General features: G+C 31.7%; 13 protein-coding genes and 3 long non-coding RNA genes across 22 annotated transcripts; 8 read left to right on the top strand and 8 right to left on the bottom strand.

Moving 5' to 3' along the window:
- Positions 1–2,289: 2,289 nt before the first annotated feature.
- On the bottom strand, positions 2,290–4,090 carry LOC107932795 (protein TIFY 10A). Its single transcript, XM_016864892.2, has 4 exons — positions 3,723–4,090; positions 2,920–3,297; positions 2,757–2,814; positions 2,290–2,644 (listed from the first exon to the last, which is right to left on the bottom strand). Exons 1-4 carry the CDS (start codon positions 3,847–3,849, stop codon positions 2,536–2,538), a joined length of 672 nt encoding a protein of 223 aa, XP_016720381.1. The 5' UTR covers positions 3,850–4,090; the 3' UTR covers positions 2,290–2,535.
- A 5,932-nt stretch (positions 4,091–10,022) lies between these two features.
- On the top strand, positions 10,023–15,218 carry LOC107932832 (pollen receptor-like kinase 3). The gene is made up of 2 exons (XM_041099033.1): positions 10,023–11,623; positions 13,923–15,218. Exons 1-2 carry the CDS (start codon positions 10,297–10,299, stop codon positions 14,489–14,491), a joined length of 1,896 nt encoding a protein of 631 aa, XP_040954967.1. The 5' UTR covers positions 10,023–10,296; the 3' UTR covers positions 14,492–15,218.
- A 722-nt stretch (positions 15,219–15,940) lies between these two features.
- On the top strand, positions 15,941–17,870 carry LOC107932803 (uncharacterized). The gene is made up of 3 exons (XR_001693490.2): positions 15,941–17,268; positions 17,402–17,439; positions 17,511–17,870. It is a non-coding gene; the product is annotated as an uncharacterized lncRNA (long non-coding RNA).
- A 1,013-nt stretch (positions 17,871–18,883) lies between these two features.
- On the top strand, positions 18,884–19,899 carry LOC107932884 (uncharacterized). The gene is made up of 2 exons (XR_001693498.2): positions 18,884–19,383; positions 19,662–19,899. It is a non-coding gene; the product is annotated as an uncharacterized lncRNA (long non-coding RNA).
- A 177-nt stretch (positions 19,900–20,076) lies between these two features.
- Positions 20,077–22,642, bottom strand: LOC107932883 (subtilisin-like protease SBT1.8). The gene is made up of 2 exons (XM_016865004.2): positions 20,872–22,642; positions 20,077–20,801 (listed from the first exon to the last, which is right to left on the bottom strand). The coding sequence occupies exons 1-2, from the start codon at positions 22,496–22,498 to the stop codon at positions 20,134–20,136; spliced, it is 2,295 nt and encodes a 764-aa protein (XP_016720493.2). The 5' UTR covers positions 22,499–22,642; the 3' UTR covers positions 20,077–20,133.
- A 3,100-nt stretch (positions 22,643–25,742) lies between these two features.
- Positions 25,743–28,050, bottom strand: LOC107932799 (RING-box protein 1a). Its single transcript, XM_016864897.2, has 5 exons — positions 27,648–28,050; positions 27,500–27,550; positions 27,336–27,395; positions 26,071–26,142; positions 25,743–25,981 (listed from the first exon to the last, which is right to left on the bottom strand). The coding sequence occupies exons 1-5, from the start codon at positions 27,781–27,783 to the stop codon at positions 25,944–25,946; spliced, it is 357 nt and encodes a 118-aa protein (XP_016720386.1). The 5' UTR covers positions 27,784–28,050; the 3' UTR covers positions 25,743–25,943.
- Positions 28,051–33,010: 4,960 nt separating this feature from the next.
- On the top strand, positions 33,011–35,373 carry LOC107932854 (protein ELF4-LIKE 3). Its single transcript, XM_016864969.2, has 2 exons — positions 33,011–33,207; positions 34,767–35,373. Exon 2 carries the CDS (start codon positions 34,814–34,816, stop codon positions 35,195–35,197), a length of 384 nt encoding a protein of 127 aa, XP_016720458.1. The 5' UTR covers positions 33,011–33,207; positions 34,767–34,813; the 3' UTR covers positions 35,198–35,373.
- Positions 35,374–44,931: 9,558 nt separating this feature from the next.
- Positions 44,932–48,890, top strand: LOC107932867 (phospholipid:diacylglycerol acyltransferase 1). Its single transcript, XM_016864982.2, has 6 exons — positions 44,932–45,719; positions 46,485–46,707; positions 46,799–47,082; positions 47,169–47,490; positions 47,564–47,823; positions 47,896–48,890. The coding sequence occupies exons 1-6, from the start codon at positions 45,220–45,222 to the stop codon at positions 48,377–48,379; spliced, it is 2,073 nt and encodes a 690-aa protein (XP_016720471.2). The 5' UTR covers positions 44,932–45,219; the 3' UTR covers positions 48,380–48,890.
- Positions 48,891–49,046: 156 nt separating this feature from the next.
- On the bottom strand, positions 49,047–51,346 carry LOC121220006 (formin-like protein 20). Its single transcript, XM_041099031.1, has one exon. It carries the CDS (start codon positions 51,314–51,316, stop codon positions 49,511–49,513), a length of 1,806 nt encoding a protein of 601 aa, XP_040954965.1. The 5' UTR covers positions 51,317–51,346; the 3' UTR covers positions 49,047–49,510.
- A 3,050-nt stretch (positions 51,347–54,396) lies between these two features.
- On the bottom strand, positions 54,397–57,329 carry LOC121202918 (protein phosphatase 2C 77). Its single transcript, XM_041099030.1, has 5 exons — positions 57,070–57,329; positions 55,633–56,353; positions 55,246–55,557; positions 55,063–55,168; positions 54,397–54,983 (listed from the first exon to the last, which is right to left on the bottom strand). The coding sequence occupies exons 2-5, from the start codon at positions 56,278–56,280 to the stop codon at positions 54,658–54,660; spliced, it is 1,392 nt and encodes a 463-aa protein (XP_040954964.1). The 5' UTR covers positions 56,281–56,353; positions 57,070–57,329; the 3' UTR covers positions 54,397–54,657.
- Positions 57,330–59,240: 1,911 nt separating this feature from the next.
- Positions 59,241–60,918, bottom strand: LOC107932887 (protein ALP1-like). Its single transcript, XM_016865006.2, has one exon. The coding sequence runs from the start codon at positions 60,853–60,855 to the stop codon at positions 59,383–59,385; it is 1,473 nt and encodes a 490-aa protein (XP_016720495.2). The 5' UTR covers positions 60,856–60,918; the 3' UTR covers positions 59,241–59,382.
- A 9,220-nt stretch (positions 60,919–70,138) lies between these two features.
- Positions 70,139–73,353, top strand: LOC107932804 (regulatory protein NPR1-like). The gene is made up of 4 exons (NM_001399854.1): positions 70,139–70,853; positions 71,388–72,135; positions 72,297–72,497; positions 72,951–73,353. The coding sequence occupies exons 1-4, from the start codon at positions 70,299–70,301 to the stop codon at positions 73,214–73,216; spliced, it is 1,770 nt and encodes a 589-aa protein (NP_001386783.1). The 5' UTR covers positions 70,139–70,298; the 3' UTR covers positions 73,217–73,353.
- Positions 73,354–74,168: 815 nt separating this feature from the next.
- LOC107932857 (heat stress transcription factor A-2b) lies at positions 74,169–76,337 on the bottom strand. Its single transcript, XM_041099029.1, has 3 exons — positions 75,862–76,337; positions 74,542–75,772; positions 74,169–74,430 (listed from the first exon to the last, which is right to left on the bottom strand). The coding sequence occupies exons 1-2, from the start codon at positions 76,237–76,239 to the stop codon at positions 74,564–74,566; spliced, it is 1,587 nt and encodes a 528-aa protein (XP_040954963.1). The 5' UTR covers positions 76,240–76,337; the 3' UTR covers positions 74,169–74,430; positions 74,542–74,563.
- Positions 76,338–89,795: 13,458 nt separating this feature from the next.
- LOC107932848 (cytidine deaminase 1) lies at positions 89,796–90,871 on the bottom strand. The gene is given in 3 exon segments (XM_016864959.2): positions 89,796–89,827; positions 89,980–90,472; positions 90,474–90,871. Coding segments are annotated over 2 exon segments (885 nt in total). The 3' UTR covers positions 89,796–89,827; positions 89,980–89,985.
- On the top strand, positions 90,233–91,181 carry LOC121220005 (uncharacterized). Its single transcript, XR_005917077.1, has 2 exons — positions 90,233–90,413; positions 90,499–91,181. It is a non-coding gene; the product is annotated as an uncharacterized lncRNA (long non-coding RNA).
- Positions 91,182–97,139: 5,958 nt separating this feature from the next.
- On the top strand, positions 97,140–104,594 carry LOC107932844 (K(+) efflux antiporter 4). 7 transcript variants are annotated; one of them, XM_016864947.2, is made up of 20 exons: positions 97,142–97,772; positions 98,173–98,216; positions 98,591–98,649; positions 98,744–98,822; positions 98,981–99,042; positions 99,140–99,215; positions 99,393–99,467; positions 100,134–100,205; positions 100,285–100,368; positions 100,753–100,821; positions 100,975–101,052; positions 101,131–101,219; positions 101,323–101,419; positions 101,803–101,856; positions 102,084–102,179; positions 102,607–102,795; positions 102,874–102,951; positions 103,049–103,093; positions 103,762–103,848; positions 104,014–104,594. In XM_016864947.2, exons 1-20 carry the CDS (start codon positions 97,565–97,567, stop codon positions 104,074–104,076), a joined length of 1,704 nt encoding a protein of 567 aa, XP_016720436.2. In that variant the 5' UTR covers positions 97,142–97,564; the 3' UTR covers positions 104,077–104,594. The 7 variants fall into 7 exon arrangements, 6 of the variants coding, with proteins under 6 accessions (XP_016720438.2, XP_016720444.2, XP_016720436.2 ...); XM_016864945.2 differs by having other exon boundaries at positions 97,143–97,772; positions 104,184–104,594; XM_016864950.2 differs by having other exon boundaries at positions 97,149–97,772; positions 104,189–104,594.
- The last annotated feature ends 2,876 nt before the right edge of the window (positions 104,595–107,470 follow it).

Raw genomic sequence — 107,470 nt, 5'->3', positions numbered from 1 at the left:
ATTTCTACCCTCAAACCATAATAATCATTCAATTTTGTCATGTGGGTAAAAGAAAAATGTAATATTCTACCCCTTAATGGGTCTACAGAATGCGAATGATTAATTACTAGACTTGCTCCGGTAAATACCTTAAAAAATTAAAAAAGAAAAAGGAAAATGTAATATTAAAATTATTTTTATTTCTTCAAAAATATTATATTTGTCAAAAAAATTTATCAATAATTAAATTATAAGATAAAATGATAAAATGTTTATATTAATATTCATTACTTTAATAAAAAAATAACTTTTAAATAATTTTATTGAACGAGTTGACTGTGGCACCAACTCAGTCAAACATGCTTTAAGTCTCACCATAATGGATACAAATCTAAGTTATCAAAATTCCAAGACGTCAACCTTGACATTTAACACTTTGATTTTGTTCAAAGGAATGCCTACAAATAATTTATAGTTTTCTATGTTTCATATATGTATGTATGTATGCATGTATTATATATATATTGTTGAGAAAATTTGAATTTATTTGAGAGAATTCCATAAAATGTTTAAGTTAAAAGGGGGCAGTAACATTGTCCCCCCTTGGTCAAATGGAAAAATCTTATCATTATTCATTGTCAAGTATTAATCATCCATTTTAAGTCCTTCAATCATTTAAATAAGTTGACAATTTGTAATTTAGACCCCTCTTAAAAATAATTAACTAATTTAAGTCATTTTAGAATAAAAATTTTATGATATCACCAACTCAAAATCATTTGACCTATCAACATATCTAATATTATCTCTAATGAAGATTTTGTCTCGACTCTAATATGCCTAAAGAGGCAATAGGATTTGCATTAGTAGCATTCTCACCCATAAATACCTTATAAACTTCAAGGAATGGACTCGAGTCCATCCATGCATGTTACGCATGGTTTACCTTCTTGGACATTTTATGAGATACTTAAAATTCATGAACTCGCAAATCACTTTTTCAAACACTCAAATTTTTGACAGAATTAAGAAACAAAACCTTTCAATAAAGACGATAATCATTCAGAGTCGCACAAATATTATACATTATCATGCCAACCTACCAAGAAGAAATGCTTCACTTATTTTTATATACGTGATTGTGATTGAAGAAAAAGCATAGAAACAATCAAGCAAGGCAAAACGCGTGATGATTAATAAATATGAAAATAGAAAAATAGAAAGTATTTTATATATATGTATAGGATGAAAATGACTAGTGGTGACTTAATGTGAACAACGTGAAGAATTTTGCAGTCTACTTTTGAACATTCATATTTATTTATTTTTTAAAACCCTAAATTAGGGTTCACATCAACAAATAAAATATTTTTTTGGTTTTTTAATGATTATTTTAGTGTTCAAAAGTCTCTTGAATACGCGTGTTTGTTGAGATATTTTTCTTTATTGGAAAAAGCACTTTTTTTTTAGGAAAAAAAATTTCATATTACAGGCACGTGAACCGAATTAGGATAAGTTTGGATAAACGTGCGTTTATTTATTATTAATATAAAAATATCAGTGGCGATGAGATATCATAATAATACTGTAGCGTGAAAAAAAATTAAACTGAACCCAATCACCCATTCAAAATTACCATTAATTATCGGTTTGATCGATTTGATTAAAAATTATAAAATATTAAAATTTGATTCAATTGAATTTTTACTCAGTTCAATCGTCCGATTCAATCTGATTCGATTATAATGGAGTTTGACATGGTAAAAGCTTCTTCCAAGTTTTGAGTTGTATAAATTTCAACCCTTAAATTTAATAATTAAATTCATTTTAATATCTAAATTTTTTTTATTCACATTAGTTCTTCGGAGAGTTTAACAATTTTTTTCAGACATGTTCTTCTATAATATTGTGTTAAGTGATGATGTTACATAATTTTATAAGTCTCCTATGATTAAATAGCACCAAAAGTAATTTCGTAAAAAAACAAAAAACAGGACATGAAGTCAACATGGAACAGTTTCTGCAACAATGGTGGAAGCAATAATATTTTTGTTGGACTTTCATTTTTATCAAAATTTTAAGTCCAATTTAAGTTTTAATCCCTCTAAAATGTTAAAATTTTAGATTTAATCCTTCCGTTTTAATTTGACTTAATTTGAAATGTTACTAATAGATGCAAATTAATAACACTATTAGTCGAGATAATGTAATATAGTTTATCAGTTCCAACCTACTAATAATATTATATAAAAATAAAATTGTATCAATGAAGATAGGATCAAATTGAATAATGCAAGCCCATAGTTCAAATTACATAAACTAAAATTTTTTCCCTTCAAATTAGAAAAATAATTACAAAAAACTAATAGTGAGATTTGATGGAGGGTTAGGATCTAAAAAGAGATTTCTTTAGAGCTAATATAAATTTAAAACCAAAAACAAAAAACAAACAGCAAGGTATAAATGTTAATACCTGCTGTTAAAAATAAAAAAGAAAACAGCAGCCATAAAAGAAAACCTTGAAATCAAAGAGATATTGAATCGATTCGAGAACTGCTACTGCAGTGATTCAACAGCTAAACCGAGCCACGGCTTGCTATTTCCGGGTTTCGGCGGCGATGCCCCGGCGGAGCCGTTTATTGGGTATGGTGCTTTTGAAGTGATCCTGCAAAAATCAAACCAATATGCATATTAGCATGGATGAAATCAACTGGAAGAGTGGAACAAAATAGGAGGTTTAAAATTTCGTTTATGGATCGGTAAGGATGATGTATTACCTATCCTTTCTCTTCTCGAGGAATCGGTGAAGCGAAGCTCTTCGAGCAATGGGTAGATCTGCAATACACATAAAACAGGACTGATAAGAAACTATGTAAAAACTAAGCATTAAGTCCATGTTTCGTAGATTATCGAAAACTCAAAGCTGGGAACGAGGATTACCGCCGGGAATGGGACGAACGCATTCGCGACTTGTTGGTAAATTGGTTCGGATATTAGGAACCTGATCGTTGGAATTCGAATGAACTCCTAGGCCGGATTCGTTCGGACTACCGGGTACAAACGTGTTCGTTTTCGGGTTTTCGGAGCTGCACTTGCTTGCTAAAGCCATGATTTCCTTAGCTTTATCAGCTGGGAAATCATTGAACACAATCACTTGTCCGCAGTAAAAGATCGTCATCGGCGCTGCCGCGTTTTGAGGGTCCACATCGACCCCGACCCGTCTCGAACCGTTATCGGCAGAAAAACCGGCTCCTTGAGGGAACAAATCCATGGTGGTCGTCCTCGTCTCCGTCGCCGGACGGACTATCTCCGGCATCCCTGCAACGTATCCAAATCAGTAAATAACTCGATACAGAATACTGTTTTTTTAAACCCCAATCAATAGCAAAACACGTTTTCAAGAACTGAACTGTAACATGCTATTTATAATCAAAACATCCTATGATTCTGTTGGGATCTAAAAACGGGTATTTTGCCAACAAAACATAAAATCTCAACAGAATTTTGTTCTAAAAAAAACATGATAAATCCCTAACATTATTACTCGAGAATTAGAATCACGCACATGGTTTATTTCAGCAAAAATAAATAAATTTAATTTTTTCAAAATAATTGAGTGTTTTTAGAAGGGAAAATAAACAAATTACGAAAAATAAAAACCCACATAATTTTGAAGCTAAAATTGAATAGAAAAAAAGAGGGAAAATAAACAAATTTTAAAAAAAGAAATTAAAGAACTTTACCTTTTTCAACGTTGTGACTGCATGTGATTCCCAAAGTAAGATCACCAAAGCTACCTTTTTCCTTCAAGTACTGACTTAACAAGCTACAAGTTCGCTTAAACATTGGTTTCTCCGGTGAACCAAACATATTTCCGGCAACAAAAAATATGAACAAAAATCCAAGGTTTTTCTTTTGGGTTTTCAGAGAATGATTCAAAAATGAATACAATAATCTGTTTTGAAATTGTGTGATTCTTAAAAAGCTTGAGAAAAAATGGAGGGGGGGTTGAATTCTTCGGGAAAATGCTGAGAATTTCTTTTTTAAAGATGTGATTTTTAAAAGCACGAGGAATAAATGGAGAGGCTTTTTTTTTTTAATGCTCGAAAAATTGTTACTTCCGAGAGTTTCTTTTTATTATTTTATTGTCTCGTTTTATTGGGATTTCAAACACGTGGTTAATTTTATTTTTCAATTGGTTTGGTTTGGTTTGCTTGTCAATGTCAATGGTTTTTTCAATTTATGGTCCCCCCCTTTAAAACACGTTGTTCGATATTTTAAGATTAATTTAATCTTTATAGTGAATTTTCCTTTTTGGATTTTTAAATTGTATATTAGTTATTGGGTTAATTGCACCTTAGGCTTTTAAATTATGCCTCAAATTTTAAATTGGTCCTCAAACTTGAGGGTATTCTAATTTATATCAATTAGGTTCTTTTGTTAGTCTTATAATAAGCTTTATGTTAATATGCCTAATCAAATTTAGAATGGAACATATTTAAAACGCGTAGATTGAATTATAAAAAAAAGTATATACATACAACCTTGGCAACTTAGATTTGTCATGTTAAAAAAGAGTAAATTACATCAGAAGTCACTCAACTATATTTTTCTTTTTCGATCATCCAACTATTTAAAATTACATTTTTTATTACCAGTTGACCAAAGTAAAAGTAGAAACATTAAAAAATCCAATATAGTTGGATGAGAAAAAAATAAAATTGAATAATTGAGTGATCATTTTGTAACTTTTCATAGTTGGGTGGATACTAATATAATTTTTCTTTAAAAAAATTGAAATAGGCCTCCTAAAATTTCTTGACACTGCTTTTTCTTTCCTTAACTCGTCAAATCGAAATTGTTCATACAATAAATGTACATGTGTTTTAAAAAAATTGCTCCCTGTTGGATTCAAACTAGTAAGTATTAAAAGACTAAGGGTGAGTTTGGATGGGCGGTGCGTTTACCTGCGGTTAGTGTAGAAATAGCGGTGGCGGTGAGATTAGATACTGTAGCGATACTGTAGCGTGAGACAAAAAGTAAGCTAAACGCACCGCACCGCACCTAATCGCCCATCCAAACCTAGGGGTGTTCATTCGTTAACCGACCGGTTAACCGACCCGAAATTACTATAACCGAATTAACCGACCTTCTAAAAATTTTAACCGTTAACCGAACCGATTTTTTTTTAAAAAATTTAACCGAACCGAAATTTTTTCGGTTAATAAGGTCGGTTAACCGAATTAACCGAAAATTATGTATTTTTTATTTTTGGTTAAAAATTACCCGAATTACCCGAATTACCCGAATTAACCGAATTAACCGAATTACCGAAAAATACCCGAATTTTTTTATTTTTTATTTTTAAAATTTAAAAAATTATAAATTATTAAAGTAAATTGGGTTTTAGACTTTAGTAAATTGGGTTGTCTTTTAGTTTTAGTTTTATTGGATTGGGTAATTGGGTAAACTTTAGTTTTAGTTTTATTGGGTTGGGTAATTGAGTTTGGGTTGGATTGGATAATTTTATTTATTAATTTTTTCGGTTAACCGAAAATTTTCGGTTAACCGACCGGTTTCGAACCGAATTAACCGTTAACCGAAAAATCATAAAAAAATTAACCGACCCCCGACCGAAAAAATTCGGTTAACCGACCGATTAACCGAATTCGGTCGGTTAACCGAATTTTTTCGGTTTTACCCGAATTATGCACACCCCTATCCAAACCCACCCTAAATTAACAACTGGATTGACATAAGAATCTAATTGATATAATATTTATAAATTGAGGACTTGATTGAATTATTTTTGAAGTTTAGGATTAATATAAATTTTAGTTGATAATTTGAGGACGTATCAGGAAATTAACTCTACTTTTAAATTATATTATTTATTAAAATAATATAAGATTTTAAATTGTTTTCAATTACGTGCCGTTTTGTGGATTCGCGGTAAGACACGGCTAAAGTGGGCGCCACAAAAAACAAAACACCGGTTCCTTCTCCACTCTTCCAACCAGCGGCAAATATTATCCAATAATGCAGAGACACGTGTAAATCATAGGACGATTTTGTAATTTCATGGAGATTTTTCTCTCCTTTTATTTCCCCATTTGATTGGTGCAACTTTGAGTAGAGGATATTGACCTGTTGTAATCCCTATACTCTTAAAACTTTTGAAATTTAGTCTTTTTATTTTTAGTTCGAAGGATTTAGTCCCTAAAATTGTTGAAAATTAAAATCTAAATGATAATTGATGACCATGTTAATTGAATTTTGTTAAATTTGAATGCATGTTATCAATGGGGAAAGCTGTCAAGTTTCAAACCTAATATACAGGCACCTGCCTGCCCCCTAATAGAAAATTACTTCTTTAGTTTGTTTAAAATTTATAAAACCTTAAGTTAATATAGCAAAATAATAGCTTACTCCTTAAAAAGTTAGGATTTTTATTTAGGGTGGGTTTGGATGGGCGATTAGGTGCGGTGCGGTGCGTTTAGCTTACTTTTTGTCTCACGCTACAGTATCTAATCTCACCGCCACCGCTATTTTTACACTAACCGCAGGTAAACGCACCGTCCATCCAAACTCACCCATAGTACTGTTGAAAACCATGGAGATATAAGCCAATAATAGTGAAATGACATTTTATCACTCACAAAAACACATAACTTAATCTTGGCCCCCCAAAAAAACTTTCAGGCTTCACCCCTACTAATGTGAACAAACAACAAAATTTTAGGACCAAAATGAGAAACATCGTTAAGTTTAAGGACTAAATATTACTTTGTACCTAAAAATAATAAAAAGCATAAAGTCAAACTCGTTTGGAAAACATTGTGCGAGAGAAAAAGATAAGGTTGGCAGTAGGTGAACGCACCGCACATCATATCACAAGCTATGAAGTTACACGTGGCTATAATAAGATGACAGTGAGAGACTATTTTTCTCGTGGTGGTGAGTCTAGAGTTGCCGCCTTTCTTAATATTTATTTATATTTTAAATTTTATCCAACATGTGTGGCCCCCATGATTATGAGATACTCATTTCCAAAAATTAAAAATTGTATAAAATATAATTTATACGATAAAAAAGAATATATAAAGAAGAAAAACCAGGGGCGGGAAAACCGGAAAGAAATGTCACGGGCGACACTAGCGATTATTTATAAATGGAAAATTTCTGTTTTAGCCCCTATAGAATTTGAAATTTTATGTTCATACATAATAAAATGTAGTAAAATTATGATTTAATCTTTTTAGAAATTATAACATTATAAGCTAAAATTGGGGAATTTATATTTTAACTATCATAAAAATTTACAATCTAATTTCGATCATTCCAAAAGAAAAATCCTAACATCACCCATGGTTATTCTTGTATTGAGTTTATTTTCTTGGACACGACATGTATTATGCGTGATTGTACTTATTATTATATTTATAAACTCCTTCAAAATAATAATATGTTATAATTATAAATTATATAATATTAATTAGTGAATTATTGATATATTAATATATAAAATTATGAATAATGAATAAATACTACTTAAAGTCTAATTAACATATTTGTAATATACTAAAATTTTCTATATAATAAGATTCAAACTTAGTTAGCAATTAATTATTAAAATGAATAAAAATGTAAATATATAATAGAAGAAATAAATAAATAATTGTTCAAGATTGGCTTACTTGCAATTAATTAAATAAAAAATAGAAATTAAAAAAAAAGTCTCCTTCCAAGCAAATTCGTTTGTCAAACTTAAAAACGTTTATCCCACGTTTACAATCAATTATTTTAATTCTACAAAAAAAAAAAAACCAACAATGATTGAATGTTTCGTAGTGCAAAACACCAACCAATACAGCAAAACACTGAACTGTACTAAGACTTGGAAACCACCTTGTAATTGCAGAATATTATTAAAAATAATCCATAATTTTTATACTAATTTATTAAAGTATGGATAACGTGCATGCAGGAATATTTTTAAAATTTTAAATAAATATTATTTTGACTCAAATGATAATAAATTTGTTTGATTATTGTATAAATTATAATATTTTTGAATGGTAGAAATCAGATCAAATAGAGAGAGTCCTCCTTTTTGTTGGATCGATGGGTCATGTCTTGAGTTTTTATCGATGGGTTAGAGTAAGTGGTCAAGTGGTTCGTCATTATAAGTTTAGATAAGTTGATAGTTAGATGTACTATCAATTATTTCAGATAAGATTTCAAGTTTTTGAATGTAAAATTTAAATAAAATTTGTTTCAACGGTTTCGAGACATATTCTTTTTGTATTGAGATTATAAGATTTGATGTCCTAAGTATAGTGTATTCATTTTGTATATTTATATTTTTCGAATAGATTGGTTTAATAAAATTATCCGTAATTTATATTAATACCATCTATATATTGTCCTTAATGATTTTTGCACGCAAAGTAAAATGGAAGTAAATATTAGCTCGCTAGTCATCTAATTTTTAAGAAATATTAAGTGGTATTAAATGGTCAAATCGTAATACGGAAATATAACTTATATTAGTAGATGAACCTAAACATGTCATTAGTCTAATCAGAAATGAGCAAACTGATTGAAAAACTCCTCGTAATATATATGAGGGGCGACAACCCTAGTATATTTAACTAGGGTGTGTCAGTCCCCTCTCCTAGTATGATTTGTGTTATATTAATTCTACTAGGATTCTTCTATCTCTCCCTATAAATAGATGACATTGATATAGCTAAAAATACACAACTTTTAGATATTGTTATTCTACCCGAAAATAGTGAGAATTTATTTTTTAATTAAAAATTCTATTTTATTTGAATAACAATTCTTTCGGTTTCCTACTTAAAGTAAGAAATTACTTTCGATTCTATGTTTGATTCGTGATTGTTCAAGCCCACACTTGAAGCGATTTGTGATATGAGAATAGCAGAGAAGGTCGTCCAATTGAAAGTCAAGAATATCTAGAATTTGTCTCGCACAAAGCATAGGTACTTTTTAGGAAAATGTTTATTGCTATAAAAATCACAAACCGACTCGATTTTTAAATTTTTAATTTTTCTTTGTGACAAAATAGTTTTTAGAATGGATTTTTTCTAACAAAGACTTTATAGTCAAATGGCCAAGACTACACATTTTCAAACATTTAAACCTCACCTAATTGTACCTGAACATACCCAAATCTACACCAATGCAAAAACACCAATTTAACATATGTAAACACAACCAAACATCATTAAATCATAGTATCCAAAACATTAAGACTTAATCTACTAATTAACACATTCAAACTTGCATAAACAAGCATAGATAATCACAATTGAAGTGATGAAACTTAACCTTAAAACCTTTAAAGGTCATAATGCCAAAAGTACCAAATATTAACTTTATAGGTCATAATGCCCCAAGACTCAAAACACGTATATACATACAAAATGATCGTGATGTCTTTTGAGCTGAGTGTAGAGAAATTGGATGCTTGTGCATAGAGCAAACAAAATCATTTGTTGAGACATAAGGCTCAATGATATTAACATGATTCAATTATAACCAAAATAAACTTGTACATTTAATATGAAATTCCACTATAACATAAATCATGTTTACATTTCTTGTCTCATGCTCTAATATCGCATATCAACATTCAGATTCATCTATAATCTCATCTCAATTACAATAATTTCACATTTTTATTTTATAATCCTATCAACACTCAAAGTTGGTAATAATCGTATCGCATGATGTTTTACATGCTATTATCTTTACCCATGCCATAATGTTCATATACAAGTTCAAGACCAGCACGCAACTATATCTATCTATTTCAAGTGAGTTTCAAATAAGAATATTTTCGTATTTGATATTTGTTTTGTTGTTGTTAGATTATAAAAAATCACCCCAAATATAGGTATCAAAATTGAAAACCCCAAAAAAGGAAGACCCATTTTGGCAAAGTCAAAATATTTTTTTGAAAATTCTCCATTTGTCCATTATAAACACACTAATTTCCAAATTTCCCTATTCTTAGAATCTAAATGTAACCTCGCCAGCTCCATCATTCAATTCAACCTCTCAAAAGAATTCACATACTCTCTCTTACCCCCAACTATGGCTACACCAGCCTCTCCTCAATCCAAAATTAACCCAAAGAAAAAAAAAAACAACCCCCCAAAGAACCAAACAAAAACAACAACAACAACAAAAATCAAATTAGAGAGAAACAAGAACCGCACTTAATCTCTCTCGGAACAACAGCGGCTCGTTCCTTCCCGGAGCTTCTCATTGTTTTTCCGGTCAGTAATGGCCGCTGTTCGATTCATCCCTTTGTTTTTCATCCTTTTTTCAACCCTTTGTTTCTCTCAATCCGATGAAGAAGCTTTAATAAAACTCAAGAAATCATTCATAGGTGGTAATTTGGATAATTGGGTATTGGGTTCGGGTGCTTGTGAGAAGAAATGGGTTGGTGTTATGTGTTCTGGTGATAATGTTACCGGTCTTCATTTAGCCGATATGCAACTTACGGGTGAAGTCGATATTCAAGCTTTGCTTCAAATTCGTGGGTTAAAAGCTATTAGTTTGATAAACAATTCCTTCACCGGAGATATACCAGATTTGCATAAACTCACTAATTTAAGAGCTATTTATTTGTCTAAGAACAAATTTTCCGGCTCCATCCCCGATAATTATTTTGACAAAATGGGTTTATTGAAGAAAGTTTGGTTGGATGATAATCAATTTAGTGGGCGAATCCCTGATTCTTTATGTCAACTCCCTAATTTAATGGAGTTACATTTAGAATTGAATCAATTTTCGGGTCAGATCCCACCGTTGATATATCCCGCTATGGTTCGTGATCTTAATTTATCGAAAAATAATCTCGAAGGTGAAATCCCAGAAAGTTACATGCAATTCAATGCTACTTCATTTGAAGGGAACCCCGGGCTTTGTGGTAGTATACTGGGGAAAGAATGTGAAAATGGTGATAACAAATCGGGTCAAAAACAAGAATCCGCCTCGAGTCCATCGGAAGGAATAGACCGGTCGGGTTCGGGTTCTAACTCAAAGGTACTCGCTATTTCAATCGGAAGTGTTGTCGCCGTTGTGTTTCTGGTAATAATCGTCGTTTTAGCAAGGAAACGAAGAAGGGAAGATGAATTTAGTATCTTAAGTAAAGAACCATTCAAAGAAGAGGTTTTACCAGTGAAAGTACCGGAAGCCGAATCGACTACACGGCGGAAACCATCGGAATCGAGCCGCCGGAGTAGGTCTTCAAAGAAAGGGTCGTCGCATGGAGGGAACTCCGGTGTGACGGATTTGGTTATGGTGAACGAAGAGAAGGGTGAGTTTGGGATGCAGGATTTGATGAAAGCGGCGGCGGAAGTGCTCGGTAACGGTGGGTTAGGGTCGGCGTATAAGGCGGTGATGTCGAATGGATTGGCTGTGGTGGTTAAAAGGATGAAAGAAATGAATCGGCTAGGGAAAGAGGCGTTCGACGTTGAGATGCGGCGGTTGGGGAAATTAAGGCACCCTAATATATTAACACCATTGGCGTACCATTTTAGAAGAGAAGAAAAGCTTATTGTTTCTGAATATATGCCCAAAGGAAGCTTGTTATACGTATTGCATGGTAAGTTTATTTATTTATGAATAAGGTCCCTTAATTATGAAAAATTACAAATTAGTCTTCCAACTATTTAAAATTGTCTTTTTTGATGGCATATTAACAACTTTAACCCTCAACATTTATACATTGTGTTAATTTATTCTTGATTCTAAAAAAGTTAACCCTCAACATTAACACATTGTGAAATTTTTGTCATTTTTGTAATTTTTTTTCTTTGTGACCCTTTACCTAAAAAGCTAAAACAACAAATTTATCGACTAAACTTAATTGAAAATATACAAAAAAATGGGAACACCCAATAATTAAAGATAATAATTTCGATATTTTCTCATTCTTTTAAAATTAACCCTTAGTATCACAAAGAAAAATAAAACTACAAAAAACAAAAACCAAATTAGGCAATGTGTAAATGTCGAGGGTTATTTTTTTAGAATCAAGATTAAATTGACACAATGTATAACTGTTAAGGGTTAAACTTGCTCTCATGCCAAATTTAAGAGCTGCCAAGTTATTTTGTCATTAGCAATTTAACGATTGGTGACCTAAAAGAAAACGTTGAGTAGTTAGGTGATAATTTTATAACTTTTCATAGTTGGGTCCAGAAATTTTTTTTTCCAATAATTGGATACCTACTAGTGTAGTTTACCCTTTATTTATCATCAAGGTAAATTACATGAGACATCCTTCAACTATGACCTAGATTCAAATTTGGTCTCAAACTTTAAAATGTCCAAAATATTATATCAATTAAGTTTTTCTATCAACCTATTCATTAATTTAAACCTTAAATGTTAATTAAAATTTTACATGAAACATTTTTTAAAAATGTTTGTACTTTTTGCATGGACTGCTTGGATCAACATTAAAAAACGACTTTTTTTAAATTTATTGATGTTGTATGCTTTCTTTAATAAAAATATCCAAGCTATCCACATATTTTGCATACACGTGTTTTAAATATACTCAATGTCATATTTAGACGAATATATAACATTTAAATTGATGATTGGGTTTTGCCCAAAGAACCTAACTGAAACATAATTGATACTTTGAAAGACCAATTTATAATCTAGGGAAATATTGGAATTTGAATTCCAAATTACAAAGTTTTGCCTCCTACAATTAAGTTGTGCTAAGTCGACCTTAAGTTTTTTTAAAAAAAATTGGTGAGTTTGGATGGATAGTGCGTTTACATGCAGTTAGTATAAAAACAACGTTGGCAACGAGATTAGATACTGTAGCGTGAGACAAAAAGTAAGCTAAATGCACCGCATTGCCCATCCAAACCCACCCTCAATCTTGACTCGACATTCTAGGTTTAAACCTTAGTTTTAGCTTTGATCAAGTTTCATTCTTAAAGTTTGAGTTCGACATAGAAAATGATTCATTCAAACTCGTTGAATTAAGTCTGATCAAGCTTGTTTATCAAGTAAAAATAAGCTTGATTTTTGCACTTAATCTTAAACTCAATTATCTTTACTCAGAAATGATTATATCAGTAAAAGTATCATGGAGGCCCCTATATCAATGATTAGATTACATCTACCCCCTTTATTTAAAAAAAATTAGTCATTGTACAATAGATCAAAAAGCAAATTGATCATTTCTGTTTAAAATTCCATCCATTGCTACCATTAAAAATCGACGTGGTTGACAAAATAACCAAACAATTCCACGTGGTGTACCACGTGCACCTCATGTTGGCGTACAATGACTAGTTTTTAATAGTAGAAATTGATGAATTTTTTAACAAAATGACAAATTTGCTCTTTGATCTAACATACAATAACTAATTTGTCAATTTCTTTTAGTAGAAGGGACTAAAATGCAATCCGACTTTGGAGGTCTCTATGGGGTAAAAGTATCATAGAGGCCATTCTACTGAAAGTTGGATTGCCTCTACTAAAAAATGGGTAAATTAGTCATTGTATGCTAGATTAAAGAGAAAATTAGCTCATTTGTTAAAATTTTAATCTATTTTTACCATTAAAAATCAGTCTATGTACGTTAACATAAGGCATACATAGTACGCCACGTGTAACTGTGTATTATTTTGTTAGTTTCACCAAATTTTAACAGTAGAAGTATATAAAAATTTTAACAAAAATGATCAATTTTATTATCTAGGAACTAATTTGACTAATTTTTGTAATAAATGATCAAAATACAACTCGACTCTTAGTATAATGGTCTCTACGATAAATTTACCATCTCGATGGTACTTTTATTTGATTATATCTCGTTTAGATCATTACATGTGTTTTTATTTTTCTAACTCGAAAAAAAATATGAATTGATTCAGGTGATCGAGGGATAATACACGCAAACCTAAACTGGCCAACAAGATTAAAGATCATCAAAGGTATCGCACAAGGACTAGATTTCATCCACACAGAATTCGCAACATACGAGGTTCCACACGGCAACCTTAAATCCAGCAACATCCTTTTAACTGAAAATTACGACCCATTACTCAGTGATTTCGCTTTTAAACCAATGGCAAACCCTAACCTTATCAACCAAGGTTTATTCGCTTACAGATCACCCGAATATGTCCGATCCCAACAAATCTCCGCCAAATCCGATATTTATTGTCTGGGTATCGTAATCCTTGAAATCATTACCGGAAAATTCCCAGCACAATACCTGAATAACGCAAAAGGTGGGATCGACATTGTTCAATGGGTTCAAACATCAATAGCTGATAATCAAGTTGAAGATTTAATTGATCCAGAGATATCACACGGTTCAAATTCAATTGATCAAATGGTTAAACTTTTACGTATTGGTGCTGGTTGCACTGAAAGTAATCCAGATAAACGGTTAGGGATGAAAGAAGTGATTGACAAGATAAATGAGGTAAATGTTTAAAATTTGTTTGTTGTTGGTGGTAAAAAGAGGGTCCAATTCTTCTCCTAGTCCTTGTAACTCTTTAGACTTTTGAATTTTAGTCCCTCTGCTTTTTTTTTGAATTCTAGGAATTTAAAAAAAAAACCGATTTGGTTGTTCTAAACTTAAAATTGATACCATTGTTAATTGATTTATATGAGACATTCTGATGTGAACATATAAATTCAATTGATAATATGTATTCGATTTTAAAAGTGTTATTGATTGGATCTTATTTTTTTTTAATTCAAATAAGTAGAGGGACTAAATGTGTGAAACTAAAAATAAAAATATTAAATTTCAAAAGCTAGAAAAGTATAAGGACTGGACGCGGAATTAGACCGGATAAAAGGAAATAGATTGAAGTTGTGGGGGGAAAAAAGCAACGAAGATCCTTTGTGCATAGAATTTACCTTTTTTATTAATTCTTTTTATTTAAAAAATCTTACTTGTTTTTTATTAAAATTTTTAAGGTTAATTAGGGCAAACTAATCTCGAAAATGCGAAAAGATTTTATTAAAAGAAATTATTAGGACAAATTGAACCAAATTAGATTCTTTGTAATATGGTTAATATGGTTGAATGTAAAACCTTTTGGGTTTAATTACGCATTTGGCCCTTAACTTGACATTTTTTTTTGATTTGATATCATTTATTTTTTTCTCAAGTTGGGTTTAAATATGTTGGTGCTGAAGAGGCCGTATCAACAAATGATATAGCACCACTTGTACTAAAAATTTAATCAATTTTACTATTTTTTTACATGAAAACCCTTTAATTTCATTTTAATCACTTAATTTGCCATTTTTTCAATTTGGTGTTTGGGTTCTTTTTTGGTTCACATTAGTCCTCAAAACTTGACAAATCTTTTCAATTTGGTCTCTAAACTTAGATTATGTGAAGTTGTGATGACGTGGCATGCTGAGCTTGTGTCACATCTTGGAAATTTTGAAAGTTCACCAGCAAACACTTCCATTACTATCAATTAAGATAAAGAAATAAGGGTAAAAAAAAAATAAAGCTTTATCGGGATTCAATAAATGAAACAAAATGAGAAAATCCAGTTACGATATGCGAAAATTGTTAAACTCATTACATTACGTAATGTAATGGTACATAGTTTTAAAATTTTTATTCAACAAACATACTACCGTACGTGTAATGCTTGTAATGCTTTATGGGTTTATTTATTTCATGTAATAATCACACACAAAAAAAGCTATGAGATTTTAGTTAAAGGGTTCAAATGCTATTATATAGAGTAAAATTGATGAAATTGGAAAATAATGACTAAATTAGAAGCCTCAGCATAGTATTTGACTAATAGTATAATTTGGCCTAATGGTTTCAACTGTTACTATTTTGGTATCGACAAAAATAGAATATTAAGACTTTAATTAATAACTTTCGCACAAAACTAATAGCATAATTTTAACTATATTACATTTAAAAAAGTCATCTGCGAATCGTAATTCGGAACTCAAGGTGAAGAAGATCGACAAACAAATGTATCGAACGGCGGCGAATTGCCTCCTCCGCTTCCGTATTCTCAAATCAGTCATTATGGTTTTCCACTACCGCCGACCCTCAAACATTCCCTAATAAAATCCTCCATCCATCTGATTCTTCCACGTCGTCATCGTCGACGGACAGGGACGATCCGCGTCACCGAAGAAGGAATCCAAAAACCGATTTTTTTTTTGGTATTTTATGATTGTTTTGAGTTTACAAATTAAAATTCGATTGATTGTTAACTTAGATGAAGTTCGGATTGAGTGAATAAGCGATGGTAGCTGGTGCAAAGGAAATTGGGGTTTCGCCTTCAATTGTGGGATATTTCCCTCGTAAAGCAGCTGCCCTTGTCTACGTAATTTACTTCGATTTCGATTATTATCTGTTCAAATTAGGTTGGGCATTACAATTTACAAAGAATTTGATAGTTCTTATGATGTAGAGATTCTTATACCTTTGTGTGCTGTCATTTTTCTCTTAGTTCGAAAGTGAGTATCGGATATGAATATGCGTCTGGTATAAGCATGCTCAATATTTTTTCAAAATTTTTTCGTATATTTGGAGGATTATAGTCCGTACTCGTGCTGGATTATGCATCAGATAACATAGTTTCCTCCTACCAGTTCCTAGATCCTTGATTTGGCAGATTTGCTCTCGTCTTTGAAGTTTCTATATCGTGCTGCTTCCACGAGAATCGAACTGTTGGTTTCCTATGTATCTCACTGTTGGATGCGTGCTTTACTTCCAGTTAGTATGTTCCGTTTTCCTCCAATTTCTGACAACGACAATATTTTTCTTTTTCTTGATTTGCCATTTTTCATGGATGCCTGCTTACAAAGGCTAATTGATAGAATTGATTCCAAAGAGGAATCACATCATTTTATTCCTAGCCAACGCATCTCAAAGCTCGTAAGGGTTCGCCTACAAATGCAAGCGCCCTACATACTGAAATGGCCTCAAGTTCTCAGTATTCGAATACGAGACCTTATACCTATTTCTCTTGTCAATGGACTAGTTTACTCAGTAAAATTCGAACCCTTTAAAACAACTATTTTTTTCACAGCATTCTTTGTAGGCGCATCCATTTAATGTTCCGGCGAGTTTCAAGCAGAGAGCAATACTGGTTGATGAAATCTGGCGCACCACTAGAGATGAGGACTCTGATATCAATTTGTATGTTAAGCGCACTGTCCTTGGAGGGATATACTCAACAACAGAGATTTACATGCTGACTGACCACTCCCCAGGTTTATTTCCTTAACCTGTATGCACTTAGAACTTTTTTCCAGTGGAGATGCAAGCTTCTAGGGAGCATTTTCATGTACTTATCGTTTTTTTCTGGTAGAATTTTGTGATACATGGTTATTCTTGGATGATCAGGTTAAAGACGCTTTTGGTTTCAAGAAGACAATCAGGAGGTGGTCTCCCACTATCCCTTTTCCTTTACAAATCAATTTTTGAAATCTTGATGAAAATGACATTGTTTTAGGCATCGTATTTGGTAGAAGCTGTTCGTGCCGGAATGGGGAGTTCATTGCAAGGATTTGTAGGCAAAGTGTTAGAGAGATGAAAAAAAGCTGATGTGAATATGATCGCTTTATATCTGGACGACTAGCATCCGAATCGACATTACATTTTCATCAACCATAAAAAAACAGGTGATTTCACAAGTAAAGTCGTAGGATTAGGATAGTCCTTCGATGGCTCTCGATGTTTCTATGGTCAAATATCATTTAGCACAAAGCCGTTGATCTCCCAGAGTTTAGTTTTCATATTATGCTTGTCGAAACCATTTTTTTAAGGGGATTGACTTGGATTTTGAAAAATAAAATGAGTATGGGAGTCGCCACTAATCTTTTTTGATGATGTGTGATCGGGCCACCTTGAAAAATGGTTGTTTTTAATAAACAATTTGATTTTATCAAAACAGCAGTTTTGATCTACGAAAATTAGAAAACGGTTAGGGAGTCGGTTACGTACGAGGGAGGATTAGTGTTTTAGTGTCGAAGATTGAAAATTTTGAAGAGTTTAAAAAATGACCATTTGTCAAAACATTGAGAATTTTTTAGACAAAGACATATTTTCTCATTAATCGAGAAAGATAATTACATCTTGTAATTTAGGATGCAATGCCCGAAATTCCCGATATGAGAATGAATGTCGAAAAATTTATTTAAAAAAAATATATTCAATTATCTCGAATTTTAGAAAAGACCATGTTTCGTAAGTTAGAACACAATCTTTTATTAATTCTCAAGTTTTTTTTAAATATTTAAGAGATTCGTGTATTTGGATTTACCGAGAAAATCGAAACCTTGTAAGTTAGGATACGACTTTTCCGAATCTCAAAATACAAAATGCTATTTATTTAAAACAAATTTTTAATATATCAAGTAAAATGAACCAATCATGCAAAATAAGCAAATAAACTATTCGAATTCAATGGGCATAAAATAAGAAAGTAAACACCTCATGAAACAACGAAACCGTAATGGAAATGAATAAAAAACAATATAAAAAAATATACGTATGTGTGTCCACGTGTAATCATAAAAATAAGAAGAATATATATGTACGTATATGTTTAAAATTAGAAAATACAAAAATGTAGGTAATTATGTATACATATATATAAACGAATTGAAATATGTATCTATACATGTATGTATATATAAAAAAAATGTATATGCGTATATTAAAGAAGTATGCACAAATACATGGTTATAATAATAATAAAAAATAATAATACAATAATAATGATGCAATATAACAGTATTAGTAACATTAAAATACTAAAAAAAACCTAAAATAACAGATTAAGGATTAAATTAAAAAGAAACGGAGTTTAGGAGCCGAATTCAAAAATGGAAAAAACACAGAAAGGGACCAAATCATAAGGCGCGCAACAGAAGGAAGGCCCAAAGGGAAATATCCCCACGCTAATCCAACGACGTCGTTCTAATGAGACCTATGCGCCTGGTCTAGGGACTAAATTAAAACAGAGGGAAAACTGTGGCCAAAATTGAAAATATATAAAAACTATATTGAAAGAAACTTAAACCTGCTAGGGATCAATTTTGGAAATATCCCTACCAGGGAAAACACGCGGGTCCTTAGACGGGTCGGGTCACACACGCGGGTATAGGCCTATACGGCGCCGTTTAGAACCATTGAAACTGGCCCTAAACGACGTCGTTTCGCTTGTTATAAAACCAGGAAAAAAAAATTAAAACAGAATTAGTTTCTGTTATCTTCCAAAAAAAAAAACACAAATTAACCCTAGCCTTCTCTGCTAGGGTTCTCAAAAAAATTTCTTAAGCCGCCGCCAGCAGCCAGGCCATTCCAAGGCCTCCGATCACCAGGTAATCGCCTCTCCACGGTTCTTTTTCTTTTTTATATGCACGATTAATAAAAAAAAAGATTCAAGAACGGAAAGCGCAATCGTAGAAGAAAATCACCTTCAATATACCTTTTTGATTTTCTGTTTTTCTTATTTTTTAATATTTTTCGTTACAATCCTCCCTTGCAAAATGCTACAATCGGCTTTATATAGCCGAATATTACAGAATTTATTTTGTTTTTCCTTTATATTTTTGCTATTTTCTTTGTTTACTCTAATGCTGTTCGTGATTTGTTACAGGTGCACTGGAGGAGAACGTGGGTTGTGCGAGGGCAACGTGCTGCAACGTTCGTGCGGAGGGGGCGACGCTCGTGGGAAGCTGGAGGCAGCAACTGAAGATTCTAGGGTTTTCTGATTTTTCAGTTTTGGGCAGATTTGGGTTTTAGGGTAATTGGGCTGGTGAAATTGGGCCACATACATGTAAAAATGGACTATTTATTGTTTTATTTTATATTTGGGCTTTAGTATTTGGTTTTTATATTGGTTTTATTTATTCAAATGGGCCGAGCAAATAATTGGGCATTACAATGCTCATATACTTGAACTTTTACACAACTGTTGCAAAAACCTTTCATGTTTGAGCCTGATTAGTGATCAAACTTTGTCAATTTAAAAGTATAGGGATTAAATCAGCAAACAGAATATAATAGAGGGCTTAAAATCAGAATTTGACCTCAGATTTTTCATTAATGATTTGACATTCTCCAAGTGTTTACAAAAATGTCCATGAGAAAGTAACTGGGCTCTTCACTTGATGTTGAGCATTGCCCCACACTATTGAACCATATTCAGACCTAGCCGTTGATCCCCTTCTCGTCCTTTTAGCTACAAAAATCACTGAATATCTCTTCTTTTCCCCAATATGCCTAAAGACGAGCGTCCGGGGCCTAACTGAGATCCCGACAGATGACGGACCATCCACCGCCACTTTGTATATCGACCGTGCGGGGCTGACGTTTGTTAATTCCCGAGTGTACCGAACAACCCTTTTGTCCCCAAACAGGACCGAAAATGATGGGTAATTGAGTTCACCAGGGTCTTTGAATCTGTTGGAACATGTAATGTTAGGACGCTTGACAATGGTTTTAACTTGATCAATGGTGTAGCCTAGTGAGCATAAGAAGGATATGTATTGTTTCGTAGTTATATCGTATATTAGTCCCGGAGAAAGGGCTTTTTGAGGGTCGACGTGACCTGCCCCGTGAACCCATGGATTCGATAATGAACCGTCCGCTGCATCCCGGAGAGATGAGTTGGTGTTGTCTCGAGTGTAGGCAGTGGTCACTAGAGCCGATTTAATTGCGCTTGGGCTCCAATCTGGATGAGCTGCCTTTAGCAATGCTGCTAGCCCGCTAATGTGTGGGCACGACATCGATGTACCTGTAGTTTTCGAAACATGATTAATAGGAATATGATTATACAATTTAGGCAAATAAGAGTCTCAACATACCTGACACAATGTTGAACTTAGTCTTCCTCGTGTCCTTAACCAACCCGGTCGGACCGATAGCCTCAGACCAAGCGGCTAATATGTTGACTCCTGGCCCAATCACGTCCGGCTTCAAGATCTGCGGTGTCACCATATTGGGCCCTCGGGAGCTAAATGCTGCGACCACTGGTGAAGGTCGGACATTCAAGACGGTCCCACCGAAAACGAGCTTGGCGGTCGGGTTAGGATTAGATTGTGCGTATTTCCTAATCAAGTCACCGGTTTTCCTCCCTACTGCTACGGCCGGTAGCAAGTGACTATCAGCCACCAATTCCTCGCCACTATCCGGCGTATTCGCTAATATCATTCCGACCCCTCCAGCATCGCGTACAACTCCTCCTTTTTCCACACGAGCATTTGTTCCTCTATCACAAACGACTATTTTTCCACGAACTGAAGCCGGTTTAAGCGAACCGGGCAGACATAAATTACCAAAAGTGTTGTTATCTTTGTTGTAAACCAAACCGATCGGTTTTTTCCCTATTCCTCGACCGCTGTAAAGCGAGACGCCATTATAACGGATTTTGTTTCCTAAAACGGCATAAGCCGGAAAATCTCGATCCAAAGTCCCAGCGCCGACGGTCATAATCCAAGGTGCCACGTTAGCAAGGGTGGCTCTTGTCGGCCCACTATTGCCCGCGGAGCAAGAGACGAAAATACCCTTCTCCACCGCCGCGAAGGCTCCGAGGGCGATCGTATCGCGGTAATATGGCGCCAGTCTACCACCGAGGGACACCGAAAGCACATCAACGCCATCTCGGATAGCCCGATCCATCCCGGCGAGGATATCGGACCCAAAACAACCCGTTTCCCAACAAACCTTATAAGCGGCGACCCGGGCTCGAGTCGCCATCCCACGAGCAATCCCACTGGCGTACCCTAAAAGGCTAGCGTTAGCCACGTGAGAGCCTGCGGCGGTGCTGGCCGTGTGAGTCCCATGACCATCTTTATCACGTGGGGAATCGATCTCTTTGGGTTTTTTATTAATCCCACCGCCGATGGCCATACGGTAACCTTTCGAAAAGCTCCGAGCACCGATGAGTTTCTTGTTACAAAACTTAGGACCAAAATCAGGACCCGACTCACATTCACCCCGCCACTTAGAAGGAATCTCCGGCATGCCCGAATCGTCAAAACTCTTAGATTCCGGCCAAACTCCGGTATCAAGAACCCCGATAATAACATCCTCAGAAGCCTGGGTACTACCGCCGGTGGCCCAAAGCCCCAAATCGGCGTCAAGGCCGAGGAATTGAGGTGAACGAGTAGTATGGAGAGTGTAAACTGTATCTTCATAAACACCCAGAATCGATTCCGATTTGCTAAGAGACTCAGCTTGTTCTTCATTAAGAGAAGCAGCGAAGCCATTAAAAGCTTCAGTATATGAATAAAGAAGTGACTCGGGTGGGGAATCGGTGAGTGATTGTAAACTCGAACTGTGCCAATCATGGTGGGTTTCGAAAGAAAGTGGCTTATCTTGATGTTTCATTTGGACAATGTATGTTTTTTTGGCAGTGATTTTCAGACATAACACGAGGAAGAAGATGAAGAAGAAATTAGAAGAAGAAGAAGAAGAAGCCATGGCGGCCATGGCTGTTGATTACAGTGAAAGTGTACGTTTGACTCTGTTGCGCCGGATATATAACGCACTCATATTTCTGTTTGGCCTTAATCTTTTCCCTTATTTACCATAATGCCATCGTGTTAAGCTTCCGTTATATGTAATTTTTTAGAGTAAAATATGTCAAATTCTTGTATTAGTCCTTGGATTTTAATTTTCTATACTAAATTCGTTCAAATTTTGAAATTTTAATTCTAACTAGCCTTAAATGGGAGACGTTAAATTTGTTCTTTTTAAAATCTTATGCGATAAATATATTAGTACATGTATAATATCATTTTAACTTGTTATTTTCACATATAAAAAGCCACATTATTGTTAATCCATTTAAATGACTTAAATTTCAAATTTTGAAAATTATAGACTAAAAACTATCAAATTTAGATTATGGAGACTAAAGTCACAATTTACACATAATACGAGAGTCGAGACTAATAACAAAATTTAGCTTAACAACTTTAACTGTTATCATCTGGGTCAGGATTGAAATTTCAAAATTCGAAAAGAAAATATAACGATGGAGGCACATAAACCCCAAACGTACTTGTATTAATATTTGTCGCATTGTATAAAAATGATATTTTAATAATATCACAATTAAGATGGTGTTCCATTAATTCGTGATATCAACTCAATTAGAAGTTAAATGCAATAGATGATGACACGATTTAGCTCTTTCAAAATTATGAAATCTTTAAGTTAATTTAATACTAAATTTATAATTAAATTTAATGATTGAGAGGGATGATAGAAGGTTTTCATAATTATTAAGATGAATTAAAGAAATGAAAAGCATTTAAATGGGGAATGAGCATGAGAGGACCACTGCCATTTTCTTAGCGCACCATGTGCCAAAAAAACCTCCTATCATCACTCTCAATCATTAAAAATGGCACCTCCTTATTTTGCTTATAATTTTACCATTACGCATAATGAAAAAATTATTTTAGGAACTAGAAATGAATAAAAAAAATACAATTTTATCAGGACTTATATGAAAATTCTTCATTCGATAGGGGATCACCTCTTATTACCCTTACATCAACTACAACATAAAATTAAACTTGTACGAAGCAAGAGATGACTGATGAGAGAGACAACACTGAAGATGGAAGATAAATGGATTGCATTTGAAGGAGAAATGAGTTTTAAAAGAAGTGCAGAGTTAAGCAATACTTTAGTTCATAATTTATGGGGGAAAAGTGAGCACTAGGCTTAAAAGTGTGATTATAATGATAATAAGTAAAAACATAATGGTATCCAGCCATGAGTGTGGGTTGGGACACAATTTGAATGATATATTTGGATATAATCTTTAATTCCAATCTACTTTTACAGATATTAGAGTATTGAGAATTGTTTGTAACGATTTTGGCCGACTTTCGATGGTGTAGCGGTAGTTTTGGGTATTCTAGAAGATGGAGGGGGTTTATACATATATGATTAAAATATATGTTGTCAACTTTGCACTTCTATTTCTAGAATTTAATTTTTATATATCTATTTTTTGAAATTTAATCTCTCTGTTTTTCAGATTTAAAATTTAAGTTCAATGGTTAAAAATAAGTTCATTATAATATTTCTTTTTTAGTTACATGACTACCAAGTGATTTTTTTTTTTTAATTTCAAAATGTAACACTAATAAATTTAATGGTGTTAATAGTTGATTCTAAATTTTAAAATCTAAAAAATATATATATATATATATAAACATTAAATTCTAGATCTACAAAGAGCAAAGAGAAAATCATGTATAACAAAATTCAAATATTTTAATGGATTTGAAAATTCTTGAAATTAAAACAACACTTTGGCATTTGGGGGTAGAAGAATTTAGAGGTCTGAGAAGATGCACATGGATGGAGAGATGCCTTTTTTAATGCCTAAAGCCCGACAAAAAGCATTGGTAGTTGAAAAAGATGGTCTGCCTTTCAATTTCACGTTTTTTGCCCCCTTTATTCCCACCTCTATTTCCTGCTTTCTTTCATTTTTGTTTCTATTCACTTTTAACTCTTAGAACATTTTGGATAAAAATATTAAAATTATAACGGCTAATCATAACTCTTTCTCAACCCATAAGTGGAAGGATAATACGTTTCAGCGCATTCGAAAACTTACGTCTTCCTGCATTGACAACAATACTCATGCCAGTCGAAATAAAACTCAACCGGCTCGTTTCCAAATTTTATGTTTGCTACCAGTTAGAATTCTTATCCTCTAGGTCATTTGTTTGTTCCTTAAGTCTCACAATATTTTTTCTTAGAGGCTGTTGGACAGTGACAAAAAATTGATCAACATCATTCTTGGATGTGCCAAAGCGGGGTAGAAACTTCAAACCAGCATTCAAAGAGGTCTAAAATCTCCACCAATTCGTCACCATTTGACACCACAAACTAAGAAGAGAAGCATTGCAAAGGGCGACATGTGCCTCGCAAGCTTTCATTAGTTTTTCAAAAAATCAAATTTTGGAGAAAAATAGTTCCGATTTAAATATAGGTTCGAACTCAAACTTTTATATTTAAAACCTGAGTCCAAACGAGACTGCATTGACTATTTACAAAATAAGTTAAAATATGTCATAAGTCCCTGTATTCTTCCCAAATTTCAAATTTAATCATTATACTTTTATTCCCAAAATTTAAAAAAAATTTAATTAAAATTTGCAACACTTGATAGCCATGTAACTAAAAAATGACGCAATTAACTTAAATTTAACAAAATAAATTTAGCACTATTAAAAGTTAGATCTAAAATTTAATATCAGAAAATTTTTAAAAAAAACTAAATTCCTAAAAATAAAAACATATTTTAACCTACATGACTAAATTTCAAGACTCATGTTAAGCAACTATACATACATAATATTATACCATTAATGGTATAGGTCTAATTCAATTCATAATCACCTTTAATTCTAATATTCCCATAGACATTGTAGAAAGTTTTATACTACGCATTTTTTACTGATTTAATTCTTTTTTTATAATTTGATTAGTATCAATCTTTTTATTTTTTTTTGAAATATTAACTTTCTATTATAAAGTCAAAATTTTCCCTTAATTTTGTTAAATAATATTATCCTTTCTTTAGAGACATTAATCTAATTCTGATTTTGAATTTAACAAAGCTTTAAAAGGAGCCATTTGATTCACATGAAAAAAAGAAGAAGAAGACATTCATCAGTACCAAAATCCAGAGATAGAACAAGGAAGGTTTCAGCACAATAATAAAGGATAATTCTCATAAAATATAGCATATTACACTCGGTGCAAATAAAATTATGACCAAATTCTACTCTGAAATATTAAAGCAACTACTGTTTGAATCAGCATAAAAGCTAATGAAATATATGCATTCTTCTCTCACCATACCAGAAAGGTAAGAGGGTTCAACCAGTATTGGCCTGAAAGCTCTCTAGTGCCCATACTTTTGGAACTCCCACTCACTGTTATCTGCAAAAGCGAAGACCAACTTAGGTGTTAATGCTGATTGCGGGGAAAAATATCCGAGCGATGTATACATCGGGACGAAAAAAGCATACCCAATGGGCAAACTTGACGAGTCTTGAGCCATCGGCTGATACAATGGAAGTGAAATGCATGGTTGCAGACCCCTACATACACAAAGAAGAGAAAAATCAATTACACAATGATCAAGCATGTTGGAGCTAAAGTGAGATGATACATACAACTCATAGATTATAGTAAAAACATATAATAGATGAGCTCAAGGCATTTTTCTTCCGATATATACATGTTTGTAGGTAAAGATGAGCCTACTACTTTCTTCAACACTTTACTTACTCTAATCGGGGGATTTTATTTACATTGAGATTAACCATTTTGGCTAACTATATAAACCCACCAAAGGAAGGGCAACAAATTCAATTTCGGCCAAAATGAAAAAGCTTTTACGTGAAAAAAAAACTAAAATTGCACTAAACGTGCACAATCAGCAAATGCAATTAAGCAAACCACCTAACGAGTCAACTTGCTCAAGTATATCTACAAAATAACGTATCTGAATGATACTAGGCGTTAATTATAACAAAAGCAAAGCATTAGTCATAAAGATTTAATAGCCCTCATTTACATAATTGATTCATCACCATTATCGATATCACAAGAAAAAAAAATCATCACGATTATCATACTAAAAGCTATGATAACAGGGTATGTTCTTAATCAAATACAAAAAGTGTCATCATCTTTCTTCAAAAGTTTCTAATTTGTTATCTTTTACAACCTGACAACACTCCCATTTAATGAAATTGGCAACAAATCTCAAACCTTCTGTTTGGTATAATGTACAGCGAAACCAAACAACTTACCACTACTTCCGAAAGTAAACATGGCTTACACAATTGAAAACTTGTCTACTACATGTTTTAATAGTGCTTAATTGATTCAACATTAGCATATTTACGGCTATAATTATAGGTTCACCATAATTTGTACAAAAGGTTCTAAATTATTCTCTTTTACACCCGAATAGCCTCCACTTTACCAAATAGACAACGAATCCCAAACCTTGTGTTTGGTACAGTAAAGTGAAACCAAACAACCTAGCACTACCTCCCAAAGTCAACAAGGGTTACACAAACGGAAAGACGTCTATTGTATGTCTTAATAGTGCTTGATTGATTTCCTTGTGTTTGGTATAAAGAACATCGAAACCTAACAACCTAACACTATTCCCCAAAGTAACCAATGCTTACACAATCCAAAACAACATCTACAATATCCTTTAATAGTACTTCTTTAGTAACCCAAACATGCTTTTCAACAATTCCAAAATCGAACATACCCCAAGCAACAGTGCATTCCTCACTGGTGGCGCTGGCTTGGTTAGCTTGGCACTCGATACCTAAACAAGGAAATTGAAGAAAACAATCAGAAACAGTAACCCTAAAAAAACCCCCTAAATCAAATTAACAAAAACTTGAATAAAATCGAGGTAGAAATACACACAGAGATCCATAATGTGATTCCTGCAAATTGCACAATTATCCACCACAATATCTGCATCCCATCAACCAAATCAACGTCAATAAAAACACTGATTTCGACATAAAACTGAATGGAGAAAGTAAGTTAGGTTAGGGTTAGGGATTAGTACCCCAGGCCCAGAGGGCAACGGCACTCCACTTCTTGATCTCGAAGCGCTTGGGCTTCTTAGTAGAGGAAGACGCGGCGGAGCTACCGGAAGCTTCACCGGCGGGCACCATCGGCACATCGGAATCTAGAGTAGCCATGGCTGCAAAACGGAGCTAAAGAACAACGAGATCTCCTCGATTAAATTTTAGGGGCAGTGAGGTATATGCACAGAAGAAACGAGAGATATGGAAATGCTATTTGCTATAAAGTAGGTATCGGGTCCGGGTCCGGGTCCGGGTCCCGGTCCCGGTCAGGGTCACGTTACTCACTATTTGTGCTGTAAAATAGGCTTTGGGTTGATTTTATTTTTATTTTAAGAAATTAAATTACTAAAATCATTAATTTTTTTTATTAAAATCAAGTTTACTAAATTTTGAAATATAAAAAATAGAGTAAATAAATTATTATAAATAAACATAAAAGGTCAAAATTCTACGTCTATAAAAAGTATAGAGGCTTAGTACATATTTTAACCATTTAGAAATTTGTAGTCCCATTGTTTATAAATCTTATTGTTTAAAAACAAATTATTTAAATATTTAATTAAGCAAGTCATTCAACATTAATTCAATTGAAAAAAATATATTAAAAACCCACATTTTATAACAATTATTAAAATTGTTGATAGATTGAGCAAGCGTATCCATGGTTGGACGATTCCTTTGCTGTTGAAACTTGGTACAGAAGGGATCATTAACACAATTATTATTTATACTATTATTTAAATTCCTGACTAGATTGTGTTACGAGTCAATTGAGTATCAACTCGGTCAAGAAAATTATGAAAATATCATTTTGTAATTAAAATAAATTATATTATTCAACGGTATTTTAACCTTTTTATTTTAATAACAACCGATAAAAAATATGCATATCATGACATATGAACCATGTCAATTTGATTCATAAAACTTTAAATTTATTACTCAGCCAAAATTTTATCTTGATATATTTTATACATTTTTATTATAATATGCACAATTCATTATCTCCATCAATTGTATATATTAATAATATAGTTAATGGAGTTGGTGTCGTAAGTCAACTTGAAACTAACTCACAATTGATGGTAAAACTGTGATAAATAATTGTAATGCATTTAATATTGTTTATCTCCATACGATTCATTGTTTATCGTAGGTTATTTTTAAACACACATTTGTATTCTATATTTTATGGTTTTCGCATGTATACGCGTGCAATGGTTTAGTTAGGATATTTGGATTGTACGGTCAATTTTTTTTAATTAAAACATTTATAAAAGTCATATAAACTAATATATGATATATATTTCTTGTTGTTCTTCCTCTACTTCACTAATAGACTTCTTTTTAAAATATTTGTCCATTCCCGTTAAATATTTAAACCAAATATATCTAAGCCTTTAAAGACATAAAAGTTTTCATGAAGACAACATACTAGACCTGTCCATGGGCCGGACCCGCTCGAAATACGGGAGGGTTCGGGTAAAAATATAGGCCCGAAATATGGGCTTGGGCAAAAAAACGAGGCCCGTTTAAAAAATGGGCCGGGCTTGGGCTCAACTTTTTTTGCCCGAGCCCGGTCCGGCTCGGCCCGAATATAAAAAAAATATATTTTTTATTTTTTATTTTTTATTTTTTATTTTTAAAATATTTTTTGTGTTTAGTAAAAATCGGGCCGGGCCGGGCCGGGCCTGGACAAAATTTTAGGCCCATATTTCAGGCCAGGCCCGGGCCTAAGAGTCGGGCTGAATTTTTTTGGGCCCGGCCCGGCCCATGGACAGGTCTACAACATACTGCTAGTATTTTTCTTTTATAAAAATAAACATCATTTAAGTGTTTTTTGGTATCATAATAATGCAATATATTAATTTTTCAAACCCAATATTCACAATAACCACACCAGCAATAACAATTTCTAAGTAAAAATGCTAAATTTCTAATCAACCCTAATTTTTTCAAAGGTTTGTATTAATCAATCTTAATTACTTCAAGGATTTGTATTAACCATCTTTTAAAAATTATTACCCACTTGCGATGTTGGGAATCTTATATAAAATCAATAATTCCAAAATCAATTCCATAAAGAAAAAAAAACTAAATATTGCATAAAAATCTTATTCTATCATAAGAAAAGTCACAATCCTAATTTTATAGAGATTAACCGATAAAGCATGAAAAAAGAAATAAAAGTAGTTATCAATTAGGGAGACCAACATGAAAGCATTGAAATATTAAATTACACTTGAAGTCATTAATTTATTAGTAAGTTTACGGTTTGATCACTCAACTTCAAAAAGTTACAAAATGGTCACTGAACTATTCAAAAACATTTAAGTCATTGAACTATTTGAATTTTTTATTTAAGTCACTGGCCTATTTTCTTTTTGAAAGTTCGACTAGTGAGCTTTAAGCAACTATTTGGCGATCAGTATGGTGGATCAGTACCCATCGATGAGTAGAATAACATACTTTAGATCCAAGTCGATCTGACGGTCAGTGTTAGATATCGAAGAAGAAAGTTGTTTGGATTTTTTGTTCACGAATTCGTGACATTAAAATCTATTTAATGAAAATATTTAATCGTAAAATAGAAAAGGAATGAGAGATTTCAATTGTACAGGTAGTAAGAACAAAGAAGACCATACAACAACAACTTTAACAGCCCAATGACTTAAATAGAAACTTTTGAATAACTCAATAGTCATATTGTAACTTTTTAAAATTAAATAATCAAAACATAAACTCATTAATAATAAAGTTTCGATAATAATTTGAAAACATCAAACACAACTAATCCTTCTATTTATGTGTCACGAATATGATGAAGAAAAATACTAGGATGGTATGGTACAAACAACCCACAAATAATTATACTTCCAATCCTATTTCAAAACTGGTGGTAGATCCATCGTTTAAGTGTCTCTAAACTATTTCAAAACTCATCAAAAGATGAATAAAGAAGAACAAAATTATAGCAAACAAAATCACAATTAAAATAAATAAACAAAATGCAACTTCCTTATTGCCACCGCGGTCTCCGCCGCCACTGGCACCACCACCGTCACCTTTCTTTCGTCTTCTTCGAAGCGGTTTCATTGGCTTATCAATCTCTTTATCCCTAGGCATGTTTCCTTCCTTTCTTGGCTACTCTCTCTCTCTCTCTCTCTATATATATATATATATACATTGGAATGAGACTTGTAAGCTTCGGCACATTGAAGACTGTAAATGAAGGTTTAGACAACTTTTATGATAACAATTTTAGGTCTAATTATGAATTTAGTCCTTGTACTTTACGAAAATCAAGAAGGTAATCTTTTCGCTCTTTTTTTTGTTACAAGTCCTTTCACTTTAATTTGTTTTTTATCTTATACTTTAGAGAAATTAATCTATTTTATTGCTAAACACATGAATTTAAATTGCTAGCTTTTGCTAATTTGTCATATATAAATTGCAAAATTGCTATTTTCTTTTCCTATTTTCTGCATATAATTGCTGAACTGTTGATTTTTAAATCATAGATATAATATCAAGGTTTAACAGTGCTACTCATTTTCAAAAAAAGAAAAATTGTTACTCAATTAGACTAATTTTTCAACTTTCAATGAAGAATAAAATATAACAAATTAAAATAAATGGACTAAATTTTAATTTTTTGTAAAGTAGAGGGTACAATTCATAATTAGACCTTTTCTTTATTGTTATTATTATTTTCCTTTTTTGGGGGGACTTAGAGTTGGACCAAACTTTTGTAGTTTCATAGCAAGTACCAAAGCTATTTCATATAACCTTAAAACACCCCCCCCCCCAAAAAAAACCCCATATTTGTTGAATTTCACATTTTAATGGACTCAAAATCAACATTATTAATTTAATTATGTGCTATATTGTCTTTTTTTTAATTTCTATTTTTGAATGGTTCAACGTTGAATTAAACCATTTTAATAAATAGGAAATTGGTTTAATTGACTTAATTTAACGTTTTTAAAGTGTTGTTGTTGGACTTGAATATGTCTTCATTCTAATAAATGTCTTCTTCTTTCTTTTTATTACTGGGTCTTGTCTTTGGTCTGGTCTGGGTATACTTAAAATCAAGTCTTCTGGCTTGGATTTTGGGTACGTTATTAAGGACGTAATTGAATAAGTCAATCCAATAAATTAAAATCTTAATTTAAATTTTAATTATACATTTCTCCTTTTTAGTTTGGCTATATTTATAATGAGGTATTATTCGTTTTAAAGGTGAAGATTTATTATCACGATTTTTTCTTTTAAAAAATGATGTCATATGATAGAAAGTCGTGACCCTTGTTTCATACAGTCATGGCCTAATTATTAACTAATTAACATGGGATTGTTATCAATTTTATTGATCTGATAGATTAAATTAATCTTAATCGAAATTTACGAAGGAGTCTTGTTTCCCGTATTTAAATGATGAAATTCCTAATATTTAACAGTTAAATTTAATTTTTTTAGTCTTAAGTTAATGGAACTTTATTTAATTTCAAGCCTCTATTCAATTTAAATTATTTTAAACACAAAATTTCTAACTTCACTCCCAAAATGTTTTTAATTTATTCTGGCTCATCTCTATACACAAAAATAACCATCTAAGCTCATGGGCCCATAAGCAACCAATACGAATGATATGGGCAAATAAAATTATTGAATTGGGTTGAATATTTTTTATAATTTTTTATAGTGTTAGTAATTTAATGGGTAATGTGTTACATTAGTAATATGTTAAAAAAATGAAAATTTTAATCGCAGTGACTAATTTGTACAATTATCTTATTTAGAGTGACCAAAATAGGATAGACTCTATTTTAAAGTGACTATGGGTGTAGTTTACCCTTTATATAATAATTGGTTTCAAAATATTTATTTTAAATAGTTAATATGAATAAGGGTATTTCGATTATTTTCACTTTCAAACGCAAAAATTAAAAGTACCTAAATTTCAATTTTTGCGTTTGGGTGAAAAAGTAATTTTTTACTGCACTTTTAACTCCGAAAGCCAAGTGTTCTTCATTGCTTTTGTGTTGAAAAAAATACTTTTTTAGCTTAAAAGTACTTTTCCACTGCAACGAAGAACGGATCTTTGGAATGATACGATTGGAGGATATGAATTAAATCTATAATGAATTCAAAAAGTATAGGGACTAAAATGGACTAATTTGGAAAGTAGATGGATTGAAATTGATCAAATAAAAATGTAGACAAAATCTAGAGCTTCTGCAAATTAAAGGGACTAATAAAAGAATTTAACCAAAAAGCAATCACATTTCCCGCACTAAATAAAGGAAATTTTAAATAATTTAAAAACAAAATCAGGGATATCTACAGTATACACACACCGTGACAATCAAATCTACAATATTCTCTCGCTCTAAGAACTCTCTCTCATAATTTAGATTTTTTTTTTTGAGATACGATTTAATCGGCGGTCCTGTTCCTCGGGAATCAATCCCTCGTCTTCCGTCTTTGAATCTCGTGTCTCCTTCCTCAGAAATATAATGCTCCAGATTTTTCAAGGTTCGTATATAAATAGATTTATTATATAATATATAATTATTTTCATTTATATATATTTTGCAAAGATTAAGAATCTCGCTTTCTTTTCTTTGTTGAAATCAATGTTTTCAGCTTCTTGTTCTTGTTTTAACAGTCTTTGTTCATCTTTTTTTTTTTTAATTTGACCTAATCCCCCCCCCCTTTTGGGTTTTATTTTAACTCCCAATTCAGGGTCCTCTTTTTTCTTCTTTTTTTTTCCCATTGATGTTCATTTTCCCATGAATTTGAAGCTTTTGCATGTTTAATTTGATTTAATTTCATAAAAAGCTTTGCACATTTTTATTGCTTGTATATTTTCTATTTAAATTTCTAAATTTTATTTTTTAGATTCTTGTATGAAACTCAGTGCTATTAGGTGGGTATTTTATGAGTACATTAAAGAAAAGGTTCCTTTTTATGGAAATGGGATCTGCTTTTTTTCATATCCCTTCATAAATAATTTATAATTATAGCAACAATGACATTAAATAACTTCGTGTGTTTTTTTATATAAAATTTAAAAAACATGATAAAATTTATCGTTTTAAGCAAACTCTTATTTAAATTTTATATCAATTTCATATAAATATATTATATATATTTGCTTATATAGTCTTTAGTGTCAATTAAAATTTAGTGGTGATATATATAAATTATGCACGATAAATTTGATGTAAGTTAAATATTTTAATTATTTATTTTATATAAATTTTTATATATATCAATAAATATGATTCAATTAATCGCTAAATTAATAATAGTATAAAAATATATAAAATAATGTATAATTTTATACGAATATAAAGTTAAGTGGATCTCTCCCTATAATATATAATATGTAATAAATAGACTAATTTACCCTATTTTACTGCTTACAAACCCAAATTATATATCCTAACTAGCCAAATTGACTTCCCGTATCGTGATGATCTAGAAGTTTATTTGAGTTTTGGTTATTAAACCAATCAACTTATCTTACTTTACCTCTTATAGAATTGACCTCGACTTAATTTAGTATTACTTCTCAAAACTGGATTAAAAAGTAATTTTAAGCAAAACTGCTATGGGTTAAAAAAAGTAATTTTGTAAAATATTTTTTGTCCCAAAAATAATTTTGAAATGCTCAAAAACATATTGTTTAGCAATGCATTTATCTTAAAAGTGCTTTTTGTCCTAAAAATATTCTTTAGAAACAATGCTAAACTGACCATTAATCATCGTAATCGATTAACTAAATACTTTTTCTCACCCCTAATGGATGGCCGAAGACGGCACTAATGGAGCAAGGAAGGGCCTTGGGCTCTTAAAATGACAAATTATTATTTTAATTTTTTGAAGTTTTTAAATTTATAAATTAGTTTAATGGTAAAAATACATTTTGACCTTAAAGATAAAAAAATTATTTTATTTTATTTTTAAAATTCTAAAACGACAATTATATATATAAAGATAAAATTGTACTTTAGACTTTTTTTTAATTTTATATAATTTAATTTTGGTTCCTAAGCTTTTCACTCATATGATTCTTCTTGTTCATTCAGGTCTAGTTTTGAGATAGAGAGCTCCTAGTGCATCAAATTCACACACAATGGAGGGCGAGACATTCTCAAGGCTTGGCGATGGTAGTGATCAAATGGACCCCAAAGTGGTGCAAACATTACAAAAGGGTTTGGTTCAGGTCCAGACCATATTGGACCAGAACAGGCTGCTCATCAATGAGATAAACATGAACCATGAGTCCAAGGTCCCTCATAACTTGACCAGGAATGTTGGGCTAATTAGGGAGCTCAACAACAACATTAAAAGAGTGGTTGGTCTTTACAATGATATTTCAAGTTCATTCATCAAATCATCCATTGATGTATCGTCTAATGGGGATGATGATGATGGTGATGATCATGGTTCTTCTTCATGTGGTGGAGCTTTGAAATCAAATGGCAAAGGTTGTCATAAAAGAAACCGGGTTGCTTGATCTTTTGTTGAAAAAAAGAAAACCCAATTTTGTTTGGTTGGTAATTTTTTCGACAATGGTGGCAATTGTAACATATGTTATGCTCATTTCTAATTTTTCTTAAAGCTACCATGGGCCTTTTTTGTTGTTGACATTTATTGTAATGATGAAATCGAAATGATTTAGATTTTAAATAATTCAAATTAGTAATTTAAGATGACCTTAATTTAAAGCGATCATTAATTCAAACTTATGTTCACTTACTCATAATAAATTCAAGCCTAAAATTCAAATTATAAATTCAAAATGATATTAATTTAAAATTACTCAAATTTGGAACAACTTGAGAGCAATTTTGAAACGAATGATTCCGAAATGATTCAAAATTTGAATAATTCAAATAAATAATCCGAAATGACCTGAACTTGAAATGATTACTTATCAGAACCTGAAATGATCCTAGTTAGAAAACTCGATCCTTGAACCCTATTGACATAAACTCAAAATGACTCAAATTCAAAACAATTTGAACTAAAAATTTGCTCAAACCTGAAATAAATGAACTCGAAATAATTCAAATATTAGATAATTTGAATAAGTAACTCGAAATGACCCGAACTTAAAACGATCACTCATCATAACTTATAATGACCCTATTTAAAAAACTTGATTCTCTTACCTTAATAACGTAAACGCAAAATTCTAAATAATTTATACTTAAAATTTACCCAAATCTAAGAACAACAAAACCCAAAAACTTGAATTCATCTAGACTAAATTGACTCTCCATTTAATACCCCTTTATTTCCCTCCCCAACCTCAACCCAGCGCATATACAAAAATATGTGTGCATATATTTATTTCATCTAGACTCTCCCATGATTACCAAATCTTCTCAAATTTGGAGCACAATCATGACCCGACACAGGAATCGAATCTCAGATAAGAGACTATGAGCTTTTGATTATATATTTGATTATTACATGTAATTATATAATCTTGTAACAATTTGTATAATTAGTATTTTAATGTGAATTTGTTTCTTGTTCAAACAACTTTTTTATTTTATTTTTTTTTCTATCAAAGCCAATTTAACTTTGAGTAGTTTAAAGTTTGTTTGGTTTTGATAATACGCGAAACATCTCTCGTATCATCGAGACTTTTGTATTAAGTATCGGATTATATTTTATTTATTTACTTAAAAAATAGCAGATTAACCTCTGTACATTAGATCAAATAGCAAATTAGTATTTTCTGTTAAAAATTTCATCTATTTCTACTGTTAAAACTAGTGTGACTAATGAAATAACAAATCAGTTACGCGTGATGTACCACGTGTACCTCATGCTGACATACATTGATAATCTTTTAATAGTAAAAACAGATGGAATTTGTAACATAAGAACTGATTTGCTCTTTGAACTAACTAGACCTGTCCATGGGCCGGGCGGCCTGACCCGACCCGACGGCTCACCCGAAATATGGGAGGGTTCGGGTAAAAATATAGGCCTGAAATATGGGCTTGGGCAAAAAAACGAGGCCCGTTTAAAAAATAGGTCGGGCCGGGCTCGAGCTTGTGATATTTTTCGGGCCGGGCCTGGGCAAAATTTCAGGCCATATTTCGGGCCGAGCCCGGGCCTAGGAGGCGGGCCAAAAAATTTTTTGGGCCCGACCCGACCCGACCCATGGACAGGTCTAGAACTAACATATAGAGACAAATTTATCCTCTCTTTTTTAGTAGAGAGAACAAAATGTAATACGACTGTTAGTACAAAGAACTCTACAATACTAGAAGAAGTTATTCATTATTTTCAAAATTTATAATTAATCCGAATAATCTCAATTAATCATCTTGTACGATTGACACATCGATAATAAATCGTTAAATAAATATGTACTGATTTTGGGCTAATTAGCTTGTGGCCCTATTTGTTTGTTTTATTTTGACTTTTAATTTTGTGCTGATTAGCTGGTGAGCTCATTTCATAATTGAGCCATCTTTATATGTATAAATCATGAACTTAATTGACATGGGTATTGTTGTCAATGCAGGAGGATGTGAGTTCAAGTGTACTGAAGCGCATTATTCTCCTATTCATGGTTTGGAGAGAAGTTATGCATAGTTCTAAACATTGTATAAAAAAACAGATATCAACAGATTTCCCATGAATCAAATATAAAAAAGATGAAGTCCAATAGTAAGGTCATTAGTCGAAATAGAATATCAAGATTCGATTTGCAAATTTATTTATGTGATAAAGCGTGTGTTGAAATTGTATTATATAAATAAAGACACCCAATAAAATAATGATTTGATTAAGACTCTGATTTCTAAAAGGTTATTCACTTTTAATACAATAATTAACTATATTAATTAACAATCATTGAAAAATTAAATCACATGCTTTAACATATATGCCTTTTTCTTCTTCTTTTAGGTGGCGGAAATGACCAAACAACCAACTTTTGTTTTGTAGCATCTCTCTCCATTTTTTGTCTTAATTTATAAGTTAATTAAAAGTTTTATTTCGTATTAACATCAAAACGTGTGAGAAATAAAGGGTAATTAGAGAAAATATCCCATATTTTTTTATCAAGTTAAAATAATTTATTTTTATTGACATGGGACGTTTGTTTAAATTAGCATCGTTAACAGTCACATCATAAATATTAACGGTTAACATTAATTAAATAATTAATTAGATCCTACCATAATATATTAAAACTCTTAATTTAAATATAATCAAATCCCCATGAAGATTAGCTAAACAACTTTAAAAAAAAGGTTAGCACCGCCATGCACCACGTGAACATTTATTAACAAAAAAACACTCTACCATCAATATTCTAGAGAAAATTTATTTTAATTACAAAACCAGTCAAGATCCTAAAAATAAATTAATAGATTAAATGCACCTTCCACTTTTCCCTACAATTATTTTATCCAACTAATGTATAGTGTGATTATATCCCCATCCATGGTTCCAATATCAATGAGGGCTTCACCGGGTCCTCAAACTTTATGTTAGTGCAACAAACCAAATAATTGTGTTTATGTTATACAATGGGTTAATTTATATTTTGCACTTAAACTTGTTTATTTGTATCTAGTTGGTCCCTAAATTTATATTCCCTCAATTAAGTTAATATTTCCGTGCTGGTATTATTAATTTGTACTGATGTGGGACTGTTAACCAATCCAATGACACCATGCGATGGCCTATTAATACATCTCATGACAAATATAATTTTAAAAAAAAAGTATAATATTTTTGATCGGTCCATAAAAGGACATCGTACTGGTTGAACCATAAACAGTACATATCGATTAAACCGAATTTTTAAATAATTTTATGAGAATTTTATTTTATTTTATCGAGACATAAAATAGTAAATATCTTAAAATAAAATAATATTTTAAATGGACCGTCCACTTTGCTCTATGTAATTCACTCTTTTTATATTGATATTTAATTTTTTTTATCCTATTTTGGTTTTTAAAGTATGTTTCTATTATATTTTTTAAGTTTATTTTTTATAGACGTTAAACAAATTGATAATCGAACACAAAATACCACATGGTGATTTTATGTAAAAAATAAATATTTTGTTTTATTAAATATATATACATATTAAAAAATATAAAAATGAAAATAAATAAAAATTATACATAAAATCTAGAAAAAATAAATTAATTAAAAAACTACAATTATTTAAAATAAATTTTGTTTAAATTGATGATATTATTAAACAAATTAAGAATATTTTTATATAAAATTCTGAAAAGGTATTTAAATTTCAATGTATTTTTGCAATTACTCGAAATTTAAACTTTTTTTTTATTTTTATAACAATTGTCATTTTTATATATTATTTTTAATTCTTAAACTTTATAGTTAAAGATTTTAAAATTTTATAAAAAAATATTTTAAACCTTTTTATACATTATGTATGATTTTTTTTATATTTTTAATAAATAAAAAATATATAATATTAAAATAATAAAAAAGAACATGTGCCGTATTCTAACGGCATCATGCGGTAGGTCAATGCTCATGGCATTTTTTCATTGACCAAAGTGATCTAAAAGGCTTTTCTAATCAAAGTTACAAAGTAAACCAAAAATAGGGGAAATTGATATTTTAAGTACAAAAAAAAATACAAATGTGAGAAAATAGATATAATTCAGGACTAAATAGTAAATTAAGCCTATTTGTATGTTATTGATACTTCCAAGATGGAGTTATATTTTGTCATATGCAAATAAATCAAATAATACTATGCCACGTGCGCATTTATTAATCGTGATTTTAGAATATTGTTCAAGGGGAATGAAAATTAAAATTTCGGGGGGCGGGCCAGAGTAGAATACTATAATTATATAATTACGATAAATTTAAAGGAGTTAAAGGATAATTTTACCACGCTGGGGCCATGGTTACTGCCTACTTCCGTTGTCTTCGCCTTTGTTCAAGTCCAAAATTCATTCTAGATTTAAGTTTTATCGTGTGGATTCTATATGAATGTATATTGATTTCGATTTGAATATATTTCAATTTTCAGTTCATTACGTTTTTATATTTAATTGATTCTTATTTTAATTTTAATTGATCGAATATGTATTTGCAAATTCTTCTGAAATAAAAAAAGGGTTAAATTATGTCATAAGTTTCTTTATTTTTTAAAAATGTGAAGTTGGGTACTTATATTTATATTTCTTGGAATTTAGTCATTCTATTTTTTAAATTTCAAAATTTAGATCCAACTATTAACACTGTTAAAATTATTTTGTTAAGTTCAAGTTAATTACAATGTCATTTTTTAGTTATATTGCTATCAATTTAGTTTTTTATTATTTCAAAATGTTACACCAACAAAATTAATAAAAAAAAGTTTATAAATTGACTTAAATTTAAAAAAATTAAAAAATAGAGGAACTAAATTTCAAGAAATAAAAGTATAAAGACCAAATTTTAAATTTTCGAAGAGTACATGAACCTATGGCATCTTTTAACCAAATAAAATGTATATATACTTCATTGATTCTAGGTTTAATTTTGCCACCAATCCTTGCACTCTTTGGATTTTAAAAAACAGCCCCTGTGCTTTTAATTCTAAGAATTGTGTCTCTCTACTTGCTTGATATAAAAATTAAAATACAACTCATAACATTGATAACACAATTTAGGAACATTCGTTAAATTTAAATATGTGACATTTTAATATTTAAAGTTTTAATTTAAAAATTAAAATTTATTTGATAGTATATATTCATATTAAACATAAGTTAATTAACAAGGTTATCAGTTAAACTTTAATTTTTAAATCATACAAATAGAGGGACAACATTCTTGAATTTTAAAAGCAAATGAATTAAATTTTGAAAATAGGAAGAATACAAGGACATGGGGCAAAATTAGACCTTAATTCTATTAGTGTATTATTATTGATTTAAAAATTAAATTATTTTTAAATATGAAAATTGTGCGTATTTTATAATATATTAAAAAAAATGGGCAGTCAACTTCTTGTGAAGTTCAGAACCTTTATCATCAATATAAAAAATATCAAATAAGTCAACTCAAGTTGATTTTTTTCGATTCAATTGGTTGAATTTATTTATTTTTAATTTATGTATTTTATTTAAGAAATAGGGTAAGTTAGATCCAAAATTAAATTAATCTTTCTGTTAAAAAAATTATCAAAACTGATATTTGTACATTAGCATAAGGTGCACATAACGTGTCACGTGTCATTCTAGTTATCTCATCAGACATGCCAGTTTTTAAAAAATTTAGCAGAAAATACTATTTTGCTCGTTGATCTATCATACATGGAGTAATTTATAAATATTTTGAGTAAATGAGACAAAATGTAATTTAACTCTTAATACAAGAGGCTTTCATAATACTTTTATAGAATAGTTGTTTATTTAGAAACCCGGGCATATCAAAGTACTACGCAGGAGCCTCTTTAGTTAAATGGATAAATTACTCTTTTTAACTCTTCCCAAAATTAAAATATTTAATTTAAGTTTTTTTTAATCTTTAAATAAATAAATAAAATATTTCCAAAAAATAATAATTTAATTCAAGCAAATTTTAATTCCCCAATTTTGAAAATAAATTTCGTTCAGACAACTTAATTGAATAATTCTTTTTTGGTGCATAATTAAACAAAAATGAATATTATGAATAAAGGCAGCAATATTTGTTGTTGTCTTATGAACATTTACGTGTATGTTTGGTATTTCTTAGCTAAGATATTAAATTACGTGCCGGTATGGTTTGCAGGTTCAATTATTGGGCCAAAAATAAATTATATTTATATTTATAGAAAAAATAAACAACTATAATAAATGAGTAATCAATATTGCTCAAACCTTCTTAGTCGAGTCGGATTATAATTTTATAAATTTATAAAATATTATTGAAATATTTATAATAAATTTTCGTAATAAAATAAATAAATTTAACCAATTAAATCTATAAAAAATACTTTAATCTTTACTAAGTGAAATAATATGTATTTTAATCTTTACTAATTATGAATTATTTAATATAAAATTTTATAATTTTATTTCGCCCCAATACTAAAATATATATATTTTTAAAATCATCCTTACACTTTTGAATTGGTTAAAGAAGTTGGAAAGTCTTGGTATTAGAGGAATCCAATCAAATTAATCCCTCTATTATTAAATAAATTAATTTAATTTGTATACTAATAAAAAGAACTGAATAGGTCTAAATTGTAACATTTACTGTATAAAAAATATTTCTTTGAATTTCAAGCAAAAGATTTTATTTACAGAACCAGAAAGATTTAAAAATATTAACTCTATTAAACAATAAATAATATTTTTAAAACCATAAATATTAATTTTATTTGAATTTTGCTTCATTTAATTCAATTAATTTAAGTAGGTGCTTTTGAATTAAACAACCTAAACAACCTACGAAGTTGGCCATAATTTTCATTAATAGTTCATTTACACTAACATTCGTAATATATTTATTTGAAGTACAATTAAAAAAAAATGTCAAGCTTTTTATGAGCTAAGGTGTTTAAAACTTATTATTAAAAAAAAACAAATAATAAAATTTACAAATTTATAAACCACATAAAAATTTGGTATCACCTGATTTAATATTTCATTATATGAATGAAAACCTTATTAAAAATAATTATATTTGATTTTAAAAAAAAATAAAAATATTTTTATAATTTATTAAAAATTATTTATATGTTTTATAATTAAATTAAATTTTAAATTGTTAATAATAATTAAAATGGGAAAAATTTGACTAAAATTCCATAATGGTCGGGCCTACCTCCACTTTGAATTATTGAAGATTAAGAAGGAAAACATGGAAACGATAATGGGAGGAATTTTGTTTTTACAATTAAAAAAAATAGAAATTATTATTTGATATGGCATTTTTTTAAATTTTATTATCAAGGTTAAAATTTTTAAAAATGATATTTTTCCTTACCAAAGGGACGATTCCTAATATTTTGGATAAATTAATCTCGTGGTTACTCAATTACTAATAAGTTTATATTTTGGTCACTTAATTGTAAAAAATTACAATCCAATCGTTTAACTATTCAAAATTGACCATTTAAGCCACTCCTCCATAACTTGCTTACGAACATTAAGGTGGGTTGTTAAGTCACTTTTTCTCAAAACCGTTGATCAACCAATTATTAGTAAGTTTTTATTTTAGTCACCCATTCAAAAATAAAAATAAAAACCGATGAACTAGATCAATATAAACCCGTAGAATTTAGTTTCATTAAGTTTCAGTTGTCAATTATTTTGCACTAAAATATTTTTATTTTCTATCAAGATTTATTTAGAATAATGATTAAAATTTCGATTTAATACCTAGATACAAACTCAAAATTTATCGAACACAATGTAGTGTTGTGGATTTATATATGGACTCAAATAGAAGAATAGAAATTCCTCTGTTCTATCTTTGACAAAGAGATAAAATAAAGACAACAACGATAAATTCAAAGCATGGATTGGAAAAAAGAAAGGGAATAATTAGGGGTGTGCATAATTCGGGTAAAACCGAAAAAATTCGGTTAACCGACCGAATTCGGTTAATCGGTCGGTTAACCGAATTTTTTCGGTCGGGGGTCGGTTAATTTTTTTATGATTTTTCGGTTAACGGTTAATTCGGTTCGAAACCGGTCGGTTAACCGAAAAAATTAATAAATAAAATTATCCAACCCAACCCAAACTCAATTACCCAATCCAATAAAACTAAAACTAAAAGACAACCCAATTTACTAAAGTCTAAAACCCAATTTACTTTAATAATTTATAAATTTTTTAAATTTTAAAAATAAAAAATAAAAAAAATTCGGGTATTTTTCGGTAATTCGGTTAATTCGGTTAATTCGGGTAATTCGGGTAATTCGGGTAATTTTTAACCAAAAATAAAAAATACATAATTTTCGGTTAATTCGGTTAACCGACCTTATTAACCGAAAAAATTTCGGTTCGGTTAAATTTTTTTAAAAAAAAATCGGTTCGGTTAACGGTTAAAATTTTTTGAAGGTCGATTAATTCGGTTATAGTAATTTCGGGTCGGTTAACCGAATGAACACCCCTAGGAATAATAACAAAGTATGCATAAGACTTATACAAATTTTGGTCCTTATACTTTAAATTGGTCAATTTTAATTTTTATATTTTTTATAATTTGAAATTTAATTACTGATCCAAATAGTAGCACTTAAATATGTTCAGTTAAATTCTACTATCAACCTTACACTATGCATAAAATTATAAATTCAGTTTACTTGGATTATTCATAGTCTCTATACTTAAAACTTTAAAATTTATTTTTAATGCAAAAAACTACGCAAAATTCATTAATTTATTTATTTTATAAGTAATATAAATGCCAAAAATAACAAGCTAATATAGCATTACCCAAATGAAAATATGTTTTTCTGCATAATATTTAAGAAACAAAAAAAACATAATTTAGTGAATTTAACAACTACGTCCATTTAGTATTGAAATTTTAAAATCCAAAAAAACGCATGGGCAAAAAACAACCAAATTAAAATATAATAATTAAATCCACAACATAGACTAATAGCATAATTCAACCTAAAAAAGAACACATGTTCAAAATTGGAAACAATGTTACTGGGAAGGATACTCACAAACCTCAAAAATTAACCTAAAACAGACATAGAAGATAAATAAATAAATAAACATAAAGGGTAAACTATAGTATTAGTCACTCAACTATTAGTATTTTTTTGTTGGTCACCAAACTATTTAATCGTCTTAATAGTGACAACTTTTAAAATTGACATAATAAAAATGCTAATCCTCAACATTTATACATGGTGTGATTTTAGTCTTGATTCTAAACATTGTGTAAATTGGTCTTATATCAATTTTAAAAGCTACCATCGTTTGTTAGTTAGTGACCGAAAAGATAAAATTGAATAATAGGACGACTATTTTATAACTTTTCAAAGTTGAATGACTAAAAAAGAAGTTTATTAATAGTAGAGTGACTACTAGTATATTTTCCCTAAAACTATTTATTATATTTTAAGTAATTATATTGGACCACACCAAATTGTAAAGTCCAAATACAATATAACAATAAATTGACCCAAAAAAAAAATTGATGAAGGTAGAAAAAAAGATCCTTGTCACGTTGACCAGTACTATTTTCATTACAACGCCTAATTTAGACTGTCATGACCCGCGGGGTCTTTAAAACTGCAACAATGAAAAAACCCGGAAGAAAGGGAAGCCAGCCTTTTCTAAGCTTAGAAAAAGCTAAAAACGTAGAGTTTACAATAAAGTGTGGGACTTTACAATAAAAAAACTCAACTCACCGTTGAAATCATCCATCTCCACCGTTGATCGTTGCTCCGTTTAGTTTCGCCGCCGTCAATCCGGCGGTCTCATAACGAAAAGGTGTGGTCAATAGAGAGTAAAAATACAGGTTTCATTCATGTTCGTTCTATAACTCCGCCGTCAATCGCCGTGAACGATGAGCAAACCACTGAGTTTTTATAGGTCTTATTTCCTTTCCAAAACGATGTCGTTTTTGCGGCGGAGGAACGGTACGGATTCTTCAAAGACTCGAGTCGCCGATCCCAACATCAAAAAAGACGGCGCCGACGACGACGACAAGAAGAAGGACCAATACAAGATCCCACAAAGACGAAATTATGGTTCGAAAAAATGGTCGTGTTGGGACAATTGTTGTTGGTTCATCGGTTTTATATGTTCGATATGGTGGTTTTGTTTGTTCTTATACAACACAATGCCCGATTCAATCCCTCAATTCGTAACGATGGCGATAACCGGTCCATTACCGGACCCTCCCGGTGTTAAGTTAAGAAAAGAAGGTTTGACGGCGAACCACCCGGTGGTGCTCGTTCCCGGCGTCGTTACCGGTGGTCTTGAACTTTGGGAAGGTCGTCACTGTGCTGAAGGATTGCTTGGTAAACGCCTTTGGGGTGGTTCCTTTGGTGAATTTTACAAAAGGTATCATCTTTACTCTGTTTAAAATAATTCTGGGTTTTGTCTTAAAGTTTGTTCTTTTGAATACTATGAATGTTTCAAAGTTATTAAAGCAGCTTCCTTTAAGCTTACTCTGTTGCAAAAATGGTTCTAGAAAGGTAACTTTGATATTTGTCTTTTCAATGGTAGTTTGGATTTTAAACATTGAAGTAATGTTCTGTTGGCTCATATGTTTCTCTCTCTATATATAGATATACTCTGTAAACATGGCTATAACATTGCAGATCTCTGTTGTTCTTGAACTGTAAAAAAGCTTGGGATTGGTCGATTTGTCGAGTTCCCTGTTTTCTTTCGAGTTAAATTAAAATATTGATATGATTCTTTGCTTTTGATGTTAGTGTTTTCGTGCTAGAGTACTTCATTGTATCGAACCATCGAACCGAGATATAGAATATTTGGTCTATCCTTCTAATAGGTGCATTGTTAGATCGGCATGCTATATGCTGAAAAGCCCCCATTGTGTTACAGGATTAGAATCTCGAAATCTTCTTTTGTGATCCAAATAACCAACGGCTTAAGGTGTTGGCTTCTCTATGCACGTAAACCCGAGGGAATCATTGCTAATTTGCCACCATGCACAAGTTCCGTTACTCGAGTCTCGACGTGCTAATCTTTCGCATATGGTTGCTAACTTGCAATCGAGCTTTACCTTTTAGTTTGTTTTGGTTATGAAATGAAAATGTCATTAATAGTGTTTATACCCCCATTGTTCTTTCAATTTCATTGCAGACCATTATGCTGGCTTGAGCACATATCGCTTGATAATGATACGGGATTCGACCCTCCTGGTATAAGAGTCAGACCTGTAACTGGACTTGTGGCAGCTGATTATTTTGCAACGGGTTATTTTGTTTGGGCTGTCGTAATAGCTAATTTGGCTCATATCGGGTACGAGGAAAAATCGTTGTATATGGCTGCTTATGATTGGAGGTTATCATTTCAGAACACCGAGGTATGCACTTAATCTTTCAGACATACATATATACTTTAAATGTTTACAACTCTCCGGGATTATTTTATTACGGTCTATTTGAATAAATCAGATCCGGGACCAATCTTTGACCCGAATAAAAAGTAATATCGAGCTCTTGGTCGCTACACATGGTGGGAAAAAAGTAGTAGTCCTTCCACATTCGATGGGAGTTCAGTACTTTCTGCATTTCATGAAATGGGTCGAAACACCGGCTCCAAGGGGTGGTGGAGGTGGTCCAGATTGGTGTGCGAAGCACATTAAGGCCATAATGAATATTGGTGCACCCTTTTTAGGTAGTCCGAAATCTATTGCACTGCATTTTTCTATCGAAGTCCGGGATATAGCAGCTCTCAGGTACTTCGTTTTATAAATCATGCAAATATATCTTTGTGAATCGTGTTTTGGTTTTGGAGCTTGATGAAATGTTAATTGTTAAACAGGGCTCAAGCACCGGGTTTGTTGGACAAAGACGTACTCGGTCTTCAAACTTTTAAGCATTTAATGCGGATGTTCCGAACATGGGATGCTACTTTTTCGATGATACCCAAGGGTGGAGAAACTATCTGGGGCGGTCTAGATTGGTCGCCTGAAACGGAAACCGTTAACAATAGTGCAAAAAAGGGTACGGACAATAGCACTCGTAATACAGGTGGAAACGGCAATATCTGTAATACGAAAGGTGTGAATTACGGGAGACTTATTTCATTTAGTAAAGATTGGGCCGAAACACATTCCTCCAAAATCGAGAGGGTTGATTTCAAGGTAATATCCACTTATTGCGCTATTTCGTTTTTGATTGCTTCATGTTTATATCTGATTAATTATTGATTAACAGCATGTTGCAAAGGGCGATAAGCTTACGAACTCGAGTAACTGCGATATATGGTTAGAATATCATGAAATGGGAAATCGAGCTATCAAAGCGGTTGCTGATCACAAAGTTTACACTGCTGGATCGATTTTGGACCTGCTTCATTATGTTGCCCCGAAGTTGATGGCACGGGGAGCTTCTCATTTTTCGTACGGGATAGCCGATGATTTGGATGACCCGAAGTATGACCAGTACAAATATTGGTCAAACCCCTTAGAAACAAAGTGAGTGTTTTCACCTTCTCGGTTTTTTCGAGTACTAGCTGTTTCCCTGACAAATCCTGGATGAATTTGCAGGCTACCGAATGCTCCGGACATGGAAATATACTCGTTATATGGAGTCGGACTCCCCACCGAAAGAGGTTATATCTACAAAGTAGCTCCTCCAAGTGATTGCTCAATTCCATTTCAAATAGACACCTCTGTAGACGGTGATAGTGAAGATTCATGTCTAAAAGGTGGTGTTTTCTCTGGTGACGGAGATGAAACCGTTCCTATCATAAGCGCGGGTTTCATGTGTGCAAAAGGTTGGCGTGGTAAAACCAGGTTCAACCCTTCGGGAATACGTACTTACAATCGAGAGTACAAACATGCACCCCCGGCTAATCTTTTAGAAGGTCGAGGCACCCAAAGTGGTTCTCACGTTGATTTATTGGGAAATTTTGCTTTGATCGAGGATGTTCTACGAGTTGCCGCTGGGGCTACCGGGGAGGACATTGGTGGAGATCGTGTTTATTCCGATATATCTAAATGGTCTGAAAGGATCAACATAAAGCTCTAGGACAATGATCTTCCTTTCACTTCTCCTTCGGGTTTTTTACTCGATGAAACGACCTGTTGTTGACAGTAGCAGCGGTCATTTTTGTCGGCATTTTGGAATGTCGGTTAAGTTCGAGAAAACAGGATTTGAGGTCCTGGAAAATGTTTTGGTATCAATCCTTTGCGTTGTACTAAAAAAAGAGCACAAAGAAATGACATCCCACGGTAAGATATATATGCCATGCTCTTTCAATGGTAGGGGTGGTTGCTAATTTTTTTCTCAAATTTTTTCAAATTTCGGATGGATGTTCGGGTTATCCTTACTTATCTAGGGTGATTGAAATTCTGTCAAATTCAAAATATCAATCATGATATGGTCCATGCCCCATGTCTTGAAGTAAAGAAATTATTATGAAAATGGCAAAGTTTAAAGTTAAGTGTGCACTTTTTTTCAGGCTGGTCACATAGTGTTTTATTTGAACATTGAAGCAATGAATATATGAAATGGGACCAAGACAGACATTTTTCTCTGAGTTGTTTGCTTTTGATCCCCTATTTATTGTATTTAATTTAATTGAATCCACTACTTTAACAGCTATTGTTGCTGCTAGTTTTCCCAAATTTCAAAACAAGTATCTATTATATCCATAAGTATACTAAAAGATTATAAAAGAAAATCTGTATATATTTATATTATGCATGTTTCTTTTATGTTTTATATTCGGGATTCGTGGTAGGCCTTACCTACATTCTTCTCTTGACTCTTGAAATGTAATGTCCCTTACCTAACCTCTTTTATACAACAAATAATATTCATAACATCAAAGGATCAAATTACAAAATCACACCATTTTTAATTGCTACAAAGAAAAAAAACAAACCACAAAGGCTCCAATTGATGAACAAAAAAACCCACAATAAGAGCCCTCATTGTCAATACACAGACACCAAATTAAAACATGGTTTAGTGTTACAAATATAAACAAAACACACACACACATTCAAACTTACAATGATCTTCATGAAAGTGTTCATTAAGAAAAAAACATTGAACTCTCATGAAGCTTTTTCCTCAGTTCCCATCATAATAATATTCAATTGATTAGGGAAAATCAAATTCAGAAAAAAAGAAGGGAAATCTCTGAATTTTGTTTTATAATTTTTTATCCTTTTGCTTCTCTTTCATGGAATTTATTTTCTCTAATTTCCACCCATCTCTGAGTCTGGCAATAAAGGTTTCAGCTTTTGCGTTAACATCTGGACTGGGACAAAACACTGGGGCCCTTCCAACAATAGCCCCATCATCACCGTCCATCATGCTGACTTTTTCATCATCATTGAATTCAGGCGGTGGAGGTGGTGGTTTGGGGATTAACGGTGACTGTTCTCCGCTGTTTACATTCTCGTCGACATGGTAAAAGCTGGTGTTTGGTTTTGTTGTCGGTAATGGTGGCTTATAGTTGTTGGCATTGGTTGTGGTTCGTCTTCTTGACGGCCTGGGTGGTGGTGTTGGCGGTGCAGGTGGTGGTGGGGATTGAGTGTTTTGCTTTGGTTTTGAAACTGACGACGGCGGCGGCGGCGGTGGAGGTGGAACTGAATGGATTCTTTTGCTTTTGCTGCCTTTTGATTTAAAGAGATTGTATTTTTTAAAGACGGAAGGTGGTGGTGGAGGCATTGGCGGTGGAGGTGGTGGTGGTGACGGTGGGGGAATGGTGGTGGAATAATTAGCCGGCGGTTCATATCGATAATCGTCTTTAGCCTTCTTCTTCTTTCTCTTCCTTAAAGAAGCAAAAACCATCTTTATTTCTTTCGTTGCATTACTTTTTCTACGTTCCAATCTCGCGTACCTTTGTTCTGAACTATTTCCCAGTTGAGAAACCGGCGAAGGTGGTCGTCGAGGCGGAGGAGGAGGCGGCGGAGGTGGCGTTACTGGCTGAGGAGCCGGAGACTCACTTCCATCGTACTCAACATGAAACTTTTGAGCATTATTCACATTCTCTTTCCGGCCAACAGCTTGATAACTTCGCCTTGGTTTACGATATCCAGCTGCAGGAGGCGGCGGTGGCGTTACTGGCTGCGGAGCCGGAGACTCACTTCCATCGTACTCAACATGAAACTTTTGAGTATTATTCACATTCTCTTTCAGGCCAACAGCTTGATAACTTCGCCTTGGTTTACTATATGCAGCTGCAGGCGGCGGAGGTGGCGGTGTTGCAGGAGCTGGTGACTTCGCTGGAGAAATAATAACCTTGGGTTGACATTCTTCGAACCGACGATTACTTCTCCAGCTCCGGCGAAGCTCATGAACTTCATCATTATAATAATTTATTCCATAATCATCGTAAAAACGAGACTGATCTTCGCTATTTTCCCACAAAGATTCCTGTCTTAAATCTGGGTATGAGCTACTGTTTCTCTTCAACCTCCTTACGACGGTCGTTTCCTCCACCGCGTTTATTGGTGGAGGATGGTCGTCGTAGATTTTCCTTACCGGGTACTGATCAAACCATTGTTGCTTGTTAATGTGAGTATCACCATCATTCCTACTGTTCTCATTGTCGCCGTCCCCGCTGCCGTCGTTTCGCCTGGCGAAAACGCCGCAAAAGATGGCGAAGAAGACCAGGAAAAGGTTGAGGGAATCGGAGTTTTTTTTAACGCCGGTGGGTTGGGAAATCTGAGCGGCGATGGTAGAGAGAAAAGGAGGGACGGCGAAGAACAGGAGAAGCAATGCGATGGTGGGTAAGAGAATTATGAGAATCGGTGGGGAGAAAAGAGGAGACGGCGGCTGACGAAGACGGCGATGAATGGTGACGGTGGCCAGTTGTGGCCATAACGGCGGGGGTTCTCCGGTGATTTCCATGAAGGGAAAGGCCAAGTTTTGGAGTTTTCTTCGAGGCTTAAAAGACTTTATAAACAAAAATACAAAGGAGAAGCTTGACTTTCGAGACAGAGATATCATCGGTATCGGTTGCTGTAAGAAATGAAAAAAATGGATATTTAAAAATTCCGCAAGTATAATACATAAAATAATCTAACTATTTTTATTAAAAAGTTACTGTTAAATACATAATAATGTGTAATATATACTTCATGCTTGAGGTTTAAAAATCATTTTTTATTATTAAAATATTGATATTTTTAACTTTTATTATACCACCATACTTCAAAATATTTTATAATTTTTAAAAGATTAAATCAAAAATTTTTTATTTTTTGAAAGGACTAAAATGTAATCTTATCATTATTAATTTAAATTTTTATAAATTATAAAAAAATCTAAATAAACAATTTTTATTTTAAGGGAATCAAGACCCTGCTACTGTGTAGAATTTTTTACTATAAATTTATTTACCATACTCTAAAATCAGCGGATGACAAAAATAAAAACCTAACCAAAAATAAATAAAAACATGTTATTGCTTGAAATATGAATTCATGACGCTTATTTTGTTCGTCGTACTTAAACTATATTTTTTCTACGTTGGTATATTCGTTAGTTAAATTGTTAGGTATAATTTAAAAAAGGATTAACTAACAAATTAGTACTTAAACTATGCGGGTTTTTTTTCTTTCTATTTTAGTACCTAAACCTTTTTTTAGTCACAAGTGATATCTAAATTTTTTTTTCCCAAGTTGGTACTTTTGTTAGTTCAATCCTTAGTTGAATCATTAAGCCTGTTTTAAAAAACAATTAAAAATTGACATGTGGAAAAAAGAAAGACAAAAAAATATTGTTTTCTCTTATATATTTTATTTTTCTATTTTTCGTTCTTCATAACTAGACTAGCGGTTGAACAATTCAAGCTACCAGATCTTGTTTTGATTAGTTCGTCCAATTCAATTAAACAATTTATTAAAAAATAAAAAATAAAAATAGAGAAAAATCAATTCAATTAGTATTTTTTAGCTCTGTTCAATCGGTTTGTATAGGTTTGCGGGTTAATCGATTCAACCCCTATCTTCGGACTAGTACCTCGACCAAATTTAGGTCTAGTTTTGAAAACATTGATTTTGATCGATGAAATAACTTTTTCAATCCTGTTGGATAGAGCAAGCAAGCGATGATGTTCATCACCAGGCTCTCGATCTCTGAAGGACAAATTTCGAGCATTGCTAGTATTGCCAATTTAACTATTAGTTCAATTCCAAAACATTGATCTCAATGTAAATTATTAGTTTATTGTATATTAAATAAAAGTTTATTGTAATGAAATATTTTAATTATATTTTCATTAAAACAATACTTGTTAGTTTAAAAATTATTAAAAATAATTGAGAGAAAAAAAAAAGGATAAATGATTGGATAATTTAGGTCATTGACTTGGTTTAGGTTTGTATCATTGTTGCACTTAATTATATATTCACTCTTTAATGTAAAATGATTGAGTAAGTAGTATATATTGAGTTGATACATTGAACGGTTTAGATTTAATTTTATCAATTCAATGGGTGAGATCATTTTGAATCGCATTGAGATCGCACTACTACAATTTACAATATAATTATTCCGAAAGGATATTTTTGAAAAATTAAAAAAAAAATCAAAAAGTCTGTAGAGTAAATTACTACATGTTGGCCTTAACTTTTGGACATTAATGGAGCGTGGTTGCAATCATTCAAATCATACCCTTTTACTCCAAAACTTGAAAACCGTGTCTTTACCAAACAGACTTCAAACATTATTTGTAAGACTTCGAGTTTCATTGTTAGAGTTTTTAATTTCATCATATGTAATTGTAATGCCTAAATTTTACTTAAAATTTTTGTTTTGTTTTTATTTTATTTTATAATTACTTAAATATATTAATATTTACATTAAGAAAATTATATATTTATTTGTTGGGATCTGTCTATATAAATACAGATTCTACGTGGAAAACATTTTCGAAGAGAATAAAAACCACGAGCAAAAGAGATTTTGGTTTTTCACTAACAAGAGCATAATATGGAGAACATAAAATTAAATGTACTAAACATATAATAAACCCGAACCCCAAAATAAAATTCTATTTCTCATACAGTTTTTTCAAAAGTGGTGCAAATTTCTTTCCGTAATTACCATCAAAACTCATCTGCCACTACATTTTGTCGCCCTAAAAAAAAGAGCCATGTAGTACTATATCTTTACCTCTCAAAATAGGGATACAAGACCCCTTTAAATAGACTAAAATCAAAAGTCTAATTATACTAAAACATCCCTAAAATAATCAGAGTTTAACTGGGGAAAAGAAATTTAATTTATGTAGGGAACACGTTACCACATCGCGATATCTCCATTTACGTTGTCACGATGTCATCCGTCGTCATAACATCGGGACGTTCCTCGTCGTGACGTCACCGCCTGTTTGGTCGAAAATACGTGACACACTCATGTTATAATGTAATGTAGTTAAAAGGGGAAAAAAAAACCTTTCGGCGTTATGTCAAAAGGGGAAAAGAAAGATTAAAACAGGGGGTTTTATTTTTACTTTTCTCTTTTATTACCCTTTCTTGTTGTTTGTATAAATCTGATCTTTTTAATCATCAATCATTATTAGAGCTGACAAAAATAAAAATAAACTTTGATTATATGGTATGAAATATAAATCCTTCAAAAAATATATATGAAAATTTTCTAACTATGTTTGGCCGACAACTATGTAGCAAGGGTTTGGGTAGGCAGCCCGTTGTTGTCTCCGCTCGTGTCATTCTTTCGCTCTTTGTCCAATTATTACAAGTTTTATTTATCAAACACTTAGTAGCTGCTCAATATAAATTATAATGTTAAATAATGAATTTCTAGTACTAATATTATTGATTAATTTGGAATTTATAATCAAATACACTAGCAAATGAGCTCAACTTAGCCCATTTAGATAAGTAGATTGAACCCACCTTTATTTTTATTATTTTTATATTTTAATTGTGTATTTAATTATTATAAAACGAGAATGGAACCGTGGATGACCTGACTTAATTTTTAAAACATTTAACATTTTACGACAACCTTCGAATCATATATATTAAGCTCTAAATGAATCAGTTCAACTCAACCCTCAATTGGCAAAATCGTGTATTTGTAGACTTATTAATTATTACTCGAATACAAAAAATAACTTGCATCTAATCCAATTTAACTAGACTCCATCTACCTCAATCCCAAAACTAATCCGAACCCAAATGATCAAAATCTAAAATGATTTAAACCGATAATTATCTAACTTAAAAAACAGGAGCTTTAAATTCAAATAACCCCAACCCAAACCCAAAACAGTATAGAACCGATCCGTGTGAAATATTCACCAGCAAGAGATCCCAGTGTCAGGTTTTGTTCTTAAATTTTGTATGGGCTTTCAGGTCCACCACAATGACACTAATATTATCTTTGCTTCCTTTACTAAGAGCAAGCCTTGATAGGTACTCTGCTGCAGATTGAGCTGCACCATCAATCCCTTCACCATTAGATTTATCTCTGTACTTTTTACGCCACAAACCGATCCGCTTCCGCGCAACTTCACAGGCTTCGTCATTGCTAAGCACGTCCCACAATCCATCACTTGCTAAAACAAGACATTCGTCGTCGTTTGCTCGACTAACGAATGTCACTTCCGGGTCTGGAATAATCCATGGTTTCAAGTACTTGTCACCTGAGACGATAAACCAAATTCGATACCTTGATTAATCGATTCGGAGCTCATATTACAAGTTGAAACTTGAAAGACTTACCGATTGACCTTGACATTGCGAGAACACCCGAAACTCGAGGGCCATTCCATTGTATGATTTTGCCACCTGCGGCTTCAATTCTTGCTTGTTCATCTTCTCTATCAGGCTATAAAAAATGGGTCATCTGTTATTTCAATGTCTTTGAAATTAGTAAAAACCGGAACATGAAAAAGCATTTCGTACTTTGTGGTCTATGGACAATGGGATCGGAAATTTTCCACGGGAGAGAACTGCCCTTGAATCACCACAATTGGCAACGATTATATGTGTCGGACTAACAACTGCAATTACAGCGGTAGAACCAGCGGTTTCCGAGACGTGGCCTCTATGAACTCCTCCGATCTCGGTATCAACTTTGACGAAACAATTTAAGAACGCTTTCTGCCATTGTTCCCGCCAGTCGTATCCGATGTTTCCGTCAAGAATACATGCTTTTGTCATTTCTATCTCCTCGGCCAAAGCCGTATGCATACGTTCACGGCAATAATTCGCAACCTATGCAAATGAAATGTTCAATATCAAACTAACTTGACATATTAATTACGTGTAAAATAGAATGATGGAAGCTACCTGACAGCCTCCATGTCCGTCGTACACGCCATAGAAATCAGCAGTTAAGTTGCTTATATTGCTCATTTGATTCGATACGCTCTCGACATTCAGTATTCGAGGAGGAACTTGCAAGAATCGAGGTATAGCCACAACAGCATCTTCCATCTGTATTCTCCTACCGCAAATGGATGTAAATCCCCAAAGAGGTATGTTATTTGATTCAAACAGACAATGGCTTTCGGTTTTTCTCATCTTTTTTCGTTGCGGCACCTCAAGAAATGACTCAGGTGATCTTGGATTATACTCATTGAGCCGATTGTTGTCGTCCCCTGCAAGATCCATGGCAACCCTCTTGACATCTTGAACATCACTTATATTCCTTTCCCCTAACAGAGTAGCTGATACCTCAAGAAACGATTCTGATGATTTTGGATTAGATCTATGAGCTATAGATTGAGGACATGAATTTTCATGATCCACACCAAAGGATACGGGCACATCGCCCTCACCTCCTTGATGATTTGACAAACCAGCACCATGGAAACGTTGGATTCTGCCACAGGTGAACTCACAAGGTTGATTTGGCAACAAACTCGTCTTCTCGGCAGTAAGATTATACGGAGCACGGTCAATGCGCGTTGACATCGTTCTCGAATCTTTAGACATCAAGTCACCTAGACTAATGGCACAAGGACTGCAATATCTTTAGATATACCCTCCATTGACTCTATCTTTTTACCTGCAGTAGTTAGAAACAAATGCAAACTATTAATCTTCTAAATCAAACCCCCTTTTTCTTTCTTCCAGTTCAGTGTCATACAAAGGGATCGTTGAAAGGAGAACGACTCCATTCAGAAAAGTCCATCCAGAACCGACAGACCTCCCTATGAGTCAGTTGTATCCCCGCTCGGAGTTTTGTCTCCCGGCTTTTCGGAAAGCCCAGATGTCTGAAGCGGCGGGTTTAACAGAACCAGAGCACCTTGTTTAATCAGGTCATGCATGGTGCATGACCACCTACTAAGAGCACGTGAGCATCATCGCTTGATAGGGTTTGATTCAACAAAACCCCGAGCAAAAACAATACCGACTCATCGAGGGATCTAACGACTCTAGACTGTCGACACTCGGAAAATTTCTTCTCTCAACAGGTAAGAAATAACAGAACCTACAGAAACTAAGAAATTAACAGTCGGGGCAAATGAAAGTTAAGCTTATGGAAATTGAAGAAAAACACCCATTGTGGAATTATAACATACACTTGGATGACATTAGAGCCTAAGTAAAGCCATTTCCATATCTAAACATTTCTTTGCATAAAATGACCAAACAGAGCTTGAACACACACACACACACACACATGTAAGAGAAACATCAAGGAAATCCTACAAAAAGTTAAAATGCTTCAACAAATTCAATCAAGTAAATGTGATCATAATAAAGTAACTCAAACCATACCAGAAATGGAGAAACAATGATGCAGCAACCAAGGAATTAAAATGAACCCAAAGAAGCAGCTGCAGGTAAGCTTATATATCTTTATAAAGTAAAACCCAAAGCGAAGAACAAGTTAAAGGAAGGATTTCGGGGGGAGGGGTAAAAAGGTGATGGAAATCAAGATGGTGACCAAAGGGAGTGGATGGGATGGTGAAGTTCATGAATGCAAAGGGAAGTTAGGTTCGTTGAGGTGGGAAAGGTCTGACTAGGTTCATGAACTTGCACTAAATAGATTTGTTTGCCACCCAAACCCCTCTTATTTTGCACCACCTGTATTTCCTTTTTATTTCTTTTTTTAGTTTCAATTTTTATATTTTTTATTAGTTTGGGTCTGAGTAAATGCGAGGGAAATTTGACCTATTAGAATGAGGGATGTTTAGGATATTTCTAGATAGATCTATTGGATATTATGAATTATTAAATCATTCTTATAAGAAAAATATAATACAATTTAAATAAGAGATAAATGTATTATTTTAATCCTTGATTTTTTTTTGGTCTATGATAGTTTTGCAAGTTGATATTTTTTCTCAATCTCATCACTAAATTTAAATTCTATTAAGATATAATGGCTTGCCACTCTAGTTTATCCCTTTAAATAAATTTTAAAATTATACATAAATTTTGATTTAATGTGCAATTGTATACATGAACTTTAATTTGGTACAATTATACACGTGAAACTCTAATTATGGTTCAAATGCATATTTAAAACTTTAATTTTGATTTAATCATACACATTTAAAAAAATAAATACATCAATTTATTTTTATATTGAATCAATATAATTTTTTATGTATGTAATATATAAATATAAAATGATATTATATCAATAATTGTGTTAATAATTTACAAGAATCCGATCAAATTAAATTTTCATGTATAAAATTACACAATATCTAAGTTCATGTATACAATTGCACATTAAACCATAGTTCGTATATAGTTTTGAGATTTTCCCTAAATAAATAACAAAGTATGTAAATGGCTGAAACATGTGAATCTTTTATTACAAAAAAGAAAGGTAAAAAAAAAAGCCTTCTAATCTTTTTTAATTTTAATATTGAGTAAATTGATCCCTCTCATAAGAAAAAAAAGTGTAATTTAATCTCTATCAATATTAAAAGTGAGCAACTAAGGACAATTAATCACATAAGTACCATGAAGGCCTTGTACTAGGAATTAAATTACATTTTGCCCTCTCTACTAAGAAATAGACAAATTAGTCCCTATATGTTAGATTAAAGAGAAGATTGCTCATTTTTGTTGAAATTTCATCCATTTGTACTGTTAAAAAATGTGTGGCTGATGGAATGACCAGACAATGACATGTGGTGTGCCAATGTGTACATCATGCTAATATATAAGGATTAATTTTTAACGGTAGAAATTGATGGAACTTTTAACAAAATGATCAGTTTGCTCTTTAATATAACGTATAGGGACTAATTTGCTCATTTTTTTAGTAAAAAGGGTAAAATGCAATTTAATACTTAGTAGAAATGCCTCCATGGCACTTTTATCGGCACATGCCCGTGTCAAGGACAATAAGAAGCCCTAGCTCCCCTTAAAATGCAAAAACTCCTCTTTAGACCCTCTAAAGTCTATAAAATTACAAGTTAATACATGTTAAAATTGCAGTTTGGCCCTTCCATAATGATAAAATTTTGATTTGGTGTTTCTAAATATTATAAAGATGTAAGTTAATTTAACTCTTACAAAAGTATATAAATTAATTTCAGCCCGACAAAAAAATATAATTTTATCTTTGATTACTTGAATGTTTATGATTTATGTTACTCAAATTTAAGGGTGAGTGTCGAATACTAATACATATCAAACATGATATGGTTAAATAACTTTGATTTTTTCTATATATTTGAAGGATTCTGGAAAATTATATGTAGATTGATAATCATCATAACAAGTCAAATGAAGAAGAGAATATCTTGTTTGATGATTTTTTTATGATAAAGAAAATATCAATACAATCAACAAAACATAAACTATTAAATTGAAAGTGGTCAATTGGTTCGTTTTATGTAACATAATTTGAAAATAAATTAGTTCTTCCAATATTTTTTTAATCCACAAAATTTAAATTTATTTATTAAAAAAGTCAAAAAAAAATATTTAACTAAAAAGTCGAATAAAATTTTTTATTCCATACCCCCCAAAAAATACAATCAAAATCTACCTATCTACCTATTATTATTGGGCTATACACTAAAAACAATACAAAATTTTTTAACCAAGGATAATATAATGAAATCACTATAGAAAACCGGTACCGGCAAGGCCATGGTGAAGCAAATTATGAGCAATATAATCCCTAGCTTGAACGGCAACCATGGATCTCAAATTATTCTCCGGCACGACTTCATCATCGGAAACTTCAATTTTAAGCTCGGGTTCCATTTCTTCATTTCGAAGCTCACAAATATTATGCAAAACACAGCAAGCGCCGAGCACAGCCGGCAATTCTTGAAGCTTAACTTCAGCCCTTTTCTGCAAACACGACCATCTTCCTTTCAGTCTCGCAAATGCTTCTTTACCCATTTTTTCAATCTCTTCGATCTTCTCATTGAATGCGTGTTGAGTCCAAGTTAGATTTTGATGAGCGTAAGGGACTAAAACCCAATCCATTAATGGATACCCTTTACTTCCGACTACCCAAACACCTTTTACTTGGCCTTTAACGGCGCTTTGATGAAACGCCGATTTCTCGAAGATTTGTTCGTTGGACATTGAACCAGGCCAACCAATTGAAACGTCAGTGAAAACGCCGGTTGGGTCTACGATACCTTGGAGTGTGATGGAATACGATTGTTTTTGGGTTTTCTCCGATTGTTTCTTATTTAAATACGCGGCGGCGTTGGATTTTGGAGCGATGATCGGGACGTGAGTGGTGTAGATCGCGCCGGCGACGTTTGGGATTCCGGTGACGGATTCGAACTCCGATTTGGTTTTGGTTAATTTGTTTTCATCGGGCCATTGGACATATTTAGGCATTAAAACAGTTTTAATGGCGGCACAAACCTCTAAAACTAGCTTATGGCAAGTTGAAATTCCTAAACCGAACCGTTTTGATACCATTCGGAGCGGTTCACCTGTGGCTAAACGCCAAATGCAGACCGCAACGCGTTGACGAACCGGGATCGCATCGCGGAGCGTCGTGTTCTTTTTCATCACCGTTGATTCAAGCTCTTTACAAATCATATCGAACGTCGATTTGCTCATTCGAAACGCGCGTTTGAATTCCTCGTCGGGAAAATCCGGGTGGTTGCACTTCTCCCACCAGTCTTTAGATCTGTCTTTCACCCATAACCGCCGTCCTGTACCGCCTGATTGCGATGGACCTGACTCCTCCGTCGCCGGAACAGATACCGGTGAACTTGATTTTCGCGCTCGTTTCTTCCGTGAATCATCAAATTCATCGATTTCAGTGTAATGACTTTGAATTTGATCGAAATAATCATTCGTTTCACTGTAATTCGATTCAAAAACAGCTCCTCTTCCTTGATCAGAATCAGTAAACCATTGAAGTTGCTCGTGCTTCATTTCATCATCGAATAACGAAATCGAAGAATGTAAATCCATAAACTCGTTGTTTCTTTTCCTGCCATCTTCCATATCCTGAAACCAATAAAACTTGTCGCCGTCTCCTCCGCCGGTGCCGGTGATGATGCCGGTGTTGGTATAAGCAAGAACTTCAGCTGAAAAGAGTGGGGAAGACCCAATTTCCATGAAATAATTTATGGGGTTTGATTTTTGGTTTGACGAAATATGAACGCAAAGATGAATTGAAATTGAAGATGGGAACGCAGGGATTTATATATATACGTATGGTAGCCAACGCGGTTGGAGATGCGTCTAAGGAAGCGCGTGTTGGAGCGACGGTGTGAACGCGGTACAATAAGCGATTAGATTTGACATTGACTTGACTTTTCTGTTTTCGCATGATTTTTAAAATAATTTGTTATTAAAAAGAAATTACACCACTCGGTTTGGAATACAAATGGTGGATCCAAAATTAAATCAATTTAAATATAATTTCGATATTAAATAAATATTAAATATGGTTTTCAATGTTAATTTTGATTCAATATCAACCCATAGATAATGGGAAGAAATGGTAATAGATTTTATGAATTAAAATTTTAAAGTCATTATTGTTAAGTGTATTTTATTTAGATATTATCTTGGTCCCAATATAATTAAATTTTAATTTTTATACGTATTAATAATCAATTAAAATAAATTTAAAAAAAATTAACCCTTTAGTTTAGAGTAAAATTTAATTTAAATTATTAGAGTGGATGAATTTTATTTTATTATTTTAGTTTGATTTTAAAAAAATTAAAATTGATTCTGAGTACATATGTAAATTGTTTTAGATGGAGAGTGGTCGTTGGTTGCCAAAGAAATCTGTGGGAGGGACATGTCGGCAAAAGGAAAAGTTGGTAAGAAGGTTCGTTAAAATGGGAAAGAAGGCAATGCAAAATTACCGAAAAGGGCAACTGCAAACAAACTATGTATGAGTCTGAATCTGGTCTTAACTCTTACATCATATGTTGCATAATTTAAATTGATTTATAGTTCGGATTATTATTTAACAATTTAAATAATATATGTTTAAAAATAAAGGGTAAACTACTAAAATAGTCACTTTTGTTTGACTTAGGTTACATATTAGTCACTTATGTTTGAAATGTTACGTTTTAGTCACTTACGTTATCATGTTGTAACATTTTAGTCACTGAGTCGTTAATTGCCAACAATAGTGTAACGGTAAGCTGATGTGGCATGTTAAATTATAATTTCAAACAAAAATTTTAGGTTAAATTCTACAATTGATCCCTATATTTTTTTATTTTAAACAATTTTAAAATTTTATTTTAAGTTCTTTTAACTTTTTTTTCCATTCTTTTCTGCTTCTCCCTCTAGTTCCCTCCCTTGTTCATTTCTTTTAACATAGTTTTTTTTATGTTTTCCATTTGTAACTAGTCCACAAGCTCGCCTCACTCGAAAAAATTAAATTGTTCAAAAAAATAAAACTTAGGAAAACTACGTTGAAAGAAATGGAGAAATGAGGAAAACAAAGGGAGAAACATAAGAGAATGGAAAAGAAAGAAAGTTAAAAAAACATAAAAGAAAAAAATTAAATTGCTCCAAACGAAAAAATATGAGGACCGATTGTATAAATTAACCTAGAATTTTTGTTTGAAATGATGATTTAACGTGCCACATCAGCTTATTGTTACACCGTTAACAGAAACTAACGGCTCAGTGACTAAAATATTACAACATGATAACATAAGTGACTAAAACGTAACATTTCAAACATAAGTGACTAAAATGTAACATGAACTAAACAAAAGTGACTATTTTAGTAGTTTACCCAAAAATAAATTATGTATATATAATAATAATTCGGACCATAAAACCAATCTAAATATCAATAATAATTTAGGTTTGAATTTCATTTGTGTATTAGTTATCCGTAATAAAATTATTATGGAAGTTATTGTATTAAGATTCAGATTGTATTTGATCTTTTTTTAATTAAAAATAGGCAAATTAATCAATGCATATTTGATCAAAGAATAATCTGATCGTTCTACTAAAAAATTCATCTATTTTGTACAGAGATTAATTTAATTATTTTTTAAATAAATGAGACAAAATACAAATTGACTCTTAACACAATGACTTTCATGATATTTTATTTTTATAATTATTTTGGTTTAAATTACAATTTAATTATGATTATACTATAATTATAACAAAAGCTATAATTCTAAAACTTCTCTCTTTTTTTTAACAGAAAAAGGGGTCGGTGACAAATATAGTTGACTTTAATTACAAGTCCAAGAAAATACGGACGACATATTTTTTCAACCTGATATTCAATGTCATATAGTTTTTTTTAAATAAATGATATCCGAAAAATTATATAGATTAATTAGTATAATTAAAATTTAAAACCATTTTAATAGAATATAAAAAATACACATGCAAAACTTAATGATTATTAGTAATTTATTATTATTTTTAAAATAAATTGTTGACTTGATTGACCAGTATCTTGAGTTCGCACTAGTTTAATTAATTCATGTTAATTTTGTAATAAAGAGTTGAAAATTGAAACACATCACATACATTTTTGAAAAAAGAAACTATAAAATAAATTGGAAGTCGTTATCTAAATTGTAATTAATAGAACTAATTAATTAAATATTTTCTATTCTGTTTAAAAAATTTGCGTACTTAAATTATTATTATTAGGGTAAACTACACCAATGGTCACTTTTGTTTACCGTAGGTTACATTTCAGTTACTTATGTTTGAAATGTTACATTTTAGTCACTTACGTTATCGTGTTGTAACATTTTAGTCACTGAGCCGTTAATTGTCGTTAATGGTGTAATGGTAAGCTGGCGTGGCACGTTAAATCATCATTTCAAACAAAAACTTTAAGTTAAATTATACAATTGGTCCCCATAATTTTTCATTTTGAGCAATTTAATTCTTTTATGTTCTTCTAACTTTCTTTCTTTCTTTTTTTTCATTCTCTTCTACTTATCCCTCTATTTTTCTACCTTCTTTATTTCTTTTAACATACCAGGAAGTCGAATTGGTAGTGAAAAAAGAAGCATGGTATGGGTTAATGGGTTTTGGTTATAGGCAAATGATGACAGTCGACTTCCTACTTTTTTGTTCATTGCCAATTCGACTTCCTAATATGTTAAAAGAAATGGGAAAGGTATGAAAACAGAGGGAGAAACAAAAGAGAATGGAAAAAAAGAGGAAAGTTTAAAGAACATAAAAGAAAAAAAATTAAATTACTTAAAACAAAAAAAAATATGGGGTTCAATTGTATAATTTAACCTAAAATTTTGTTTGAAATGATGATTTAACGTGCCATGTCAGCTTACCGTTACACCATTAACGATGATTAATGGCTCAGTGACTAAAATGTTACAACATGATAACGTAAATGACTAAAACGTAACATTTCAAACATAAGTGACTAAAACGTAACCTAAGGTAAACAAAAGTGACCATGGGTGTAGTTTACCCTTATTATTATTGTTTTTTAAATGAGAGCTGACTTAGTTGACCAGTGTTTTGTGTTCCCACTTGCCGCTCATTTTTCAACGAACATGGCAAGTTGACTTTTTATAATCCACCAATTATTATTATTCACTCAATTAAACTTTTTTTATTAAATGAACTTGTTTGACGAAAATAAAATTCAAATGTTTGTGAGTTTTTGCAACGCGACTTAGTTTGGTCAAGAAAAACAAACTCATAACATAGATATATTTGAAAAAAAAAAATGCGATTAAGGTAAGGTTGTAATCAAGTCGAGATGAGAAGTTCATTTTGAAATGTTTTATTCGAAGCTTAGTTCAAATTCGATTAATATCAACATATTAAAAATACATTTATAAATTAAAAAAACTTGATTAGAGTTCTGAGTTGCATAGATTAAGTAGTGATATACCGAGCTTAGTTCACTTGATAATTTGAGTTTTTTATATTTTTTTTAGTCAAACATATATGCTTCGTCAGCAAAGGGCGCTGACGTGGCCGCGATTTCCTGACACGTCTCCTGACATCACGCTGACGTGGACGCGATTTGTCGGAAAATGGCCCATTCTGGTAAATAATAAAATACAGGACCCATTTCGGTAAATTTATAAAAAAATTAAGCTTTTTATTGGTAAATTGGCCAGTGCAAATAACAAAAACAATAGCAAAAATAACAAACAAAAAACAACAGAAAAATAACAGCACCAAAACACTAGGAACAACAAGATAATTTTTATTAAGAAATAATTAATTTATTTGGATCGGGCCCTAGCCAAAAACTTTTACCCGAGGCTCGATCCGTTTAGAAAACGAGACTCATTTTTTATTCAAACACATTTTTCGAATTTATATTTTTATTCAAATCCTATTATTTTTCGGGCGGACCTTCGACCCAAGCTAGACAACCCGAGCCATGATCAGGTCAATAATCGGAAGTTCGTTCAATTTGTACATTCTTGTTGATCTTTTTACCTATTGTTTGAATGCTTTTCTTTTTCTTTTTTCTTTTCCTTAAAAAGAATTCCTTTTTGCTATTAACCATCACCAATAGAAAATTTTTATCGTCCGTTTTTAATCATTAATGTCATTATAATTAAAATTTATTTCATTATTTTTATTAATTAATAATTTTGTAATTCTTATTTTTAAATCACTATGAATAATTCTGAATGAACTTTTTCACCCTTTAAAATTTTGACTCTAATTTTTTTTAAATTTCTCTCAATTTATTTTTTTTAACTTTATCGTTAATATGCTTTAGTCTTCCTTTCCACATTCTTTCGAAATATCTTATTTAATTATTTGCAATGCTTCCTCTCAACACCAAAATTGAGAGAAAATTTGAGAGAGGATTAGTTTGTGAAAAAAAAGGGTGGGGGGTATTTATATTTTTTTGGACCGTTGGGAGGGGGGAAATCGCGTCCACGTTAGTGCGCTTTGTTGATGTGGCAACAAATCGCCCCCTCGTGGACGCGATTTGTTGCCATTTCAACAAAGCACGCTGACGTAGACGCGATTTCCTGGCACGTCCCCTGACATCGCGCTGACTTGGACGCGATTTGACGAAAAATGTCCATTCCGGTAAATAATAAAATACTGAGTCTATTTTGATAATTTAAAAAAAAAGTTTTTTTTAGTAAATTGCCCGTATTTAAAGAGATATATCTTTATATTATTACCTAAAAAGATGTTTGATAAAAATTATTAATTAGTTGGGTTGGTTTTCTTCATAAATAAGCAAACAACATGTGTAAATGTTGGATGATTAAATCATACCAACGGGGCCATATTAAGAATGTTCCACTGTCTTCGATATCGCCTTTTAATATAAGTGCTAGATAGAGTTTTTCATAGCTGATGTCACAGCGGAAGATTTTTTTTTTGCGTGACTTTATTTTTTATATTCGATTTATCAGATTTAAAGGTTTATTTAAAATTTAAAAGGATTGAAAAAATATATATTAGATATTAAAAATGAGTTTAAACAAAAAAAATAAACCCATTTAAAATATGAGTCGGACTCATTCAAAGCCCGAATCTAATTTGGTTCGGTCATTTTTAAAATTTATAATATTTTATATTATGTTATTTTTATATATTATGTAATTTTTAACATTTAAAAATTACATCTATAGTAATATTATATATTACTATAATGTAAATATAAAAAATTTAAGATAATTATATACAATTTTTAATAAATAAGTTGATTGAGTCTTAGCTTGATTAGTATGGGCATTGTTGCAAATGCAGGAGAACGTGAGTTTGAATACGCTGAAGCATATTATCTTCTTATTTATGAATTGGGGAGGGGTTATGCTTAGTTTTAGGCATTGTGTCAAAAGGAGTAGATATAATTAGAACTTGTAATGAGACTCTTCAAAAATAAAAATATATAAGAGTTAGTATGAACAAATTTGAGCAAAAATTTAAAAATGTATTTTGGGTCGGACCAAACAAGGCTTGAACAAATATAAAATTTACTAATATTATACTTAAACTCGACCCATAAATACCTCTACCCATATCTTAATTTTAATTTGATTTAAAATTTTAACACCCATCCTTAAATTTTTTGTTTTCGTTATCCAACCTTGGTCTAGCTTTGCCATGTGGGCTTCTTTTTGTGCACAAAGAGCCCCAATGACCCTCCATACGTATTTGTTTATCAATATAAAACTACGAAACGAAATGGGTTAATTTCATCAGAGTCTTTAAATGATGTCATATGTTTTAAACTGATCTCAAAATTTTAAACATTCTAATTGAATCCTCAAAATATCAGTATCGTCTCAACTAGATCCTTCCATCATTCTACCTGTCATCTTAGGTGTGAAATGCTAGCTTGATATTGACATAAAACATATTTAGAACATGTAATTGAAATTTAAACATGTGTTTGTATTAATGATATGATTAAATAAATGATAAAGTATATCAAGTTAAAATGGGATAATATAACTATTGTCCCTGAACTTGGCAACTAGGTTTACTTTGGTATTTGTAATTTTTTTGGTCTATTTGGGTCCTTGAACTTGGCAACCAGATCCATTTTAGTCTTTAAACGTGGATTATGTCAAGATTTGATATTGTGACCAATGTTACTGAAACAAGACTGGATCGAACAAATCAAGAACATATCAATATAATAGTTCAAGCAAAAGGCTTGAACCAATTGAATAAAAAATTACTTGAAATTGGTAAAGATTGAAAACCTAGACGATGGTTTGAACCGGCTGAACCAGTTTATTTATTTATTTTCTAAATTTAGCTTTCTAGCTTTCTATGATTTTTTTTATCATTTGTTGGTCTAATGGTCGAATAAAGTGAATTGGTTGAATTGAAAATTGATGGTCGGATCTATTCAACCATTGGATCAATTATTAAATTTATAAATTTTCAGGTAACGATATGGTGCAATATCAGGGTACCACATCATCAAACTTTTATATTTTTCAAGTTCAGAGACTAAAATGGACCTAGTTGTCAAGTTCATGTGCCAAAAGTGGATAAAAAAAAAGTACAAGTACCAAAGTAAGACTAGTTGCCAAATTCAAGAACTGAAAAGTATATTGTCCCAATTAAAATCCAAGGGCTAGATTTCAAATTTGAGCATAATAGAGCCACCAAAAAAGAATTTGACCAAATAAATTGAACGATAATGATTGGAAACAAACAAAGTTTTGATGACTTTAGATTGGAAGCAAATCCATGTTGGAGTGGATAAGAACTTTAAAAAATTAAAGCACAACTAATAGATAGTAATAAAAAAATCCATCTATATAAATATCTCAAAGAAAACATATTACAAATTAAAAAGTCTAATTCTAAATTTCATCCCTTTACTTTATAAAAATTAAGGAATTAGTCCTTTTACTTTAATTCCATCAAAATTTGTTCTTCTTACTTTATGAAATTTGAGAAATTAGTCCAATTAAGTAAAAATTATTAAACATTGTTGGTAAATTTATATGTAACGAATTAAAAAAAAAAAAGTGGTTGAGCCATTTATATGCTTCAACAAGTTAACAGATATAAGCAGGTAAAATTTACGTGTTTACCTATAATTAGACTAATTTATTAGCTTTTTGTGATGTACGAGGATTAAATTATTACAAATTAAAACAAATGGATTAATTTTTATAAAATAGTATTGAAATCCAGAATTAAAAAGAAAACAGTGACGGAACTTTGATAACTGCCGTTACTGACGTTAAGCTTTCAGCCTTGCACTTTTGCCGCATTTTAGCCGCCCTATCCTTGAAAATGATTTTAGTGGTAAAAGTATTATAGAAGTCATTGTATTAAGTGTTAGATTGTATTTTGCTCCTTTTACTAAAAAATGAGTAAATTAGTCTCTATATGTTAGATCAAAGAGCATACTGATTATTCTGTTAAATGTCCTATCTATTTATATTGTTAAAAATTAGTCCATGTACATCAAAATGAGGTATACATGGCACGCCACTCGTAACTGCCAGTTTTTAACAATTGATGAAAGTTTTAACAAAAAAGACCGGTTTACTTTTTCATCTAAAGTATAATGACTAATTGACCCATGTTTTGAGTAGATGGGGCAAAATATAATTTGACTCTTAATACAAGGGTAAAATGATCTATATTGGTAAGTGAATATTTGAACAATTGTACACGTAATTTGTAATTTCTTTTAAAAAAGTTTAAACTCAACTCAATCATTATTAAACTGAGCTTGAGCTATAAAGTAAGTTGAATTTGAATAATATAATACTTGATTGAGTAAATTTTGAACCTAATGCATATTATTTCAAAATGTCACACCTGTAATTTTAATATAAAGATTTTAACGGTACTAACACTTGGACTTATATTTTGAAATTTGAAAAGTTAAAGGACTAAATTCCGAATTCAGAAAAAGTACAGGGACTTGGTACATATTTGAACATTTAATTTTCTTTCTGGTCTTGATTGATTATCCCACTTTGAGTCTAAAACTAAATCAGGGCCGTCAAATCCCAGATTCATAAAGGCAACCTGAGAAAAAAGGCAAAACAGGTGGTCCTAATGTACGGACGAAAAGCCGGGGAAAAACACATGAATCTATATTAAAATAAAGAGCAATCTTAAAACATGTAAAAAATGGAAAATATTATAATACATCTAAGGTTAAATTCTTCTATTAGTCACTATACTTTTTGAAAGTAGTCTATTTAGTCTTTATACTTCAATTTGATCGCAATTAGCCTCCATACGTTCAAAATTTGTCAATTTTAGTCCATATAATTTTTTTAAAATTTCAATTTAATCCTAACCCAATCAATAGCAATTAGATCCATTTTAAACGCAATTACTAGTTGATATGTCATTACTAGAGGTGATCATGGGCCGGGCGACCCGGCCTGGCCCGACGGCCCTCCCGAAATATGGGAGGGTTCGGATAAAAATATATGCCTGAAATATGGGTTTGGGCAAAAAAATGAGGCCCGTTTAGAAAACAGGCCGGGCCTCGAGCACCACTTTTTTTGGCCCAGCCCGTCCCAGTCCGAATATAATAAATATATTTTTTATTTTTTTTATTTTAAAATATTTTTAAAATAAATTTTTTATTTTTAAAATAAATTTTTGATGTTTATTAAAAAAATGGGCCGGGCTGGGTTCATGATTACCTCTAGTCATTACATATATAATAATGTGGTTGACGCATTAGATTTTGAAAATAATAGAACTTAACTTAATCAGTTTAACAATGATGATGATTGAATTTTTGAAATTTGAAAAGTAAAGGGACCAAGATGTTCAAATTAAAGTGCAGTGATTAAATCGATAACTTTTGAGAAGTACAGGGACTAATAGAAGAATTTAACCTAGATTCAATAAAAGAGTATCTAACAATTTTTATTTTTATTAATTTTTAATTTTTAAGTTCTTCGTCACGCCATGTTCTTCTTCTCCTAGCTGATGCTAGCTCATCAATGGCTAAACTCTTCTTCTTTAATCTCTCTCCTTTGACTTTTTATTTCCTCTCAGAATTTCCATGGCGAATCGTTGCTTTCTTCTTCAGGTACCTAAACAAGTAGCTTTGAGTTTCAAATAGTTTCTTTTTTTGTTTTTCTATGGATCATAGAAATGGATTTTCGGATTCGAACGAAATCAGTAACAACAACAGCACCACGTGCTGTATCGTCCCCGCCGCTGCGACAACCACCTCCGAAACACTTGTTTCGTCGGAACCGTTGAACACTCCGGACGTCGCCGCTCTTCAACTCCTCTCCAAGAACCTCGAGTCCCTTTACGAATCGACGGATTCCGATTACTTTTACTCCGACGCAAAAATCGCGCTATCTTCCGGTCGGGAGGTGGCCGTTCACCGGTGCATTTTGTCAGCGAGGAGTTCGGTGTTTAAGACCGTGTTCTCCGGGCTGAAAGATAGTGGAGCTAAGTTTGAGCTCAAAGAGTTGGCTAGAGACTATGAGATCGGCTATAATTCGCTTGTTGCCGTTCTGGCTTACTTGTATACCGGAAAAGTTAAATCGTTGCCTAAAGGCGTTTGCCTTTGCGTAGACGATGGTTGTTCGCACGTTGGATGTAGACCGGCCGTTGATTTCATTGCTGAAGTTTTATATGCAGCGTTCGTTTTTCAGGTCCCTGAATTAATTGCTCTTTATCAGGTCAGTAAATTGCAACAAATTTTAGCTTATTTTTTCCCCCTTGAATCTTAATCATGTTTAAATTGATTATTTATTGTATGAATTTCCAATTTCGGAGAAATTAGATAATCGTTCTAATAACTAATCACTGTTAAACATTAGCAAGTTTTGTTGATTTTCAGATATAAAAAGTTATTTGTAAATTGAGCATTCATAGGCATTTCTGTGAATAGAAAAAAAAATTGAATATACTCCAACACATATTCATATTTAATATTTACTATTGAGTTTTAGTAACATATTTGAATAACTAAAAAATCAGAGTCTCTTAATAACAAAATTGTATGATTTAAGCTACGTTACTTGGATTATGATTGCTAAATATGAGTACTAAAAAAATATGGGAATTCAGAGATAAATGTGTGAACTAATGGTAGTATAATTTAGTCCTTTCTTCCTTTTTTGTGATTTGACGAGGAATCAAAAAAGCAATTAGAAAAACAGAACAGAGTATTTTAAGTTTTCAGAATTTATGTTCTGTTTTTTAATTTACAGAGACATCTACTGGACATCATCGACTGGGTCGCCGTAGATGATATCTTGGTGGTTCTTTACATTGCAAATATGTGCGGCAATGTTTGTGAAAAATTGGTGTCAAAGTGTGTAGAAATCGTTGTGAAATCCGATGTTGATATTGTAACACTCGACAAAGCCTTGCCTCAACCCATTGTGAAACAAATCATTGATTCCCGTCTGGAACTCAGTTTAGACAAGCCCGAGAACGTAGGTTTTCCCGATAAACATGTGCGGCGGATTCATCGGGCGCTGGAATCGGATGACGTCGAGTTAGTTCGAATGCTACTGAAAGAGGGTCATACGAATTTAGACGAAGCATATGCGCTTCACTACGCTGTGGCATACTGTGACGCAAAGACCACGACTGAGTTGCTCGACCTTGGACTCGCTGATGTTAACCATAGGAACTCGAGAGGGTACACAGTGTTGCATGTTGCCGCGATGAGGAAAGAGCCTAAGATTATAGTTTCTCTTTTAACGAAAGGTGCACGACCATCCGATCTCACTATCGATGGTAGAAAAGCTCTTCAAATATCGAAGCGGCTCACCCGGGCTGCCGATTACTATAAATCGACCGAGGAAGGTAAGGCTTCGCCGAAGGACAGGTTGTGTATAGAGATACTAGAGCAAGCTGAAAGAAGAGATCCATTGCATGGTGAAGCTTCTTTGTCTCTTGCCATCGCTGGTGATGATCTTCGGATGAAGTTGTTGTATCTCGAAAATAGAGGTAAATTTTTTGCTCCAACTCTTCATTTCCATGTAGTCTGATATATACCCATGTCTTGCATATGTTAAACACGGATGTCGGACACGAATGTTCTTGAAAAAATGAAGAATCCAAAGAACATAGCTTACTAGGTTGTGTTATTATTTGTGTAACTTTTGCAGTTGGGCTAGCGAAACTTTTATTCCCAATGGAAGCTAAAGTTGTGATGGATATAGCTCAAGTGGATGGAACATCGGAGTTCACATTTGCTACCATCAATTCCAATAAATTAAATGGTGCTCAAACAACAGTGGACTTGAATGAGGCACCTTTCAGGATTCAAGAGGAGCATTTAAATAGACTCAAAGCACTTTCCAGAACAGGTACTGCTTTTTCACTAACATTTCATGCTGCCCTCTTAAATGTCACTAGGATCATAATGATGGTTGGGATCGTGAAATTTGAATTTGGATACCATTGATACTATTTAGATTTAAATATTTTAATTATTATTTATAATAGATTTGGAGTGGACACAAATATTAATATTTAAATATCTATTTTAATTTATTTATTTTCTAAGTAAAAAAGATAAAATACAATCCAATTCTTAATACAAGAGACTTCCATCTAGATGATATAAGCGGATGTATAAATAGCTGAGTATTGCTGCTCTACTTTTTATATGTTTTATCATGGAAGATTATATTTTTATATTTATGTCTGAATATTTGCCGCACGTTAATATCATTTGCATTAATATGATTTAGAAAAAATCAATCTTTTCGAGAAGCAAAATTGAAGCTAACCCTCTTTTTCTGTGTTATCTCCGGCAGTGGAACTCGGGAAGCGATTTTTTCCTCGTTGCTCCGAAGTGTTGAACAAGATCATGGACGCGGACGACCTATCGCAGCTAGCTTGCGGAGGGATTGATACCGCGGAGGAACGAGTGGTTAAAAGGCAGAGATACATGGAACTCCAAGACGTACTAAGCAAGGCATTCCATGAAGATAAAGAGGAGTTTGACAGGTCAGCCATCTCCTCTTCATCTTCATCAAAATCCATAGTTGTGACCAGGCCTAAAGGTACAGCTCACTGCTAGAACTAATAGTAGTAGTGGCAAAACGCTTAAAAACCAGAAAAGCCTAATACAATCCTTTTATAGTTTGTAGCACTAGTAATTTTCTTCCCTAAGGTATAATACTAGTAATTTATAAAAATCAAATCTTGAATTGTGTATTTTGGTTTTGGTAATAGTTTTATTTATCAACTTAGGCTTTATTAGCAGAAGAAAATAAGTTAAAAGTGAAAATTTGTAGAATTTAGTTATGATAATTCCTAGCGGTTCGATCTAGTTTATATCGTTATGGGCCGAGCAGCCCGCCCATCTTGGTAGGTCTTGGACAGAAAATAAAGAAAAATATCTTTGTTGTGCTTAAAATGTTGTCCGTGGTATTTGTTCTCCAACAGTATTTTTGTTCTCTTTTTCTATATTTTCTATTTTCTTATCTCAGGTAGGAATTAAAAAAATTATTTAGATTTACAAATTTTTTTAATATTTTATAATTTACAATGAAAATGGCTTTTCAGGTTGGGTTAAGTTCAAGTCTGGACATGTATAATTTAAATTTGCTTATGAATCAAGCCATAGTTTGGATAGGACAAAGGTTGGACAATTTTAAAGAGAATATTATTGTTCACAATAATATTTAAATATTAATTTTATAATTGATTCTAGATAAAAATATTTTTATTAATAAACGATGAGTTTTAATTTTGGATAATTGCATAAACAAAAATGACTTGTTTTTTCCCTGAAAAATATACAAATTTCTTGAAACAGAAAATTCTTGACTTCTTTTATGTTAGTAGAAAGAAGAAAGAAACAAATATTTTCATTTTTTTTTAAAAGGAAATGGTTGGATAACAAAAAATAAAACAAGAGAAAGCCCCTAACTATCGAATTAATCATAAGAATAAAACTGAAGTACAAAGAACACATAAACAAGTAAGAGGGAGGTACAAAATCCATAAGTTCCTTGAATTGCAAGTAAGCCAAGCATCAAAATATGTAACACCGTTGATTTCAATTTTTAACCTTTTAAGTGAAGTAGCAGAATTTGATAAATAAAGGGTAAAGGGTATATAACTATATATATGTATATATATGTTAAAAAGGACTAGACATTGTTGTATATATATACTGTTATATATGATTTAAAGTTTTCACAATCTTAAGGAAAGCAGTAATATAGAGAGCTATATAAACCTTTGTTGCTATCAGCTTCAAGCCTCGATACACTTGCAGTCACCTTCCTGCAACCAATGGCATCTACATTAAGAAAGCATGTACGATATCCTTGTTTACTTCAGATACAGATATAGATATGAGATATGATGGTACATAGAGGATGAAATAGAACAAACCTGTGTCGGATATATAGTTGTATCAGCCAGTTTGTTCCACTAGCAGATCATTGACCAATCCAGTCAAGTTAGAGGGTTTCCAATTGATCAAATCCTCCAATTCAAGATAAACCTTGGAATCCTTCACTGATAACTCTTCATTTGTTGCATTTTCAACACATGAGCTTTCGCCTAATAGGTTTTCGGCCATAACATGATAAACAGATGACATTTCTTGTGCATCGATGTTCTCTTGATCTTCCATGGAAACCCAATAGTCTTTCTCCATACAATCAAGCAAAAACTTTGAGAAGTGATCAGATTGCATTGGTTCCAGCACTTGATCAACTTGGTTTTTAGAGTTGCTGACACTTTCGCCAATCTCCATAGGCTCAGGCAAGGTCTTTGTGATACATTGGTTGGTCTCCATTGGCTTAGGCAAGGTCTTTGTGATACGTTGGTCGGTCTCCATTGGCTTAGGCAAGGTCTTTGTGATACGTTGGTCGGTCTCAATTGGCTTAGGCAAGGTCTTTGGGACACTTTGGTCAGTCCCCGTAGGCTCAGGCAAGTCTTTGGTGACCCTCTGGTCAGTCTCCATAGGCTCAGGCAAGTTCTTGGTGACCCTCTGGTCAGTCCCTATAGGCTCAGGCAAGCTCTTTGTGACACTTTGGCCATTCCCCATAGGCTCATTCAAGCTCTTTGTCACCGTTTGATCAGTTCCCATAAGCTCAAGCAAACTCTTAGTGACTTGTGTCTCAAGCAATCTCCTTTTCTTCCTACTAAATTTCCCTTCATCAAGCTCTTTCTTTTCCACCTGTTTCTTCTTCATCAATTGCTGAAACAAAATGGGGAATTTCACTAATTTAACTAAGAAATTCAACATTTGTTGTTGCCTACGCTCAACAAATCGAATCCTATCTTCGAAAACACTCAGTTTATCATTAGATTCATCATTTTTTTGCTTCAATTTCACAATTTCCATCTTCAGTTCACTCTGATTTTTCTTCAAAATCCCAATCTCAGCTTCCTGTTTATCATTAGATTCATCATTTTTTTGCTTCAATTTCACAATTTCCATCTTCAATTCACTCTGATTTTTCTTCAAAATCCCAATCTCAGCTTCCAATTCAGTATTAATATTACTTGAATTATATCTATTTTTCCTCTTAATATTCTTCAACAAATGCTTCTTTCCTCCTTGAAACCCTTCATTTGCAAATTCCCATCTATCAGAATCAATCTTCTTAAACCCCTGAAGAAAACCCGGAAATTTGTATTATTTTTTAAAAAAAATCACTGCAAAATTTAGAGAAATATTGGGGTTAAATTAAGATGACTTGCATAAGTGTTGAGTTGGCGAATAAAGCTTGAAAAATTCTTGTGCTTAAAATATTTGGGAAGGAGATTTTCAGAGAACTTATGAGAATCCCAAACAATGAAGCTATTGCGATGGATACTCCACGAAACAATCGGGTCGGTTTCCGGATCTTCAACCATCTCAAACGTTTTCGTCAAAAATGGCGGTGGACCCGACCCGTTTATCCCTTCCATTGGCTTCACCAAATTATCCGTTGAAGACGACGATAAATCTCCACCATTGATCATATCATCGACGACACTCATTTCCTTTGCTTCTAACGAAGCTTTCTGATCATCGTCTCCGTAGCGAATGGCGGCTCCGGTGCTCTCTTTCTCCGCCGCCGACTCTTCCATTTTCATTGATTCTTTCTTTTGAACAATCTGAGTGGTTTTCAAAGGAATTAATGGAGGAGAAATTCAGTGCTCTAAGCTGTATATATGTATATATAGAGAGAGATTCCCACGTTTATTTTGTTTTTCCACTTCTTTTACTTGTCTGCATTCTCCTATATTTTCTGTTTAGGGAAATGGCTAATCATTGTTTAACATTATTTAAAATCATATTTAAAAAGTAGGTCATATTAGGCTGAAATTTAAATTTTAATCCCTGTTTTTTTTTTTTAATTTTACACAATTTTGTCCTTTTATTTTTATAATATTTTAACACTGATAACCAAATTTTTATTTTTATAATGTTGCTAGAGATAAAATTTGAAAAAAAACATAATATTTTGGGGTAAAATATTTTAAAAATACTTTAATTTTTTTATTAATTAGATTATTTAAAATAATAACCGTCTTCAAAAATCAATTACCATAATTAGTCTTATTTATTGAATGAGATGTCACCATGTGGGTAAGTGCAAGAGCAGACCTGTTCAAGGGTCAAGTTATCCGTTTAATTTCAAAATTTTATTTGAAATTCGAATGGGTTTAGACAAAAATATTAGATTCGAAAAATGGATTTAAACAAAAAAAATAATAAATCCATTTAAAATATGAATTTAGTTTGGATTCCAACATTTAAGACCTAACCTTGAGCCGTCTCGTTTTCTAATAATGTATTATATATTATTTAATTTTACATATGAAATAATTTATATCACATAAAAATTAAGTTTATAATAATATATGACACTATAATATAAATATTAGACTTTTTGCATAATTTCCCATATTTAAAATTTTAATACAAAATATTAGAATATTAAATTAAATAAAAAATAATATGAGCAAACCAAAAACAAACTTGAGTTAATCATTTACAAATATAAATAAATTCAAGTAAAATTTGATACTTATATTTCAAGTTGAATCGAGCTTAAACAAATATTAAGTATACTATAATATTATAATAAAATTGACTCTTTTAAGTATAAAAGGAAAAGCCATTTTTTGGGTAAACAACACACAATATTACTAAACTATTAATAAGTTCACGTTTTGGTCACTCAGCTTTAAAAAGTTACAAACTGGTCTTTGAATTATTCGTAAGTTTTTATTTAAGATATTGAGTTTTTTCTTCTTTTTTAAAGTTTGGCTAGCGAGCTCCAAACGACAATTCAATGAATGGTACAGTGGATCAGTACCTATCGACAAGTAGAAGAACGTGCCTTAAATTCAAGGCGATTTGATAGTTAGTTTTGGAGATTGAAGAAGAAAGTTGTTAGGATTTTGGTTCACAAATTCACAACTTCAAAACTATTTCATGAGAAAAACATTGAACTGTAGAAGAGAATGTGAATGAGAGCTTTCATTGGCTTGGGTAGTATGAATGGAGAAGGCCATACGACAACGATTTTAATAGCCCAATGACTTAAATGAAAATTTTTAAATAATTTAATAGCAACTTTGTAACTTTTTAAAATTAAGTGACCACAATATAAATTTACTAATAGTTTAGTGGTCTTGGGCGTCGTTTTCCCTTTTATTTTTTTGGTATCCACGTGTCTTATTCTTTTCTATCAAAATGTCCTTTCTCGTACCTTGCTCGTTTTCAGTGTTTTTAAAATATTAAATTGTCAAACTATTATTAAAAAAAGGAAAATTTAACAAAATGGAGTACAAATTGAGCCAATCAGTTCGTGCCACCCCGCCAAATTGTACTCTGAAAAGGAGGCCAAAAGACATCCACCACAGTAGGAGATTCGCACACCATTTTTGTTGTGTAGGTAGGACCCATTAACTATTTTAACATTAATTATTGATGTGGATTAATTGCACTAGAAATCCTTAAATTATGAATGTTAATTTAAATTGATCTACTTCTAATGATTATTAGAATTTAAAGTAGATTAAAACTTATCTTGATCTTGATGGATATCGATATTCATAACACAATTGAATTTTTTTTAATTTTAATTTTAACGATGCATCAAATTTTACTATTACATTTTAAACTTAAATTAAATTAAATTAATAAATTTAATCAAATTTCAAAAATTATTTTCCTATTTTTAAGCACAAAATTTAAGCATCCTCAAAATAAATGAAAATTATGAAAAAAAAATGACCTTACCTAAACTCAAATACAACAGTTTTGGATTTAATTCGATTTGATCACCATTAAAATTTGAAATAAATTTATTAATTTTGATATAAATTCAAAAAAATCAATTCAAAATTAAATTTGACCATAAAAAGTAAACAAATTAAAGTTAAAAATCAAAGAGAAACATGCACCAATTGTTATGATTGATTATGGGTGAGTTTGGATGAGCAGTGCGTTTACCTGCGGTTAGTGTAAAAATAGCGGTGGCGGTGAGATTAGATACTGTAGCGATACTGTAGCGTGAGACAAAAAGTAAACTAAACGCACCGCACCGCACCCAATCGCGCATCCAAACCCACCCTATATATCATAACCTTCTTCAAAAATAATACATTCGTATAATAAAAGTCGAACCTATTATTCTTATCAATGTTTATATTGTAACCTAAACCTATAACTAGCTCCTTCGAGATCAACATTTTCTCTAAAAAGTGGAACACAATAAGCATTTCAGTCATATCAATGGTATGATCATAACCTATACTCAACTTCTTCAAAATTCATGCTTTCTCCAAATAATTCAAAGCAATCAATGAATATAACTGTCTCAAGTTTGCTGTATGAAACGTTGCTTGGCAATACAATTGTTGCAAATTCATCCTCTCAACCATTAATTCAACCCTTCAATTTTATTTTATTTTATTTTTTTGAAATTTTTTCTCCAAGTACATACTATTAAAAGATTTTTTTAAGATATAAAATTAAAAAAGTTTAATTTCATATCATATAAATTAGATAATAAATAAAACAGGGTGAAAACATATTGAGATGTGATGTACATACCCAATTTAGGGTGGGTTTGGATGCGCGACTGGGTGCGGTGCGTTTAGTTTACTTTTTGTCTCACGCTACAGTATCGCTACAGTATCTAATCTCACCGCCACCGCTATTTTTACACTAACCACAGGTAAACGCACTGCTCATCCAAACTCACTCTTAGAAGGAAAGAAACCAAATTCGATGAATGTTCCCAATAAGAAAGATAAATCTTAAAACAAATCCTCTTTTGACTTCAATCACAAAATGCGTTGAATTTTCGAATGTACCATTCTATAATAATTTGTGCCACAATTTTATTTTATTTATTTATCAACATAGAATAATAAATTTTAATTTTTTAATGACATTAATTGTTTTCTAGATGTAATCATATTAGAAATATTATATTGGTAATTATTATGGGGTAGAGGATTAACTTCAACCCTATTAGACCCGAACAATTGAAGAATTGAAGCTCCCTCAAACTTTTTTTAAAAATTAACCTTAGGTCTATTCGAAATTCATCATATTTCTTTTTGGGTTAAATCAAAATCAATATTCACTATCACATTAAAATAAATAATGTTTGAATCGAATTGGTTGAATCAACAATATTTTTTTTAATAAAATTTTAATAATTTACTAGGGTTTATACCAAATTCGAGGTATACGCCAAGACCTCATTGCTTCTAAAAATTTTAAGAGTTCTTTATTAAATTCACATATCTTTAAGTTGTGACATACCATACCCGGATCCATTGATCGAGTCAGGTTTGGGTGTTACAAAACCTTTGGATTGGAAGATTCTAGATGGATGTACATAGGCTTGTCCACACTTGATCACACTTCTTGTATAACATTTATTATGAGTGGCTGGGAGTTAGTTGAGATTAGATCTCCACCATCCTTAGTGGACCATGTAACTTAATTTTAACCGTTGATGTTTTAAGGCTTTGTCTATAAATAGAGGACTCTCTTCCCTTATGTGGCATGATTTAAAATGAAAATTTTGAAAAAAAATAAAAATAAAATGTTGTTGCATAACTTTTAAGTAAAATTTAAAGTTTGAGTATCGTTCCCTGCACTCACTAATACTAAACAAATTCAGCTCTCTTCTCGCATCATTTAGCAGCATGTGTGATATTTTCGAAGAAGTTCAGCCTTCAAATTCAGATCTGCATATAGAAAAATAAATTAATCAGGCTGACAAGACAATATTCCAAAAACTGACACCAAAACAAAGCCAACAAAAAACCTCCATAAAGTCGATCTTTAAAATATCATCAAAACTACCGTGTTAGATTTCAATGTTAATTTGCCAATCATAAAAACATATTATTTTAAATAGTTTAAAAAAAAACACAGAACTAGTTTGAAGAAAGAACAAACCATATTATTTTTGGACACCATATATGTTCCTTTATAAATATCTAGGGCAGGGCCCATTCCACCAATTATTGATTTTAGTGTGATAATAACGAAAAAAAAGAAGATAACAGTAACGTATATCATCAACAACAAAAAATCTATTCTGTAAGAGAGAACCTACCTTATAAAATACTCTGCCAAAGGGAGAAAGTCATAGGATGAGAAAAGATTTCACTGCCTATAAAATATTGATAAAAATAAAAAAAACAAGTACAAAATATTTTTGATTATTTATATTTGAAGATAGCTTACCTGATCATACGGGTTAGCACTTACCTTCTTGCACACGTAAACACCTGTCAAAACAAATCAAATGTAAATAAGAGACTAAATATTTTACGACTAAACCTTTTAAAAAAAGGGAGAATAGTTTACCATCTACTCGAAACGTCGAGTGTGCAAGAGGGCTTCTTAATAGATCTCTCCAATGACGACATACTAAAGGTAAGACATCCAGCGGGTATGGACTGATTTTTTCAAAAACTTGTAAATTGAGGAAAAATAAGGGCAATTGTGTAAAAACCAAATCATTTTTTAAGGAGGTGGAAACTTGGTAGAGGTGATCATGGGTCAGGCTGGATCATAACAAAATTTCAGGCCCATTTGATAAAAATACTAAAATTCGAGCCCAACCCATCCATATTAAATTTATTTATATATAAGTTTTTCATATTAAAACAAGTTTTAAAATATAATACATCAAATACACTAAAAACATTAAGATAAATGTTTCTCAACAAATTGAAAATAAATTTAAAAATTATACTTAAATAACACTAAAATAGGTATAACTTTAACAAATGCCTCTAAAATAATAGTAAAATTAACAATAAAACAGGAATTATACAATATCTAAACAACAATAACAACAACAAAATAGTAACAATACAACAGCGAAATGACAGCAAAACAACAACAAAACACAACAAAAAAACAATAGTAAAACAGTGGAAACACAACTCTTTTATGGGTGATTTTATTTTTGTATAAAAATTAACTTAAATCAAGCTTAATACTATTATATTAATAATAAATTTTTATTTTTAAAATATTAATATAAAATATTATAACTTTTATTAGTAAACATACATATTTAATTATCTATATCTAATCATATGATGTTTTATTATTTTAATAAATTATTAAATATTTCAATAATAAATTTTAAATTATATTCTTCATATATTACTGAAAAATATTCAATATTAATATTTTAATAATAAATATTTATTACAATTATAAATATATTAATAATAAATATTTTGTAGTATAAAGGTTAAATGTCATAAGTCTATGTACTTTTCATAAATTTAGAATTTAGTATCTATATTTTTTTTCAAAGAATTTAGCTCATTTACTTTGTCTAATATACCTACTAATACCCTTGTGTTCAAGGTTAAAACATACTTACAGCTTGTTGCTACCATTCATAGAAATCCATTGTATTTATTTATTTTTGTTGGCATTTGAATCGAGTTTAAACACCAATGAATCGATTCAAAAAGTAAAAAGAATCGGTTCAATCAACAAAAAAAAATCAATTTAAAGAAACAAAAAATCGATTTAAATGATATACAATTGATTCAAAAGAAATAGCAATACTTTTGGTGCTCAAGCAAAGAAAATAGAGCAAAAGACAACAAACCAAAAAATTTAAGTTGAAGAAATATATAAATTGACCCTCTATTTACACTAGTAACGGAGGGGCAAAACGGTAAATAGATAGGAGCAAAAAAGTAAAAAAAATGCAAGAACTATTTGAAACAACTCCACTATTTTCGTGCCCAATAGTAAAAAAAATGCAAGAACTATTTGAAACAACTCCACTATTTTCGTGCCCAATAGTAAAAAAAATACCAATTTTTTGGAACAATAAACTGGAAAAATAAAACTGTTAAATTTTTTTTGAAAATAATAAAAAATTTTATCCAAAAAGATATACATGCAGTGTTAACTACAGGTGTACATGGGTCGGGTTAGACCCAACCAAAATTTTAGGCCCGGCCCGAAAACAAGTTCAATAACCACCAAGTTGATTCATATATATAAACATATTCCACACTTGATATCTAACTAATGTGAGACTATGCTGTCCATTTTCCTCAACATAAAAGGTCTCATGGGATAGAATATAAAGCTATAATTTTATTATTCAAATATCCACTTTTACTAATTGAGAATATGCCTCAAAGCTTCCAAAAACTCTATTTTTTTTTCAACAGGCTTCTCTATGCACGTCAACCCGAGGGAGTCATTGCTAATTTGACACCACGCACAAGTTCCGTTACGCGAGTCTTGACCTACTAATCTTTTGCATATGGTTGCTAACTTGCCATATCGAGCTTTGCCTTTTAGTTTGTTTTGGTTACGAAGCAAAAATCGTTAAAATCATCAAATAATATCTAAAATAAAATTTAATAAATCAAGATATGTCAGACTATTAAGAATAAATCAAAAACAAAAACAAAATTATACGTAGCTGCTTCAGTGAGTATTCTATTCAGAATATAAGCTCACATCAATATTTATAAGTAAACAATAAATTTAAAAGGCTTAAAGATAAATTTGGCCACTAACGTTTGTTTGTTTTGTCAAAATGGTTTTAATTGTATTTTGAGCCTTTTTTTATCATCAACCTTTGATTTTTTTTTTCAAACTGTTTTTTTCTAACAGATTTAATAAACAAATTCAAGGTTTTAACCTTTCTTTTCTTTCAAAAGGTTTCAATCTTTCATACGTTTGTTTATGAGAAATTTTTTTACGGAGTTAAATTTTTTAGATAATTATATTTATTTTTTAAATTTAATGTATTATTTATTTTATTATTTTCCAAAGTACTTATTTTAGTTTTAGTTTTTGTCATTTAGCAACATATACCAATTCACTTAATCTAACTAAAACTTTTCAAAATCAACAATCAAAGTACCATTTCATATTCATTAACCATTAACCAAACATCTAATAACCAAATATACCTTTAACACTCAACCATTCTATCTACTATACTTATATCTTCCCAATACAAGTCCAAACCATTATATCATCATATACTAATCCATGATGAATCACATTATCAACCACAAACATACACTTATATACAAGCTAAAAACATGTCACTTATAATAAATATTTATATATAATTACAAGATAGTCCTATTATACGCCATAAAACTAAAATATATTAATTTTAATATATATCAAAAGATAGTCGAATAGTGTGATCTTCAAGTTGATCCAATCGCCCGATTTCACAAAAAGAAATCCAAAAGTAATCAGGAAACGCAACACGGGTAAACTTTATAAAAAAAAAAGAAAAAATCAGTTCAACTGATTTAATCGTCAGTTTGATTGGTTCAATCGGTTCATAGATCAACCAATCTAACCTCTTATTCTGAACTAGTATCGATTCTCGATTTAACCAACTGATCTTATCCGATTTTGAAAATAATGGGTTTCATTATAAATTTCTTTTAAAGTCAAATTGAATTGGATTCAATTCTAATAAGAACATGTTATAAATATCGAAATTCAAACTTTAAATTTATTTGATCTCATCATTTAAAAATAATTACACGAATAAGATAAGATCTTGAACTAATTTATGTAACGAATTCACCTAAACACTTAACCAACGTGGGTTAACTTTAAACCACAAAATTAAACAACAAAATTTTGTTTATTTCTTCCATCAAAACTTGACCTCAAAGTTAGCAATTAACAACAAACCAATTTGTTCCCTTTATTTTTGTTTATTTTCTTCCATCTTTCTTCCTTCTTTGACATTTAGCCCTCAAGGCCAAAAACTCTTTGCATATCAAAAATTAAAATTAAAAAGAAATGACAACATATGGAACCATTCCGACCGAGTTACCACAACAGTCATTGAGCTTAATTGTTCAAGCACGAGAATTTCTCGGATCAGGCCTCGGCTCACGAAGAAAATGGGAAGACATGATCAATATTCGAGCATTAAACTTACCCCCGAATGTAAACGAAGCGGTCGGGAGAATTAGAACAAATATCGTGTTTTTCAAGACGAATTATGTGATTGTCGTGCTTTTTCTCCTCCTCCTCACTTTGTTTTTCCACCCAACCTCATTGGTCATCATTGTCGTTATAATGATCGCGTGGTTTTTACAATACTTTTTACGCGACAACCCTTTATCGATTTACGGCTTTGTCGTCGACCGTAACATGATCATAACGGTCTTGACATTGTTTACCATCGCCGTGTTTTTCTTGACTGATGTGATGAGTAATATCATGAGCGGCATTACATTCGGATTGACGGTCGTTTTGGCACACGGATTCTTTAGAACTACCGATGATTTGTTCGTCGGAGATGAAAAGGACATCAATAATGCATCGCAATGTTAATGGACTGACCATTCACCGTGGCCGCCGCTGCTTACGGCATTGAAGAATGTTGTTTCCTCTTGAATGCCTCCATTGTTGTTGTTTCAATTTTATAATCATATACTATGAATGGAAAGAATTAAGTCATTTCTTTGTTGATTAAGTTTAATATGTATCATCATATACCATCTTCCTCTCTATTAAAATTTTGTTTTTAAAATATTGAATGGATACCCATCAATTGGGTAGTTAGAGTAAATTTTAAGTTATTTCGAGTTTAGATTTTTAGACTATTTTATATCATTTTAAGTTTGGGTCATTCGATTTAAGAATTGGTTTTCAAATTAAGTCATTACAGATTCATATTAATTTGGGTTTTGATCGATTCGAGTTTAAGTTAATTTATATTTGGATTGGATTAAATCAGATTAAATTATATTTAAATTTAAATTAATCTGATTGTAACTTATTAAAATGATTGAATGATTGTTAACAATAAAAAATCAATCACTTCCTGTTGGATAACTCCTTATGAGACCAATCATTCATGTTTATAACTTTATATTGAAGGCAAAAATAAAGATAATTTTGCTTTCAAGTTTTCAACTTCATCACTTCTTTACTTTCTTATTTAAAAGTGGTATTTCTTAAATTATATAGACATTGTTATACCACATTCGCACATCATTCTTAAATACCGCTTAATTAAGTGTAATTTTAGCATCAATTATTTTCGCCAAAAATGAAATCAATTGGCATACAACACTTTGAGCCCTTCAATCACGAAGAGATAATCTTTACTTTTTAAATCATCCTACATTATCACATTACCGATTTATAGTGTCACATTGCCACCTCTTTAAAGAGACAAGGACGTGACGCGTTTGTCAATAAGATGCTTACACATGGCATCACATACCTTTCATATAACAACTTTCTCCCCTTAGTAAAAAGTAAAGATAAAATAAACAATTCCCACTCTCTTGACTCCTCTCTTTCATTTTCCCCTCTTCCTCCTCCTTCGTTACTTCTCCATCTACGATGACTCTCTGCCCTCCCAAGGTGAATAGTGAACTACCTTGTACCTTTGTCAACCTCTTCCCTTGTTGATTTTTAGTATCGACAAACACACACATGTTTGAGTAATTATACTCAAAATAAATCTGAAAAGAGAACTTATACACATTATAAGACTTAATCTGAGCACTTATGTTACTTGAATTTCAAATTAAATATCAAATATAAATATTTATTTAAAATGAAAATAATAATTTTACACATATATATATTATATTTATATTCAACTACAAATACTTTTAAGAAATATAAAGAAATGAAGATATACATCATGAGTTGTAGATTGAAATCATAACGACAAGCATATTTAACTCTTTTTTGACCATCTTTTTTACATTCATTGCACTTAGACTAAGCCTTTGATTCTAAAATACAGAAGGAAACTACACGCTGCAATGTCAATTTAGGATTAATACCTAACATATTTTATAGTAATAATGATATAAGACATAGTCAATTTATAGATATTTAAGCAATTTTAAATTTGACTAACTATTCTCCATAGCATTATCAAATAAAAAAATAAAAAAAATAAGATTATGGTCGGAAAATTTTTTATTTAGGTCTTTTAAAATTTTTAAAATTTTAAATTAGTAAAGGAAAATACTTTGGTCAAAAAATAAGGAAATTTTGATTTAATCCTTTAAAAATTATAAAAATATAAACTATTAAACTGGTGAAATAGCATTTTACAATTTAATTTCAGCCCCTAAATTTTTTTTTTTGGCTCTGTTCGTTGATTGTGCAATAAACATATTTATAGAAATTGATGTGAAAAATAAATGAGGTTTTAGTTAAAATGATAAAATTAAGATAACATTTAAACTCGACTAGAAAGATGACAAGATGCAAAGCACTATACCTATTTCAAAACTACTCAGAACGAGCATATATGCGTGCAACTTTATGAAATTCAAAGGTTAAAGCACATTAAACAAGATATCGGTTAATTAAAGGATGTTACAAGTGTTAATCGAACTCAAATGGGCCAAATTGTGACGTTTCGAGTTATAGATAATCAAAGACATAAACAGTTTATGATTTATGGGTCAAAATATTAAAATACATGATTATATCTCAAGTCATATCTCCCTATTTTAAGCCTTTAACTTCGAACATTTATGTCTCGATATATTAGTAAGTTTAAATCTCATTAATTATATATATCTTTTATAATAATGGTTGTTGTTTTATAAAAGAAATGAATTTCAATAATTTCTAAACTGAATCTAGACGACAGTAATTCACTTTAACTCTTTGAATAATTATATAAGGGTCTTTTACCAAAATATTCCAAAAAAAATAAAAAATACTAAAATAATATACAAAAAAGTTTATTTACTAAAATAATAATAATAAACAAAACAGCTGAATGGAGAGCCTGCCACAGGCGGCACCAATGGTGCCTGTGGCAGAGGCAGCACCAATGGTGCCTGTGACAGAGGAGGCACCAACATGTTCGTATTTCAGCCCTTTGTTTGTATTTTTTTCCCGGATTTTATTACTTTTAAAACATATACTATTTTTTAATTTATTATTTTACATTATTTTAGTACATTGTGCTTGAAATGTATTCATTTAGTGTGTGTTTTATTGAAAGTAATAAAATCCGGTAAAAAAATACGAACAAAGGGACGAAATAAGGTTTTTCTTAAATTTATTTAAAAAACACACTAAATGAATACATTTCAAACATAATGTACTAAAATAATGTAAAATTAGAAAATTAGAAAATAGTATATATTTTTTAAAGTAATAAAATCCAGGGAAAAAAATAAGAACAAATGGTCGAAATAAGGAAATTTATTTAAAAAACACAGTAAATTAATACATTTCAAACATAATGTACTAAAATAATGTAAAATAATAAAATACGAAAATAATATATTTTTATTGAAAGTAATACAATCCGGAAAAAAAAATACGAACAAAAGGCCGAAATAAGGGTTTTTTTTAATTTATTTAAAAAACACACTAAATGAATACATTTCAAACATAATGTACTAAAATAATGTAAAAAAATAAAATTATAAAATAGTATATTTTTATTGAAAGTAATAAAATCTGAGAAAAAAAACAAAAGGCCGAAATAAGGGTTTTTTTTAAATTTATTTAAAAAACACAGTAAATTAATACATTTCAAACATAATGTACTAAAATAATGTAAAATAATAAAATACAAAAATAACATATTTTTATTAAAAGTAATAAAATCCGGAAAAAAATACAAACAAACAGCCGAAATAAGGATTTTTTTAAATTTATTTAAAAAACACACTAAATGAATACATTTTAAAAAAATATACTATTTTATAATTTTATTATTTTACATTATTTTAGTACATTATGTTTGAAATGTATTCATTTAGTGCGTTTTTAAAAAAAATTAAAAAACCTTATTTCGGCCCTTTATTCATATTTTTTTCCGAATTTTATTACTTTCAATAAAAATATATTATTTTCGTATTTTATTATTTTACATTATTTTAGTACATTATGTTTGAAATATATTGATTTATGTTTTTTAAATAAATTAAAAAAAACTCTTATTTCGGCCCTTTGTTCGTATTTTTCCCTGAATTTTATTACTTTAAAAAATATACTATTTTCTAATTTTATTATTTTACATTATTTTAGTACATTATGTTTGAAATGTATTCATTTAGTGTGTTTTTTAAATAAATTAAAAAAAAACCTTTATTTCGGCCATTTGTTCGTATTTTTTTACCGAATTTTATCACTTTCAATAAAAAACACACTAAATGAATACATTTCAAGCATAATGTACTAAAATAATATAAAATAATAAATTAAAAAAATATTTTTTTAAAGTAATAAAATTTGAAAAAAATACGAACAAAGGGTTAAAATACGAACATGTTGGTACCGCCTTTGCCACAGGCACCATTGGTGTCGTCTGTGGTAAGCCCTCCATTTAGCTGTTTTGTTTTTTATTTGATAAAGCCAAATAATGGAGTCGACACTTTTGGTGGATAAGATCGATCAATTTCCATCCTTTTTTCAGCCTAAAAATGATCACAAATTATTTGAGTTCATTTTTTTAAAAGAAAAAAAATATTAAATTCACTTATTTATTACTGTATTGAATTTTTCTAGTTGAACCATTCGATTAAAATTTCATTTTAAAAAACTGGTTCAAACATCATTGGCTCTTCCTTCTTCGTTTTCCGCTTCCTCTTTCTTTCATCTTTTCCCTCATCTCCACCATCACCACCACTTCCTTCTCCTCCATCAGCCTCCTTTTTCTTTTTTCGGAATAATAAATTTAACTGGCGGTTTTGTCCCTCAGCTCCTCTCTTGATGGACGTTTTCTCAGGTCTATAAGGACTCATGTTTCTCATACCATTGATGACTCGAGTTTTTCGAGACCATGGTGACTCAGTCAGTCGACTCGTTTTGTTTATGTCTAATCTAAAAGATTTAACAATTTACGAAGAGAGGGATAAGATTACCAGAGTCAAATCTATAGTACCAATTCATATGGTCTGTTGTAATGAGAGAGCGCTTAATGGCTTTTGATGGCAGCAATTCAATAACAACAGGGATCCACCATCCACCAACTCAAAGCAAAAGCTAAAAAAATGGACCAAGTTCAAAAGTGGAACTGGGAATCTCATGTCTGCCTCTTTTTTGGTATACCTTTTTTCATCAATCAATCAATCCAACAGTTTCTCAGCATCACATCTAAAAGGAGTCCATTCATCCACTAAAGAACAGAGACAAAGAACAAAAACACAGGACAAAATATATTTCAAGCTGCAAAAGATAACAAATCATCACAATTATTCACCTGGTGATTTACATGTTCATTCTGGGTTTTCATCATTTAATCCATAGATACCATTTTTCACCATGATTTCATCATTTTAAATTCATAAATAAGCAATAAATTGAAGCTAAATACTCACAGTTTTTTACACTGAAAACACCTTGACTTCACATTTTGGTGAAATGCACTGTAAAAGTAGCCTTGCAGTGTGTTCTTGTTTGATAACGGCGTCGGATTTTTCCACCAAAACTGCTCTGACGATCCTCTCGTACCCTCCTCCGCCGCCGCTGGCTACATAAGCGACTATTGCCGCCTGAACCGGCGGTAGACTCGGGTTGTAAGCGGCGGATTCCATGTAAGACCCTTTGTATATCTTCCCTTCAACGTCTATCAACGCCACTCCGGATGGACACCCGCTGTAAGGTGCGTACGACATGTTCGCGGCATCGAGAGCCGCGTGTTTTAACTCGTCGTTCTCGCAGCCGTCGGAGGTAAACGACAAGCCGTTCCGGCGAGGCTCGAGGAGGAGAGGAGCATCTTTTCCTAGCAAATCATCGGGGCCGAACCTGTGAGGTAAAAATGAGACAAAGGGGTAAATTCTTGGTCTTTATCATTACAAGTGTTGCTTATTTGTTTTCCTTTTCATCATCGGAGGAAGTTATGAGCATCTTGACATCGGGAGCACCGCGGAGCTCTTGGAAAAACTGGCGGCAATGGCCGCAAGGAGCGGCGGAGACGGCGATGTATTTAAGACGCGGCTCTGCATTGAGGGAAAGGTTGGTGATAAGGAACTGCTCAGCGTGGACGGAATGGTTGAGGGGCAAGCCCGGGAATTCTAAATTGGCTCCGAAAAAGATCCGACCGGATGACCCGATCCCGACTGCCCCGACGTGGTACTTCGAGATCGGCGGGCGGGCTACGGACTGGGCTGATTTGACCAAAGAAGGAAGGAGTTGGAGCACCGTCTTGCCTGATTGTTTGGCCATTTGCTCGGCTTCGACGGCGTCGATTACGAATCTGGATCGATCCATATTTGAGAGATTGGGTTACGGGTTGACACTGTCGGAGACGGTGGGCTGAGTTTTGGATCACGGCGACGATATTTTCCTGAAAATTAGGAGGGAAGTAGCGAGGGGAGGCTCGAAGAGGAGCGAAGCGAGTGGCTATTATTTATAACGGCATTTGGATATTAGAGCAGTGAGTTTGGATGAGCAGTGTAAAAATAATGTAGCGATACTGTAGTGTAAGATAAAAAGTAAATTAAACGTATTGTACCGTACTTAATCATCCATCCAAACCCAACTTAAGTACTTTTATTTTATTAAATATCTAATTATACTATTATTTTGTTTTCTATAGAGGAAGTCCTAGAATCCGATCCGAAAAAATTCGATCTCGAATCTATTTAAATTTAATTTAATTAAAGAGTTAAAAGTTTAAATTTAAAAAATAAAAATTGAATTTAAAAGTACTCAACTCAAAAAAGCTCTAACTTGAAAAACATCATATTATTATTCAATACATAGTTGATAAGGTTTTTAATTGCACAAACCACTAAATAACTGCCACATGTTTATTTGACATTTAAATAAAAAATAAACAATAGATGATTTGTTTTTGAATCATTTGATATATTTTTTATTTTTATTTACACTTTATTATGTTTTTTAGATTTTTAAATCATTTTTATAATTTTTTATCCAAAAATTTTAAATAACAATTTTTATTTTTTAAAACTTTTAGAAGTAGAACTAAAATAACAATTTTTATAAACATTGAGAGTTAAATTTGTTAAATTTTTAAATTTAAGATCAAATTAATAGAATGTATAAATATTGGAGAGCTTTATTAATATGTAAATAAAAAAAAGCTCATTTTAACTTTCTATCACTCGTAACGAGAGAATGACTAAAATTTTTTATTTCAAAAAGTTGAATAACTAAATAAAATATTAATAATTGAATGATCAAAATAAACCTGAAGACATAGTTAGGTAACTATTATAGTTACCCATCTAAAACATTAGAAAATAAATCAATATTCACGATTAAAGGTGTTCGGAAATTTGAAAATATCTAAATTTTCTACTTTAAATTCAAATTGAATAAATTCATAAAATTAAATAAAATAAAATGTTTTTATTAAATAAGAAAGTTTTAATCAAATCAATCATTTGAATTATAAATTCAAAATATATTGAAAGTTTGGTTCATATAAAACCAGCCTATTAGAACAAAGCAAGTAGCTCAGTCCTTGAATAAGCACGTAACTTTCTCTCTTTTTGGCTTTTTACATCCAAATTATTGAGGTGAAGTCAATTTCAAACATTTTTAAGATGCAAACAAACAAAAGAATCATAATGCATGAATAATCAAAATTAATCTAATCATAATGTTGGATAGCAGACAAGATTAGTAGAAATTGCATGATTTTTCTTCCCTCTTCAGGAATCATGGGGGGCAGCTATGGTTTTTTTTTATTATTTTGAGGATTTCTTGATCATAATTATTTTTTATTCTTAATTTAAACTCAAAGTCAATAAGTAAATTATTGATACAATCATATTACATATCTGAACAATTATAACTAGAATAAAATTAATATAAAATGCAATTAATCTTAATTTAGATAAAATTTATCTGTAATTAACTTAAATTTAAAATAATTATGTATGATGAGACTCGAACTTAAATTATCGAGTATAAATTAATAGACAAATTTTTAAAAAGTTTATTAATACACAAATTTTATTAGGAACTAGTGGATCTTTTATGTGGGGCATGTTTGCACTTAGTTTGCTTGATTAATAACGGAAATGAGATGATCTCTTGAAAGTTAAGGGATTCATTTGAATTTGATAAAAAGATTAATATATCACTACATGTATTTAAATCGGGTTAAAACATCATTTGGTCTTTAAAATTGGTCGATTTTTTTTGTCCATATTAGTTTCAGAACTTGACTATTTTTTTTTTAATTTGGTTACTGAACTTGGATCCCATTAAGGTAAGGTGACGTGAAACTATGAATTGTGTCACATCATCACTTAAAATTTAAAATAAATATAATCTAAAAAAATTTAAAATATTTAAATTTCTCAAACTGCCTCACTACCATACCTTAACGAAATCCAAGTCAAAAAATAAATTGGAAAAAGTTGCAAATTTTTAAAACGGACAAAAAAAAATCTAGGGCCAATATACAAAAAAATTCCAAATATAATGATTAAATGTTATTTTATTCTATTTGAATTTTAATATTAATAAAATAAAGTATATTTAAACCTTTTAAATATCTAACAGACGTATTAAATCTTGACTAAATTTAGAACCAAATAAAATTAGATCCTCAAATAAGAGTTTTTTTTTTCTCAATAAATTTTCTCCTAAAATCATTACTTAAATGTCGTCAAACGTCTTACATATTGATTGAATAAAATAAATAATTTCATGTTAATGTTATGGATTTCATTATATTATTTACATAATTAAATATATTATTTAATATTTAACACATTTTACTATATTCTTTGACTTCTTTTCTAATAGATTCACACTTTCTTGTGAATGTATTGTGAAGGTGAAAAATGTTTTTAGAGAGATCGAAATTAAATTATAATTTTTACAATAATAAAAATGTAATTTTAATATTTTAAGGATTAAACTAAATTTATATTATTTTTTAGAGAGTCAAAATGTAATTTTATTTTTTATTAATTTAAAATTTAAAAAATAAAAAAACTTAAATAGAAATTTTTTTATTTTAAGTAGCCCGAACCTTGTCAGCACCCGTAGCTACTAGCTACATAACAGTTCCTAGAAAATTCTTTAATCGTATACATAGTTGATGCAAGCTTGCAAACTTTTGTTTATTATACATTGAACACATTTTTTTCGTTTTGACACAAAAAATTGAATCTTTGGCGAAGTTACCATCGAGTTTCGTGGTGGCCCCACCATCTTCACCTAACAATTTAAGACCTTAGTTTAGTTGCTTGTGTAGTTGTGTCCTTTGAATTTAATTACCAATCAATCTTCATTGTATAAACATCACAACTATATATAAATGTTGCGTAATTTGGGCCAAATTACCAAAAAAAGCCCCTTTATTTTAAAAATTACGTAAATGAGCCGGTTTTTTAATTATTTACCGGAATGGGCCATTTTCCGCGAAATTGCGGCCACGTCAGCGCAATGTCGGGGAACTTGACAGGAGATCGCGTCCACGGAGGACGCGATTTCCTTCCACGTCGGCAAGTCGCGCTGATGTGGACGCAATTTGCCCGCGCGCGTGAACAGTGCCCAACGGTCAAAAAATTGACCGTTGCCCCCCCCAACGGTAAAATTATTTCCTACCATGACCAACTGTAGCGAAATCGCGTCCACGAGGGCGCGATTTCACAATTTCTGCCCAATATAACATCCTTGTATCAGCGATTTTATACTATTTGCTCAGAAAACGTCAAAAAAAATTATTTCTTACATGACCATTGTAGCGAAATCGCGTCCACGAGGCCACGATTTCACAAATTCTTCTCAAATAGCATCCTAGTAGAAACGATTTCCCACTATTTGACCAGATACGTCAACTCAAAATTTTTTTTCCCGGGACCCCTAACCCCTAAAAAGCTTGCACCCTAAACCCTAAAAGCCAAAAAACACAAATGTAAAATCAGCGTCAAAATCGCGTCCTCGGTACAGCGCTACGTCGGCAAATCGCGTCCACGTCAGCGCGGCCTGCTGACGTGGAAGGAAATCGTTTCCTAAAGAACTCGATTTCCTTCCACGTCGGCAGGTCGCGCTGACGTGGCCGCGATTTCGAGGAAAATGGCCCATTCCAGTAAATAATTAAAAAGCCGGCCCATTTCCGTAATTTTTTAAAAAAATGGGCTTTTTTTTGGTAAATTAGCCCGTAATTTGTATAATAATTTATTTCACCTTTCAATTTTATAAAAAAAGTTAATTTTGTTTTTATTTTAAATTCTCGTCTTTTTTAACCTTTAAACCTATACTATTCATCAAATCACTCTCAAAATTAATGAAAAAATTACACTAGTATTTGAAAAAAATTTTGGATTGAGAGTACTAGATGGTCGCTTTTTTAAATCTTGTAAAATATACCAATATGATACGGTTAAAAAAAAATAAAAGGGCGTCAACCATTAAGGCCCTTCAGCCCTAAAAAGTATTTTTTTTAACACTTGAAAAAATTATCAGATGATAATTGGCACAAAAATCTAGGTGATGTCGGTCATTTAAGTCTCCTACCTTAATTTACTGTTCATTTAAGGTTATTTATATAAGTATTTTTAAATTTGAGTCATTTATATAATATTTTTTTTGGTATTTTTGTCAAATAGCCACGATTTTGATAAAAGTGTGACATTTCTTTATGTCACGGGTATGTGGTCAAGGTTACAAGCGAAGATCTCTATTAGCGCCCATGATAAAAAACTGGACATGGTTAATTGCGTTGGATGCTTATCGAATCTTTGTCATCGGATTTTGATGTTTAAATCACTGGCCTCTGAATATTTGTATGGTATATGTCACTGGCTTTTATTTTAGGTACATGTCTTGTATGGAGTTTAAACCTGATCTACATATTTCTTTTCGATAATGAAATAATATGCATGTTTAAGAAAAAACTACAAGCCCAAAAATTGAAGTTGGACTCAATTAGATTTGTTCGTAAAAGAAGTTGGTAATTTAAATTCTTGAAATTGAACTTAAAATCAAAATAAACTTAAACTTGAACAAGTAATAAAAAATGAGCTCGAACCAAAATCGACCTCATTCATGGACATATTTAGGAGTAATGTACAACATGGAGGTGTTTAAGAGCTGGATTAGGTTGAGACCTAATTCCAAAAAAAAATAATCTAAGCTTGAGATAGAGCTTAGCCCATTATGTCCAAATGATTCATTTTTCCATTTTAAAAATTATAAAAATATACAAATATTAATACAAAATTATTTAAATTATCTTTAAACAGTTAATGCTATCAGCTCAAATAGGGATGACAACGAAGTAGGATAAGTCGATTTTTTACTTATCTCAGAGCAAATTACCAAAAAAGCCCTTTTTTTCAAAATTTACCGAAATTGGCCCTTTATGTAATTATTTACAGGAATGGCCCGTTTTCCGCGAAATCGCGTCCATGTCAGCGCGATGTCAGGGTACGCGCCAGGAAATCGCGTCAACCTAAGCGCGATTTGCTGACGTGGACACAAATCGCGCCTCCTAGGACGCGATTTGCTGACATGGCATAAACAGTTTATGTTTTTTAGCTTGGAAAACTTTGAAATGCCATAATTTTTCGCTCGGTTGTCTGATTGAGACGAATTTTTTTGATCTACGAAAAGTTATTAGAAATAAAAAAAAATCGTCTCAATCGGACAACCGAGCGAAAAGTTATGGCCTTTCAAAGTTTTCCAAGCTAAAAAACATAAACTGTTCATGCCATGTCAGCAAATCGCGTCCTAGGGGGCGCGATTTGTGTCCATGTCAGCAAATCGCGCTTACGTGGTCGCAATTTCCTGGCGCGTACCCTGACATCGCGCTGACGTGGACGCGATTTTGCGGAAAACGGACCATTCCGGTAAATAATTACATAAAGGGCCCATTTCGGTAAATTTTAAAAAAAGGGCTTTTTTTTGGTAATTTGCCCCTTATCTCAACCCTGACTTAAAAAAGTGTAACCCCTATAAACCTGCCTAGAAAAATAAATAATGTACCTCACCCATCTTGGTACACAACATTTTCACATTTTGAATACAAAATTTTTGACAATTAATTTTGTCTTTCTATTTCATTTATGCATCACTTTTAAACAGTAGGTTAATTAAGATAGATGAGAAATTATGGAGAAGAATACAAAGGTGAGTGACACAAATAATGGAACTGAGGATCTAATATTAATATATATTATATATAAGGGAAATTTTATAATTATCTCGAGGTAAGGTAAGTTCTTTTCATGGACGAAGCTAAAAACTCTTTTAGGGAGTCAAAACTAAATTATAAAATTTTTGATAGATTAAAATATAATTTTATTATATATTAATTTATAATCTCATTATTTTTAAAGAGATTAAATAGATTTTTTCATATTTAAAGGTTAAAATATATTTTTACCATTCAATTAATTTATAATTTTATTATTCCTAAAAGAGATAAAATAAAACATTTTATTTTTAGGGGGCAGGCCTTTTGCCTGCTAGCTCCCCGGTATCGCCTTTGCTTTTTTCGACCCTAACCCAAAAAAATTTACTTTGATCTGCCTCAAATCTAATTTCAAAAATAAAAACTCCGACCCTATTAATTCGGGTCGAAACCTATTGAATACGGATTTTTTTGCCATCCCAAGCTCAAATCTGATCCAGAGCGAGTGGGCGGGGTTGAGCGGGGTACACAACTAATGAACACCTACAAGGCTACAACACAAGGCATTCGTTGCACGCGGTACCGTTGAGCGCGTACGAGTAGGATTAACACCTGATTTGAGTGGTAGAGTTTATCCTTTTCATCAACCTCCATTTTTTTTAAGCTAACTTTAAACAAATATTATTTTTTCCAACAAACAAGCGGGAGAGTGGAGAAGGAAACGAAAAAAGGAGAAAGGCGCGATTCCAATACGCTTCACTCTCTGTTTCGTTAACTTACGCTTCTGCTAATTTCTCCATTTTCTTTCACTTTTTTTTTCATTCACTAAAACATCGGAAATGAGAGGAATCTGTGCTCTCTTCTTCATTTGTGATCTCATTGTATTCATCACTTCCGTCGCCGTCATTGACGCCCGGTCAGCGGTGGAGATCAATGTCACCGCCGTTCTGGCCAATATCTCGGACCCGAGATCCAGAGAGGATAGTTTTGTCGGCATGATCGATCGTGCTCTTGAGAAGGAATTCAATGACACCGACCAAAATGAAGGTCCGTACAACCAGATCTGAATTCTCGTTATTCTCTCTCTCTCTCTCTCTCTCTTTTCATCTGCATTCGGCATTTATTTCTGTATCAATGGTGGTTAGTTGAGTTAGGCTTTTGAAGCATGTGGATCAGCTGTTATTTCACTCAGTTTTTTTCTTAATTTTGTATTTTTCATTAAAATGTTTAACGTTTGATGTTTGATTATGAACATTTCTGTTTATTTCGCTGTGTTTTATTTAGAAAATTTACCGCATTTGCGTAAAGAGCTTTAAAAATTGCAGTGACAAGTGAACACGAGAAGTAGAAAATGAAATTCATTCCTCTGTTCTAAGTTATAAAATAGAAATCTTAATTTGGCTCTTTTAGTTTCAATTATTGAATTCTTACCTCTCTCTTTTTGCAGCTACTGATCCTGATAGTTTCAACAATAGTGTCGCGGGGAAGCAGGTTGGTGGTAGGCTAGTTATTTTTTTTAATAATGTTATTCATTTTCTATGACCTTTAGTTTTGAAATTGATCATTGATTAAGCACTCAAAAGTGGAGCTTCTTTTATTGTGTAGAGGCCGGCTGTCGGCTGCCTTTAAATTTCAATATTGACTTTAGTGGTTAAAGAATCTAAAGCTGTAAACAATTTATTGGATCAGATGGGTTTAGTTATGATTTCCTTTCTAGTTTTCAAGTGAGAAAAACTTTTGAGATCAGAATGCTGAACCATGCTACTCTTGCAATAAAGATGAGAATTTACCTGTCTGTTTATAAATTTTCTATCAATTATTAAAGAAGCTGGGTGGTGATAACATAATTGGTTTATTTTTCTTAGGCTGTCTTGGAAACTGTTGCTAGAGTCAAGACCAAGAAAAATGAGACCAAGGAAGAGAAGTAAGAGTTGAACCATTCTTCTGCTATTGTGGGCATTTTGCTTCGCCTAACCCACATTACTTGACAGCTTACATTTTTTTGAGCCTTGTGCCAGGTCATTTCAGCTCCATGACGTTTTCCATTTGGATGATGAAAATCGAGCTGATGATGCACCAACGTTGATAGATCGAAATGTATGTCTTGTAAAAGTCTTCTAAAATTTCTATTCAGTTGATAATTTTCCTTGCTGTTGACATTGAATCATGATAATGCTGCCTCAGGCAATTGTATTTTTAGTGTAGTTATATTTAAGTAAATTACATGCTGATCATGTTGGCATACTTCTCGTCAGGACAATGTCTTTATAATATCCAACCCAAAGTCGAAGTATCCTGTTCTACAACTAGACTTAAGGTTAAACTTTTATTGTATATTTTATGTATTTAGTTTAGTTTGATGCCATCACAGTTGTATTGGGACCAACTTTGATTTTCCCAAAATTCTTGTGCAGATTAATATTGGATCTGATAATTGTCATCGTCTCTGCTACATGCGGTGGCATTGCTTTTGCTTGTGCTGGACAACCGGTATTGCTGTTGTGCCTTTTACGTTCTTTATTCCATTAGTTTTCACCCTCTACCACAGTGTTCTGGTTATAGATTTATTTTCAGTCTCTTCTTAAATGCTTTGCAGAACTTGTTCTTGATTCAGAATTACAGATTTTCTCTAAAGTAGAGTCTTACCTTTGCATTTTTAAATTTCAGGTTATTACTGGATATCTACTTGCAGGATCTATTATTGGACCCGGTGGATTTAGCTTTGTTGGTGAAATGGTGCAAGTATGTTGCTTCCACTTTGATACTAGCTGGCAATTACTTGTCTTTGGCTTGGGTTTTGTTTTGTTTGGATGAGACTTCTAGACATATAAAGTGGGGTGTTGGTTTGCAGAATTGGCGATTAAGTTAGATAAAGTTCCAACTCATTTTAGATGTTTAAAGATCATGATGCTCAACAAGGCTGTTGTTTATAATAAACAGAAATTCCTGTTTTAAATGCATAACTACAGCAACATAAGTAATCTTTCTAAGCTTATAAGCATGATGTGGTATAGTTTATAGCTACTGTATTTACTTGATACTGCAAGAGCTGAAAACCTACTGTCTCATTGTAAGTTGCTTGTAACAGATGTATGCAAATTTTCAAAATTGGTTAAAATATAGTTATCGGTCTTCCTACTTATTTCATATTTGCTTGCATGCATGGGCTCCTAGAAAAAGAAGCAGACTAAGAAATGCATTTATATGCATAAACTGGTAATAATACACATGCTAATACTTGCGCAATTATGTTGGATTAGCAAACAAAACAATCTTTATTAATTCTTAAAGAATTCTGTTCAAGGAACCTGTGGTAGAAGCTTACACATCTGTGTACTATTTTTCTCATTTCATTTTTTAAATAATTTCACTTACCGTGTCCATATCTTTATTGGCTCATGAATTCAGGTGGAAACAGTGGCTCAATTTGGTGTAATCTTTCTTCTTTTTGCTTTAGGCTTGGAGTTTTCAGCAACAAAGGTTTGCTTGTTGCCTTGTACTGGCCCTATTAGATTCATTCCTATGACTCATGGTACTCACCTTGTTGCAATTTATGCAGCTTCGTGTTGTTCGAGCAGTTGCTGTCCTTGGGGGTCTTCTTCAAATTTTTCTATTCATGTGCTTGTGTGGTATAACAGTCTCGGTATGTGTGCTATTGTTAGAAATATTTTTCTGTAAATGTTTGATAATTAAATCTTACCACATAAAATAAGCTTTGCAGTTATTGGTACTAAGTTTTAGCATATATGGTTTGTATTTTATACTGTACTTATATAACATCTGGTGTAACCACATAAGTGAGCACCATGTTATCATTATCTGGCGCTTGGGCAAGATGTTATCCACTCTTTTTATATCAGTTGGGTGAGGACCTTTTTTTTTGTTTTGTTTAATTAGGCATGTCGAAATTGTTTTTCACTTTTTCTATTGAGAAGATATGATGGTTTCTATTTTTTCATATCTTATAGTATTTTCATTCCAAATTAGTAATGAGTTTTTGATAAATGCAGCTACATGCTTTTTGCAGTTATGTGGGGGTAAAGCTTCAGAGGGGGTTTTTGTTGGTGCATTCCTATCTATGTCTTCTACAGCTGTGGTAAACCTCTATGAACTGCATGTTCTTGGATTGGTGAAAAATTTTAGAGAAAATTGCTTATTCGAGGAAACACTTTCACAAATATTTTGCTTTGCAGATGCATGTAGTCTCCTTTTATTCTTATGATGACTGCTTTGTCTTTAATGGTTTCAGGTTTTGAAATTTTTGATGGAAAGGAATAGTATAAGTGCCCTTCATGGTCAAGTTACAATTGGAACTCTTATCCTGCAGGTATTTATTTTCTTTGTCACCACATCAGTTAAAAGAACTTCACTTGTGCTTAGACAGTATGAAGTTTTGTCATGGCAGGACTGTGCTGTGGGTTTGCTGTTTGCTTTACTTCCAGTTCTAGGTGGCAATTCTGGAGTCCTTCAAGGAGTATTATCCATGACTAAATCGTAAATGAAAAATCTCTAAGATCTACTCTTTTTGATTCAGTTGAGGGAAATATCATTACAGTTTTTAGGTTTCTAATAATACATTTTCTCCTTTGATTTTCAGGTTGGTGGTTTTAATCACATTTCTGACCATTTTGACAATAGTATCTTGGACTTGTGTGCCATGGTTTCTTAAGCTCATGATAAGCCTATCATCACAGGTAACCTCGTTAGTAGTTTGCAATGTTAGTAATCCCACATTGCTACAAATATCAAGTATAAAGAATTTGAATATACAATTCTTTAGAACTTAAATATTTGAGTTGGGTGCCTAGCCCATTGGATAAGTGGGCTTCCTACATTTTTAAAGGTAAAAAAAAAGGGGCACTTCTTCTGCCATAAGTCATGTACTATGCCTATATTTAAAACTCAATAATGCTTAATTGAGTTGTGAATCACAGTTCAAGTCTATTTTTTTCTTCCCTTAATTTTTCTTTCTTGCATCTCAAGTTTCTTTCTCGTAACACCTTTATATAATAAATCTGTCTTATTTTTTCAGTTCTTTAATCTATGTACATTTATTAACCTAGATATTTATTTGCAGACTAATGAACTCTATCAATTGGCATCCGTGGCATTTTGCTTGCTTGTTGCTTGGGTTTGCTCATTTCCTTCTTACTTCTTGCATTGTAATTAAGCTTTGCATCTAATTGCAATATAACATCGGAAAAGATCTATCATTTTGTTGCTTGGATTGCTGCAAGTTTTTTCACTTGCAACTTTTTTTTTCTTTGCTCTACCAATAAAACCCATGTGCCTTTCGTTCAGTTAGCAGCCTACATTCATTTGTATATGCATATAACAGAGGTTGTTGTGATACTCCAGTGTAGTGATAAGCTGGGTCTAAGCCTTGAGCTGGGCTCCTTTGCTGCGGGAGTGATGATATCAACCACTGATCTCGGTCAACATACACTTGAACAAGTAAGATATCTAGATTTTTTTAGCCTTTCTGAAAGAACTTTCAATAGTTTAACTTCCTACTCAAAAGTCAACTGTATGTGAACTCATTAACCATCTCTACACAGTAAATATTGTAATATTTTTCCAGACTGAGTTAGTCTTAATGTTATCGAATCAGTTTAAGGCAATTATTGATGGTGTAAGTTGAGTGTTTCCGTTAGGAAGGCAATTAAAAGTCCTGCCTGTGCTAGTTTTGCGGTTAGCCAAGTCTTGTGTCCGTCAGGCACTATTTTAAGCATCTTGTTTTCCTTGAGTTTAAATTGGTTTATGATGCATGTTTGAGAGCATTATTGTCAATATTAGTTTGGTTAGTACAATGGTGTTCTTGCCATGTTCTTGCCTTGTTAACCAATGAAATTCTCCTTGGTTTTCTCCCTCTTACACACAGGTTGAGCCCATTCGCAATTTCTTCGCTGCTCTTTTCCTTGCCAGTATTGGGATGTTGATTAATGTGCATTTCCTTTGGAATCACGTTGATATATTGCTAGCAGCTGTTATATTGGTTATTATTATTAAAACGATGGTAGTTGCTGCAGTTGTCAAGGGATTCAGATACAGCAACAAAACCTCAATTCTTGTATGAGTTGAGTATAACATTTTTTTTCCTTACATTATTCAGTAAAGGGGCCTTAGTTCCTTTAAACTTAATGTGTAGGTTGGGATGTCATTGGCCCAAATTGGGGAATTTGCTTTCGTACTTCTAAGTCGTGCGTCTAATCTTCATCTCGTAGAGGTTTGTCCTCCATTGTTGGAATCTTCATATAATTGAAGTTACTCCATTGCTCTTTATTCATATAATCACCATTTCTAAATTTTTGTCATTGCGGCAGGGTAAACTTTACCTGCTACTTCTGGGCACAACAGCTCTTAGTTTGGTATGTAAGCCGTTAAACGTGGTGTCATTAGCATTTGGCATTTATTAAAAAACTGACATTTGAGAATCTCATTTGGCATTTATTAAAAAACTGACAGTTGAGAATCTCTTGTAGTTTTAGTTTACCATAGTTTACCATTCTAATCGCGAGTACCAAACATGCAACGGGAGGGTAGTTTGAAAATGGACGACTGCAATAAAAGTCTTGCTGCAGTTGCATTTTCTCTTATTGGTTCACGAACAGTATCCCATAGAAAAATGATACAATTGGTTTAAGCATTTTCCGATCAGAATGGAAACTTTTACTATTAATTCCTTATGTACATGTAATTAGCCAAAATCAGGTAAAAGTACCATGGAGGTCCCTGTACTATGAGTCAAATTGTATTTTGCCTCTTTTACTCAAAAAAGGGGGCAAATTAATCCCTATATGTTAGATCAAAGAGCTAATTGGTCATTTTTGTTAATAATAGAAATGGATGGAATTTTAATAGAAGGACTAATTTACTCTTTGTTCTAATGTATAAGGATGCTCATTTTCCGGGTGGAGGAGAAAAAATGCAACCCGACTCCCACTACAAGGGCCTTCTACTTTTACTGCCAATTTCTTAAAGTTCTTTCATAGTTAGCTCTCAAGGTTCAGATTTTACTCATAAAATTACCATGCAGGTGACTACTCCATTGCTTTTCAAACTGATTCCAGCTGTTGTTCGTCTTGGTGTACTATTACGGTGGTTCCCAGCTGATAGTCCTGAGGTAATCAATCTGCCTTTGAATACAAACTTTGTAGAATAGTCATATAACTCTTCTGATAGCAAATCACCGAACAGAGGGTTGCATCATCTGTTTTTAAATTGTTGTTTCGAAATTTTTGTCGGAACAAGTCTTTTGAGGTTATGTTGAATATGATTCTCCTCCCAGATTGGTTTGAAAGGAGATAGTCTTCGAGTCTTCGGGCGGACAGCGCGAAGCGTATTACTTTGATGGTCCAAGGCTCTCATGATTCATGATATTAAAAAAATAAATACATGAACCCCAATTTTTTTTGCCAATTTCAGCCTTTTAGCTGATGAGGTTCTTATACTCTGGAGGACAGGTGCATAAACGTGCAAAAAAGCAAGTCGATTGAGCGAGCAGATTCTTTTCGAGTTGCTAAGCTGTTCATACAATATGCGAATCTATACAAATTTCTGACTAATTTCTGACTAAGCAAAGACCGACCGGGGAACAGCTGGCAACGACGTATGAACAGCGATATAAAATACGATTCTCCCTGTCCTCCGATGCCGCATTGCCATTCTGATATTTGGTTAGATGAGCTTTGTGTAATAACCTCCATTTATAAGGTAATTCATTTCAATCTTTTTCCCACTTTAATTGATTGGTTTATTTGTTGCTTTTTTTTCCCCACAAATTGCATGTGAAAGTAAAATAAAATTTTGTTTCACATAGTGAAAATATTGAGAAAGGTATTTTGTAATATAGTGTTAATTTTCATGGTATTTAATATTTAAAGAGGCCAAGAATATAGGGAAAAAAGTTAATAAAATTTTACATGGAAAAATGTTTCTGTATTAATTTGTAACATTTTTATTTTTTAAACATTATACAAATACTGTTTTTTTAAGAATATTTTATATATTTTACTTATCTTTTAGGTATGATTGCTTACGTTAATTATATAAAATTAAAAAATTATTAATAAATAATAAATAATAAAAATGAGATAAAATATTTGGAATAATAGAGTTTTAAAATTTTATAGACAGGGTTAAGGGTACATTTGGTTCACTTTAATAGAATAGAGCTGTAATTGGATAGAGTTGTAATCAGTAATTCAATTCTTTGGTTAAATGGAATTGAATAGAACTGTAATAGTATTCTTCTATTTAGTTGAATGGAATGATGTTGTAATAGCATAAGGAAAAAAAAACTAAAATGACTAGAATACCCTTAGTAGAATTTTTTAGGTAGATGATTATTGTTATTGTTATTAAAATTTAATAAGATTATTATTAAAAATAATTTAATAAAATTCTTAATATAATTATTATTATATGAATTAAAAAAATTTATGACATATAAACTAATGAAATCGTGTAACTTTTTGTTAATATATGAATATTATGTTTGGATGTGAAAATAATTCTCAAGTTATTTATTACTTCTAATATTTTGTTTTTTAATTGTAGAATAATTAAATTATTTATTTCACTAATGATATTTTAACACATTAAATATGTATTGCAGTTTAAAAATAATAAAATATATTATATATTATTTTTATAGTATTATATATTATGATTTTTTTAATTCATATAATAATAATTATATTAAGAATTTTATTAAATTATATTTAATAATAATTATGTTAAAATATGGTTAAAATATTTATTTTTATTAAATTATTTTTAATAATAATCTTATTAAATTTTAATAACAACGACAATAATCATCTACCTAAAAAAATTTTGCTAAGGGTATTATAGTTATTTTAGTTTTTTTCCTTATGCTATTACAATATCATTCCATTCAACTAAACACAAGGATATTATTACAGTTCTATTCAATTACAACTCTATTCCATTATAATGAACCAAACGTACCCTAAAAGTTCTAATGGTGCATGTCGCCACAATGATATCCTTCGGAAACTAGATAAACATGTATCCAACAAAAAACATTTGCCCATCAAAATCAAATCAAACAAGCAAGTAAATGGAAGATGCCGGAGGCACTTAAATTATGGCGGGGACGACGGTAGCAGTTTTACTCCACGATGGTTGGACCACGGTGGTGGTGATATTACATCCATTTGTGGAGCACCCACTTGCGATGCTGCTCCTTGTGAGAGACCAGTTAGTGGAAATGGAAGATGTTGGCAACATTCGAATTATGGTCGCAGTAGTAGTTATTTTACTTCACGGAACTTAAATTATGGCGGCTATGACAGTAGTTTTACTCCGCGGTGGTTGGACCATGGTGGTGATGATATTATATTAATTTGTGGAGCAACCACCTACAATAGTGCTCCTTGCGAGGGACCGGTTTGAGGAAATGGAAGGTGTTGGCAACACTTGGATTATGGCTGCAGCAGCAGTAGTAGTGGTTATTTTACTTTGCTGTACTTTCAACTATGACTCGCAATGGTTCTTTTTACCGAATGGCTGTTAGGGGAAATGGAAGATATTGGTGGCATTGATCGATCAAGGTTGGTCGGTCGGAGCATTTGTGGATCGAAAGTTACCCTCTCGTCTGCTCCGGTGATAGTCCGAACGAAAGGATTAAATTAACAATGGCATAATTGTCTATTAGCTTAGGCTAGAGGTGGATTTACATTGTAGCTTTTGTGTTTGGATGTGTGATTGTTGTGAATATTATGTGCAAATTACAAAAATAAAGTTATTGTATTTATAGTAAGTGAAGCTTGGTATCGGGGACTTGCTTAAGAATAAGAAAGAGGAATCTCATGTAAATACCATGGAATAAGGTTTGATCCTATTCATGGGGATTCCGTAAATATTCCCATTCCAAAACTAGAAAGTTCAAAACAATTGAAATTTTTTTTTGAGAGTGGATGTAGATACTAATTCATGATTTGTGGCAAATTTTAGCGGACGGTGCAGTTACAATTGGTGGCGAACTTGCATTTGGCAAAAACGTACTAATAGCTTATATGCCATGACAATGTTACAATTTTGAGGATGCGGTACTCATTAGCGAGTGTCTTGTATATAAAAATATTTTTGTAATGGAATATTGAGGAAGGTATTTTTGTAATAAAGAGTTAATTAATTAATTTTGATGATATATATTGATTATTCTAATCGAAATTTATCCATACAAGCATTAAAATTAAATAATTAATTCAACTCAATTTAATGAATTAGAATAAATTTGGAGGAAAATTCAAATATATTTATATATGGTGAAACTTGAATTTAAGTATCAAAGTTTCTTGATTGATTTTGTTATGCTCAACAATCATTCTATAAAAAAAATGATAATTTTAAATACGATACAATTATGTCACAAGTTATAATATAATATAATATAATATATATAATAGGTTTATATGTCAAAAAACCCTTAAGAAAATACAATAGAGATTAATTAAGTCCATGTATTAAATTTGCACCTAATTAAGCCCTTGATGTTAACTAAAACAATTAAACAATCCCCCCATTAACGGGTTTCATTACTGATCATGTTGACTATTAAAATAAATTGACAAATCAATTAAATGGTGACACGTGTCATCTTTTGGCTTAATCTAATATTCTCATAAAAAATATTAAAAATAAAAAATTATAAATAAAATAAAATAATTCAAAATAAATTATAAAAAATATTAAATATTAAAATTGATGTAAATTTA

This window comes from Gossypium hirsutum, chromosome D08 (genome assembly GCF_007990345.1).
Source record: "Gossypium hirsutum isolate 1008001.06 chromosome D08, Gossypium_hirsutum_v2.1, whole genome shotgun sequence".
Taxonomy (NCBI): domain Eukaryota; kingdom Viridiplantae; phylum Streptophyta; class Magnoliopsida; order Malvales; family Malvaceae; genus Gossypium; species Gossypium hirsutum.
Note: the sequence above shows the minus strand (reverse complement) of the source record. Positions and strands in the feature narration are given on the sequence as shown.

What these genes read in the sequence shown, in the direction of transcription:
- LOC107932795 (XM_016864892.2), bottom strand. Translation starts at nt 3,849, where the DNA reads ATGTTTGGTTCACCGGAGAAACCAATGTTTAAGCGAACTTGTAGCTTG. An exon ending in CGTTCGTCCCATTCCCGGCG is followed by an intron (nt 2,815 to 2,919) that starts GTAATCCTCGTT and finishes TGTGTATTGCAG; the next exon opens with ATCTACCCATTGCTCGAAGA. An exon ending in CTCGAGAAGAGAAAGGATAG is followed by an intron (nt 2,645 to 2,756) that starts GTAATACATCAT and finishes TGATTTTTGCAG; the next exon opens with GATCACTTCAAAAGCACCAT.
- LOC107932832 (XM_041099033.1), top strand. Translation starts at nt 10,297, where the DNA reads ATGGCCGCTGTTCGATTCATCCCTTTGTTTTTCATCCTTTTTTCAACC. An exon ending in CTTGTTATACGTATTGCATG is followed by an intron (nt 11,624 to 13,922) that starts GTAAGTTTATTT and finishes GAATTGATTCAG; the next exon opens with GTGATCGAGGGATAATACAC.
- LOC107932883 (XM_016865004.2), bottom strand. Translation starts at nt 22,498, where the DNA reads ATGGCCGCCATGGCTTCTTCTTCTTCTTCTTCTAATTTCTTCTTCATC. An exon ending in TAAGTTCAACATTGTGTCAG is followed by an intron (nt 20,802 to 20,871) that starts GTATGTTGAGAC and finishes CGAAAACTACAG; the next exon opens with GTACATCGATGTCGTGCCCA.
- LOC107932799 (XM_016864897.2), bottom strand. Translation starts at nt 27,783, where the DNA reads ATGGCTACTCTAGATTCCGATGTGCCGATGGTGCCCGCCGGTGAAGCT. An exon ending in CGTTGCCCTCTGGGCCTGGG is followed by an intron (nt 27,551 to 27,647) that starts GTACTAATCCCT and finishes GATGGGATGCAG; the next exon opens with ATATTGTGGTGGATAATTGT. An exon ending in TCGTCAAGTTTGCCCATTGG is followed by an intron (nt 25,982 to 26,070) that starts GTATGCTTTTTT and finishes TCGCTTTTGCAG; the next exon opens with ATAACAGTGAGTGGGAGTTC.
- LOC107932854 (XM_016864969.2), top strand. Translation starts at nt 34,814, where the DNA reads ATGGAGGGCGAGACATTCTCAAGGCTTGGCGATGGTAGTGATCAAATG.
- LOC107932867 (XM_016864982.2), top strand. Translation starts at nt 45,220, where the DNA reads ATGAGCAAACCACTGAGTTTTTATAGGTCTTATTTCCTTTCCAAAACG. An exon ending in TTTGGTGAATTTTACAAAAG is followed by an intron (nt 45,720 to 46,484) that starts GTATCATCTTTA and finishes ATTTCATTGCAG; the next exon opens with ACCATTATGCTGGCTTGAGC. An exon ending in CGGGATATAGCAGCTCTCAG is followed by an intron (nt 47,083 to 47,168) that starts GTACTTCGTTTT and finishes ATTGTTAAACAG; the next exon opens with GGCTCAAGCACCGGGTTTGT.
- LOC121220006 (XM_041099031.1), bottom strand. Translation starts at nt 51,316, where the DNA reads ATGATATCTCTGTCTCGAAAGTCAAGCTTCTCCTTTGTATTTTTGTTT.
- LOC121202918 (XM_041099030.1), bottom strand. Translation starts at nt 56,280, where the DNA reads ATGTCTAAAGATTCGAGAACGATGTCAACGCGCATTGACCGTGCTCCG. An exon ending in CATTGTCCATAGACCACAAA is followed by an intron (nt 55,169 to 55,245) that starts GTACGAAATGCT and finishes CATTTTTTATAG; the next exon opens with CCTGATAGAGAAGATGAACA. An exon ending in CGCAATGTCAAGGTCAATCG is followed by an intron (nt 54,984 to 55,062) that starts GTAAGTCTTTCA and finishes TTATCGTCTCAG; the next exon opens with GTGACAAGTACTTGAAACCA.
- LOC107932887 (XM_016865006.2), bottom strand. Translation starts at nt 60,855, where the DNA reads ATGGAAATTGGGTCTTCCCCACTCTTTTCAGCTGAAGTTCTTGCTTAT.
- LOC107932804 (NM_001399854.1), top strand. Translation starts at nt 70,299, where the DNA reads ATGGATCATAGAAATGGATTTTCGGATTCGAACGAAATCAGTAACAAC. An exon ending in AATTAATTGCTCTTTATCAG is followed by an intron (nt 70,854 to 71,387) that starts GTCAGTAAATTG and finishes TTTAATTTACAG; the next exon opens with AGACATCTACTGGACATCAT. An exon ending in GTTGTATCTCGAAAATAGAG is followed by an intron (nt 72,136 to 72,296) that starts GTAAATTTTTTG and finishes TAACTTTTGCAG; the next exon opens with TTGGGCTAGCGAAACTTTTA.
- LOC107932857 (XM_041099029.1), bottom strand. Translation starts at nt 76,239, where the DNA reads ATGAAAATGGAAGAGTCGGCGGCGGAGAAAGAGAGCACCGGAGCCGCC. An exon ending in TTCGCCAACTCAACACTTAT is followed by an intron (nt 75,773 to 75,861) that starts GCAAGTCATCTT and finishes GGTTTTCTTCAG; the next exon opens with GGGTTTAAGAAGATTGATTC.
- LOC107932844 (XM_016864945.2), top strand. Translation starts at nt 97,565, where the DNA reads ATGAGAGGAATCTGTGCTCTCTTCTTCATTTGTGATCTCATTGTATTC. An exon ending in TTGCTTGTGCTGGACAACCG is followed by an intron (nt 99,216 to 99,392) that starts GTATTGCTGTTG and finishes TTTAAATTTCAG; the next exon opens with GTTATTACTGGATATCTACT. An exon ending in TTTGCTTGCTTGTTGCTTGG is followed by an intron (nt 101,857 to 102,083) that starts GTTTGCTCATTT and finishes GTGATACTCCAG; the next exon opens with TGTAGTGATAAGCTGGGTCT.